The 120086-nt window shown below is 35.5% G+C and overlaps 5 protein-coding genes, 1 long non-coding RNA gene and 7 other non-coding genes across 14 annotated transcripts; 11 read left to right on the top strand and 2 right to left on the bottom strand.

The window, feature by feature from the left end:
• The first annotated feature begins 13696 nt into the window (after positions 1-13696).
• Positions 13697-21597, top strand: LOC138309500 (uncharacterized). Its single transcript, XM_069250715.1, has 5 exons — positions 13697-13828; positions 14597-14651; positions 16633-16776; positions 17786-18052; positions 20518-21597. Exons 1-5 carry the CDS (start codon positions 13826-13828, stop codon positions 20628-20630), a joined length of 582 nt encoding a protein of 193 aa, XP_069106816.1. The 5' UTR covers positions 13697-13825; the 3' UTR covers positions 20631-21597.
• Positions 21598-24504: 2907 nt separating this feature from the next.
• LOC138309499 (dolichyl-diphosphooligosaccharide--protein glycosyltransferase subunit 2-like) lies at positions 24505-49852 on the top strand. Its single transcript, XM_069250714.1, has 18 exons — positions 24505-24655; positions 25377-25570; positions 25941-26036; positions 29539-29647; positions 30327-30390; positions 31386-31497; positions 32079-32168; positions 35910-36017; positions 36771-36839; positions 38434-38561; positions 39263-39380; positions 42241-42332; positions 45454-45655; positions 46033-46137; positions 46891-46974; positions 47308-47403; positions 48835-48910; positions 49695-49852. Exons 1-18 carry the CDS (start codon positions 24646-24648, stop codon positions 49826-49828), a joined length of 1887 nt encoding a protein of 628 aa, XP_069106815.1. The 5' UTR covers positions 24505-24645; the 3' UTR covers positions 49829-49852.
• LOC138309885 (small nucleolar RNA SNORA73 family) lies at positions 29784-30037 on the top strand. Its single transcript, XR_011206352.1, has one exon. It is a non-coding gene; the product is annotated as a small nucleolar RNA SNORA73 family (small nucleolar RNA).
• Positions 31721-31974, top strand: LOC138309883 (small nucleolar RNA SNORA73 family). The gene has a single exon (XR_011206350.1). It is a non-coding gene; the product is annotated as a small nucleolar RNA SNORA73 family (small nucleolar RNA).
• Positions 38907-39160, top strand: LOC138309876 (small nucleolar RNA SNORA73 family). Its single transcript, XR_011206343.1, has one exon. It is a non-coding gene; the product is annotated as a small nucleolar RNA SNORA73 family (small nucleolar RNA).
• LOC138309884 (small nucleolar RNA SNORA73 family) lies at positions 41906-42160 on the top strand. The gene has a single exon (XR_011206351.1). It is a non-coding gene; the product is annotated as a small nucleolar RNA SNORA73 family (small nucleolar RNA).
• LOC138309886 (small nucleolar RNA SNORA73 family) lies at positions 46552-46805 on the top strand. The gene has a single exon (XR_011206353.1). It is a non-coding gene; the product is annotated as a small nucleolar RNA SNORA73 family (small nucleolar RNA).
• On the top strand, positions 49129-49382 carry LOC138309875 (small nucleolar RNA SNORA73 family). The gene has a single exon (XR_011206342.1). It is a non-coding gene; the product is annotated as a small nucleolar RNA SNORA73 family (small nucleolar RNA).
• A 317-nt stretch (positions 49853-50169) lies between the features above and the next one.
• LOC138309498 (uncharacterized) lies at positions 50170-52437 on the top strand. The gene is made up of 3 exons (XR_011206291.1): positions 50170-50327; positions 51113-51242; positions 51744-52437. It is a non-coding gene; the product is annotated as an uncharacterized lncRNA (long non-coding RNA).
• On the top strand, positions 50546-50799 carry LOC138309874 (small nucleolar RNA SNORA73 family). Its single transcript, XR_011206341.1, has one exon. It is a non-coding gene; the product is annotated as a small nucleolar RNA SNORA73 family (small nucleolar RNA).
• Positions 52438-53272: 835 nt separating the features above from the next.
• Positions 53273-91434, bottom strand: LOC138308679 (uncharacterized). Its single transcript, XM_069249713.1, has 9 exons — positions 90388-91434; positions 85515-85660; positions 82040-82188; positions 81104-81163; positions 78721-78780; positions 73295-73354; positions 67153-67254; positions 65411-65555; positions 53273-59622 (listed from the first exon to the last, which is right to left on the bottom strand). The coding sequence occupies exons 1-9, from the start codon at positions 90692-90694 to the stop codon at positions 59488-59490; spliced, it is 1164 nt and encodes a 387-aa protein (XP_069105814.1). The 5' UTR covers positions 90695-91434; the 3' UTR covers positions 53273-59487.
• A 12519-nt stretch (positions 91435-103953) lies between these two features.
• Positions 103954-108664, top strand: LOC138309497 (splicing factor 3B subunit 6-like). The gene is made up of 4 exons (XM_069250713.1): positions 103954-104075; positions 106170-106288; positions 107429-107567; positions 108169-108664. The coding sequence occupies exons 1-4, from the start codon at positions 104052-104054 to the stop codon at positions 108262-108264; spliced, it is 378 nt and encodes a 125-aa protein (XP_069106814.1). The 5' UTR covers positions 103954-104051; the 3' UTR covers positions 108265-108664.
• Positions 108665-110102: 1438 nt separating this feature from the next.
• Positions 110103-117497, bottom strand: LOC138309035 (uncharacterized). Of its 2 annotated transcripts, none has more exons than XM_069250136.1 (8): positions 117420-117497; positions 116960-117001; positions 116239-116370; positions 115874-115928; positions 114560-114646; positions 113194-113301; positions 110786-110826; positions 110103-110208 (listed from the first exon to the last, which is right to left on the bottom strand). In XM_069250136.1, exons 1-8 carry the CDS (start codon positions 117426-117428, stop codon positions 110164-110166), a joined length of 519 nt encoding a protein of 172 aa, XP_069106237.1. In that variant the 5' UTR covers positions 117429-117497; the 3' UTR covers positions 110103-110163. The 2 variants fall into 2 exon arrangements, with proteins under 2 accessions (XP_069106237.1, XP_069106236.1); XM_069250135.1 differs by lacking the exon at positions 117420-117497 and adding an exon at positions 117266-117313.
• Between the last annotated feature and the right edge of the window lie 2589 nt (positions 117498-120086).

The raw sequence follows: 120086 nt of genomic DNA, 5'->3' as shown, positions 1-120086 counted from the left end.
CAGCCACGGCCCAGGAGTATGCATTCAAGTCCCGAGAACATCCACCTTAACACGCGGAAGCTATCTCAAGACGCCTCGCTCAGGCAGGTTTTTCTTCGGACGTGTCACCTAGCATCACCCGATCAATAAGGTCTTCCTCTTCTGCGTCTACAAGTCACGAAGATCTTCTGTGACTGGTGAATCGGTAGAAGGATGGATCCGGCCAAGACCTCTATCCAGCTAAATGCTGATTTCCTTCTCTTTTTGTTTAGAGAATGCAATTTATCGCAGAACTATTGTCATGAATGACCGGAGGTAGCATCATCTCTGTCTGCTTTTATTGAGGGGGGTGTTCAGGCTGGACAGACCTAGGGTATGACTGTAAGCTGCAGATTGGAACCTAGCACTTGTGTTAGAGCCAATAAAGGTTGCTCCTTATGAGCCTTTAGGGTATGTCTCCATAAAGTCTTTATTGTTTAAGACTGAATTCCTGTTTGCTCCTGCCTCAGGCTGCAAGAGGAGTGATATCCATGCATTGTCTATTGCCTCCAGATATAGCTCTGCTATTACCCTTCTTACTGACCTGCCTTTTGAACAAAGAATCAGGTTCCTGGTTTTTCGCCCTATCCCATTCAGGGAGTCCCTGACAGTCACTATCGAATCAGAGGAGAATGATCGGTTGCGTTGTCCCTGTCGGGCTCTTAGGTTTTACCTTGATAAAACCAGTGGGCGATTCTCGTCTACTCTTGGCCGTTAAACAGAGTCAGCAGGATCTCTCCTCTCAGTTCATCTCCAATTGGATATTGCAGCTGATCAAGATTGCTTATGCAAGGTGAGGGCTCATGAGGTTAGAGCCCTTGCGACTCTCTGCAATTGTTCCTCATTCAATGACAACACATCTGCTGTCTTTTGGCGTAATCAGTCTTCTTTTACTTACTTTTACCTCCGGTCCTTGTTTTCCCATTCTGATGGTCTGTTTTCCTTGGGTCCGATTATGGCAGCGCAGTCTGTCACTTCTCAGTAGACATATATCTTTATGGTTTTTAACTGTATGCGAACAGGCATCACTTTGGTACACTTTGTTTCATCGGGAGGTATATCAATTTTTATCCATTTCCTTCGGGGTTCTTTAAACCCTTTTTTATTCTATCTACCTGGAACTTGTCTCCTGGTTTTGCCCTTTCACTTGGCTGCCTGTTTTCGGACTCTCTACTACGGTAGGACGAATTCCCAGACTAAAGTTATGGTAATGTATTACTGAAATGAAATTGGGGCTTTTGCGATGTAAAACCAATTTTTTTATGGTGTAATATTTATCATAACTTTATGGAGTCCCATCCTTCTCTTTCCTCCCCTTTCCTCCCCAGCCATTTTGCCCTTGTGATACTTTATGAGCTCTTACTATGGAAGAAAAGGTTAAATAGATCATTTCGATGTTTAATAATGCATTTTGAACAATTTGTGATACTCATTAGTACCTAGAAAACGAATAAGTAATTTGTCATGTCTGATCTCGGTCGCCTTAGTTTCAAAGGGACGAAACATGAAATGGACGACAATCATGGCAAAATAAATGACGAACTTGATGTAAATAAGGAACGCGAACTGTTTTGAGTTTGTAATAGCGTGTGTGGACTCTAACTGGTTTTTGGTCTCTCAAATTCAGTAAGTTACACAAAAAATATATCTAAGTTACACTATTTTCTAGTTTGGAATCTGATTCATCAGTACCAGATATTGCAATTATGGATTCAGTTATCATGAAGCAAACAAAAAATATTTTTTCAACTATCTATTTAGCAATATTGAATACCCATCCTTTAGGGATGCATTGATAAAATATGAGAGATATCCATTCCTTACATTCAGATAAGCCGTTTATATCCAAATAACCAGTTTGATTTCTTGTGGTCCGATTCCTTGATCCCCTGCTTACTCAATGCCATGATATACATGCATGTCATTCAAATCACAACACCTTCGGTCTGCTACATATTATAGATTAGACTAAATTCATTCTTAGCGTTCAGAGAAGAGGTACTATCTAATATAGACAAGTTGGCCAAATTTAACCCTGACACTTTTACCCCGGGAGTATCAGGCAACCATTCTGGGAGGCTATGTATAAAGAATGACATACAATATGTATATTCACCCCTAGCCGAGCTCTGTCGATTTCATCCTTAATGAAGCCCACCAGTTCCTCGACAATGTTAAAAGTTAGTTGAACTGGTACATATAAACTTAGACTTAGATATAAACATTGTACATTGTAAATCAGAATGGGTTATTTCAAGTTCAATAACACTTAATGCTGGATGATGAATTGAAAATGTCAAAATGCAAAATATTAAAACAAAATCCTGCTGATAAGACGATGACATTGATTGAATGAAGAATTACCAAAGTCAAGCTGCACAAATTTGAAAACATAGATGGGTCACAAGATACTTTTGATACCGAACGTTACACTAGCGTGACGTCGAGCGGCGTCAAATACGGACAGGGGTTTAAATAAAAACATGTCACAATAACAAATGTCTAATATAGAAACACAAAATTAATGTGATATTTATTTAATTCTTATAATATGAGCTATAGGACCATATGCATAAACTATATGATTATATATATTTGTATATTGTGTTCGTGTCTGGCAATATTTCCATTCCGATTGAATTGTGGATTCCTGTAATGTACGTTGTTGAAACTACTCTCATGAAATCTCGCGAGCTTTTCGATATGTAATAATCCTGTCGCCTATAAATTAATTAAACTAACAAAAAATATTCAAACGCATACATAAGATACGGAAGCCAACACTATAGTGTGTATAATACATTGAAGGAAGATAATTGATTTGTGAATGTTTATTGTGGAATCTCGTTGGCCAGTTATTGGTTCTGAACGTTGAATGCCGTATGTCGAGCTGCGCAACATTCAAAAGTCCGTTTGTTTGTCAGTTATATATAAGTTCTGAATGTTGAATGTCGTATGATGAGCTGCACAACATTCAAAAGTCCGTTAGTTAGTCAGTTATATATAGGTTCTGAATGTCGAATGTCGAGCTGCGCAACATTCAGATTTTGAATGTTGAATGTGGTATGTCGAGCTGCGCAACATTCAGATTCTGTTCACGTTGGCCAGTTATTGGTTCTGAATGTTGAATGTCGTATGTCGAGCTGCGCAACATTCAAAAGTCCGTTTGTTTGTCAGTTATATATAAGTTCTGAATGTTGAATGTCGTATGTCGAGCTGCACAACATTCAAAAGTCCGTTAGTTAGTCAGTTATATATAAGTTCTCTGAATGTTGAATTCGTATGTCGGGGTGCGCAACATTCAGATTCTGTTGTCGTTGGCCAGTTATTGGTTTTGAATGTTGAATGGCGTATGTCGAGCTGCACAACATTCAAAAGTCCGTTCGTTAGTCAGTTATATATAAGTTCCGAATATTGAATGTCGTATATCGAGCTGCACAACATTCAAAAGTCCGTTAGTGAGTCAGTTATATATAGGTTCTGAATGTCGAATGTCGAGCTGCGCAACATTCAGATTTTGAATGTTAAATGTGGTATGTCGAGCTGCGCAACATTCAGATTCTGTTCACGTTGGCCAGTTACTGGTTTTGAATGTTGAATGGCGTATGCCGAGCTGCGCAACATTCAAAAGTCCGTTCGTTTGTCAGTTAAACATAAGTTCTGAATGTTGAATTTCGAATGTCGAGCTGCACAACATTCAACAGTCCGTTCGTTTATCAGTTATACATAAGTTCTGAATGATGAATGTCGAATGTCGAGCTGCACAACATTCAACAGTCCGTTCGTTCGTTTATCAGTTATACATAAGTTATGAATGATGAATGTCGAATGTCGAGCTGCGCAACATTCAAAAGTCCGTTCGTTTATCAGTTATACATACGTTCCGAATGTTGAATGTCGTATGTCGAGCTGCACAACATTCAAAAGTCCGTTAGTTAGTCAGTTATATATAGGTTCTGAATGTCGAATGTCGAATGTCGAGCTGCGCAACATTCAGATTTTGAATGTTGAATATGGTATGTCGAGCTTCGCAACATTCAGATTCTGTTCACGTTGGCCAGTTATTGGTTCTGAACGTTGAATGTCGTATGTCGAGCAGCGCAACATTCAAAAGTCCGTTCGTTTGTCAGTTATACATAAGTTCTAAATGTTGAATGTCGAAATGTCGAGCTGCACAACATTCAAAAGTCCGTTAGTTAATATAAGTTCTCTGAATGTTGAACTCGTATGTCGGGCTGTGCAACATTCAGATTCTGTTGTCGTTGGCCAGTTATTGGTTTTGAATGTTGAATGGCGTATGTCGAGCTGCACAACATTCAAAAGTCCGTTCGTTAGTCAGTTATATATCAGTTCCGAATGTTGAATGTCGTATATCGAGCTGCAAAACATTCAAAAGTCCGTTAGTTAGTCAGTTATATAAAGGTTCTGAATGTCGAATGTCGAATGTCGAGCTGCACAACATTCAAAAGTCCGTTCGTTAGTCAGTTATATATAAGTTCCGAATGTTGAATGTCGTATATCGAGCTGCAAAACATTCAAAAGTCCGTTAGTTAGTCAGTTATAAATACGTTCTGAATATTGAATGTCGAATGTCGAGCTGCACAACATTCAGATTCTGTTGTCGTTGGCGAGTTATTGGTTTTGAATGTTGAATGTCGTATGTCGAGCTGCGTAACATTCAAAAGTCCGCTCGATGGTCAGTTATACATAAGTTCTGAATGTTGAATGTCGTATGTCGAGCTGCGCAACATTCAAAAGTCTGCTCGGTGGTCAGTTATATATACGTTCTGAATGTTGAATGTCGTATGTCGAGCTGCGCAACATTCAAAAGTCTGCTCGGTGGAATTATACATAAGTTTGGAATGTTGAATGTCGAATGTCGAGCTGCACAACATTCAAAAGTCCGTTTGTTAGTCAGTTATATATAAGTTCTGAATGTTGAATTTCGTATGTCGAGCTGCACAACATTCAAAAGTCTGCTCGGTGGTCAGTTATATATAAGTTCTGAATGTTGAATGTCGAATGTCGAGCTGCGCAACATTCAAAAGTCCGTTTGTTAGTCAGTTATATATAAGTTCTGAATGTTGAATGTCGTATGTCGAGCTGCACAACATTCAAAAGTCCGTTAGTTAGTCAGTTATATACAAGTTCTGAATGTCGAATGTCGTACAAATGTATGTCGAGCTGCGCAATATTCAGATTTTGTGGTCGTTGGTCATTTATTGGTTTTGAATGTGAATGCCGTATGTCGAGCTGCACAACATTCAAAAATCCGTTCGTTTGTCAGTTATACATAAGTTCTGAATGTTGAATGTCGAATTTCGAGCTGCACAACATTCTAAATACCGTTCGTTTATCAGTTATACATACGTTCTGAATGTTGAATGTCGAATTGTTGCTGCACAACATTCAAAAGTCCGTTCGTTTATCAGTTATACATACGTTCTGAATGTTGAATGTCGAATGTCGAGCTGGGCAACATTCAAAAGTCCGTTCGTTAGTCAGTTATATATAAGTTCCGAATGTTGAATGTCGAATGTCGAGCTGCACAACATTCAGATTTTGAATGTTGAATATGGTATGTCGAGCTGTGCAACATTCAGATTCTGTTGTCGTTGGCGAGTTATTGGTTTTGAATGTTGAATGTCGTATGTCGAGCTGCGCAACATTCAAAAGTCCGCTCGGTGGTCAGTTATACATAGTTCTGAATGTTGAATGTCGTATGTCAAGCTGCGCAACATTCAAAAGACCGTTAGTTAGTCAGTTATATATAAGTTCTGAATGTCGAATGTCTCACAAATGTATGTCGAGCTGCGCAATATTCAGATTTTGTTGTCGTTGATCATTTATTGGCATTGAATGTTGAATGTCGTATGTCGAGCTGCGCAATATTCCAAAGTACGTTCGTTTTTCAGTTATACATAAGTTCTGAATGTTGAATGTCGAATGTCGAGCTGCACAACATTCAAAAGTCCGTTCGTTTATCAGTTATACATACGTTCTGAATGTTGAATGTCGAATGTCGAGCTGCACAACATTCAAAAGTCCGTTCGTTAGTCAGTTATACATAAGTTCCGAATGTTGAATGCCGTATGTCGAGCTGCGCAACATTCAAAAGTCTGCTCGGTGGTCAGTTATATATACGTTCTGAATGTTGAATGTCGTATGTCGAGCTGCGCAACATTCAAAAGTCTGCTCGGTGGAATTATACATAAGTTTGGAATGTTGAATGTCGAATGTCGAGCTGCACAACATTCAAAAGTCCGTTTGTTAGTCAGTTATATATAAGTTCTGAATGTTGAATTTCGTATGTCGAGCTGCACAACATTCAAAAGTCTGCTCGGTGGACAGTTATACATAAGTTTGGAATGTTGAATGTCGAATGTCGAGCTGCACAACATTCAAAAGTCCGTTTGTTAGTCAGTTATATATAAGTTCTGAATGTTGAATGTCGTATGTCGAGCTGCACAACATTCAAAAGTCCGTTAGTTAGTCAGTTATATACAAGTTCTGAATGTCGAATGTCGTACAAATGTATGTCGAGCTGCGCAATATTCAGATTTTGTGGTCGTTGGTCATTTATTGGTTTTGAATGTGAATGCCGTATGTCGAGCTGCACAACATTCAAAAATCCGTTCGTTTGTCAGTTATACATAAGTTCTGAATGTTGAATGTCGAATTTCGAGCTGCACAACATTCTAAATACCGTTCGTTTATCAGTTATACATACGTTCTGAATGTTGAATGTCGAATTGTTGCTGCACAACATTCAAAAGTCCGTTCGTTTATCAGTTATACATACGTTCTGAATGTTGAATGTCGAATGTCGAGCTGGGCAACATTCAAAAGTCCGTTCGTTAGTCAGTTATATATAAGTTCCGAATGTTGAATGTCGAATGTCGAGCTGCACAACATTCAGATTTTGAATGTTGAATATGGTATGTCGAGCTGTGCAACATTCAGATTCTGTTGTCGTTGGCGAGTTATTGGTTTTGAATGTTGAATGTCGTATGTCGAGCTGCGCAACATTCAAAAGTCCGCTCGGTGGTCAGTTATACATAGTTCTGAATGTTGAATGTCGTATGTCAAGCTGCGCAACATTCAAAAGACCGTTAGTTAGTCAGTTATATATAAGTTCTGAATGTCGAATGTCTCACAAATGTATGTCGAGCTGCGCAATATTCAGATTTTGTTGTCGTTGATCATTTATTGGCATTGAATGTTGAATGTCGTATGTCGAGCTGCGCAATATTCCAAAGTACGTTCGTTTTTCAGTTATACATAAGTTCTGAATGTTGAATGTCGAATGTCGAGCTGCACAACATTCAAAAGTCCGTTCGTTTATCAGTTATACATACGTTCTGAATGTTGAATGTCGAATGTCGAGCTGCACAACATTCAAAAGTCCGTTCGTTAGTCAGTTATACATAAGTTCCGAATGTTGAATGCCGTATGTCGAGCTGCACAACATTCAGATTTTGAATGTTGAATGTGGTATGTCGAGCTGTGCAACATTCAGACTCTGTTGTCGTTGGCCAGTTATTGGTTTTGAATGTTGAATGTCGAATGTCGTATATCGAGCCAACTTCACACAACCGAATTTTTCAGTGATGTAAGAGACACAGTACTGCTGTTTCATCATTGTTTGACAATGATGTTAGGGACATCATAAGTTGTTTGTTCTTTTTCGTTAGTTCATACTTTCTCGACTTGTCAATGATGTTAGGGACACAATGCAGCTGTTCTTCTTTTTTTCGTTAGTTCATACTTGCTCAACTTGTCAATGATGTAAGGGACACCATACAGCTGTTTATTTTTTTTTTGTTAGTTCACCCTTGCTCGACTTGTCAATGATGGTAGGGACACCATACAGCTGTTTCTTCTTTTTTAGTCAACCATCATCAGAGGGTGGGCTACTCAAATCGCCTTTCGTCCGTGGTCCGTGGTCCGTCCTTAAACAATGCTTGTTACCGCTATGTATCAGAAAGTACTAAAGGGATCTGTTTTAAATTTCACATGTATGTTTCCTTAGGGCCCAGGGAGTGTCATGCTGATTTTGAGACTGATCGAAAAAGAAAACAAGATTGCCGCCAGGCAGCCATCTTGGATTTTGGCAGTTGATGTTTGTTATCGATATTTGTAAGAAAGAACTGAAGGGGTCTGTCTCAAATTTCATATGAAGGCTTTCCTAGGGCCCTAGGAGTGTCATGCTGATTTTGAGACTGATCGGAAAAACAATATGGCCGCCAGGCAGCAATCTTGGATCTTGGTAGTTGAATATTGTTACCGCTACATGTCAGAATGTATTGAAGGGATCTGTCACAATTTTCATATGTAGGATTTTCTAGGGCCCTAGTTGTGCATATTGCATTTTGGGACGATTGGTCAACAAGATGACCGACCGACCGCCACATTGGATTATAGTATTTGAAGTTTGTTACAGCTATTTTCTGAGAAATTGCTTTTAAAAAAACCTGTCTGAAATTTCATGTGTAGGTTCCCCTTAGGCTCTAGTTGTACATATTATATTTTTGGAGACATTGGTCTTCAATATGGCCGGCTGACCGCCATTTTGAATTTTGATAATAAAGTTTGAAAAGCAGAGAAAATGTCCCTCTTTCCAATGTCAGACATAAAGCATTCTTTGGTGGGCGCCAAGATCCCTCTGGGATTTCTTGTTTTAGTTTATCCTTATTCGACTTGCAAATGATGTTAGGGACACAATACAGCTCTTTCTTCTTTTTGGTTGTTAGTTCATCCTAGTTCGACTTGTCCAGTGATGTAAGGGACACCATGCAACTGTTTTGTTTTGTGTGACTTGTCAGTGATGTTAGGGACACCATACATTGTTTCGTCCTTGTTTGACTTGTCAGTGATGTAAGGGACACCATACAACTGTTTCACCCTTCTTAGACTTGTCAGTGATGTAAGAGACACCATACAGCTGTTTCACCCTTCTAAGACTTGTCAGTGATGTAAGAGACTCCATTGCATAAAGCTGTTTCATCATTGTTTGACTTGTCCATGTAGTTGAGAACCGACAATATTGAAAGTGGAAGACGAAAGAAAAAAAATAAAACCAGAACCTTTGAATTTCATAATAAAAAAAAAGATAAAATAATCCTGAGGATCTTTATCACCATTTCCTTTCAAAATTTTATTGAACACTAACAAATTTCCCCTTTATAAGTAGGGATTTAAAACTGCACCTATCGTCTCAAAATTATTGTTTCTAACATTAAGGCACGTCACACAAATTAATTTACCTTGATATTATTTTAAGTAACGGTAGTCTTTAAAAAACATCTTTGAAAATGGACACCACAAATTATCAAACCTATTCACCTCTTCTTTCATGGAATTGACCGATCGTTGGGTGTAATTAAGCTAGGCCTCGTGCCCGCAAACGCACGTGTACCTATTCAATGTCAACGTAACATACACAACACAAAATGCAAAGTCACGTGCGGTTTGATTGACAAATGGTGATTCGTCAATATTATATAAATGTTCAACAGTGAAAAATATGTGTTGGTTTCGCTTCTCTACTTAAATGACATGTAATGTGTCCTTGCATGTGATAACCAATCCATGTCCATGTAAAATATGGTTAGATTAACTGAAGTGTGATTGTGTATATGTCTATTCATGTTAATAATCTAATCATATAGCCATTACTTTAATTAAATTAATGAAAATTGTGTCTACATGGCAAATTTGCTGGCGACGTGTATTAACACCAAAACTTTACAGTAGACAATACAATACACTTTACAGCAAAATTAAGTAAGTGATAACAAAATATCTCTCCACTATTGGAAACAATAGAGCATTAATTCATAATACATTTCTTTTACTTATGATAATTGATATAATTTATCAAACTTTAATTGTCTCTAATATGTGACAGACAATGGAGCATATGATTTACTTACTTAAGCGTTAACAGAACAGCTAGATATCTACCTCGTCTTTGTTCGTTAATGAGACGTCAATTTAACAAAGAGGTGATTAACCTGCGACCTCGCGGTAGACGTTGAAATGTATCGATGTCCTCAAAAATGGACCTGTCCATTGAAAACACACGACTGGAACGCGAGTAACATTTAAATCAATCTATCGGGACAACTGGACTGATCTCAGATAAAATTAGGTCGTCAGAAAAAATTACAGCGATTCCTGTGATCTTGTGACACTTGTATGAAGATACCGAAACATACTTGTGATAGTATTATAACGTGTATATAGGCCTGAGGTCCTAGTTATAGTATCACCGACCGTATCGTGTAATGTAAAATACATGTTCATGTTTGCATAGTCCATTAAGATTTCTGACTTTGATTCCTTTGGAGATATTTCTTTAATAAACACCAATAACTCAGTATATTTATGCAATCACTCGTGGTTAATGTACAACGTGTGTCGGCAATATACATCTAGTGGTTTGAAATAAAAAATAAGTTAGTGGAGTGTGCGACAGGGAATGGAAACATATAAGTTGGGGTTGGATTAGTGCGCTGTGTTAAAAGAAGCATCATTTATGTTCCATGGGTTACAATCACTCCCGCTATGTCCACGATAGTGATAGTAACCCCTGGAATATCAAGGATGTTAGTAGCAAGTAACGTGAATTAGCTAGTATCACAGACCTAAGCATGTGCTAAGGAATACATATCATTTAATATATCAATTATATAGAAGTATGTCAACAATGCTTTGTGGTAATTATAATTAGGTAGTTACATCCAATATGCATTTCGTTTGGATCACCCTATATTACATATATATTTCACTTTTATGAATCTAAGACTTCAAGCTCGGTATATACATTTTTAAAGTGAATAGTCGGGCAAAGAAAACCAGTCTAAATGCGTTCATTGGCCTTCCAAAAGTTCTCACATATTAATACGACGGTCAAGTTCTGCTTAGTTTCCCAGTTCTGACCATTAAAGTAAAGAAAAGTTGAAAGCATTGAAAGCGAGGCTGCGTGGAAATGTAACCACGGACATAGTGAGCCGGGAGGACGTTTTAGAATTCCCAAACTTTAAATCAATTTCTTCGTACGCAGACAGATTTTGACGAGAGATTTTTTTTTTCCATTTCATAAGAAATTATACTGGGTACATTCACACCATTTTTACAGACTTTAGCCATCCTTGCCCGACTGTTCACTTTAATTTACAATTGACCTCAAGGTTTCATTTCAATTAAAGATGCTCCACAGCTGACAAATGGTATTTTTTCACTATCAAAAACAGGAGCAGACGATTTTAATATTTTTCTTGGGTTACAAAAGTTACCTACTTTACACCATTACCACAATTGAAAAGTTAGTGCTTCTTACTTTACTTCAAGTTAAAAATATGAAAAATAATTGATTGCATTCCGTGGCACTATATCCTATATGGCATGAAGTACAAATTGGGCATGCACCAAGGCAAAATAAATTATTTTATATCATGTTTTTGTGTTAATTAGACATATATATACACGATTAAACACCAATTATTGTTCAAATGATGAATACCGTTTATGCTCTGTCGGCGGTGGAGCATCTTTAACTTACAATAGTTTTTGCAATAACTCCATAATAATCAATACAATTCAAACTTATTACCAATACAAACTATCAATGTAATTTTATACAAGTAATTGTTGAAAGTTATGTGTATATTACACATATCAATATAATCCTATGTCATAGCAAAGGACTATGTATGGTTTGTGCCCAAATCACTATTTTTATATTTATAATTAAATTATTGAATTTCAAATATCTAATACATCTCTAACACAATCGGCATGTTATTTGTGTATCATTGCAGCTGTACTTGCTATGACATAAGCCTTTAAACAATGTATAAATTGTGTCAATATTGTCAGTTTGTTATCAAGTTAGTAGGGGAAGGCTATTGTATTTTTTAAAAACTTACAATGTACTTTTCAAAAGAAAAACAACAACAAATAATACGATATCGCCTTTGTATATTTTCCGAAACAACACAATATCAACAGGGTTCAATTAGTAGGGGTAGGCTATTGATTTTTTCCGCAACAAAAAAAACAATGTGTATCAGGTTCATATAGTAGTAGTCTATTGTCCAAAACCAGAAGCAGAAACGATAATATGTTTACTATCTATGTGTTATAGTTAACCGCTGTGACTTGGTATTGGTACACTTTGATAGTGCTATCTCACTGAAGCGTGCAGCCAAAGACACCGAACAGCACACTCCGCCAGCCCACATTATACTGACACAGATACAGTACAGCACACCCCGCCAGCCCACATTATACTGACACAGATACAGAACAGCACACCCCGCCCGGCCACATTATACTGACAAAGATACAGTACAGCACACCCCGCCAGCCCACATTATACTGACACAGATACAGAACAGCACACCCCGCCAGCCCACATTATACTGACAACAGGCAAACTAAACAGCACACCCCGCCAGCCCACATTATACTGACACAGATACAGAACAGCACACCCCGCCCGGCCACATTATACTGACAACAGGCAAACTAAACAGCACACCCCGCCAGCCCACATTATACTGACACCGAACAGCACACCCCGCCAGCCCACATTATACTGACACCGAACAGCACACCCCGCCAGCCCACATTATACTGACACCGAACAGCACACCCCGCTAGCCCACATTATACTGACACCGAACAGCACACCCCGCTAGCCCACATTATACTGACAACAGGCAAACTCATTTGCAATTGTGTACTTAATAAAATACATATTTAGAGGATAGTATACAATAGAAATAGGATGTTTAGAACTAAGCTTTATAAGAATATTGATGATTGTTTACAAATATCAATTCAGGTTGCCCCTACCTTAAAAAAGACGTGCATGACAAAACAGGTTTAGTAAAACAATAACATGCACTAGTCTCGCTGTAAGATACAATCCATCAAGCGTATATTATGTTGATCTTTAACGTGGATATAACGGTATTCTTACATTATCAAGATAGCAGTGTAGTCACTTGAAGCATGTTCAAGGACATTTTAGGTGCATGAACTATCAGGAAATTAAAAAAACACAATTGTCGGATTATATTGCACACTTTGAATGTTTGGCCATTTAAAGATTGTTTGCATAAACATAATTAATTATAACAAAACAAATCGTGTTGAATTATCTTGAAAAGATAAAAGGTTGTTTTTGAGGAAGTCACATTCATTATATGGGGCTTGATATTTCGGAAACAGGAGGGACTATATATACTGATCCTGATCCTGATCTACAACAGTTGTACAATAGGTATCGCTTGCCGTCCAATCCTAACTGTAGATACGATTGTATTACAGATAAGTTTTGTTTACAACCTACATGTTTTACGCCAATAATTTATGATAAATCTGTTATTTTAACATTCATTTAACCCTTTTTACGAAACGGGTGTGTAAGGACCATTGTATCACGTGACCCGTGTTATATTACAGTATACATGACGTCAGCATAATGCACTTTACTGTCGCGACACAATTGCTTCCAGTGAACCGTAAACATCTGATTTCTATTGTCTATTACAATCAACATTAATTTTGAATAAATCTTATGGCCTCAATAAGAAAAAAGAACATAGCTAAAAATAACAATAAGATCTATATATATCTACGTGTATTTGTATGAGTATGACGTATGATATTTTAATTAAGTGACAGCCATTGAAGCGTGACCATCTTGGTAAATACCCAGCCATTTGATACAGAATCATAGTGAACACCGACAACGCTAGGACGTGTCTTTGCCGAGACTATACTACATACGACAATGGTGAGTATAGCATGCAAATACTATCTATATGAATTCAGTGTCTGTCGTAATTTTTATTATAACTAAAAGTGAACATTAATATTAAGTGTCTTCTCGTCCAAGTTTATTTAACTGAAATACATGAAATGCATTGTGCAACCGAAATCTGAGCTAAATTCCATCCAACACTGTGAAATGTTTATGTTTTCTAACTAAGCTTTTTTCATATAGTTTTAGGCCCTTGATATTGAAAATTGTGACGTAAAATCAAATTGATAAAACGCCTTAGAACGCGATACAAAATGCTGATGTTTCACATCATATTATTATTATTCCAAAAAGAGGGTAAAATGAATGTTTTTTTTTCTTTTGTAGTTTATTAATGTATCTCATCTAACTGAAGTGGCAAAAAGAAATGTCGGTTAAAGTGGCAAAATGAAATGTCGATGATTGAAACAGGTGTACATTCGAAGTTAACGCACCGAATAATACAACAATGTACAGCGATACTAAATTATCAAATCGGAATAGTGAAAATCGTGTCTATAATGAGCATGCTTACAACAATGGCATTGTTAAAATGTAGTAATTTTCATTCCTTGTCATGCTATGAAATGTTTGTAATGTGTGTACAACGAACTACGTTTATAACGAAGTAATAATGTTAGCCCCACATGTTTGTTATAACGGTGTTTTACCATAATATCGCAATTGATATTTGTCACATAAGAAATTGATCAAACAGAAATTTATATCAATTAAATTGTAAGAGTTTCTTTGATGTTTTAGGAGCAGCAACAAGTGACAGATGGCGAAAGTGATTTGGACGTAGAATTCGAGGAAAGTATGTCTTTGTTTGTTAATTATTTTTTATGCCGTATAATAGTATGTTTACATATGTGAACTTTTGCATATTGTTTCCGACCTAGTAATTATTTATTTCTCTGTAATTATCACATGGATGCTGGTATGACGCGAGAATTTATTACCTTTTCTGGACTAATCCATAACGTGCAATATTTATTCAAAACTGATATATTTATTCAAAATTTCAAATATGTATTTTTAAAGTAAAAATATTTGTTCAATGTTTAAAACACATATACATGTATATTTAATGTGAAAAATAATAAAAATTAAAACTAATGATAGGTGCACAACATGTGTTACTTAAACAAAACAAAAAAAAGTAAGCCTCAACATTCGCATTAATACTCAAAACTTACGGACGAACTTCTGACTTTCTCTGGCAAAAACTCACAGAATGGTATTATAGCAACCTGTTCCCACTCAGTTGATTACATGCATATTAAGTGGTTCAAATCGTGACGCGCGTTTGTCTAAAAAGGCATTGGTTTAGGTATACTAGTGGTTGAAGATGCTCCAATGCTGACCAATCGTGCATTGTATTTTAAAATCGCAACAGGAAACTATATTTGCAAACGTTTTATAGACATTGACAATTAAACATTTTTGTAATATTTATTATAAAAAAACCATAAACAATACTTTGTTTTCATGATACAATATACTATGTTTAAAAATATAGATTCAAATATAAGAAAGAAAGAAAAAGAATTAATAGCGTCAGTATGTCAACCTTGATATCTGATTGCTTACCAAACACATATATCAATACAAAATATCGTAGTATTCGGACAAACATGCCTAAAGTCTATGTATCATTATTTCACATGTTATTAATCCAAGGTTTAATATCCAGGTGTATGATAAATCATAACAATTGACGATTGTGGATTTAATTGGCACTGTTAACATTGTCTCATATCTCCTAATTTACGTCATTGGATTAACAATACGGGAAGGGTTGGGTTACAATAGACAATGATACAGCCTTAATTAATGACTTTATACAATATATGATAGTACTAGCCAAACGCGTACTTATCAATGTAATATCATCCATAGAGTAAAAAACATACGCTTGAATACCAGGTGAAGTCGTGTAAAGGTGTGTGCAGTCAAAAGTAATTATTTCAGTTTATACAGGGTAATTGCTCTCGATTGTGTGGTAGCATTGTGTATGTACTTATGACAAACCCTTCACTTCATCGGTAGTGCCCTGCAGGTAGGGCGTTGGAATTGTACATGCTGCCAATATTGCATGATAGTACAAGGCGACTAAATTTAGAATATTATCTTTTCTCTTCTTCCTAACTATGTTCATCCTAACAGACCCTTGACACCGCCTCATTTTGGCCTTTTGTTGAGCGGCCGCCCCTGTGAGGTAGGCTCTGGGTTCTGTCCCCGGCCGACACACAGCAAAGTTGTTTCTGCTCCTGCTTAGCGCTCAGCATATAGTGAGAGGGACGACTGGTTCGCTTGTTGTCAGTATAATGTGATCGGATGGAGTGTTTTGCTTGGTTTCTTCGGTGGCATGCTTCAGTGATATAGCACTATAAAAAGGGCAAGAGTTCCACTGTTCAAGAAGACATAACACGTATATACCACAGTCTCCCAAAACACCCACCCTAGTTACCAGTTTATATTGAATTGTAACCCACAATACTAAGGCCTCCGGAGCATCTGGGTTCCTTTTATCAAACAGACTAATTTTGACCGAAAGTTAGTCTGTTGGATATAACGAAAACCAGGTTATATTATCACTTTGTCTCATGTGTCTCCATTACAAAAATATTTATTTATATTTTCTATTGCCAAACCGATTTTGAGTTAAAATTATATTCCTTTGCATTTCTTCATGTGTATGATTTATTCGTTTTTATAAATTTGTGTTGTATTTGTCGTTATTGAATTGTGATAGGTACATATATTTATTAAATCTTACCTTTACTTACCTGCAGAATGTCAGCACATATTTAACCTGTTTGACGCGGACGGGGATGGCCAGCTTACAGAGGAGGAGATTCTGAAGGGCTACCATATGTTCGAGATGAACCCAACCCCAGAGGAACTAAAAGAGACCATGGAAGCTCTTGATATTGATCGTAAGAGACTACATTTTGTTTTGGTGTTACTGTAAAACATCTTCGATCTTCTGGGGGAGTTTGGCCCTGCATGTAGGGCCACAGGGACCTGGCATGAAAATTTTTAACCAACAGTATTCATATATATATTATAGTATCTATAAATAGATATATAGATACTATGATATATATATGTATACTGTTAGTTAAATTAAAAAAAATCGTGCCAGGTCCCTGTGTGTAGGGCGTTAGAATTGTACCTGCTGTCCCTATTGTCTGATCGTACAAGGCGACTAAATTTAGAACCTTATATTTTCTCTTCATCCTAATGCCCCCCTTGACAACGCCTCACTTTGGACTTTTGTTGAGCGCTTGTCCCTGTCAGGAAGGCTCTGGGTTCTGTTTCCTGGTCGAGACACAGCAAAGTCTATAGAAGTGGTAGTTTCTGCTTCTGCTTAGCGCTCAGCACTAAGGGAGTGGGACGTTGTCAGTATAATGTGACCGGGAGGGGTGTGTTGCTTGTTGTCTTCGGTGGCATGCTTTAGTGATATAGCACTATAAAAAGGCAACAGTTCCACTGTACAAGATGACACAACACGAATATACCACTGTCTCCCAAAACACTCACCTTGCATTTCACACACGTTTCACATCGCATACATGGGGCGTCCTTGCATAACCCTGGCTGTTAATAGGACGTTAATAGATAAACCAAACCAAATCTAGGGGAGTTACTACCAATGTCGCTTTACCTACCCCTAGAATATGACAAAGTAACTATAAATGCTCTGTATGCGACAACAGATGAATGTATAGTTTGGTCCGTTGACGTACACGTATATTATGAACATGTTTCAAACGACATTACCTGGTTATGGTAGTGATGTATACATGTACCATGCAAATGTCACTGAAGGTCTATAATTTGATAGCATATGATTTGTTTGCAATTTTTTTTAATTAAGTTTGGAAAATAACTTACTCTGCATTTAAAACGTGTGTGTGTGTTTTTTTATTATATTTCATATAGATTCGGGCACAGTGGACTTTAAAGAATTTAAGACGTTGATGCGGAGAATTGATCAAGAAGAGGAGAGAATGCGAGAAAAGAAACAAGTGACCGAAGCGTTTAAGAAGCTTGACCGCCGGAAGAGAGGCTATTTAGACAAAAGACAATTCACCATGGTGGTAAACGGGGCCAAAAAAAGTGGGGCTGAGCCAAAATTCAAAAAAGATGAAATTGATGAGTTCTTTAAAGCTGTAGACACGAACGGAGACGGGAAAATTGACCTCGAAGGTAAATAGAAATGTACCATTAGAATGAAAATTGACCTCGAAGGTTAATAGAAACGTATCATTAGAATGTACTTTCATTCAATGAACTTTATGACCGCGTATTTTACGTCGAAAAAAAACAAGTGCTAATTCCGTATTTGCATATTAATATTTTGTCTCCCCTTGTGGATAAGTATTGATGGTGACGTCATGTGTTTAAGAGCAAAACGTCATAGTTTTTTCACTGTATTGTGTCACCACATCAACGCATCGAAGTCTCTAACCAAACGTATGTAATATATACTATTGTCACTTCATAGAGCCGTTTAACGGTACACTGTGGTTGACTGTTTGGCTTTGAAGTTGGGCGTCGCTCTCTCTGTAGTCTTCGAAGGAAATCTTTGCTGGCCAACAATTGGTTCAGATATTTTCCTTTTAGCTGCCTTCAGTTTTACTATGGTATATTCGAGGGGTGTAGATATCGTAAGTGATCGGAACCCCTGGAGTATCGAGGATGGCGATATTGTATCGCCTTACTATCTTCTATGAGTTCGTTTATTGATATCACCGGTTAATCAAATATGGCGTTTCATCAAGGTCAATGATCTAGTTTAACAAGGAAATCATGCAATCTTAATGTCGACATTTCAAGGCCTAGTTTATATATGCACATTATGTCTAGACACAAATTTTATCGCAAAACATTAAATCAGAAATTTTGCTAGGAGATTTGTTAAATATTTCCATCTTAATGTTAATGATACGGGATATGTCAAATTTCGTTTTGAATAAACTCGGATGATAAAAACGGGATTCATTTTGTTAAAAAATTATTTTGAAATCAAATCTGATAAATGATTGATAAATAATGTTGCCTAGTGTATTCAAGACTCCTCTAGATATGTCTCTGCAGGAGTTGCATTATAGAAATACAACAATCTAAATTACTCCACTAGATATGTCTCTGCAGGAGTTGCATTATAGAAATACATGTACAACAATCTAGATTAAGGTTAGACTTGTAATTTTGTATCCACTGCGATGTTCTTAGTTGCGCTCAAATACAACTTCCGATACAATTTGTATGAGAACGTTTCGTAGAGCATCGTAGTGAAGAGCAGAATAACAAGTCTAATTTTAATCAGATTGAGGAATACAGATACATATTCCGAATCATTTTCACACAAGTTTTACATATTTTGAGTTCTTTCAGTTACAAAAAAAAATGTCTGCTATATCGAATTTGCGTTTTTTTTCATATAGATATTTATATATATATATATATTTTTCGTTCTTTGTTGCCCACCGTCATTAATAACGATGACTTTCAAAGAAAAGTCTGATGTAGCTTACGTTAAAAAGATTTTTTCAAATGTGTTTGTTTCTCTTGTACTTTCAATTTAAGTTTTCAATATTCCCCAAAACTCTTTACAAGCCATTGATACAATTCATTCCTGAATTTGGAATAATAAATAAGTAGTTATCAGATTGACGAAATCCATTATTGAACATGAATAAGTGGAGTGATCGCTGTGGAAATAATGATAATATCACATAATTTAATCAATATCTTACATTTGTATCTACTATAAAAGTATTTCCAATGATGCACATATCATAGATCAAGATATATGTCCTCTTTATGTCTTCAAATGTCTTTTTAATTGACTGCTATCGTGCTTTATTACTTCACATTTGAGCCCATTAGCCATTCTGGTAATCATTTCAACAGAAATTGTTATAGGTGGCTTGACTAGTAGGTCATGCTTACTGTCATAACATATACATACTCGATATTCCCTGTGTCGACTGTTCCAAACCACGAAACTAGCTATAGTATACTGCTTATCAACTTATAGTTTCGTCTTCTTTTAAATCTCGCGAGATTCTATTTCCAGAATTAAGTCCATGCATCCTCGATACCCCATGGGTTCCGATCACTTACGATCTCTACATCCCTGGACTATCTCATAGTAAAACCGGAGGCAACGCAACAGAACATGTAATTCAGTCCTTTGATGTACACCAAAAGAGCCGTATAACGGTAAACTGTGGTTGACTGTGTAGCTATGAAGTTGGGCATATCTCTATCTGTAGTCTTCGAAGAAATGTTTTGCAGGCCTATGATTGGTTCAGATTTCCCTCCCTAAGCATGGTTTGCAGGCCTATGATTGGTTCAGATTTCCCTCCCTAAGCATGTTTTGCAGGCCTATGATTGGTTCAGATTCCCCCCCCCCCGAGCTACCTCCAGTTTTACTATGAGATAGTCCAGGGGTAAAGAGATCGTAAGTGATCGGAACCCCTAGAGTATCGAGGATGAATCCAGGTCGTGAAATTAAATCGCAGTAAAAATACGAAATTATTGTAGTTACAGTACTTTACCATATAGGTATATGTTAGCTCATTATTTTCCCAACTGCCTTGATAAACAAAAAAATCTAGTTTTACGTATTTGATTGATATTCCCATTACAATCGCTTTTTTCAGAATTTGTAGAAGCTTTTACTGGAGATCAAGACGCATTTGCGAGTGTAAGAAAACCAGAATATGAACTTCAAGAAGAACAGGACACCGCACAACAGGAGGAGAAACAACAATAAAAGCCTACCCAGATAGAATATCAAACGTGATCGTCTTGAATATTTTAGACTTCATTGTAACAGCGGTAACGTATCATGTGCTATGGGTCGAAAGATGTGACCGATTTGATTTTGTGCTATCGGAAAAGTGCGGGAGGTTTCCTGGGCGGTAGCATCGCAAACTGAACCAGAATTGAGAGATATGCTACATTTCTACCAGATTTTTACACATTATTCTACCATATCACTTTCAATACCCATACGTTCCATGGTTTAAAGCGTCAAACGTCAGACAGAGGAAGGATTAGTTTGGTCTACAGTATATTTTACTCTTGGCTCTAAATCCGAAATGGTTTGTTTCTCCCTTCCAAACTAGAATGGTAATGTATTGTCTAAAACTGCAACCATCACAAATTCACATAAACAACTTTTTGGTATATATCTCCTGATGAGCCATTCATTTTTAGATTTATTTGCTTCCTATTGAAATGCTTTTTTGCGTTTTGTTCATTAATTTAGTATGGTCATAACGTTAGAATGAGTATATATTTATCGTCCGAATACTAATGGTGAATATGAAAAGTGACAAGCATTGCTTCCAAATGCGCTTGATAATAGTATAAAAGTATAAATGAGAAATGTTTGCGTGTTTGAGGCTTTGTGTGTATGTGTGTATTAACTGACAATATTTACAAATGAGTATATATGGTTTATCCTCGTAATTTATCTGTGAACAAGGACTGCAAGGTATTGTTATCATGGTCAATTAATATTTACCTACGTACTTATACAATTTGTATTGGATTTTTATCGGTCATACTGGCAGATTAATGTTATGGAAATATTGTAGAATCTGTCTATTCTAGGTTTATTGTATATTATGTATTTCATTGCATACTGTCTATTCTAGGTTTATTGTATATTATGTATTTCATTGCATACTGTCTATTCTAGGTTTATTGTATATTATGTATTTCATTGCATACTGTCTATCGTTCATTGGCCTTCCAAATTTCTCACATATTAATTACGTTCAAGTTCTGCTTAGTTTACTGTCTATTCTAGGTAAATTAAAGAAAAGTTGATGTATTTGAAAGCATACGTGGAAATGTTATGACATCTGAGCCTCAGAACGTTTTTAGAATTTATACTTTTAATCAAGACATACGCAACATTATTGACGTTGAATTCACACCATTCGTATCCTTGCCCGACTGTTCACTAACATTATTGACGTTGAATTCGTATGTACTACACAGTAGAATATTCATGTTTATGTATTTTGATTAAGCGCATTATCGTATACTTTTAATAATATATTGCATTTATTATAAGCTAAATCAACCTAATGGCTAGACTTGCTACCAGTCTTAAGAATTGTAAATCCATCACTAAAATTTGGCTTGATAATTTTTGTCCTCGTGACATATCTGATTGTGTGGGGAGATTTTGTCAACAACTTTGGGTCTGATGGCTAGTCTATGTGATATTTAAAGTTCTTACAATAAATTAATATCCTAATTCTCTTTAAAATATCAGATATTTGTGGTATATCTAGTAAAACGATATCTGACACACGATAGGTCCTGAGAAGAGTATTTACATGACGGATCCTATGTATTGGTCGTTACTTGTGTATCACGCAGTAATTCATAATAATAATAATCTAAGTAGGGTTGGAATACCGGAATTTCATTAGAATTTTAACAATTCTGAAACTTGTACATCAAATATAACCATTGTTGTTGTGGTTTTTTTTTCAATATTGAAGTTTCGGTTTTTGTCACAGTTTATCGTTTAAGCATACTGTTGTCAAAGGGTCGTAGACGGACGATAGCTTATTGATTTATTTCAAAATGCAAGTTAGAGATCATTTGTGTATCTTTTGTATAATGCTCTGATTGTAAATGCCTTTAATGATGTTTACTATTTCAATACAACCGTAGTCATTAATTTTCATGAAATGAAGTTCATTTTACACGATTTTGAATATTTTGAAATCCTTTACCACTTTTAAAACCAATGGATGCCTTCGTCAGTTATGAAAATTCATTTGTCTATATATGATATTGAACATTGAAAATATTGAATTGGAAGAGTGCAAGTATGCATTAAGAGTGAATGTGTAGATAAGTTTATATCAGTAGATGTTATATTGAGAAGCATTAATTATATATTGAAAGTTGCGTCTCAGCTGAGTAAAATAAATGGAAATTAAAACAAAAACGAATAATTTTTCATTACTTGAGTATTTCAACTTCGTCGTTTACAGTAACGGTAGTATAATGTGAGTGGTTGAGTGTGCTGCTCGGCGTCTCCTTTATTATGATAATGCACTATAAACTTAATATGCTATCACAAGGAGATACACCGCCTCACTTTTGGCCTTCTTTTGAACGCTCGTCCCTGTGAGGTAGGCTCTGGATTCTGTTCCCTGGCCGAGTTTTTGCTCCTGCTTAGCACTCAGCATTAAGGGAGTAGGACGACACATACCATAGTCTCCCAAAATACGCACCACGCGCCTCATGTGTGACAACTGTTGAACAGATAGTTTTGTCCTTTGATGTAAATCACAAGAATCGAATAACAGTGCATTGTATGACTTTGAAGTTGGGCACGACTCTCTCTGTGATCTTCAAAGGAAGTATGTGCAGACATGTGATCGGTCAGTTTTTTCACCTGAACTGTCTTCTGTTTTACTATAAGATAGTTTAGGGTGGATAATACGATAGTGATTAGTGAGAGTGACAGCGGATAGCCTTGGATATTTTAGTATCATCCGCAAATAAGTATACGTCTGACTGCACTATGTCTGGAAGATCATTAACAAACATCACAAATAATAAGGGTCCAAGAACCGATCCTTGTGAAATTTCTGATGTTACGCTTGACCATTCGGAATTTTTGCCATTCACTGAACATTACCATTTGATGTCTTCCTTTCAAAAAAGTTGAAATCCAAGTTTTCATCTGCTGGTTGAAATTATATGAGTTTAATTTATTCAGTAAACGGTTGTGCGGAACTGTATCAAAAGCTTTCTGATAATCCATGTATATACAATAGACTTCGTCACATTTATCTAAAGCAGTTGTCCATTTATCCAAAACTTCTAAAAGTTGTAATGTTGTTGATCTACCTGATAAGAAACCTTATTGTTTGTTGGAGAAGTACTTGTTTTTCCTCATAAATGTTGCTATATGATCCCTTACTAGAGTTTCTAGTGTTTTACGAACAACTGACGTGAGACTTACAAGCCTATATTTTCCCGGTTCACACTTATATCCTTTTTTTTGAAAATGGCACACACTCGAGCCCTTTTCCAATCATCCGGGAGAGTTCCTGTTGAAATTGATTGGTTGAATAACTTCGTTATTGGATATGATATTGTATCAGAGGTGTTTTTCAGGAACATCGGGTGGAGTACATGTATATGTATCATAATTGAAAAATTACGACTGCTGGTTAGTAAGTTATTAAATATGTAAATACATTTTTAGATCATCAACAAGTTACAAAATCGTGTAATTGATTGACACAGAAAACTGCCGTCTACGTAATAAAATACCGTATTTATTACAGTACGGAGTACAGTCTTGTAATATACAGTATGCAAAGTGACTTTGCGTCAAAACAAAAAATAATATTCGATTTGCTTTTAATTTCTTAGCTTTTGTAAAACCAAAAGGGGACAAAAACATATTAAGCTTAGATTCTAATTTCATCTTTTTCTGTTTAAAAGTTGAAAATTAGCGAAAATTGTCAGTACAAAAAATATTTTCGATGTACCTTTAATTTCTTAGCCTTCTCTTCTTGAATAGAAAACCAAAAGGGCACAAAAATATTAATTATTAATTTATTTTCATTTATTTTTCTGTTCAAAAGATTTTTCAAGTTTAAAATTCGTGCTTTAACAAGTGGTCGGTAAATATCCACTAGAGGGCGCGGTTTTCCATTGCATTCGATTATCTTTGGCTGATGGCTACAAGAGCGTGGATATGTCCAGAGTTGTTCCGAAGCTAGACGCCACCTTGCAAGATGGCAGGAGGTAAGTTAGTCGGCGACAAAATGCAGAGAGCTTACCATGTTGCATTATGTATGCGACGACTAGATAGAAGGCACCATTTTGTTTTGTACATAACTTTCCAATATTTGCTAAACTACAGTTCGCACAGTATGCCGTTGTTTGGAATTTTGTTGAATTGTGACCGAGAATTTGTGCCGGTACATGGCCGCCATTATTCTTCCCTGCCACGTGTTACATCCTAAATGGTCCGATTTGTTTTCAAGCATTTTTGGGTTGACATTATTATTTCTGTGTTTGAGATAGTATTCCAACATTAAATTAATATACAATGCATACCAAATACCAAGTTTATGCGACAAGTTGAGATTTTAATCGTGTCCAATTACGTTTGAAAATCGAGCCGGCTCCCCCAGACCCAAAACGTACCACGTCGAACAACTTTCAAAGATTTCAGTTTTTAGCAACGAGTTAAAAATGCGAAGCAAAACAGTACTTTCGTGTTAATTAAACAAAGTTCATCACACATCATTTAGTGCTAAGAAATAAAAAGGCTGGTTATAATTGTGACATGTTCAGATCTTAAAAAATAAAATGGATCGGATAGTTTGCTGTATTTTGTCATGTAAGTGAATGATTAAAAGATATGAAAAAGTCAAAATTAGCACTTTATGCAAAATCAGCCAAGAAAATATTCAATGCATGTGTTCAGTGATATAGTATTTTGCTATCTTTTATTTTCCAGCTACAACGATACTTTATTTATTTGCTGTGGCTATAGTTGGCCAGGCTTTGACGCCTTCAACATTCCTGACGACAGTCGACCAGAGAAGACTGACCAATGTTTTTAAAGCAGCACAGCCTTATACAGATGCAGCGAGTGCCCATTACTCAATTCTTGGGCTAAAACTTCTGGGATCTCCAGTATCTAACGCAAAGGTTCATATTTGCCATGACCAAATCTTGCTTGGAAATTCACTTTCATTTCTCTAAATAAGCTGTTTGAATACTCAATTCTAAACAAAAGAGATCAAAGTGAGGAGAAAAACCTTTGAAGAAAAACCAGAATGCAAGCTACATTGTATTCAATGAATTTAATCTCTGAAAACAACATACCATTTTCAAAAAGTTGCATCTGGTATAAATGCAGTGTTTAATTCTTAAAATTATCCTTTACTTCATATCTGTTCAAATTTAAGATTTTTTCGTTCTTGTCTTGGTAATATTGGTAAATTGTCAATTAAATGACAAATGATGTAGTTTGTTCTTCACACATTCAATTTCTTAATATGAATATTTTCTATTGTAGGAGACCTGCAAGACGGTCACCTCTCTGGTCCAACCAGATGATGTGGCGTCCCTATACCATGCATCTGCTGCAGCAGCTGCTCTCGGCAACTGTAAGGTAAAGACAACACTAAGACTTAGGACAAAGTGACGTGTTAATTAAGTAAGACACAGTGATTTTTAAGGGTATTTTGGGAAAAAAGTTTTTACACGAATTGGGAATTTTTAATCGCGAAAAGAGCGGTTTTAGGGAAAAGTTACCAATTACTGAACATAGCTATTATAGATAATTAAATATTGTGTAACTGTTTTATTTGATGTTACATGCTGTTTTTACATGGACCTGTGTAGCATCAACAAAACAATCTTTAATCAGGACAACTTTTTATTTTCTCAGCAATTCCATTTGGGAATTTAGCATTGTTTGGAAAAAGATAGAGGGGTTTGGCATTGGGAATGGGGTTGTTTACCAACCCCAGTTATATAAGGAGAAATACCACTGAGATATTAGTAAAAATTCATGCTCCCCATGGTCTCATTCCTGGTACTCATATGTATCAGGGATGCCGTTTTCACGCGCGGGGAAGATAAACGCAGATGGCAGGATCACCTTCTGTTTCATTGGATGATGATCGTATAAATTCTGCAACACAGACTTTATTTACACTTCAATAAAAATTAAATAGTATTAAAATAAATGGTCACAATTTTTGAACACTACCATATGCCTTTGTCAAAGGGCTTTAATTTAGCTGACTGAAGGACGGATGTTAATCTAAAACTGAAAGATTATAAATGGTCATTAATGGCATTGTTACCTCAGTACTTAAGATTCTGAGAAAAAAACAATGAGATGAGAATGTCTTGACTGGGTTTCATTATCTCTCAGGAGAGGCGGTACAATTGCAATTTCAGGGGGTACTTTTCTATACCATCTGTATGCTATCCAATGTAATTTAGCCCAAATCAGTCGGTACCACAGCCAGGTTCAACCGGCAAAAAGTACCTGATACCGCCTGATACCTCTGCTATTACAAAGAGACACAATACCAACAAACTGCAGTCTCCCAAAACAAATGTGCACTTCAGACACGCAATACACCACAAAGGACCTTGGCTCTACATGTTAATCAGGGGTTTCAAAATTAGGCGGTACCTGGTACTTTTTGATGGTTGGACCTGGCTGTAGTACCGCCTGATTTGGGCTAAATAACATAAGATAGTATACAGATGGTATAAAAAATGTACCCTCTTCAATTGCAATTGTACCGCCCCTCCTGAAAGATAATGAAACCCCCGTGTTAATAGAGTAAGACATTTGATCAACTAGCCAACAAACCAAATCTGTGAAAAACTAACTTAAATTTTCTGAAATTGGTTGCGAGATATTAGAAATTGTGTATTTTAACTTCGAAGAAAATGAAAGTGTGTTGTTAAAGAAATATTATACCATGCAACTCTAAGTTCACCAGCACTATCTACTGAATGCAATCTGGATTTCAAAATACAACAAAGGCAGAGATCACTTATTCATCCAAAAACAAATTAAATAGCAAAATTTATATGCATTGCTCCCTTTGGTCTCATTCCTGGTAGCCTTATGTATCGGGGATGCCGTTTTCACGCGCGGGGAAGATAAACGCAGATGGCAGGATCACCTTCTGTTTTATTAGATGATGATCGTATAAATTCTGCAACACAGGGTTTATTTACACTAGAATAGATATTCAAATTAAATTTAAACTAAGATAAATTGTCACTATTTTGTTAGAGCCTTTCTCCCATAACTTCAGTTGTATCATGTCTTAATATCTGATACTGTGCTGACTGGCAGGTCTTTTCACTACTTCAAGAACGGGGCTTGTAGCTTTGAATTTTGGGGAAATGTATGACAAAACCAAGATTGGGAGAAAATAATGAAATATGAAAAATTAGTAATGCATAACAAATAAGATAATTTCCACTGTTGGTTTTTTTTCCTGAATCAAATTCACAAATAGTTGAAATCTAACCAACTTATTATATATACAAGTTCATCCAAAAATTTTGATAGTTTGCAGATAACTTAACTTTTGGAAATTTAAGGCTTAATACGGATTTCAAAACCTGACCTCAGGAGATTTCTATATATAAGAAAAAAATCAATGATAAAATGCAAAAATTCACATTTGAATGCAACTCTCCCCATGGTCTCATTCCTGGTACTCATATGTATCAGGGATGCCGTTTTCACGCGCGGGGAAGATAAACGCAGATGGCAGGAACACCTTCTGTTTCATTAGATGGTGATCGTATAAATTCTGCAACACAGACTTTATTTACTTTATAACACCATTCAATGATTATTTCATTTCTGATTTCGACTGATTTTTATTTTGCATAAAGAATGATCTAGTAGAATGTTTATCTTTAAAAATTTTTTTATTGAAACAATAAAATTGAGCACAAGTTTATCTTTATGATAAGTGAACATAATACATTTGGATACCCTTTATATTTTACTGATATTATCTTTTTGGAAGAATAAATAAAAGATGTACATACTCATTGGTATGGGCTTTATGGAAATTAAACTGAAAGAGCATAAAGTAAATTAAATTATTTTTACCTTCATTTTATGGGGTTTAGTAACTGACAAAAAGTTTTCTTAGGCACTGATTTTAAAGGGTCAGTTGGGTAACCGTTAACACAAATTTATTGGGTAACCGTTAACACAAATTTACAAAAAATTTTCTTTTCAAATTTAAAAAAGCATACTGGAATGAGGCATAAAAATGATAGCCCCAAAACTTTGCTATATCATCTGTATATGTTGAATATAGTTATACATTTGGGGGAAATTAAATACAGGTTTGTGCCAGGGTCTGTATCCGTTTCCATGGATATTGGCTGTGAATACTATCTGTTACATATCTCCTATGTCCTTATTCCTGTTTTATTAAAAGTTACTTGTCTTGATAATTTGGCTAGTAATGTTGCTATATAACTTGAATCACTGGTATCATCTGGACAGTGGATACATTTCTTTAAAAGATACTCAACTTTGGTATCTTGAATCGATGACATCACCTAATTTAATATCCAGTTATGAATCGGGCATGTCCATAAGTCATGATCAATGTGTGTTTAAGTTGTACTATTTTGTCTATAGTAATGGTTAACACATGTTCACAATTCTGTACATCCTATAAAGGGGAGACAATCATTATCGTCTCAATAGTTGATAGGACTTAAAGACAAACGGTGTACTTGGTCTATTTTCAATGCTAATTCTTATAATAATTAATGCCCCAAAACTTTGCTATATCATCTAGATCTGTATATGGTGAATATAGTTATACATTTGGGGAAAATTGAATACAGGTTTGTGCCAGGGTCAGTATCTGTTTCCATGGGTACGGGCTGTGAATACTATCTGTTACACATCTCCTTTGTCCTCATCCCTGTATTCATTGATTATATTGTCTCTTAGTAGATGGATTTCCGCATATTCAGAAAAAATTGCAATCAGGACAGTTTATGCTGCGGACGCCAGTGTCCAGATTATGGAGGGTACACTGTATTTGTATAAAGTTATATGACCTGGTGTTGAATCTGAGAGTTTACCTTGACATGTTTAGGTACCAGCTGCCGGAGCTGAAGCCCTCCTTGGTGGAGCCATACAGGATACCGCTCCAGTAGTGGATATTTTCCAAGCTTTTTTTGCCCTCAAAAACTTGGGGCTAAAAGGTATGTAATTAATAATACTAATTCCAAATGTTTTGAAAGTAATATACTAAACCAATTTTGTTATGTAGCTTGAAATACTGAGATCAGCTATCACTTGAACAATTTTGAAATATCTTAAAATTTAAGATAACATTTTCCAATGTTGACATCTGGGCTATTTGACATTGTGTCAGATTTGGCCTGGCTCTGTCTGTGTGGCGTACGGGAGCTGAATGTCCCTCCAGGGACTTGAGGTATATTCCCCTTCCACCACATTGGAGAGAAACTCTGTCCCCCTACTGAGAGCCCCCTGGCCTTAGTAGGGTGTGGGCGGGGCCCTGTATATTCCATCAACTTCCTGTAGTCACTATGTGGCAATGGCAGGGTAGACAGACCATGCAGGGCACACTTCAAGCATTTCATTTGTGCCAAATCAATATTTATAAAGCACAAATTTTTATTTCGAGTTTATAATATGACATTATATTGCATGTATACATTGTCGAAAGTGTAGATCTCTTAGAGATTTTAATAGGTAATTTTCTCCCTTTAATCCATTTTATGCTATTTTCTTCTGGAATAATTTATAGTAAAATCTGGAGCCTTGTGTAGAAATGAAAGAGTTTTACTTAAAATTTTATTTTGTTGTGCAAGACCACTTGTATTAAATGATTACATTATTAATTCTGGTGTTTTCCAGTTGACAATGCTAAGGTTGGTACAGCCTTGGCTGAAGCTGTCAAAAAAGACGATACCCCTCTTAGGTAAGGTGTCTGGATCTCTCCAGCAAAGTATTGTATTGTTACAAATATTAATAATGGCTTTAATATTTATCGATGTGTAGATTCACACAACTTCGTAATTTTAATACATCACAATTCTTTTTAAACATAGTTTTACATATTGCACTCTGTTACGTGAATGCTATTATCAATGTTTTCAAAAATAATTTGAGGAATAAAGACCCATGAATAAGTTCCAAACAGTAGATCCGAATTTTTTTTTTTTAAACAATATATTTGAAATTTTAAATAATTCAGAAAATTTAACAACTTGACAGTATACATTTCATATCTAAATGTTTCAGTAACAAAAAACAAACGTTCACTGTAAAATGGATATTTACGACAGTTCTTGATAACATAAAACTTTCATGGTGTTATTATTTTCATGATAGATACACTTTCATACTTTTAATAGCAAAGTTAAAACCTGTACAAAATATTATGCACAGGGAAAATTTTCGATTTCACGTAATTAGCGAAAATTTCCCCATCATATAAATTTCCATGTTTACTTGATTATAGTTTTCCATGAAATTAACCTGCACAAAATTAAGTTGAATAGCTTACTCTAATGAATTTGTTATCAAAAAGTTTTTGAATGGACAGTCGTCCATTTTTTTTCATATTGTAATTCCGTCTTTGCATATTACAAAGTTAGCTCCCTTGCTGGTAGGTATTGATTGTGTAGTCATTATTTTGTGGGCGCAATTGACATTGTTTTCTCCAAAAAGTATGATGTTATGCTCGCAAACACATGACATCACAATCAATACCTACCTGCAAGGGCAGATAACTAATATGCAAATACAGAATATCATAAACAAGCTTTCTTTATGGCTACCAAATGTCACAATTTCCATTTCTAAACCAATTTGCAGAGATTTATTTTGTTTTCATTTACATAATTACTTACTAGTTTCAAATATTCTTTCATTGGAAGTTTATTCTTCATTCAAATGTTTGTTGCTTTTCAGTTATGGGTATGCATTTTTAGTAGCAGCTGAGCTTCCAGCTGAAAATAAGATGTTTGACAGTATCGAAGATATTGTAGCACAAGCAGATGAAGTTGATGATAAATATTTACAGGTAAGTCATAATGTAGCCTCAAAATTACTTTCACTTTGGTGATTGATTCTTGGATTAATTTATCATTACATTTGGTTAAATCAATCTCAAAATAATTCCTCTAACCTATAGATTTGTGCTGGCTTAACTTATCAACTAGTTTAATACTGAAAAGCATTAAAATTTAAATTGAAATTAATTGTCATATTGATCTGAAATCAAATTACTTAAAATTATTTTTGACCCAATGTTGACATCTGGGCTATTTGACCTTGTGTCAGATTTGGCCCGGCTCTGTCTGTGTGGCGTACGGGAGCTGAATGTCCCTCCAGGGACTTGAGGTATATTCCCCTTCCACCACATTGGAGAGAAACTCGATCCCCCTACTGAGAGCCCCCCGGCCTTAGTAGGGTGTGGACAGGGCCCTGTATATTCCATCAACTTCCTGTAGTCACTATGTGGCAATGGCAGGGTAGACAGACCATGCAGGGTACACTATGAAATTTAGAATGAAATTAAAATTGATATGATATTTCTATTTAACGTTACATGATAGTATTCATGACCCTGAACAGTATGATTATAGTAATCATCTATTTTAGTTTGAAGGAGGACTGTATGTTACATCATTGATCATCGATGGAGCTTATAAATTAGCTGAGAAGGCCAAGAAAGCACCAACTTTATCAGCTGTAAGTATCTATGATAACAACTTAAGATTTCTGAACTTTATCTACCTCAGAGATTTAAGCTTGAAGCACCATCGGTAGCGGCTTAAGAATCAATTATACAACTATATCAGGTTATGAAATTTAAGTTAAAAGTACTAGCTTCTTTTCTAATCAGCCGTAAGAAATCACAATGCAACTTTATCTGGCTCTGAAAATCAACTTTATTCTGCAAGTCCTGATTGAAAAAGAAACATTAGAAATGTGCACTGTAAATCAATCTCATTTTACTGTTAATAAAAAATTGCAGCTTTTGTTTCAAAACAGTTTCAAAAGAATGACATCTGCAGGATAAAACTTTTATTTGAAATACCTTTCAGTGTATGGAAGTGGTGATAAAGAGATCCAGGTTGTGATCTCCTTGTCACTCCTCAAGACAGGAAAATATCCTTTATCATGAATCTATAGCTGGTTAGTTTTGCAGCTATTTCTGGTCAATATTTTTTCCCAAAAATTTTAATGGATATAATTTTCTTGGTGTAGTTACAAAACTACATTTGATTTAACCAGTTTAATTTTTTCACGAATTGCACACATTTTCACGACATGAAATCGAGACGGAAAACAATGTCCTGAGAAAATGACTGGCTATTCAGTATTTAAGAGAAGATTTAATTGATCCAATGAGGGCATCCAGGCTAGCCGACTGTTCTGGCCAATTTGTCAATGTTGGCTGTCCGTCTTCTCTGTGATTTCAAACGGAGGTTTCGGATGTGGCCTGGCTCTGCGTTAGTGGCGTACGGGAGCTGAATGTCCCTTCAGGGACTTGACGTATATTCCCCTTCCACCACATTGGAGAGTAAGAAGCTGCACCGATTCAGGGACGGTACCGTACCGAATCTGGGGCAGTGCCCTGTATATGTCTCTTTATCGCTCTGTCGTCTCAGTGACAGTAGCTGTGTGACGTGCAGGGCACAGGCTTAACTACGATATATAGCATATTCAACCCAATAAGCGTCCAGGGCAGTTTAAATTTTAAAGCAAATAAATGGGCACTTCATAGAAACAAATTTGGTCAAGCCTTTCGTAAAATCATTCTACATAGTAAGCCATAAATCGATTTGCAAAAGACATCAGTAATTAACACAGTTATAATATTTTCAGTCTGCTTTTAATTCAAAGTTAGTGTAATTGAAGTCTAAAAAAAGGAGGAGGGACGTTTATTGGGTCGAATACGGTATCAGTATTAAGAGTAATGAAATTTTGTCACATGACACAGGCTTACAACCATTTGTAACTTAATTAAGATTAGACTTGTAATTCTGCTGCATTAGGATGCTCTACGATGCACTCCAATACAAAATCTAACATTTCCTTTTCGGGGTCACCTCAGCATGACCCCTATCGGGGTCACCTCAGCATGACCCCTATGGTGAACCAATCAGCATGTCGCCTATGAAATCTTTGGTGTCATATCATCTCTTGAAAGTATAAACCGCTACTAGTACATCCTGAGATGTTCCAATTCTAGGCCAGGGGTCATGCTGAGGTGACCGTGAATGGGGAGTTGTTAGATTTAGTATTAGAGCATATCGTAGAGCATCATAGTGGAATGGAAGATTGAACAATTTGTATCTGTATTTAGAGAAACAAAATCTTAGCATGTTTGATAGATTTTGGTTCATAATATTTTTGGTATATATATGTTGACGACATTGTAAAAAAAATGTTAACGAAAAGTATTTAGAAGAAAGAATAGTGTTAATTAAAAATACTTAGTAGTCAAATATTCAACAATTTTTTCAACTGCCAAGTAGTAGTCAAATCTAATGCACGTTGGGTTTTGTATGACAGTACACATACTCTTGGCTATCACATGTCATATTTACATTAAGAGTATTTGTGATGCACATTGTCAAGTCATTCATTTTGACATGGTTATAGAGCATATGTTGTGTAGTAGAAATGTTTAAACCTTTTTTGGATAGTGTGGTATATTACCTGTAATTTGAAGTATCTCTCTGTTGTCAGTGTGGCAGAGATTGTGTTGACATGAAGGATACAGGTCTATGTCAGATTTTATCAGTATGAGTCTACTTATTGATGACATTGGCAAAATCAGTTTTAAAGAAAAATATCTTACAGATATTTGATTTCTACCATACTTCAGTTTACAGTGATATTCATAATTTGTTAATGAAAAGACTTAAAGAGCTTACATAGGTATTTCAAGTGGGCAGTGATATATCTTTACCGAAGTTCAAGCTTTTAACTGGTTAACCCAAGTCTTACTTAGGGATGAAATATTTTCTTATCTTTTTAACAGAGTAACAATGTAAATATGATTCTATTGATTCCGATGTGGCATCCAGGCTAGTCTGCTGTCCTTTTAGGCTTCTTGCCATCTGGCCAGTTGACTGTCTGACTTCTAGTTGGATGTGGCCTGGCTCTGCTTTAGTGGCGTACGGGAGCTGAATGTCCCTTCGGGGACTTGACGTATATTCCCCTTCCACCACATTGGAGAAAAGCCTACTTCTCCATACCCAACGGCGTCGTTTCCCGAGTCGGTTGCGGGAGCGGTACCTGTAATGTCAAGTGCCTCCCTGTCTTCACTGACACAGAGGTGTGATGTTCAGGACACAGGCCTACATGAGTTTATACGCTCAAAAGCACTTAACATAAGTGATGTTACTTGGAGTTATGGAGAGGAGTTACTATGATGGACATCGTATATCATGTCATCTGCTCTGACATGATTGTTAGGCTATTGATACGGCAAGGTGAAAATGTTTAGAAACAATTTGTATTTGTCATGTTGCCAGTTAAATTTTTTTACTTTTTGCTGATTTATTGTGTCTTTACAAAGACATTTATTATAGACATTCATGAATTAACCTTGAGTTATGATTGTGTTGTTGCTGCCCCAAGAAGATTCGATTAATTTACCTAACAAATTGATGTAAGATTTTGTTGATCCCAATGATGGCATCCAGTCTAGTCTGCTGATCTGACTTCTAGTCAATATGTTCAGTGGGCGGTTTGACTTGTAGTCAGATGTGGCCTGGCTCTGCTTCAGTGGCAAATGGGAGCTGAATGTCAGAGGTTAGTTCCCCTTCCACCACATTGGAGAGAAACCTACTGCTCTATAACCGTCGACCTCGTTCCCGAGTCGGTGAGGGGCAGTACCCTGTATTGTCGAGCAATGCTATGTCGTCACTGTGGCAAAAGTTGTCAGACCCTGCAGGGAACAGAATAATACCTTTACTGTTAATCTATAGTTTATATTCCATGGGCAAGAATAGAACTGGTCTATCCAGTGAACAGAATATAACGACCCAAGTCACAGCCAAGTGTGTAATATTTTTGGTTGGTCAGCGCGTGTCTTACTGAGTGTTGACCATCAAGTTCTTACACTAGGGTTGAAATATCCCTATCCACCTGACATACTTATGTTTACTCCTATACTTAATATGAAATTTCTGTTGTTTAGAAGTATTTCATATCACTGTCATCATTCCGGAAAATTGTAATGTATAATAATAGATGTCATGGACAATGTATTGATGACATTGCATAATTATCTAAGTAGTATGTAAACTGTTTTTCTTTACCACAGTAAAACGCATCACATTTTATATTTTTCTTAACAACTATGGGATAAGCATGTCAAGTATTGGGAAAATGTTTCTTAATTCAAGTAGCAGCATAGAAGTAAAATTAGAAAATTAAGAGTTGGTGTAAGTTATCAAATTATTTTATTTACAGGACAAAGTCATCAAATTTTCAAATTATTTCCTGAGCCGAAAACATGTGCATCAATTGAGAGCGGCCTGCCAGTTTGTATCTGTCAGCAAGACCCTCACAGAGAATAAGGTAGGTTATAAAACCACTGTGTAAATCTGTCGGCAAGACCCTCACAGAGAATAAGTTAGGTTATAAAACCACTGTGTAAATCTGTCAGCAAGACCCTCACAGAGAATAAGTTAGGTTATAAAACCACTGTGTAAATCTGTCGGCAAGACCCTCACAGAGAATAAGTTAGGTTATAAAACCACTGTGTAAATCTGTAAGCAAGACCCTCACAAAAAATATGGTAGGTTATAAAACCACTGTGTGAAATATGACTATATCATACTTTATAGTTCAGGGGAGGAACGTCTTCATTGATAAAGGTTTATATATTTGCACTTGATGGCATACTTAAGCTCTTCAGTTTGTTTTGACTGGATTGTTTGCCGTCAGGTGCTAGATAAAAGTGTTGCTTTCCACCCGACCATCTTCCGCCAAGTGAGAGCGCCGGACTAAGAGCGACAAACAGATTATATTCCCCATAAACTTCATGCAGCATTCATCTGTGGTGTAAAATTTCATGTTCTAAAATTACATAAAGCTCCGGCTCCTTAGTCTGTCTTGAATTTATTTTCTTTAACTGGTATCCACATCTCAATTCTTGAACTCCACAGCCCAAGCCCATACCTGGAATATATTGTATACAATGTATATACCGTAGAGAGTATATTAATTTGGTTTACTTACTATATTTCAGTACCACATTCCTGTTATTTCAGTTTTTCCCATATGTTTACTGTGACAGTATATAAATTTGGATTATTTACTATATTTCAGTATCACATTCCTGTCGCTGTAACACTCGCCAGTCCTGTTGCCGTGAGCCAGACAGCCTCTGTTGTACAGGTAAGTGTTTCATTTATAACCAGAGATTTGGCACTTGATTGCGGCCATCAGCACTTCAGTTTGTTTGTGACTGAATTGTTCGCAGTCAAGTGCTAGATTAAAGTGTTGCTTTCCACCCGACCATCTTTCCCCGAGTGAGAGCGCCGGACTAAGAGCGACAAACAGTTAGACAAATAGCGAAGAAATTTTCATTTTAGTCAGAGAAGAAACCTAAAGCTTTAAAATGAAATGTCCCTATCAACAGTAAACCTTTGAAGCCACTTAAGGTTTCGTTTTATGGATTCAGAGATCTACAAGAAATTCAACAGTTTGCTTTCAAATAAATTACGATACCTGATTGGAAAGTGAACTTGGAAAGCTAATCAGTTTTCGTAATAGAAGAAATTTAAATAGTGAAAATATTATGTCAAAATTTTAATGCTTACTGATCTTCAGATTTGATTGCCAATGTTTAAAATACTTAAAATCCATTTGTTTTGATCATTTTATTGTATAAAGTATTTGTCATGAAAAATTTGATTTTTTTTCCTAAAAATATTGATAACCTAATTTGATTTATTCTTGTAGACAGCTTTGTTCATATTGAATATTCCAAACATCAAGTTTTCTCTGTGAAAAAATTAAAATGTGCACTTGATTGCGACCATCAGCTCTTCAGTTTGTTTGTGACTGAATTGTTCGCAGTCGGGTGCTAGATAAAAGTGTTGCTTTCCACCCGACCATCTTTCGCCAAGTGAGAGCGCCGGACTAAGAGCGACAAACAATTCAAATAAATAGCTTAGAAATTGTCATTTTAATCATCATTTATAACTTCAAATACCCAAGATATTAAAGTTTGTTTTCAGATGAAATATTCCAATCAACAGTAAACCTGGAAAGCTATTTAAGTTTTCATTTTGTAAATTATAAGAAATTCAACAGTTTGCTTTCATATAAATTAAGAAACCTGATTGGAAAGCTGCTCTGTTTTCGTAATAGAAGAAATACTTTTAAATAATGAAAATATTGTGTAAATATCCTCTCAAAATTTTCGTGTTTATTATTAATGATCTTCAGATTTGATTGCTAATGTAAATGATTCTTTTAATCCATTTATTTGGACAACGTATCATTGTTTTTATGGAGTATTTATCATGAAAATTTGTTTTCTTCCTAAAAATATTTATTACCTATTAATTTTACACTTTTAGCATATTCCAAACATCAAATTTTCTTTGTGAAAAAAGAAATGTGTTATAAATTTGATCAAATAGATGTGCCATAAAAATGTGCACTGGATTGCGGCCATCAGCTCTTCAGTTTGATTGTGACTGAATTGTTCGCAGTCGGGTGCTAGATAAAAGTGTTGCTTTCCACCCGACCATCTTTAGCCAAGTGAGAGCGCCGGACTAAGAGCGACAAACAATTCAAATAAATAGCTTAGAAATTGTCGTTTTAGTCATATGACTTCAGAGACCCAAGAAATTCAAGTTTGTTTAATAAATTATCCTAATCAACACTCAACCAACAGAAAAGAATTTTTTAGTTTTGGGAATGGTAGGAAAGAGAACTTTCCTTTTGATATGAGATTTCATGTCATTTGTCTTGGTTACAGGTACGTGTTACCAACCTGATGGGTGGTTCCCTTGGCGACCTGACCGTCACCGCCGATAGTGCCCGTCACCTTGGAGATGAAGCTATTGTCCTCAGCAAGAAGCCTTTCACTGCCAGTAAAACTGACAAGTAAGTCTTTTACCTGTAACAAGTCTGATATAGCACTTCAAATTGGTGGGGGTCAATATCTCACGGTTTATGAAGTGGGACAGTTCAAAGATTCCTAGAATCTTTTTTTTTTCGCTAGTGATGTTTGGTTTACGAATTTTGGTGAAAGTTTAAGAATAGAAAAATATGATAACCTTGGAAAAAGTGGTCATTGTAACATATTTGGGAAATTTTACTTTAATTCTCTTGAAAAAAAGGAACTGTTTGCATCAAGTTTTGACATTTGGTATTTGATTTTGTGCTAGCTATATCAGAAAGGAACTTTTGTCATATTGACTTGATTTTGTAACTAAACCCTAACATTTTCCAATGTTGACATCTGGGCTATTTGACCTTGTGTCAGATTTGACTCGGCTCTGTCTGTGTGGCGTACGAGAGCTGAATGTCCCTCCAGGGACTTGAGGTATATTCCCCTTCCACCACATTGGAGAGAAACTCTGTCCCCCTACTGAGAGCCCTCCGGCCTTAGTAGGGTGTGGACGGGGCCCTGTATATTCCATCAACTTCCTGTAGTCACTATGTGGCAATGGCAGGGTAGACAGACCATGCAGGGCACAACTTTGATAGCAAATGTTTTAATGTCGTGGGTAGAAGAAAATTTTCCATCTAATGTCATAAATTTGATTAACTTTGACAATATCGGTTTACATATTCAATTTCAGGTCTCTGTTTGAGCTGAACTTCATGCAGACCAAGCCAGCCAGGGGATTCTATAAGCTGACCATCAGCGTTGTGCCCAAGAAAGCAGACAGCCGACTGATTGGTACCACTGGAGCAGAGGTTGGTGTCATGTGGGTTTGGAGTTACACATCCACTCAGTCAATACATTGGCTTGAGAAACCAAAACAACACAGATAAATAGGGTATCAAGTTGACTCTTTGACTTTTAGCAGTTTCAGAAGTGGAACAATTCATTTCTCAGAAATCTGAAGAGTCAGAACATAATGACAAATCGACATATACTACAAATTCTAGAGTCAAATCTGATTTTGAGAATCATAAACAATCTCAATAGTCTACTGGATGCTCTAGATATATGACTTACCATCAGTTATGTTCGCCTGTCAGTGATTGTGACATCACTGAAAGGTAGGACTAATTGATGGTAAGTCGTACTTTACCCACACTTTTTTGGTGTCTCGAAACTCCTGTATTAAAGCTTTTCAAAGATAATATCAACTTATTGTGGTTAAGATGTTTCTTTGAATTAGTTAATGATAAATATCTCAAGATCATAAAAATCATCTTTAGATCAAAATGTCAAGTTAATTCATTCACCTCATGCATGTGCTGTAAAAAGTCACATTGCAATGCAGTAAGCAGTCATGTATAAAAAAAAATATGACTGTCAATAGTAAAATGCATGTACTCGGTCGCTTAAGTCAGATTTGTGGTATAATTAAGTTTTGAGAAATTTTATGCTCAAAATAAAAGTTTATATATTACAAACACATCACACTAGGACATGTCATTGTGTTTACAAACACATCACACTAGGACATGTCATTGTGTTTACAAACACATCACACTAGGACATGTCATTGTGTTTACAAACACATCACACTAGGACATGTCATTGTGTTTACAAACACATCACACTAGGACATGTCATTGTGTTTACAAACACATCACACTAGGACATGTCTTTGTATTTACAAACACATCACACTAGGACATGTCATTGTGTTTACAAACACATCACACTAGGACATGTCATTGTGTTTACAAACACATCACACTAGGACATGTCATTGTGTTTACAAACACATCACACTAGGACATGTCATTGTGTTTACAAACACATCACACTAGGACATGTCATTGTGTTTACAAACACATCACACTAGGACATGTCATTGTGTTTACAAACACATCACACTAGGACATGTCATTGTGTTTACAAACACATCACACTAGGACATGTCATTGTGTTTAAAACACAACACATTGGTTACAAACACATCACACTAGGACATGTCATTGTGTTTACAAAAACACATCACACTAGGACATGTCATTGTGTTTACAAACACATCACACTAGGACATGTCATTGTGTTTACAAACACATCACACACTAGGACATGTCATTGTGTTTACAAACACATCACACTAGGGACGTGTCATTGTGTTTACAAACACATCACACACTAGGACGTGTCATTGTGTTTACAAACACACATCACACTAGGACGTGTCATTGTGTTTACAAACACATCACACTAGGACGTGTCATTGTGTTTACAAACACATCATCACACTAGGACATGTCATTGTGTTTACAAACACATCACACTAGGACATGTCACTGTGTTTACAAACACATCACACTAGGACATGTCATTGTGTTTACAAACACATCACACTAGGACATGTCATTGTGTTTACAAACACATCACACTAGGACATGTCATTGTGTTTACAAACACATCACACTAGGACATGTCATTGTGTTTACAAACACATCACACTAGGACATGTCATTGTGTTTACAAACACATCACACTAGGACATGTCATTGTGTTTACAAACACATCACACTAGGACATGTCATTGTGTTTACAAACACATCACACTAGGACGTGTCATTGTGTTTACAAACACATCACACTAGGACATGTCATTGTGTTTACAAACACATCACACTAGGACATGTCATTGTGTTTACAAACACATCACACTAGGACATGTCATTGTGTTTACAAAACACATCACACTAGGACATGTCATTGTGTTTACAAACACATCACACTAGGACATGTCATTGTGTTTACAAAACACATCACACTAGGACATGTCATTGTGTTTACAAACACATCACACTAGGACATGTCATTGTGTTTAAACAAACACATCACACCTAGGACATGTCATTGTGTTTACTAACACATTGTGTTTACAAACACATCACACTAGGACATGTCATTGTGTTTACAAACACATCACACTAGGACATGTCATTGTGTTTACAAACACATCACACTAGGACATGTCATTGTGTTTACAAACACATCACACTAGGACATGTCATTGTGTTTACAAACACATCACACTAGGACATGTCATTGTGTTTACAAACACATCACACTAGGACATGTCATTGTGTTTACAAACACATCACACTAGGACATGTCATTGTGTTTACAAACACATCACACTAGGACATGTCATTGTGTTTACAAACACATCACACTAGGACATGTCATTGTGTTTACAAACACATCACACTAGGACATGTCATTGTGTTAAGCTTAGATCCTGAGCATCAAATTTCTTAGAAAAGGTTTGTGATAGTTCATTTCACATCCAATGTTGACATCTGGGCTATTTGACCTTGTGTCAGATTTGGCCCGGCTCTGTCTGTGTGGCGTACGGGAGCTGAATGTCCCTCCGGGGACTTGAGGTATATTCCCCTTCCACCACATTGGAGAGGAACTCCGGTCCCCCTACTGAGAGCCCCCCGGCCTTAGTAGGGTGTGGACGGATCCCTGTATATTCCATCAACTTCCTGTAGTCACTATGTGGCAATGGCAGGGTAGACAGACCATGCAGGGCACAATTTTATAATAAAATGACAAATATCTTGGTCACCATGTTATAGTTACATGTATTTATAAAAGTTATTATGTTTGCCAATCAAGGTGGAAGTTAAGGTGACAACTCAGGTCTCCGTAGAAAATGTAGAGGTTGGCGTAGCAGACAAGGATCAAACAACTGCCGCTAGAACCACAAAGTAAGTCTGTACCAAGGATGTTTGTCAACTTGATTCATTAGAAATAGAATTATCATGTTTTCCTTGTCTGTCATCAACTTCAAAGTTTTGTTCTTCTAAACTGTGTTATGTGTGATATTTCCATATTATATTTATTTCTAGAACTCTGCTCTTCTAACATCCAAAGTCTTACTCAGTCTATATAGATGTTTGTGTTAGCATGTGCTACTTTTGTACGGTACTCAATTTTGTCTTTTCATATGATTTGTTTTCAGTCTGCAATTTGTTTTTCCTTTCTAGTCTTGTATGTTATTGTATCGTCTTTAGTTTTCTTAAAATTTTCTGTAAATAATAGATATATTCTTTATTAGCAATTTCTACTAATTGTATAGCCAATTATTTACACTGGTCAAAATTTTCTATTGAAAAAGAGAAGTAAAGTTTAGCGGTTTTAAATTTTCACGATTTAGCAGTAAGTGTATATAGGATTTATCCGTTTAACATTTCACGGATCAATCGTTCTCGGTCATAGAAATATAATGTGAAATAACTGGCTATATCATACTTATAATCCACTCTTTTCTGTTACATATTTTGTCTGTGTGTTGTGTCTTGTATGTTACTTTGTACTTATCTGTCTTTTCTTTACTAATCCTCCATTTTCTCAGGCGCTCAAGAAAAGAAAAGTAAGCCCTTTGTGATGAAATCTGACAAATGCAAATGAAGGCCTACTGGAATTTACAATTAAAATTATATGTGAACTGTGACCAAATTCAGATATTGCTTCTGGGATTGAGGAATAATTTGAACCAGCATTTATAAATGTTTAAATCATGCTTTTTGTAATCCCCTTTCCATCGTTTTACTCCCAAAACAGATAAAAGCTGTTAAAACTGCCTTTTATAATCGGGAACATTTAACACCTAAATTTAATATTAAAATATCTTGCTTACCATATCCCACTACCTTCTCATCCCAAATACAAACTAAACCTTAAACCCTAAACTTCTTATTTTGGTGCAAACAAGATAATTTAAATAATTGAGGTAAAATCATGATCATCAATAGCTATATATTACGTATTATTCATCCTCAATTCTGTCATTTTCATTGTCCCTGCCATGTTGTGACCGGGGCATACAGTATTACCATTTTTGTCCCATCCCATTTAGGGCATTCATGTCTTTCAGACCTTTGAAATAAATGCCTTAAATTTCAAGACAATGTGTCCACAATGGAGCTAACCAATGTCTCTTTTCCATCACTTTAACTTTTTTGTTTCATCTCTTGGTGTTTGTGTTTTTTTTATTTCTCTATTTCTATTTCTGAACTTTTAAAATATCTCCAGATAAGACTTTTCCAGGCGAAAAAATCTATTTGTGATCATTCATTAGAAATGCTTAATATCATATCAGTGAATCAATTTCACATTGAAAATGTTCCTGGAAAAGTTTTATCTGTTGTCTTAGTTCTCTGTACTGTGCAAATTTAATGAGTCAAATCATTTGTAAAGGAAAAATACTTAATTTTAGAATATTTATTGTTTCTCACAAGTCCACTTGTTTAAATTCCTTTTCTTGAGAGAAATTTGTTGTTTTAACAGTGTTCATGCAATTCGGAAAAGTCCTGATTTTAAAGGTGTAGCGCTAATTAAAAGATTTTTCCTTTACTTTTTAACATAAAATAGATTAGTCAGACAGCTATAAGGGTTGGTAATCATCCTCATGTGGTCTGAAATTCTATCTGAAATTAGCAAATTAATAGCCCTTAATTATATTTCATAAACCTGGAAGCTGGGGGATCCAACACCTTGAAAATGCTGCTTATTCTTATCAATACATTCCATAATTTGATATTCTGTAGGATCCAGCATCTAACAAGGCTGCTTATTCTTATCAATACAGTCCATGATTTGATATTCTGTAGGATCCAGCACCCTAACAAGGCTGCTTATTCTTATCAATACATTCCCTAATTTGATATTCTGTAGGATCCAGCACCCTAACAAGGCTGCTTATTCTTATCAATACATTCCCTAATTTGATATTCTGTAGGATCCAGCACCCTAACAAGGCTGCTTATTCCTATCAATACATTCCCTAATTTGATATTCTATAGGATCCAGCACCCTAACAAGGCTGCTTATTCTTATCAATACATTCCATGATTTGATATTCTGTAGGATCCAGCACCCTAACAAGGCTGCTCATTCTTATCAATACATTCCATAATTTGATATTCTGTAGGATCCAGCACCCTAACAAGGCTGCATATTCTTATCAATACATTCCCTAATATGATATTCTGTAGGATCCAGCACCCTAACAAGGCTGCTTATTCTTATCAATACATTCCCTAATTTGATATTCTGTAGGATCCAGCACCCTAACAAGGCTGCTTATTCTTATCAATACATTCCCTAATTTGATATTCTGTAGGATCCAGCACCCTAACAAGGCTGCTTATTCTTATCAATACATTCCCTAATTTGATATTCTGTAGGATCCAGCACCCTAACAAGGCTGCTTATTCTTATCAATACATTCCATGATTTGATATTCTGTAGGATCCAGCACCCTAACAAGGCTGCTTATTCTTATCAATACATTCCATAATTTGATATTCTGTAGGATCCAGCACCCTAACAAGGCTGCTTATTCTTATCAATACATTCCATAATTTGATATTCTGTAGGATCCAGCACCCTTACAAGGCTGCTTATTCTTATCAGTACATTCCATAATTTGATATTCTGTAGGATCCAGCACCCTATCAAGACTGCTTATTCTTATCAATACATTCCATAATTTGATATTCTGTAGGATCCAGCACCCTTACAAGGCTGCTTATTCTTATCAATACATTCCATGATTTGATATTCTGTAGGATCCAGCACCCTTACAAGGCTGCTTATTCTTATCAATACATTCCCTAATTTGATATTCTGTAGGATCCAGCACCCTAACAAGGCTGCTTATTCTTATCAATACATTCCCTAATTTGATATTCTGTAGGATCCAGCACCCTAACAAGGCTGCTTATTCTTATCAATACATTCCCTAATATGATATTCTGTAGGATCCAGCACCCTAACAAGGCTGCTTATTCTTATCAATACATTCCCTAATTTGATATTCTGTAGGATCCAGCACCCTAACAAGGCTGCTAATCCGTTTGAGGCCGACTACCATCAGAAGATTGTGATGAAGTTCCAGCTCAAGGAGAAGGTGTCGGGTAAACCCCTCGCCGCTCATCAGACCTTCGTCAAAATGACCAACCAGAACACACAACAGGAGATTATCTTTGTTGCCGAGTCCTCGGGCGACTCCTACAAATTTGATTTGGTGAGTAATCTACAGAAAACAAATATTTCTCTGTAACTCAGATAGATTTAGACACTTATTTTAGCAAGCTTCAATATTCAGGTATGTTCGAGAATACATCACTTTTCAAGCATCTACAAGTGATGATGTTGATGAAATGAAAATAGGGTTAAAATTCTTACTCATTGAAATAATTGGCTGTTGACTCTATATGCAAATAAACATATATGTTGTAATTTTTAAACGAAGACTACAGGTCAAAAATCGCAATTTGTTTAAGAAAACCTAGAGACAAATTTGTACCATAGATACATGTGTAATTATCTCTATCAATCAGAAAGATAGAATTAACAGAAGTTATGATGGAGGCATATTTAACATTTATACTTATTTTCCAGGATGTTGGTTCTAGCGCCTCAGAGTTTGGCCACCAGTCTGGTAAATACACTATGGAGATGATTGTTGGGGACGCCGTGGTAGAGAACCCATTCTCTTGGACTTTGGTATGTCATACACAACATAGTACTGTAAATTTTGTGAAATACAAATTTCCATATAATTTTATGAGGGAGCTCAAACAAGAATTAAAGTTTTTTGCTATAAATGAATAAAACATGTATATGATGTACAATTGTCGTAGTTCTTGATTGCAAATTTATATATTCGCTAATCTGTTGAAACATAATGATGACAAAAAATATTGTATGCATGAAAAGTACATTGTTTACAGTTTATGATGAATGTACCTAAGTATGGGTATAGATTAAAAAAAAAAAATAAGCAACTGTCATAAGAAACATTTCATTTGCCAGAATTATTTGAACTGAATTCTGGTATTGCCATGTTTGTACCAAATTACTGTCTTTGAAAAGTGTTATTTATTCATGCATGTTTTATGAATTTATCAACACAATTTTCCAATGTTGATATCTGGGCTATTTGACCTTGTGTCAGATTTGGCCCGGCTCTGTCTGTGTGGCGTACGGGAGCTGAATGTCCCTCCGGGGACTTGAGGTATATTCCCCTTCCACCACATTGGAGAGAAACTCAGTTCCCCTACTGAGAGCCCTCCGGCCTTAGTAGGGTGTGAACAGGGCCCTGTATATTCCATCAACTTCCTGTAGTCACTATGTGGCAATGGCAGGGTAGACAGACCATGCAGGGCACATTAACATTAAAATTTATGAATTACAATGAATAATGGCAGTCCATTCAAAGTGTATAGATTAGATGTACATTGATAATTATATTTTCAGGCCGACATCAACCTGGTCTTCCCCGAGAAAACTACAGAAAAGAAATCCAGTGAGAGCCGTTACTCCAAGAAACCAGAAATCAAGGTTCGCTTTCCTTTGAATTTTGATAATACACTGTAAAATCATTACAATTTGTTGACAATATTCATGATGAACTCGTGTTCACATTTAATGTCCACAGTCGAATTAAGAATTTAATGCTTTGCTTTTATGACAGAATCTGTGCAGTGATTGATATGTTAGTTCCCATTTTAGTCTTGACTTTTGGGGTCCCTAAAGGGATTCTCCAAAATGGACCCTTACCATGCCAGCAGACAGGATGGGTTTTAAGAGATAGATTAGGAAGTTAACAGTTAATTCGTAGGGTACTTTAATTTACAAAATATCTCTTTATGCCTGTTCTTCTGTTTGTTACAGCACATGTTCCGTGAAGCCGAGAAGAGACCACCAGCAGTTGTATCCATGACATTCACAGCTCTCGTTTTCCTGCCCGTCGTCATCCTTCTATTTTTGGTAAGGCTTTGTTTGTTTTACAAGTTCACAGAAAATGGTCATAACAATACTTCATTACAGATAGTTTAATTAATAAGCCAATGAAAATTACCATAAAGAGGCCCTATTCTAAAATGTCAAACCCATCTACCCCCTGAAAATTGATTTGAGAACATATTTTGCTCTCACATTCATGTAAAGAACGGAACAAACCTTCATTATAGGAATTTGACAAGGATAATTATTTAGAAAAGATTTATCTGTGAGGTCGCTTATTTTCAATATTTTCGGACAAGTTTCAAAGAAGAGTAAATTAGATGAAGCTCCTGGTCCTGATTTCTCCAAACTAAAGATGCTGACTGAAGCTAAACTTAAATCACTGATATTATAATTTGACTTATGTTGGTTTTATTTGAGAAATCCATGATATGTTTCCACTGTGAACTTGTAAGATAATGATATGATGCATGTTGTGTGTGATGTACTGAAAAATGAAACACCTGAATAGAGATATAGCGATGTGAAGTCCATGTTTGCTGAGATCACCCTTGTTAATGAGTCATTAGTTGTAGCAGAGTGTGTGGTTTATTTGGCTTCAGGATTAAAGCATGCTGTGTGATGTTTTGAAACGATATCAGAAAGATGTTTATCCATCTAAAGTTGCTGAAAAATTTGCTGATGGCATGTCAAACCCTTCCCTATACTGATCACCTAATATAGAAATACTAAAATAGAGAAATAAAAACACTTAATGATGCTTTTAATTCACCAGCAGGTTTGCTAGGATCATTCTTCCATCATTTAAAAAATAAATATTAACTAGATGCAATACTGATTTGAATCCTAAGCATTGTCATTTTGCACTTAAAGAATTTTGAATCTTGTGTCCACTTGTTCATATGGCCATTAAATGTTAACAACATCATTTACTATCCTTTTAATGATTTGGTCGAGAAAAAATGTCCAATTCAAACAAAAATGCTGTAAAATAATTTGCTGTTCACTTTATGAACTCCCAGGATTTTCAAACTTTTAAATTGTAAATGATTTGAAGTTTCTCCTGAATAAGTACAGTGAAATATTTGGTTGATGATAAATAATAACTATAAATGTGTTCAACCCCTGATACATCTGCCTCAAAAGAATAAAATAAGGTTGTGCGGTGCTTTAAATGGCATGAAGGCTTACTACCCATTGTTGTTTATCAACTAAAGCATTGTAGGACAAAGAAGCATGTTACATGATGTTTTGAAACGATATCATAAAGATGGCATGTATATGTTATCACATTGCTGAAGAAATTTGCTGATAGCATGCTTCCCAAATTAACTGTGTGATCCAATGGCCAGTTAATCCAGCAGCCTTGAATAGCTGTTTGCTTGACCGTGTAACTTTATGGAACAAAGACTTATATATTACGGATGCCTACACCTTATTTATTTGTGGTTTCAGTGGCTACAGATTGGAGTCAACATCAGTAACTTCCCCATGTCCATGAGTGCTATTGGATTCCATTTGTGCCTTGGAGGTAAGTAACGCTTCTGATTGAGATCCTCCCACATCTTTGCACACTCATATAGAACAGGGCCGTGGTGGCTGATTGGTTAAGATGTCTTGTCTTATAACCACTAGCCCTCCACCTCTGGGGTGCGAATTTGAATCCCATGTGGGGCAGTTGCCAGGTACTGACCGCTGGTCAGTGGTTTTACTCTGGGTACTCCAGCTTTATCTATCGACATCAATTTTCCAATGTTGACATCCGGGCTATTTGACCTTGTGTCAGATTTGGCCCAGCTCTGTCTGTGTGGCGTACGGGAGCTGAATGTCCCTCCAGGGACTTGAGGTATATTCCCCTTCCACCACATTGGAGAGAAACTCGGTTCCCCTACTGAGAGCCCTCCGGCCTTAGTAGGGTGTGAACAGGGCCCTGTATATTCCATCAACTTCCTGTAGTCACTATGTGGCAATGGCAGGGTAGACAGACCATGCAGGGCACATCAATTATAGTAAATAATGACACTCCAGCCTTCCTCCAATAAACCGGGCACGTCCTTCAGTGACCTTGGCTGTTAATAGGACGCTAAACTAAGCCATGTCATAATGGACAAATCACACAAGATTTCTGTTTTACCATTGGTCCAAGTTTGTTGGGCTTTTAAATGAAACTTGTCCAATATGACCAACTAAACTGTCACTTTAAATTAGTGATCATATGGAAGAAAGCTCTGTATTTGCCATGAAACATAAAAAGTTTTCTTTCATAGTTCACACTGTTACTTACTGTAACCAATGTGCATTGTTTCTGTTTCCAGCTGTTTTTGCCCTGTACTACTGTTACTGGACCCATCTGACCATGTTTGAGACCCTGAGATACCTAGGACTCATAAGCATTCCTCTATTTATATTTGGTAACCGATTACTCAGTAACATCGCTGCTAAAAGGTAAGCACTATCGCCTTTATATTGTGTAGTATTCATTCATTCTCAATACAGACTCTGGTCAAAGGCTTTCTTATCATTTTATAAATTCGCATGCAGACCCTTATTTCTCAAAACCAAAGTAAAATAAGGTTGTGTGGTGCTTTAAATGGCATGAAGGCTTACTACCCATTGTTGTTTATCAACTAAAGCATTGTAGGACAAAGAAGCATGTTACATGATGTTTTGAAACGATATCATAAAGATGGCATGTATATGTTATCACATTGCTTGAAGAAATTTGCTGATAGCATGCTTCCCAAATTAACTGTGTGATCCAATGGCCAGTTAATCCAGCAGCCTTGAATAGCTGTTTGCTTGACCGTGTAACTTTATGTAACAAAGACTTATATATTATGGATGCCTACACCTTATTTATTTGTGGTTTCAGTGGCTACAGATTGGAGTCAACATCAGTAACTTCCCCATGTCCATGAGTGCTATTGGATTCCATTTGTGCCTTGGAGGTAAGTAACGCTTCTGATTGAGATCCTCCCACATCTTTGCACACTCATATAGAACAGGGCCGTGGTGGCCGATTGGTTAAGATGTCTTGTCTTATAACCACTAGCCCTCCACCTCTGGGGTGCGAATTTGAATCCCATGTGGGGCAGTTGCCAGGTACTGACCGCTGGTCAGTGGTTTTACTCTGGGTACTCCAGCTTTATCTATCGACATCAATTTTCCAATGTTGACATCCGGGCTATTTGACCTTGTGTCAGATTTGGCCCAGCTCTGTCTGTGTGGCGTACGGGAGCTGAATGTCCCTCCAGGGACTTGAGGTATATTCCCCTTCCACCACATTGGAGAGAAACTCGGTTCCCCTACTGAGAGCCCTCCGGCCTTAGTAGGGTGTGAACAGGGCCCTGTATATTCCATCAACTTCCTGTAGTCACTATGTGGCAATGGCAGGGTAGACAGACCATGCAGGGCACATCAATTATAGTAAATAATGACACTCCAGCCTTCCTCCAATAAACCGGGCACGTCCTTCAGTGACCTTGGCTGTTAATAGGACACTAAACTAAGCCATGTCATAATGGACAAATCACACAAGATTTCTGTTTTACCATTGGTCCAAGTTTGTTGGGCTTTTAAATGAAACTTGTCCAATTTGACCAACTAAACTGTCACTTTGAATTAGTGATCATATGGAAGAAAGCTCTGTATTTGCCATGAAACATAAAAAGTTTTCTTTCATAGTTCACACTGTTACCTTACTGTAACCAATGTGCATTGTTTCTGTTTCCAGCTGTTTTTGCCCTGTACTACTGTTACTGGACCCATCTGACCATGTTTGAGACCCTGAGATACCTAGGACTCATAAGCATTCCTCTATTTATATTTGGTAACCGATTACTCAGTAACATCGCTGCTAAAAGGTAAGCACTATCGCCTTTATATTGTGTAGTATTCATTCATTCTCAATACAGACTCTGGTCAAAGCTTTCTTATTTTATAAATTCGCATTGGTGAATACAGACCCTTATTTCTCAAAACCAAAGTCAATTATTTGAATTCCTCTGAAGTTATATCTAGATTTCTTGAAACTTAAGTCCAACAAAGGGTGTGGACTTGAATTTTTTTTTACTTTCTTATAGGGAAGCAACTAGTTGTGGCTTTTGTTTGAACTTTTATTTCGAGAAGTATTGGGCCAAGACTACAAAATATATCTCGTGTATTTATAGTATGATTTTCCGTCTTATTCCTTAAATGCCATTTACTGTATAAGATCAATTCAATAGTGATTTATGTTAACATAACCTTGATTCTTTTTATGGATACCAAGTTACAATTTTGTATTAAATATAAAAGCTTTTTCTATATTGTCAAAGATAGTTTTGTTGTAGAATATTAATATTACCTATATTTCATCATTACAGAAAAGGAGAAAAGTGATCTAGGTTTTTGAAGTAGGATTTTTTTATCATTGAAAAAATTATTCACCAAAAAGCTTTTGATGGAGAGGCACACTTTGAAGAATTCCAGTAGTGGATGGGAGGGACACGAGACATACAGAGTACTACATGGCTGTCACAAAGACTGTACCTGATGACGCTTAAAAGGTCAACAAAAAAATCTCAATTTTGCGTGAAAGAGACTTGTAAATTACAACAGACTAGACTGAAACCTATTTATAACTATTTATTCTTTTGCAATTAAGATATGTGTTGAGTGCTTGGAATTATTGAGTTACATATTAAAGAACTTTTACAAGTGCTGAATGTTCCAAAATCCTAGGGACCAATAGAGGGTTTAAGGAAAATATAGTATTTATGTAACGACTGAAAGTTAAATAGTAAATTTTGGTCATAAAAAATATTTACAAGGAAAAGAAGTGTGTCTCTTCAGAATCATAGATGAGCGAGTGTGGCGCGGGGTATGTATGAGAGTTCAGAATTCCAAAGTGTTTGAGTTAAAACAAAATGTATGTAGGGTTGTCTCTTGATCTATTTCTCTATCATATGTTTTACATGTTACTGAGAAGTTAAGAAAATAATTCATTTATTTTATTGTCATTATTAATATAATTATTATCATTTCTCATTAAAATAAAATTTTACAAAAAAGTAATAATATTTTGGTTTTATTTTATACCGATGTATTACAAGGCAAAATGTTTTGTTTACTATCTGTTGTGGTTTCTATAACACAGAATTGTCAGGTTATTCTCTGCAGTAACCATGGAAACTTCAAACTGAATTATTTTCAAATCTTTAAATCACAAAATAATGATGGTACCCGAAACATTTTGCCTTATTATACAATATGAAGAAAAGGTTCATTTATGGAAATTAACAATCAGTAGCTACCCTCAAGGGCAGATAATCGATATTATGAAAAGACGGATGGAACATGATAAAACTGGGTGTTATCAGGTAGGAATATTTGAAAACTAACTCTAAGGCTGTTTTCCTTTATACAGAACAACCGGTTCATTATTTCAAGTGTAAATTCTGACAGTTCTGCAGTTCTTGATACAGGCTTATGAAGTCTTGTCTGAAAACTTTTAATTCATAAATAAACAACTAGGTCAAACCCTATAAACAAAAACAGCCCAGGTTGAATCACAATACAGAAACAGTTCACCTTTATCTTTGAACCTGAAAAGCAATCACAACCAAGTACTTTTGGTAAGGAAGATCTACGTGAAGTACAAGCTTGTTCTGCGGAAGAGAAACCAATGAATGAGTGGAAACTAATTTGCTATATTTGGCAACAGTGACATTGACCTTTGTAATGAGCAAGCACTTTTAAAAAAGAAAGCGTTCATGACGTTCGAATTTGGTATTCAGAGTAAATACAATGTAGTCTGGCGGCGGATTTCCAAGAGACAACCTCTTGTACATCTGTAAGTCACAGAAAAGAGATTGGCTGCAATCGTGCAAGGAGAAAAAAATTCAAGACATGACATGTTAAATATTTTTTTATTTTGTTTTCAATGTATTAACATTAGTCAACAATGATTTCCAGTGGAAGGTACACTATGTATCGGGAGAATATACACCATCTTTGTACCTGACATACAGGTAGCCAATGTCATACACCATCTTTGTACCCGACATACAGGTAGCCAATGTCATACACCATCTTTGTACCCGACATACAGGTAGCCAATGTCATACACCATCTTTGTACTCGACATACAGGTAGCCAATGTCATAACTTTATATGCAATAATTGAAGCATCAAGCTATCAATAATAAGCATCAAAATTATTTGTTTTAGTACGAAACAAAGTATGTGCATCTTAGTTTATATACAGTCAAACCTCGTTATCATTTAGTCAATATGACTCTTGTAAAAGCTATCTGAACACTCAAGTCGGAGTCAGATTTTTGTTTAGTCAATGTTTTGCCTAGATTGAAAATTAATATGAATTACGAGTTACTTGTTTGAGATAAGAGGTTTAACTGTACATTTCAGTTTGGAATGATGTTTTTAAAAATCAAAATTTACATTATGTTCATATGTCTATCACTGATGAAGGTGAAATTGTAAGATATATACATCTTAATCTCAGGAATTCATTCTCTGGAGGAAAATTAAAACAGAGCCGATATAAGGAAAACCAAAACGAAAATTAAAGCAGAGCCGATATAAGTAAAACGAAAACAAACAATGTTTCATTTTGAAATGATAATAATAACCAAATTTGGTTTAAACATCTCATTCTTGATAAAAGCACTTCATGAAAGGGAAATTTCAACATACTTGACTAACAAGGCAACAAGAATTCTTCTCACTCGAAAGATGAATCTAAAATTTTTGTTTTAAATTATTTTTTTCCCACAAAGAAATTAAATTTTGAAACCCTTCTTTTGGCTGTCAGTTATACCAAAAAGCATACATACAGTCTGGCTATCCCATCTTTCCCTATTCGACAAGAATTCTTCTCACTCGAAAGATGAATCTAAAATATTAGTTTTAAATTATTTTTTTCCCACAAAGAAATTAAATTTTGAAACCCTTCTTTTGACTGTCAGTTATACCAAAAAACATATATACAGTCTGGCTATCCCATCTTTCCCTATTCGACAAGATGTAAATTTTGTGTGGTTATAAACACATAAAAATATCATAAGTACCATTGGACTTTGAAGATGAAAGATGTTTTAAATTTTACAGCAAGACATTTTAATGATAAATACCTTCAGTACTTTGATAATAATTCAGTACTATAGTACCATCAGTACTTTGACTACCTACAGTACCTTCAGTACTTTGACATGATAAGTACTTTCAGTACTTTGATAGTACCATCAGTACTTTGACAGGATAGTACCTTCAGTACTTTGATGGTACCATCAGTACATTCAGTACTTTGATAGGCCTTCACCATTAGACGTTATGGTAGTCAAAAAGCTACATGTTAACCAAGTCTTGTCTATTTATTATCCGATCAAACCTGAATGATCTCACCATCCACACACAGCTTCACAACACAAACTTTACACAAACAAAAATGGTATGAAAACTTAAGTAAAACCCTGATAAACTACCATTCCTATATCTGTCAATGCCCAAATAGTCTTAAAATATGTAGGTATTCAGTCAAACCTGTCTGTAAAGATCAAAAGACCACTCAAGGAACAAGAAAGAGGTCTCTAAAGACAAGTGGTATTTATACATGGGGCAAATTCTGTTATAAATGGCCATTTGGGACCCTAAGATAAAGCGGTCTTATTAAGCAGGTGGTCTTTATACAGAGGTGATCCCTAAGGCAGATTTAACCGTACATACTATCAAGAGCAAATAACTGTTATATTTTTAGGTGAATAAAAACATATTAAAACCAACGTAGTCCCATTTTAACTCTGTATGGCTTTTCTAAATTTACTTTTCACTGTAGTCACAAACTCAACAAGATTGACAAGATTTATTTTTCCAAGCCATTCAGCGAATGGCGTCAGATAAATGTCGGTAATATGACGAGATTAAGGATACGATGGTGAGAGTTACCAAGGTTTTACTTGCATTGCATTGCATCGTAGATTTTATATAAATATTAAAGCATATATTATTGTCTTGTGTATGTGTGTAATGTACAGATATATTTACAAAGAGCTCCGATATGAAGTCGATGCTAAATCATACAGGTTTTGGTGTTAATTAATTGCTTTAACCCTTTCACCACTGTAGGCCATAATGGACTCATCCAGATCAATGGATGGTAGAGTCTACTAAAGTTACATAGGGGTGAAAGAGTTAATAAAAGAGAATTGAATTATACATTTTGTATTCAACTCATTCACCCCTGAAGACACATTTAGACTCTTCCCAATCAAAGACTAGACAAGTCCATTATGGATTTCAGGGGTGAATGAATTACTGTACCTAAAGGTGTGAAACTTGTGCTATTGCAATAAAAATGTAATATATTGCAGAAAAAAAATAACACTTTCATAAGATATATACCCAATATAATACCAGAAATTTACTCACAAGTTTAAATAAACAGTTAAGTGTTTTATTTCTTGTTCACAGGCAAGTGAAATACTTGTAATTTTTTATACCGAATTTGAAGGCAAGACCAGTTTTACATTTTGTAACTGATGATCTGTTAGTTCATGCAAAGCAAGCTGACTAGAAATTTAATAAGTTAGAGATAAATATAAAGACTATGTGCCAATCCTTGTGTACTGGTAGAGAGTATTTTGTTACATGCAAAGTTTTGGGGAAAGCTCTATAGAATTGTATACTGTCAAGTTAAGATATTTAGATATTTAGTGAACAGCACATCAGATTAAGCACTTGTTTACAAAAAACTGTAAAAACAACTTACTTTCACACACAATTTTCATAATTTTGTGATTTTCATGAGTGATTTTAAAAAGCAAAAATTTATTGCTGCAAAAATGATTCAAATAGAATTATTAGAACCATAATGAGACAATATTGCAGAATTAAAATACACAAGCAAATGTGAAATTATAATGTCAAGAAAACAAGTTAGTTTATAGTATTTCAACACAGCTTTCATACTCTTTATGTACATGTACACATCACATTTCTCAACATATAGACTTACATAAAGGGATTGCTGTCAATTAAAGGATCTAAACTATGATTTCCATCATATATAGATATTATATACATGTACTATATCGTAAACAAGAAACAAAATATGTATGGGAGATAACTCTTGACAAGAATGTGGGTAAATGATGTAATATTATATGAACTGTAATAATGCAGCATCGTTGACCAGCTTCAACTTTATAACTTTTCTAGGGTTACCATTGCCTTTGTGTGTAATTGAATAAAGCAACATACAGTGACCAATTTTAAATATTTCTGTGGCAACTTAATTTAGCATTTTACAGGTAAAATGCCGTGAAAATAAATTGCACTCAAAAACAACTTTGTTTACAGTAAATGTGTTTTGTAGAACTTAATTATGTTGTAGGCAGAGTACTGTAAACTTTAACATTTTGGTGGTAAAATTATTTCAATGTGATTTAAGCTAGCTACATATATAACAATTATAATTTATGTCCGCAATAGTAAGGCCATCATTGTAGGTAGTATTACAACAAATATTGATATTCTGTTGGTGGTATTTGAGCACAAAATATTATATGTTTATATTTATATATACCCTTTCATTTTTTTAGAAATAATTTGAAAATTTGATCATACATATAAAAAATCCAAGTTCGCAATGAGAAGTATATATTTACCATGTAAGTATTTATTAGAGTGTCATTTCGCTAATTTATCTAAAAGCAATTTCATTTCATTAACCCTTATTGATGTAGTGTGAGCCAATTTGTCATGTCCAATGTCAGTATTGTGTCTGATATTTACCACCAAAACAATTAGATTTACAGTATCTACTGAAAATAAAGATCTCTAGACTGGATTTTTCTTTTCTTTCCAAAAAATAATTTTTATGAGCCAAAAACACATAGTACACATACACAAATTCACTTTTCTGTGTACTTTTACATATGAATAACAATACACAATAATAAGTAAATAAACAAAAGTATAATGACCGATCACTACCAGAAGGTCCATATTAATATCTTTATTCTGTTACTAGGAGAAAACATAACTTTGCGTGGATGGGACTTTTTGACCCCTTATCATATAAGCTGTGACACGGCTACATAACAGGGTCAGAAACTCCGGAAATGTTCTATATATATATAGCTCACAAGCTTTCTACTGATGCTGACTTAATATAGATTGTAAGCTTTCCTCTAATGCAGATTTGGAATCAAATGTTTAGTACCACCGTGTCCAACCGTACTTTTGAGATTGCGGTTGAAGTAACGCAGAGTTTGCGGTTATGAGCCGGAAAACGGAGGTAAGTCGGAAGAGAAAATGTCATATTTCTCATCAGGAAACTTTTTTGAGAAATCTGAAGTTTGCACGGAGAACAGAGATCATATATCCAAAATCGGGAAGCGGTAACCTGTTTCTGTATGGCCCCAGTATTTCAAACACCTACGTACAGTGCATAATTTTTGCCACTTTTCGCCAATTGTCAAGTTCATGATCTCATGCTGCTTTACAAATCGAGTCTAGACCAATATCAACTGATTATATTATAATTTCGAACCCTTGTAAACAGCCTCTCAAAAGATTTTCTAAATCTAATACCGGATGATTGAGAGATACGATTTTGAAAATGTGTCGGTAAAAGTAACGTCATTATTGCGGTTGACATAAAGTAGTTTTTCGTGGTTGCGGAAAATGTAAAGTAAAATAGTAACGTCATTGATTGTTGCGGTTGGGATAAAGTAGGTTTTATGAGTGCGGATTGTCAGATGAGTCCTAAATGGACGAAATGATACCATCTGGTGCAGCTTATCCCCCTTTTCGACTTCGATTACTAAATTATTTACAATTAGGTGCCAGTCAACTGTGTATCTTTTTTACATCGTTTTTAGCAATGATTCAAGTGTTGTTAAGGTATGTTGACGTTGATTCAAATGGTTTTTTTTAATTTTTATATTTATTTCATTGCAGAGACTATGGCGGATACATCTAAAGAGACTCTTAAGACTATGAGACTATAAGAATCATTCGATTATCAAAGGTCAATTCAATCTTTATTTATTTTTTTATTTACTTTTATTTATTTACTGCGTTATCAATCGCCAGTAGCAGTAGGCGTCTCTGTAGCGGCTACTAGGGCCTACTCTTATTACGAAGACTACAGAGTAACACAATACACATCATGTATTTTTATAACGGGTACGGGTGTGTTTCGTGGGGTGAAAAATGCTTCATGATCTTCATGATAATTTTATATAATTTTCCTGTTTGTTGCTACACAGTTTTATAATAACAAATGAAGAGTTAAAGCTGACATACCATTCTTACATATACATACCATTGCTAATATTAAAACTGATCAATACGGAACGAAAACTTAATTGATTGTCTTAGTGATAATAACATTAAACGCAAACATCTCAGAAACACTCTGAGGTCATGGAAAATGGCAAATATCATCCGCCCATTATAGCTATTGAATGACCAAAAACCGCAACCCCCATTTTTTACTTTATGCAACCGCAACCTCATCCTTCAAAAATTCAATTCAGTATTTCACGGAAATTTCTTGACATAAACAAATGTCATTCAGTCGGGGTGTTTTTAGAACATCAACACACAAATGGAAAGTGTTTATATAAAATAATATGGCTTAAAACATTATGAAATTTTGATTTGTTTACAAAAAAATCCGATTTCAATTTTTGTCGTGGAGTGTTTGAACTCCACAAAAAACATCGACAATATGCGAAACAGGCCTTGAATTCTTCAATGTGTGCTACAATCCGTGAGCGACTCAGTTTTTTGATAGATTCTCTAGAATTTCGTTATTTGACAATTTCGTGGACCTACCCTCTCAATTTTCCATCACCTTCCGGTGATAACCGCAAACTCTGTGTTACTTCAACCGCAATCTCCAAAGTACGGTTGGACACGGTGAGTACAGTAGAAATGTTTGTCATGTTAAAAGCTTCCTTGTGATCAAGATTTCACACCACAAACTCATTGGTGATGCAGATTTTGCTGTGAAAGCTTTCACAAGATACAGATTTCACACCAAGCTTTTGATCGGCACATTTCTCATCGTGAAGTCCACTTTTACGAATGTTTTATGGATCATAGTGGAACCTTTTCCTCCGGTAACGACTTTGCTTCGGGTGTTGTAGTTCCGTTGGCACCCTCCTCTTTGGCTTTTTCACTTTGTAATGCTTCCTCGAAACTTCCCTCTGACTTACTGCCCGTCACCTTGGCCTACAACAAAACACATACAGATTGAATGTATTTTTCTAATTTTCATAGCTGCTATGAATAGCAGAAGCTATCTACATATCCTGTGGATCGCGTTAGCTATCTACATATCCTGTGGATCGCGTTAGCTATCTACATATCCTGTGGATCGCGTTAGCTATCTACATATCCTGTGGATCGCGTTAGCTATCTACATATCCTGTGGATCGCGTTAGCTATCTACATATCCTGTGGAGCGTGTTACCTCGGAAGTTATTCTCCATTGGAAAATAGTTTATGCTTAAATCACTATTGTGTCGTCCCTTGTAAAAATGATGGCATGATTAAAATATGACATCGCACAATTTGTCTCGGTAGCAACAAAGTCGTCACATCTTAGCACAATTTCACCTCTTTTATAGCAGACAGATACACAGATTACTTCAATCTAATTTTTTTTTTTATATCTTTCAGCCAGTTATATAAACTTCAGTTATATAATACTCTGAATACAAGGTTAGTCTTTTTCTAATATTTAAAAAAAAACAATAACTACCAATCATTTATATAAAGTTTAAACATTTTGCAATTCAAATGAAGCACACTGATGTTCAAACCATGCAAAAGAAAAACACAGATTTTTAATGTAGAACACTTTGCAAAGTAAGGATTCATATGATTTTATGTTGTAAGGAAGATACTGTTACAATACAGATACACTTATTTTTTGTGATAATAAGGGGATACAGTGTTGTAGTTCTTGTTTGGGGAATAATGATCAATGTCTCTGTTATGTTCCTCCATTTTTATATTACATTCTAATTATACATCAATACATCACTTCCGGTAAGAATCTCCAGATTTTGATAAAAACTAAAAGTGAAAATGGACAATTCCGCAATTAGCTTATCTCCCCTTAGACCATAAGTATGATCTCTCCAGATATCTTGTAGACCAGATAATATATATATTATATATATAACAACAGATTTCCTCTCAACCAGGCAAATACTATAGTCAGATTCAATTATAATGCATTTACAAATACATGTAATACAAATACGCCTTATGATGTAGGATATTTAGGTACAAATCTTTCTACAATAACTGTTTATCAAATACAATGAATATTGAAATGTCATGCATAGAGAATTTCAATTAAAGATTTTTATATATTTGATTGATACAAAGACTTACGAGGCTTTAAATGGCTGGAATTGTGTTGCTGTGGAGTAAGGAATTCATAGACTACAATACTTTTCCCCAAAATTTCATGTGTTATACAACGAGCTGACATTTCCCTTTCTATATACGTAAGTATTTACAAGTCTCACAGGTAGGAAAAGACAAACCACATTATGCCAGTATGATCCTTTAAAAGGGAAACCAACGAACACTTATCTTTGGTTTTGCCAGTTTGTTGGTAGAGGAAAGCCGGAGTACCCGGAGAAAAACGACCAACCAGCAGTCAGTAATTGGCAACTGCCACACATGGGATTTGAACTCACAACCCAGAGGTGTAGGACTTGTGGTGATACATCTGGATATCTTAACCACTCGGCCACTGCGGCCCCAATACACTAATCAGTTTATTCAGAAGGCAATTTGTTTTAGTCTGCACATTAATAGACAAAAATATTATTTTGTTCCATCTGAAGTCATTTGTTCTTTTTTTTCTGTTTTAATTGTGGAGAAAAGAAATTTTATAAGCTATATGCTTGAAGATTTGATTCTTACAACAGATAGACCCGCGTTTCACACCACATAAATTTAAAGGACGAGATAGCTATGGATAACCCTCAGGGTTTTTTTTTCTGATTCCATCAGTTTATTGTTTAACTCGTTTATTAGAAAAATTAAAAGATTTCATAGTCATGCACACAACAACAATCAGCTTAAAGCTTTCATGATTTTACCAAAAAAAACAGGATGTGTAAAAACTAAAAAGAATTTTGACTTCAAAACTAAATGAAATTCAACATCAAGATGGTATTAGAAAATCTTCTACATTAACACAACATCAAGCTACCACAGTATCACGACATCAATAGCAGGTCACGTCTTCATCGACTGATATCAGCCTTCCTAGGAATAGTTCCTCTCTTACTGTAGTGCACTATCGTACATCAAATCCACAACGTTACAACACGGCAACTTACCATGCCAAGGCGTCCTTTTAAATTTCCTATAGATCGAGATGTCTACACAAACACAAACATTCTCAAATTCAATCCCATTCATCAAGGAACTCGTCACAACGAACATTCAGTTTAGTATTAGAAACAATAATCATATTGCATACCATTTATGGATTGGGGGTTGGCAATTCTCACTGAAACTTTCATTTTTTTTCTTTCAGATTGATGAACCATTTTTGTATTATCTGTAACCTTTATAGCGCAAGTATTATACTGTAAAAGAACTTACTTTTTTTGCACAAAACTTTAGATGAGCACATTTGCACCAATTATAATAACTGTACTATAAAAGACATACACAGAATTAGTGCAAAATGGCTCACACTATCAGCTCTAAAATTTGATTTCCTCTAAGATACCATGGTTACATAATGCATGTTTACAATATTCAGTAAAAACTGCCAGCTTCAGGTTAAATTTTGGGTTGCTAGTCATGTGATGTTATTTTCAATTTCTGTAAAACAGAACTAACGAATACAAAATGTTTATATTTCAAAGCAAAACAAACTGAAATAAGAGCAACAATTACATTGTAAGCATTTACAACTCATGAACACCAATTTCTCAATAAATAGCAAGGATACGATTACCAACAATTGTGACTTATTATGTTTATAGTTTTTCTGACTACCAGGGCAATGATTATGAAACAGTCTTAAATTACTTAGTATTTGCTAACCCAATCAAAAATGATATTATTTTCTGTTAAGCCATCTATGATTGGATAAGTGTAAATTCTGTAAAATCATCTATGATTAGATAAGTGTTAATTCTGTAAAGTCATCTTTGATTGGATAAGTGTAAATTCTGTAAAGTCATCTTTGATTAGATAAGTGTTAATTCTGTAAAGTCATCTTTGATTGGATAAGTCTAAATTCTGTAAAGTCACCTTTGATTGGATAAATTCTGTAATGTCATCTTTGATTGGATAAGTCTAAATTCTGTAAAGTCATCTTTGATTGGATAAGTGTAAATTCTGTAAAGTCATCTTTGATTGGATAAGTGTAAATTCTGTAAAGTCATCTTTGATTGGATAAGTGTTAATTCTGTAAAGTCATCTTTGATTGGATAAGTCTTAATTCTTGTAATCTTTGATTGGATAAATTCTGTAATGTCATCTTTGATTGGATAAATCTTAATTCTGTAATATCATCAAGTCTTAATTCTGTAATGTCATCTTTGATTTGGATCTGAATTCTGTAAAGTCCATCTTTGATTAAGGTATAAATGTCTGTAAAGTCATCTTTGCGATTGATAAATTCTGTATAAGTCTAAATTCTGTAAAGTAATCTTTGATTGGATCTGTAATGATTTGATAAATCTTAATTCTGAATATCATCAAGTCTTAATTCTGTAAATGTCATCTTTGATTGGATAAGTCTGAATTCTTTGATTGGATAAGTCTAAATTCTGTAAAGTCACCTTTGATTGGATAAGTGTAAATTCTGTAAAGTCATCTATGATTAGATAAGTGTTAATTCTGTAAAGTCATCTTTGATTGGATAAGTGTAAATTCTGTAAAGTCATCTATGATTAGATAAGTGTTAATTCTGTAAAGTCATCTTTGATTTCGATAAGTCTAAATTCTGTAAAGTCACTTTGATTGGATGTCAATTCTGTAATGGATAATCTTTGATTGGATAAATCTAAATTTGTAAGTCAGTCAAAATTGATTGGATAAAATTCTGTAATGTCATCTTTGATGATTGGATCATCTTTGATTGGATAAGTGTAAATTCTGTAAAGTCACCTTTGATTGGATAAATTCTGTAATGTCATCTTTGATTGGATAAGTCTAAATTCTGTAAAGTCACCTTTGATTGGATAAATTCTGTAATGTACATCTTTGATTGGATAAGTTCAAAATGTCTGTTCAAGATGGCGGCTGTGGCACCATTGATTGGATAAATTCTGTAAAGTCATCTTTGATTGGATAAGTGTAAATTCTGTAAAGTCATCAGGATAAGTAATTCTGTAAATTTCATGTAATTCTGTAAAGTCATCTTTGATTGGATAAATCTAAATTCTGTAAAGTCACTTTGATTGAGATAAGTTCAAAATGTCTTTTGGATAAGTGATTCTGTGGCAGCCATAAATGTAATGTTTCTTTGATTGGATCGTAAAGTCACCTTTGATTGGATAAAAATTCTGTAATGTCACTTTTGTTGGATAAATTCTGTAAAGTCATCTTTGATTGGATAAGTCAAATTCTCAGTAAAGTCATCTTTGATTGGATAGTAGTCTGTAAAGTCATCTTTGATTGGATAAGTCAAAATTCTGTAAAGTCCATCTTTGATTGATTTCTGTAAAGTCATCTTTGATTGGAAAAATAACAAATTCTGTCGTCAACCATGTCAGGATCATTTCATACAAGTCTCAGCCAAATCTGATTAGAAAGTCTTAAATTCTGAAAAGTCAAAATGTGTAATTCTGTAATTCATCTTTGATTGGATAAGTGGCTAAATTCTGTAAAGTTTCGGATCGACCCGAAAAATAACTGTAACACTTTGATGGATAAGTCTAAATTCTGTAAAGTCAACCATGATTGGATAATCAATTTCATCTTTCATTGCCAAATAAGTCTAAATTCTGTAAAGTCACTTGAGAAGGATTCAAAAATGTCTGTTTCATCTTTGATTGGATAAGTCTAAATTCTGTAAAGTCATGTTTGATTGGATAAAAATTCTGTAATGTCATCTTGATTTCGGATCTTTGATTGGATAAAAATTCTGTAAAGTCACTTTGTCGGAACCATGTCAGGATAAGTCATTCTGTAATGTCAAGTTTGATTGGAAATCGCACTGTGTAAAGCATCTTGAGAAGAAGTTCAAAATGTATTAAATGGCTGCTGTGGCGGCCATCTTGGATTTCATCTGATCGAAGTCCGAAATTCTGTCATACTTTTCTGGGAAAGTCATTTCATTGGATAAATATGTGCAAAGTCTCAGCCAAATCGCACTGGTAGAAACTTGAGAAGAAGTTCAAAAAGTGTAAATTCTGTTTTTCAAGATTGACCTGTGGCGGCCATCTTTGATTTTCGGAAATGTCATCTTTGATTGGAAAAAATTCTGTAAAGTCATTTTGATTGGATCAATCATTTCATATGCAAGTTTGATTTAGGATTAAAAATTCTGCACTGTAAACTTTGATTGAGATAAAATTCTGTTCAAAATGGGATTTGGTTCAAAATTCTGTAAAGTCAAGCTGTGGCCATCTTGGATTTCGGAATCATCCCGAAGAATTCTGGATAAAAAAAATTCTTAAATGTCACCTTTGATGATCAAATTCATGTAAAGTCATCTTTGACAAAGTGTGCAATTCTGTAAAGTCATCTTTGATTGAAGATTGTAAATTCTGTAAAGTCATCTAGATTACCTTTAAATTCTGTAAAGTCAAATTTGGATAAGTCTAAAATTCTGGTCACCTTTGATTGGATAAATTCAATGTCATCTTTGATGGATAAGTAAATTCTGTAAAGTCACTTTGATTGGACGGCGCATGGATAAATTCTGGTAATGTCATCTTTGATTGATAAGTCTTTGAATTCAATATCATCATCCTAAATCCTTAATGGGTCAAGATGACTGGATAAAATCAAATTTATGTATTAATACTTTTTCAATATCAAAACAGATTGGATAAGTGTAATGCTTTGAGTCATCTTTATTAGTTAGATCATTTTTGAGTCCAGAATTTGCATTGGTATTTGTCCAATTTTTAAACAAGAGAAAATCTTGGAGCCAGTATAGTAACTGTATTCTGAAATTTGGAGCAATTTGTTTAAACATGATTTTAGAGAAGCCCTTTTGAACATTTCCTCATTTTGACTGTATACACCAACAGATAAGGTTATTCATCCATTTAAACAAAGCTTTGGTAACCTTCATTGATCAAGATACACTTTAATTTTAAAGTCATATATCAAACAGAGTAAATGATGTGAAACATCATACACTTTAAGTCAAATATCAAACAGAGAAAATGATCGTAATCTATCAGACACTAAAAGTTCATATATCAGAACAGAGAGTAAATGATGTAAATCTATCATACACTTTAAGTCATATATCAAACAGAGTAATATGATGTAATCTATCATACCAATTAAAGTCAGAGTAAAATGAATGTCCATATATCAAACAGATTAAATCATCACACTTTAAGTCATATATACAAACAGAGTAAATGATGTATAATCTATTAAGTCATATATCAAACAGAGTAAATTGTAATCTATCATACACTTAAGTCATATATCAAACAGAGTAAATGATGTAATCTATCCATACACTTTAAGTCATATATCAAACAGAGTAAATGATGTAATCTATCATACACTTTAAGTCATATATATCAAACAGAGTAAATGATGTAATCTATCATACACTTTAAGTCATATATCAAACAGAGTAAATGATGTAATCTATCATACACTTTAAGTCATATATCAAACAGAGTAAATGATGTAATCTATCATACACTTTAAGTCATATATCAAACAGAGTAAATGATGTAATCTATCATACACTTTAAGTCATATATCAAAACAGAGTAAATGATGTAATCTATCATACACTTTAAGTCATATATCAAACAGAGTAAATGATCATCATACACTTTAAGTCATATATCAAACAGAGTAAATGATGTAATCTACACTAAGTCATACAAACAGAGTTGATAATCTATCATATATTTATCAAACAGAGTAAATGATGTAATCTATCATATTTAAGTCATATATCAAACAGAGTAAATGATGTAATCTTTCATACTTTAAGTCATATATCAAACAGAGTAAATGATGTAATCTATCATACACTTTAAGTCATATATCAAACAGAGTAAATGATGTAATCTATCATACACTTTAAGTCATATATCAAACAGAGTAAATGATGTAATCTATCATACACTTTAAGTCATATATCAAACAGAGTAAATGATGTAATCTATCATACACTTTAAGTCATATATCAAACAGAGTAAATGATGTAAATCTATACACTTTAAGTCATATATCAAACAGAGATAATGGGCTAAAAAGGAGATCAGTTTCCCTTATCATACACTTTTAAGTCATATATCAAACAGAGTAAATGATGTAATCTATCATACACTTTAAGTCATATATCAAACAGAGTAAATGATGTAATCTATCATACACTTTAAGTCATATATCAAACAGAGTAAATGATGTAATCTATCATACACTTTAAGTCATATATCAAACAGAGTAAATGATGTAATCTATCATACACTTTAAGTCATATATCAAACAGAGTAAATGATGTAATCTATCATACACTTTAAGTCATATATCAAACAGAGTAAATGATGTAATCTGCAATCTTACCTTAAATCACCTAATTTTTTCGAGACGGAAGCACCAAAGGAAGACACAACTGCATTTGTTTTCTCAGACGCCGTCTTCACTGCAGAAGAAGTCTTCTGATAACTGTAAATACACAAAAAAGAGTCATTTTCAATAAAGTACATTTATTACACATTTGTGAATATATTGTGCACAGATGCTATGTAAGGATACAGTCTGTCTATAATCAAACACAAATATCAACATTTAAACATATTAGTCAAACAGAGTCAATGAATGTAATCTAATACAATTTAAAAATAATATCAAAAGAGTAAATGATAATCTATCATACACTTTAAGTCATATATCATAACAGAGAGTACATGATTGTAATCTCATCATACACTTTTAAGTCATTATATCAAACAGAGTAAATGATGTAATCTATCATACACTTTAAGTCATATATCAAACATGAGTAAATGATGTAATCTAATCATACACTTTAAGTCATATATCAAACAGAGTAAATGATGTAATCTATCATACACTTTAAGTCATATATCAAACAGAGTAAATGACTGTAATCTATCATACACTTTAAGAAGTCATATATCAAACAGAGATGTTTTCTAAACACTGATGAAGTCATATATCAAACAGAGTATGATGTAATCTAATCACACTTTAAGTCATATATCAAACAGAGTAAATGATGTAATCTATCATACACTTTAAGTCATATATCAAACAGAGTAAAATGAATGTTAATACAGTACCATACACTTTAAGTCATATATACACTTGTCAAAACAGACCAAAGTGAAATAATCTGACTCTTTCTTAAAACATACTCAACGAGTTAATCTAAGTCATGCATAGTTACTCTACTCTTGTCTTACTCTACTCTTGTCTTAACTTATCCTACTAACTTATCTAACTCTAGTCCTTAACTTACTAACAGAGTTATCTACTCTTGTCTTAACTTACTAACAGAGTTATCTAATCTTGTCTTAACTTACTAAACTTACAGTGTTATCTAGAGTTATCTACTAAACTTACTAACTTATATACTCTTGTCTTAACTTACTAACAGAGTTATCTACTCTTGTCTTAACTTACTAACAGAGTTATCTACTCTTGTCTTAACTTACTAACAGAGTTATCTACTCTTGTCTTATCTTACTAACAGAGTTATCTACTCTTGTCTTATCTTACTAAAAGAGTTATCTACTCTTGTCTTAACTTACTAACAGAGTTATCTACTCTTGTCTTAACTTACTAACAGAGTTATCTACTCTTGTCTTATCTTACTAACAGAGTTATCTACTCTTGTCTTATCTTACTAACAGAGTTATCTACTCTTGTCTTATCTTACTAACAGAGTTATCTACTCTTGTCTTAATTACTAACAGAGTTATTTACTCTTGTATAAGTCTATGCAATCAAAACCTGTTCTCAACAGCAGTAATGCTAAACAGATCATTGACCATAGCAAAAAAAACCAATCCTCTACGAACAATCTATGGATATTAAACTGAAATGCCATCAAACATTTCAAGTAAAAAATACTGTATTCGACCCAATAAGCGCCCCTTCCCCTTCTGAGACCTCAATTTTAATTGCCTAAGTATAAATAAAGACCAAAAATGTTTGTAATAATTTTGTCTTATTCAGAAGCACCTTTTTCATTTTTTTCCAATTTTTTTACGGCCTGGGCGCTAATTTGGTAAAATACTGTATGATACAGATAACCAATAATTGTCCATACTTTATTGTTCAGCCATGCCTGAAAGGTTAGTAAAACAGTTTTTATACGTTTTGATAAGTTAAACTAAGAATCCTTTCCTTTTTTTCTCTCATGTTTTATACAACTTTCACATACAAAATGCTTCAAAAAAAAAAAGAAGAAAATTCTGAAGATTTAATTAACAGCTCAATTAGCACAACATCAATTGATCTTTTCATATTAAATGGCATCTCTGTGTATATACAGGCACTTGTTAAAACTGTTGATATAGATGTACTGGATTATTAGATTAGTAGTAAGCATCCCCTGACAATAAAATATCAAACAAGTAGTGATCCTCTCGTGTTGGAATTCTCTTTTGAATTCTCAATGGCTATATTCCACTTATCACTTATACAGAAAGGCTTTAAAGTATGACGGTTCTCTAAATACGTAAACCTCAATATTCCACTTATCACCTAAATATACAGAAAGGTTTCAAAGTATGACGGTTCTCTAAATACCTTAACCTCAATATTCCACTTATCACCTAAATATACAGAAAGGTTTTCAAAAGTATGACGGTTCTCTAAAAACCTACCTTAACCTCAAAGTATTACACTTCTTAAATCACCTAAATATACAGAAAGGTTTCAAAGTATGACGGTTCTCTAAATACCTTAACCTCAATATTCCACTTATCACCTAAATATACAGAAAAGGTTTCAAAGTATGACGGTTCTCTAAATACCTTAACCTCAATATTACCACTTATCACCTAAATATACAGAAAGGTTTCAAAGTATGACGGTTTCTCTAAATACCTTTGAACCTCAATATTCCACTTATCACCTAAATATACAGAAAGGTTTCAAAGTATGACGGTTCTCTAATACCTCAAGACCTCAATATTCCACTTATCACCTAAATATACAGAAAGGTTTCAAAGTATTGACGGTTCATCTCTTCCCTAAATAACCTTACACCTCAATATTTATCACCTTAATCAACCTAAAATATACAGAAAGGTTTCAAAGTATGACCGGTTCTCTTAATACCTTAACCTCAATAGTTCCAACTATCTTAACCTAAATATACAGAAAGGTTTCAAAGTATGACGGTTCTATTCTAAATATCCTTAACCTCAATATTCAACTTCTTCACCTAAATATAATAGAAAGGTTCAAAGTATGAGGGTCTCTAAATACCTTACCTCAATACAGATTCCAACATATCATCCTAAATATACAGAAAGGTTTCAAAGTATGACAGGTTCTACTAAATACTTAAACCTCAATATTCCACTTATCACCTAAATATACAGAAAGTTGTTTCAAAGTATGACGGTTCTCTAAATACCTTAACCTCAAATATTCCACTTATCACCTAAAATATACAGAAAGGTTTCCAAAAGTATGACGGTTCTCTAAATACCTAAACCTCAATAGTTCCTCTTATCACCTAAATATACAGAAAAGGTTTCAAAGTATGACGGTTATCTCTAAATACCTTAACCTCAATATTCCACCACTTATCACCTAAATATACAGAAAGGTTTCAAAGTATGACGGTTCTCTAAAAAATACCTTAACCTCAATATTCCACTTATCACCTAAATATACAGAAAGGTTTTCAAAGTATGACGGTTCTCTAATACCTTAACCTCAATATTCCACTTATCACCTAAATATACAGAAAGGTTTCAAAGCTATGAACGGTTCTCTAAATACATTAACCTCAATATTCCACTTATCACCTAAATATACAGAAAGGTTTCAAAGTATGACTGTTCTCTAAATACCTTAACCTCAATATTCCACTTATCACCTAAATATACAGAAAGGTTTCAAAGTATGACTGTTCTCTAAATACCTTAACCTCAATATTCCACTTATCACCTAAATATACAAGAAAGGTTTCAAAGTATGACGGTTCTCTAAATACCTTAACCTCAATATTCCACTTATCACCTAAATATACAGAAAGGTTTCAAAGTATGATCTGTTCTCTAAATACCTTAACCTCAATATTCCACTTATCACCTAAATATACAGAAAGGTTTCAAAGTATGACGGTTCTCTAAATACCTTAACCTCAATATTCCACTTATCACCTAAATATACAGAAAGGTTTCAAAGTATGACGGTTCTCTAAATACCTTAACCTCAATATTTCACTTATCACCTAAATATACAGAAAGGTTTCAAAGTATGACGGTTCTCTAAATACCTTAACCTCAATATTCCACTTATCACCTAAATATACAGAAAGGTTTCAAAGTATGACGGTTCTCTAAATACCTTAACCTCAATATTCCACTTATCACCTAAATATATACAGAAAGGTTTCAAAGTATGACGGTTCTCTAAATACCTTAACCTCAATATTCATTATCACCTAAATATACAGAAAGGTTTCAAAGTATGACGGTTCTCTAAATACCTTAACCTCAATATTCCACTTATCACCTAAATATACAGAAAGGTTTCAAAGTATGACGGTTCTCTAAATACATTAACCTCAATATTCCACTTATCACCTAAATATACAGAAAGGTTTCAAAGTATGACGGTTCTCTAAATACCTTAACCTCAATATTCCACTTATCACCTAAATATACAGAAAGGTTTCAAAGTATGACGGTTCTCTAAATACCTTAACCTCAATATTCCACTTATCACCTAAATATACAGAAAGGTTTCAAAGTATGACGGTTCTCTAAATACCTTAACCTCAATATTCCACTTATCACCTAAATATACAGAAAGGTTTCAAAGTATGACGGTTCTCTAAATACGTAAACCTCAATATTCCACTTATCACCTAAATATACAGAAAGGTTTCAAAGTATGACGGTTCTCTAAATATCTTTACCTCAATATTCCACTTATCACCTAAATATACAGAAAGGTTTCAAAGTATGACGGTTCTCTAAATACCTTAACCTCAATATTCCACTTATCACCTAAATATACAGAAAGGTTTCAAAGTATGACGGTTCTCTTAATACCTTAACCTCAATATTCCACTTATCACCTAAATATACAGAAAGGTTTCAAAGTATGATGGTTCTCTAAATATCTTTACCTCAATATTCCACTTATCACCTAAATATACAGAAAGGTTTCAAAGTATGACGGTTCTCTAAATACCTTAACCTCAATATTCCACTTATCACCTAAATATACAGAAAGGTTTCAAAGTATGACGGTTCTCTAAATACCTTAACCTCAATATTTCACTGATCACCTGAATATACAGAAAGGTTTCAAAGTATGACGGTTCTCTAAATACATTAACCTCAATATTCCACTTATCACCTAAATATACAGAAAGGTTTCAAAGTATGACGGTTCTCTAAATACCTTAACCTCAATATTCCACTTATCACCTAAATATACAGAAAGGTTTCAAAGTATGACGGTTCTCTAAATACCTTAACCTCAATATTCAACTTATCACCTAAATATACAGAAAGGTTTCAAAGTATGACGGTTCTCTAAATACCTTAACCTCAATATTCCACTTATCACCTAAATATACAGAAAGGTTTCAAAGTATGACGGTTCTCTAAATACCTTAACCTCAATATTCCACTGATCACCTGAATATACAGAAAGGTTTCAAAGTATGACAGTTCTCTAAATACCTTAACTATGTGGTCTGATAAACCAAGTATAAAGTTGTGATGTCTTATTAGAGAAGATATTGTATGTATATATATGTAAGGAAGGAACACACAGTAGTCAGTGCTAACTGTCTTTATAACCACGGAAGGAGAAGGAAATGCACATCCTGTTCTTGATAAGTTACAAATGTGATTCACTTTTATCAGTATATAGGAATACAGGATACATCTATAAATATCTTTAATATAACGTATACAGTAATATTTCTACCAGCTACATGTCCACTGTATTTTGATATTTCCAAAAAATGAGCAAAAATCAATATCTATGCATGCAGTAAAATAACTCAAATCATGTATCTGTTTACCAGATTATCAAGTAAAAACAATATTTCAAATTACTTATTGAACTGTTTTTTGAGCAACTTAACTTCCCTTTGTAATAAAAACTCGGCTGGGTCTATAATGACCAAATTTACAGTAGAACCTGCCATTCTGCTTAATTAATTACAACCTCTGTGCATACACTTAATTTACAATAACGAACATTTTTTCTTTGACCCCCTTAGTCTAAATTGTAGGTGTTCAACAACCTTGAATCATATGAGTAAAATGATGATGGAGAATTGTTTACGCGATAATATATGATATAACACTATTGTGATGATAGGTCAAACGCCATGCTTCTTCACTTAGTACAGACTACAGTTAGAATATACTGTTTATGGTAACTATAGGCTTGGAGTCATGTAACGCAGCAAGGGCAGCTAACTCCGCAGGTATCTCATCCTCATGCATGATGGAACTTGACACTCTATACTTACGCCGCGGAATTACTGATCAAATCATTCATTTCACCCAAGTAATCGTTAGTCCTGTGATATCTGCAACGAATCTCTTCATCAGTGGATATTTTTTATTTTATCTTATTTATCTTATATTTCCCTAATTTAAAATTGAAAACTTAAATATTGATTCTTCTCTGAGGTTTTTCCATTAACAGGAAATAAGTCTATATAATAAGTTACTTTGACATCATACCCTCAGTGGGAATAAGCCTGAGTGACCTTTACATCCTACTAGAAACATTCTCTGTGACCTTGACATTCTATTACCCTCAGTGGGAATAAGCCTGAGTGACCTTTACCTTATCCTTACTAGAAACATGTCTCTGTGACCTTGACATCCCATTACCCTCAGTGGGAATAAGCCTGAGTGACCTTTACCTTATCCTTACTAGAAACATGTCTCTGTGACCTTGACATTCTATTACCCTCAGTGGGAATAAGTCTGAGTGACCTTGACCTAACAACTAGTATAAACATATCTGAGTGACCTTGACTTTCTATTACCCTAGGTGGAAACATGTCTGAGTGGCCTTGACCTTTCAACACAGGGATCTATACTGCCTGTCATGAATTTAAATCAAATAGAATGCACCACTCTAATTATTGTACTAATTCAAACCTATTCAGAAGCACTGTTTGGAGACTACATTAATCTGTTCAATGTTTTCTGAAAAGAACAAGACTTAAGACAGAATGACAAGTAACAGCTAGTTGTATTATGAATAAACTAGATAGACACCAATGCCCCCATCTATATATTCTGTATATTTCAGAGTTATCTACCCTTGCATGTAGGTATCTATTGTGAATTGTGACGTCACATGTTTGCGATCATTACGTCATACAATTTGTAGATTACTGACGTGAATTGCACTCACAAAATAATGATGTAACAATCGCTACCTACCTGCAAGGGAGCTAACTCTGTAATATGCAAAGACAGAATATCACAGTAGCATAGGTCAGGATGTGATGCGACAGATGTCATTTCATCTTTAATATCCCATCTCATCATCTTTGGTACACAAATACACAAATATTAAGATTTGTGAATCAAGTGTTGTTTATACTAAGATTTGTGAATCAAGATTTCTCTCTGTGTTTAAGTATGCAAAAAATGTTTGTCACTACATGTATATGTAAACAAAACACCACCAATACCTGTACGTCAATACCTAGAGGTAACAGCTGTAGTGATATCACATTTTACTTTCACTCATTCATCAAGTTGTGTTCAATAAAACAGCTCGACGTGAGAGTTTGATCTAAATTTCATCTGAAAGTCACTGTCTGGTAATTGTATCCACACCTAAGTATACATTGAAGATTACAGTACATCCCGTTATTTTACCAGGATATTTTTGAGATTTCACAGTAAAATAGAATTATTTCAACAATTTGATCTATGAAATATTGAGAAATGTTTGAATCATATAGACTTTGAAATTCTGAAATTTAATTTTCTCTTTTTCAGTTAAAATTGCAAAAAATATTGACCAGCATAAATAACTAGCTAAACAGTACAGTGGAACTTGGTTGATACGAACTCGGATAATTCGACAACCCGGCTTAATACAAAGTACTTTGCCGGTCCCGTCCGAATTCCCTCTTTATCATTGTTTAAAGAACTTGGATAATTTGAATTCGGAAAACTCGAAGAACTCAGATAATACGAAGTAAAATTTGAGTCCGAATGACAAAATTCATACATAAAATGTTCTTTTAACCCGAAATGAGATTTTGTGGACAACGAGTTCGCCGAAAATGCCGTTTTTCTTTTTCATAAATCTGCCGTAGAACAGCATTTTAAATTACATATCTAGGTATTATTGTTATAATTTTGCAACTACCATCGGCGATTTTGACATATCTCTTGTTCACATCATTTTACGACATGGAACTTGTCTATCTTTACCAAGTAAAGAGATCGTCAGAAGACATGATAACTTGTTTAATTCGAACACTCGGATAACTCGAAGTTTTATCTCGGTCCCTTCGAGTTCGTATTAACCGAGCTCCACTGTATATTATGTAAAATAATGTAACCGAGGTATATAGATAGTTAACATGTAATGTGAATATACCAAAAAGATATACACAACTGTATTATAAATACTATGTAATTACAGAAGTAAAAAAATTAAGTATTGTCTTTGAAGTTTTATATTTTAAGTACAATTCTTTGAAAAGAATCAAGCATAAATATCAACTGATGAGTACAAAGTAAGTACACACAGATAAGATCAACTTGTCAAGGATTTCTTTAAACATTTTTTTTAGAAATAGTCATCCCTTTGTTTTTTTCTTTGAATTGTCTTGTTTTTTCATCAATTAACGGTAAAAGGTATGAAATCTATTACCGGTAACTTTCATACATTTTTCTGTTATTAAGAAAACCCAAATAACAGCAGTTTTTCTGTAGCTTTCTCTCCCTATCAATCCAAGTTGTCCTTGAATGAAGTGTTAATTAAAGATGAAATGTAAAAGAGAACACATCCTGGAACTCTAACCTAAATAATACTGTGCTATAGTGATAAAAGAAGAAATAGACAAGGCAGAATCAAGTAGATAGAACAGTAGTAATAGTTTTTTATAAGGTCTTTAATGTTAAAAGTTGATGGGAATAATTCACATACCACGTGAATTACTCGATAACATTTGGTAGGGACAATTGTTTCTATTGGTGATGGAATGATGTTACAAGATAACATCCCGCGCCAACGTCATTTCAGCCTGAAGATTACAAAGATTCATGTTCCATCACCACTGGATATACTAGTCCCACACAAACGTTATCGGGTATCACGTGGTACATGAATTAGTCCCAATAATCAGTCAAACTAAACTCCCTCTATCACACAAACACACAGATATCTCAGAGATGCAGGCTACAGAAACTATTAGTGTGGTTATTATGGAAGGAAGAGGTTGAGGCCTTGGTAATTTTTTGAAGGTGACAAACTCTCATAAGCTGCAGTAGGATCTTGGCAGTTTTAAATGCTTTGGGAGAAATGACAAACTGATATCACTGTAATGTAGCATCAAGACACAATCTTACTGCAATCTGTTTTACATTCACATTCATCTTCATTTTCTTTGGCAGTTTGTTCAAGGGAGATAACTACAATTTATATGTTAAGGGGAGATAACTACAATTTATATGTTAAGGGGAGATAACTAGAAATTATATGACACATACCAGCAGGCAATAATGGAGAAGCAGCAGTTTGTATCAATGACATTTGTTGTTGTAATGAACTTATACATTTGATAAGTGGCACAATTAAATCATTCACCTCTGAAATTTCAAAATGAACTGGTCTATAATCATTGATTATGGAGAGTCTAACTGTGTCTTCAGGGGTGAATGAATGAACTCCCAAACATTAAAGCGAGACATGATGGGACAGAACAGCCATGAGTATACATGGGTAACACTGTATGCCACAGCCCCACCCCCTCCATTCCCCATCCCATCCCCCGTTCCCTATATTTTCATAGCTGAGGTCTAATGAATGACAGAGAAATAGAAATAAAATACATTTGTATACATTGTGATTAATTCTAACAGGATATTCCTGAATATTAGTACTCAATGTTAGAAAAAGAAAATTGCTTTGCACCTAGATATTCAAAAATAACAAAATACTATTTACTATACAGATGCGCACAGTTAACTTCCATCACCCGTGTATATATAAGTTCACATAGAAATAACATAATATCGATCTCGAGATACCAAAACGTTCTAGGTAAAATATGATTTACTGTTCACAAGTCAAGCCGCGGTGGCCGAGTGGTTAATATGTCTTGACATATTACCACAAGCCCTCCACCTCTGAGATGCGGGTTCGAATCCCATGTGGGGCAGTTGCCAGGTACTGACCGCTGACCGGTGGTTTTTCTCCGGGTACTCCGGCTTTCCTCCACCAACAAACCTGGCACGTCCTTACATGACCATGGCTGTTAATAGGACGTAAAACTAAACAAACCAAAATCACAAGTCAAATCTTCCAGTGAGTGTGACATCATATTTTGACATTTTTGATTTTTGTCATGTCACAACTCAATCCCCACAAGGTGGGACTAATTGGCAGTAAATCAAACTTTACCATTTTGATATTTCCGAGTCGACATATTGAATATAATTTTTGTACAGCACTAACAGTAACTACAAACTGTTACAACAGTCTAAGCCTAACACAATATATACAAGTTTTTAGGCAGTGCTATCTCTGTGATTTCTTCATGGACTTTTATATTTATATAAGTATTACATTTACTTTAACCTGCCACATGACAATCATGTGACACACATAACTATCACATGACACTATACTGTTGAAGGTAACAACCTAGTGCATCAATATTATCATTTTAAGGGGTGTATTATCTTGCGATTTTATCAAAATTTTCTGATATACCAAAGAAATTAGTTCATATCTGTGAAGAAGAAGCAATGGTTAACATTTTTTAAATGAATACTCTCAAAGAAAATTATAAAAGAAAAAAATGAAAATGTTGGTGATGATAATAAGACAGATTAGTGGGTAACACACATAGAGCTACTAATCTGTGTCATCAATCGGCAGTATTATTGGTGGAATGTCGGCCATGTTGAATTGCCACGCCAGTAAATATGCCATATTAATCACCTTAATCGGCAATTGTTATGAAAAAGACAGTTTGTGGAACTCTTAAAAAATATACAGAAGCTACATATCATGCTATTTATAACACAAAATGCCTAGTTTGTTAGATTATCTCATTAATATCTCATAATCATGTCCACTAGATAGGTGTATATACCTGTGTGATAAGGATAAAAGAATGTTTGTCCTTGTTTCGTGATCCTAGTCTTTTTATAACAATGACCACTAAAGATAATTAATTATGTAACCCTGGTGATACTAGCCACAGTCTTTTTATACCAATGGCCACTAAAGATAATTAATTATGTAACCCTGGTGATACTAGCCACAGTCTTTTTATACCAATGGCCACTAAAGATAATTAATTATGTAACTCTGGTGATACTAGCCACAATAAACCCCTCAGCTAGCGAGTGAACTTCTATTTAGCTCAATCAGTTGAGCGTCAGACTAGTAACCCAGAGGTCCTGAGTTCAAATCCTGGCAGAGGCAGTGATTATGTTTATATCAAATCATGTGTTCTGATAATATATGATACACCTACTAGCGAGGGATACAAAATGGCGGACTTTCCACTCAAAATACAGCCGATTGATGACGTAGATTGGTAACCCTGACATAGACAATACAACATATAGACAGGTCTCCATGCCCCATTTAGTACATCCTATATATACAGGTGTGGTACATTACAGTGTTATCATATGGACATTCTCATGCTAAGATGGATGACCAAGCATCTATACTCACGCCTGAGAATGAGTGATCTTATCATTCATTTCTACCAGTTTTTCGTTAGTCTTTTGATATCTGCAATGAAGATTGGGATCCGGAGTAGGAAATTGAAATAATTTGATATTGATTTTCCCCGGTACAGCTGTTGGTTCACAGCCTAGGGACACTAATTGATGGTTTCTTAGATTTAAATGATCAGGTTTTTTTTTTAATTGAAATGAAATCTGCCGCCCAGCTGTGCATTTTTAATGAATTTCCACGGTTACAAACATGTCAAGCCCTGAAATTAAAAGCTTGGATATTGTGATAACTTGTATTTCATGTTTCCATAATACCACAACAAATGGAAACAGAGATTCATAAAACTGAAATATTAAACCATAGTAAATATATACTTCATGAGCTGTCACTGGTACAATCTTTATCTTACTGTAAAATCTTCAAGAAGAACATAATCTAAATTATGCATTTACCTCCTTTTTATGGAATTAATATCCATATTGGCCTAACCTATATTAAATAGGTAATTAATATTTCAAAAGTTTCTGAACTAAAAAATGTCAGAGTTAACCAAGATTCAAAAGAAGCAAACAGTTTATAAGTCTATGAGTCCTTATGACATTACTTTTACCTTTCCAATTTTTTTTATAGATATTATAGAGTTATCTGCTCTTGCAGGAAGGCGTTGATTAAGATGACGTCATGTGACAAAGTTTGCGAACTAACTGATCCTATAACGTACATAATAATCAAAACCTATCCACAAGGCCAGACAACTCTTTGATATACAAAGATGGCATTAAACCAGCTAACGTAATATCATCTTCAATTTTTCCCAAAGACCTGTTCATCCACCGAGTCTCAGATATTGATGACTATAACTAAAGCTGATCAATGTCTACTGCTATATGTCTTAAAGCTCTACACCCCAATAAAGATACCAGATTAAGTTCTTGGTTATAGGATACATAAAGCTTCTCTGAGTTATCCTGCAATAAGCCTATTTGATGGATATATCGAACAAGGTATGAAGTTCTAATACTGTATTTATCCTGCAATAAAATCATTTCTTGTTACCGTCTCATTTCTTGTTACCGTATCATTTTTTATAAAGAGTGAAAAATTAAGTACAATAACAGTAAATCAGGGCTTACTTTTTAGCCATGAGCTGCAGAGTGAGACACAGAGACACTGGTCAAACCAACCTTTCGTGAATTACCCACTACTACTGTAAGACATTTTCTTCAGGGACTTTTAGGCTTTTTGCAGGATAAATACAGCATTTACATTACTTTGGGTGTTATATTGCCTCCAAAAACACATAAACCTTACAGAAGTCATGCAATATTATAAACATGTGGTATATGTGGATTATAATAAACATCTTCAAACAATTGAAACATGACTAACTATTACAAAATGAAATAAATCAACAAGAATGGTAAATAAACAATTCAAACAAATAAAACATTCCATTAATGAAGGTGAGTTTTTCTTCAGGTTTCACACAAGTGTCTGCTATTATAGACTGCATTATCACCCAATATGTGTGTATGTGCTTGTTTTTTGTTTGTTTTTGTTTTAGTTTAAACTTAATTGATAACCATGGAATATCTTATGTTGAAGTATTCATATACAGCACAAAACTGCATTCAATCAAAAACATGATGAACTCGTGATATACCGTCGCTATTTCTGGGCCAAAGTAACTGAAAAGTTCACATTTCAAATATTCTACCAAAGTCTGTGGCTGAAGTGCTCATAAGCTGTCAGCACTAGCTAGGCATTTGTTGGTGATTTTTCTTCCAATAACTCAGCCTTTTCCTCTGTTACAAATATTGTAGTTTCTTAAATGACTAAAGCCGTTGATTTGACAAGATACAGATAACCAAACCAAATTTACAGTTATGTGACCTTGACCTTTGTCCCTTTCAGAACAACTCTTATATTGACCTTGATATTTTACTAAATGACACTGATGTCCTTGACCTTAGAAACAATAAGGTTTTCAATCACAAGTGACCTTGACCGTGTAATACTCTGGTGACCTTGACCCGCCCTTGAACCCTACAAGTCATGTGTTATCCATAATTTTCTATGAAGAAGTGAAATTTTTGTATATTTTTTTCCATTAACAAGTGACCTCTTTTTGTATTAAGTTTAAAAGCATACTCTAACAGAATACTAATGGTACAATTTGGCTTCTTCATTAATATTATGGTAGGGTTATAATCAAAGATATAAATAAAGAATTCAAGTCATTTCAAGAGAATGAAGACGAGACAAAGTTTGTAACTTAAACAGGCGACTATATCTACAGACCATTGAATAGTATCATATAGTGGTTACCACAGACACACAGGTAAAAACCCCAAACAGGAGAAAACCATAGACTTACGCGCTCGTGGCCGTGATTCTGTCTTTGACATTTGTCAGCTTTTCATTTGTCTTCACAACACTAGCACAACAAAAAACACCAGAGAAAAGTGCTCACAACTACTCTAACAATGAGTGCAAAATGTTGGTGAACAAATGTGTTGTCTAATTTATTTTTCTCAAAAATTATCACGATCTCTACAGTTTTGTTTGGTATCGATATGATGGAGAACAAAATTAAAATCAACGGATACACAATCAGGTAGAATGTAAAATAAAGCTGTTTCTATTAAAAGGGGAAATGCTGGATAGATTGCAAGGATTTTCAGACAAAAATTAATTAAAACGAAACATGTGCATAATTGGGGTGAAACCATAATAAGATAAAAGAAAATTTCATATATATTATGTCGGAAATTATTTTGAGTACAATATGAATACTGCTTATACAAAATTAAGCACAAAGCACTGTTTGAAGTAAGACCTATCACAATATTTTATGTTTATAAATCAATTAATGATTTAATTCTTTTACTTTATGACCAAATGTTAACCATAAGACAATATCGAATGTCTTCAACTGCATCAAGTTTGTAATTACTTTACAGAGTTAAACAAAAAAACATGAATATGTTTAAGAAAACAAAATTTACGGTCACCTTAACGCGATTTCAAGACTTGGCAGCTTGCTATGAAATTTTCACAAATAAAACTGCCAGTTTGGTACATTAAAGAAATTTTGAAAGTAGCTTTAAAAATTCATAATTTTTATCATTAAACTGTTTGATCTACTAACACAATAAAACATTTCTGTAATTAAAGATCTCTTAAGATATAAAATAGCCACACCAAAAAGATAGGAAAGACAAACAGTCTAACAAAAGAGTTCAGATGACCATGATTAAAGAATTTAGCTAACCATGAATATGAAGAGTTAAGCTGACCCTGAGATACCTACGTGTCAGACTCTTTGATAGTTTTGAAGCCGTAGTGAAGATCTTGTTTAAGTTCCTGGAATGGCGTGATTCCCATTTTCCTCTTCAGTTCTGAGGCGTATCTGACCTTTGATCCTAATACTTGTCGTAATGTTGTGATCTCGCTTTCGACCTAACAGGAAAGGAAATTAGTTGTCATTACAACTTACGTAACAAAATATGACTTCATTGTATGTACTAAAAATGAAACAAGAGGCCCATGGGCCTTAACGGTCATCTGACTCATGGCACAAAACAGTCACAGTATAAAGTAGTGGTTAACAATTAATATAAGCAATACAAAGAACATCTTAGTTTAATATGTAAGTTTCTAAAGTAGGTAAAGGTCATTTGTTGAGCCCAGCCCCTTTATCCCTAAGAGTCAAATCTGGTTCATTCACATAAAATATGATTGTCTTCCCCCATTGATTTTTTTACACCAATTATGGTTGTTATTCACTCAAGTGTAAAGGAGAAATAGAAATATGATTTTAAAGCCAAATTTCAGTCAAATTACCCCTTCTGAGCCCCGCCCCTCTGTCCCCAGTCGTCAGGACCTAACTCGTTTATATAAAATATGATTGTCCTTTCCCCAATGATGTTTTACACCAATATGGATGTAATCCACTCAAGGTTTAAGAAGGAGTAGGATTTTAAAGCCAAATTTCATCAAAGTTCCCCCTTCTGAGCCCCGCCTCTCTGTCCCCAGGGTCGGACCCTAACTCGTTTATACAAAATATGATTGTCCTTCCCCAATGATGTTTTCGCATCAAATATGGTTGTTATCCACTCAAGGGTTAAGGAGGAGTAGATTTTGAAGCCAAATTTTATCAAAGTTCCCCCTTCTGAGTCCCGCCCCTCTGTCCCAAGAGGTCAAACCTAACTCGTTTATATAAAATATGAATTGTCCTTCCTCAATGATGTTTTTGCACATCAAAATATGGTTGCTATCCACTAAAGATTAAGAAGGAGTAGGATTTTGTAAAGCAAAATTTCATCAAAGTTCCCTCTTCTGAGCCCTGCATCTCTCAGTCCCCAGAGGTCAAAACTCAGGCCTCGTTTATAAAATTTGATTGTCCCTTCCCCAATGATCTTTTACACCAAGTATGGATGTAATCCACTCAAGTGTTAAGGGAGGAGTAGGATTTTAAAGCCAAAAATTTTCATCAAAGTTCCCCCTTCTGAAACCCCGCCCCTCTGTCCCAAAGAGTCTGACCTAACTAGTATATATATAAAATATAAATTGTCCTTCCCCAAAGATGTTTTCACACAAAATATGGATGCAATCCACTGAAAGATTAGGAGGGAGTAGATGTTTAAAGCAAAATTTAAGAAAATTTTCCCTTTTGGAGCCCCACCCCGTCAGCCCCTAGGGGTCAGACCAGGCTCATTAAAATATAAATATGATTGTCCTTCCCCAATGATGTTTCAACATCCGGCCAAATATGGATGTAATCCACTCAAGGGTTAGGAGGAGAGTGGCTTTTGTATAAATAGTCTTATGCACAAAAACGCACGGCGGACGGCGCACGGACGACGGACAAACACCTACGATGACAATAGGTCATCCATAACCTTCAGGTTCAGATGACCTAAAATAAGTGTAAGGAAGTGATTTTCTATTTTCTCACACTAAAATCTACAATGATTAATGAAATTAGAGAACATTTGCCAATAAGTTACACATTGCATTATGAAATTAAAATAAATGAAAATTAAATCCAGCAAAATGTCACCAGCTAAAATTGGACAAATAACCGAGTTATTGTCCTAGCCTAACAAGGTAACTGATATGTAGCATTTTCATGGTACCTGGTACAGATTCAATACAGAGACATCTCAGTGATCTGAACGTCGAAGGATGGATTAGTCTATTGTGATGTATGTGGAATAATAAATCTCTTCTTCAAAATTTCCGTTACATAGAAAATTAATTTAAGTATGGAAATTCTTAAATCGTTCATGTCCGTGTGTTACATATTTTCAATGTTTCGACTTCATCTTTAACTTTATAGAACTGGGGAACTTTTAACCGTCTTATTAATATGTATAGGAACTTTTGAAGGACCAAATGAACGCATCATGTTTCTTTGCCCGATATTCAAAATTAGACTTGTAATTCCGCTGCACTATGATGCTTTATGTTCCGCTCCAATATCAAATCTAACAACATCTTGTTCGAGGTCATCTCCGCATGACCTATGGCCTAGAATCGTAACATCTTGGGATAGACTTTAGCCGTTCATACTTCCGAATGAATCAACCACACAGAAGATTTCATAGGCAAGACACTGATAGGCATGCTGAGGTGACGCCAAACCGGGCATTGTTACACCCTGTGTTAGAGCGTAATGTAGAACATCAAGTCTTATTTTAATTAGATTGTAATACTGGAATACCACCTTCTCTCATATGTAGTGATATTGAACATTTAACTTTGTTGGTCCTATTCTTAAACCATACTGTATACTGAATGAGATCCAAATAACAGCTATAATGAACAAATACAATAGAAATGGCATTTGGCAGAGGAAGAAAGAAAGAAAGAGTACCCAGAGAAAAGCACTGACCAACATTACGGTAACTGCCCCATGTGGGGTTTGAACACTTGACCCAGAGGTGAAGGTCATGTGGTAATATGTCCTCCACCTTGAACACTTGGCCTCAGAGGTGAAGGTCATGTGGTAATATGTCCTCCACCTTGAACACATTGACCCAGAGGTGAAGGTCATGTGGTAATATGTCCTCCACCTTGAACACTTGACCCAGAGGGGAAGGTTAATGTGGTAATATAATTTAATAAATGTGGTAATATGTGGTACTCCCACCTTGAACACTTGACCCAGAGATGAAGGTCATGTGACCTCATCTGGACAGAGGTAAGGTCATGTGGGCCTCCCACCTTGAAAGTGTGGTAAAATATCCATACTCCACACACTTGACCCAGAGGTGAAGGTCATGTGGCAATATGTCCTCCACCTTGAACACTTGACCCAGAGGTGAAGGTCATGTGGTAAAAAATGTACTCCACCTTGAACACTTGACCCAGAGGTAAAGGTCAGTGTGTAATATGTACTCCAGAGGTGAAGGTCTTGAATACAAATTGACCCAGAGATGAATGGTCATACATGTGGCAATATGTCCTCCACCCTGAACACTTGACCAGATGTGAAGGTCATGTGGCAATATGTCCTCCACCTTGAACACTTGACCCAGAGGTGAAGGTCATGTGGCAATATGTCCTCCACCTTGAACACTTGACCCAGAGGTGAAGGTCATGTGGCAATATGTCCTCCACCTTGAACACTTGACCTAGAGGTGAAGGTCATGTGGTAATATGTCCTCCACCTCCTAAACCTGGACACATTCTCAATCGACCTTGACATTTAACAGGACATTAAATCAATGAAACCAAAGCACTGGATCTCCCAACTTGTATAATTCAATGTTTTTACTCACTCTAGCGAGTTCCTCTCTGTATTTCTCCAGATCACGCTCCCTCTCAGCCTCGTCCTTGTATACCTGCTGCTCTGTGGTCTCACCATCTACACCCTCCACGGTCTCAAACGTAGGTGACTCTAAGTTACCATACATCATGTGTTCATCTGTAATAGAGATAAAATATCATAAATCTCTCAGTTCTAGTTAACACATCCATCCCTGAAGACACTATTTAACTGTTCTAATTCAAAAGCTGGATCAGTTCATTCTAAAGTTGCAGAAGTGAATGAAGCAATCAGACTGTTCCATCATACCTGTAATGAATACTGTGAAAATGGATATTTTTGCGTATGGATTTTTCTCTGAATCAACTTTCAAACTGTTTGCAACATATGTGGCAATTGTCACACTGTGCATCCATAATGAAATTATTTACATTTTTAAATTTGTGCTTGGCAATATGTTTGCACAAGATATAAAATCCTCAAAGCATATGTACTAATATACATCAATTGAAACTAAAAATAAAGTGTCATTTAACATGACACTTTTGTAGGGATTTCTGCAACATTAGTTTAGACTACCATTCCAGAGTCTTCCTACAACACTAGCTCAGGACATGGAATCAGGTTCATCATCCAATGAAAATCAGTTATTTTTAAGAGGCTACAAGTTTTAGTGTGATACAAACAGCTGATACTTGTACAGATAGTGTTCAGGTGTTAATTGATGTCATCAAATACACAACAGACTAGAAAGGTCTATAATACATAAATGTCCCCGTCTACATATAGCAAAGGCATGACAGGATGGCACAAACACAGGCAACATTATATATGCCACGGTCCATCCCCTCCTAATAGCAGGGGCAAAAAACGAAATTTAAGGAAGGGGGTATTTATTAGTGGGCACATGTGTTTATCATGTAGAATATGGTATTTAACAAAAGTTTTAAAATGAATCTGCCATTATATATATGTAACAGGGTGCAGGATTTACAATAAATTTAATACCTGTCTCTGCCAGGGATCGAACTCGGGACGTCTCGATTACTAGTCTGATGCTCAACCGATCGAGCGATATATTGAGGCTAGTATTGACCAGGATTACATACGTATTTATGACAAGTAAGTGAAGCAATTCATCCTTTCTTTCCCTTCCCCATAAAGATAGTATCACTGTACTTTTGTATGTACATGTATAAGTACAGATTACCATGTCAGACTAACCCCAATCATTCTCCAATTCGAATAAATGATATTAAGGTACTTTATAGAGATCCCCACGTACGGATACCATTCACAGACAAAGTCCTGTCATTAAGCCTGTCATAAATACCTTTTAGATTATGTGATCAAAGAACTATAGAAACATTACAGCTGAGTGGTAAAGGCTCTGGGCTATTTCATGTCCTTGGCATTCTTGTCCTTATATAAACATTTACTGTATTTGGTCCTATACGTGTGAATGCCACTTAGAACATCTCCTTCTTTAACACCTTTCCAAAATAGCCTCATGGCAATAACTATGTCTTTTTATGTATTCAAGCTGGTCTGTTCTCATATCTTTAACTCATATTACTAGTATTGGCCAAATATGACAATTACATGTATGCAAAAATTATACTTTGGTACCTGTGGTCAGTGTAAGCAGTATCAACAGTTATATGGACAAAATCTATGTGATATTTTGATGAAGATCTATACTTTAATGGTATATATACATACAAGTTAACTGAACCACAGAGAAGACTTTGTGTACACAGTACAATATAAATAGATAGTTAAAAACCTGTAAAGCTGTGGGGCATCCTGTGACGACCCACACACTATCACTCACAGGATGATCTGATGTGACCAGACCCACACACTATCACTCACAGGATGATCTGATGTGACCAGACCCACACACTATCACTCACAGGATGATCTGATGTGACCAGACCCACACACTATCACTCACAGGATGATCTGATGTGACCAGACCCACACACTATCACTCACAGGATGATCTGATGTGACCAGACCCACACACTATCACTCACAGGATGATCTGATGTGACCAGACCCACACACTATCACTCACAGGATGATCTGATGTGACCAGACCCACACACTATCACTCACAGGATGATCTGATGTGACCAGACCCACACACTATCACTCACAGGATGATCTGATGTGACCAGACCCACACACTATCACTCACAGGATGATCTGATGTGACCAGACCCACACACTATCACTCACAGGATGATCTGATGTGACCAGACCCCACACACTATCACTCACAGGATGATCTGATGTGACCAGACCCACACACTATATCACTCACAGGATGATCTGATGTGACCAGACCCACACACTATCACTCACAGGATGATCTGATGTGACCAGACCCACACACTCACAGGATGATTGATTGACCGACCCACACACATCACTCACAGGATGATCTGATGTGACCAGACCCACACACTATCACTCACAGGATGATCTGATGTGACCAGACCCACACACTATCACTCACAGGATGATCTGATGTGACCAGACCCACACACTATCACTCACAGGATGATCTGATGTGACCAGACCCACACACTATCACTCACAGGATGATCTGATGTGACCAGACCCCACACACTATCACTCACAGGATGATCTGATGTGACCAGACCCACACACTATCACTCACAGGATGATCTGATGTGACCAGACCCACACACTATCACTCACAGGATGATCTGATGTGACCAGACCCACACACTATCACTCACAGGATGATCTGATGTGACCAGACCCACACACTATCACTCACAGGATGATCTGATGTGACCAGACCCACACACTATCACTCACAGGATGATCTGATGTGACCAGACCCACACACTATCACTCACAGGATGATCTGATGTGACCAGACCCACACACTATATCACTCACAGGATGATCTGATGTGACCAGACCCACACACTATCACTCACAGGATGATCTGATGTGACCAGACCCAACCCACACACTATCACTCACAGGATGATCTGATGTGACCAGACCCACACACTACTATCACTCACAGGATGATCTGATGTGACCAGACCCACACACTATCACTCACAGGATGATCTGATGTGACCAGACCCACACACTATCACTCACAGGATGATCTGATGTGACCAGACCCACACACTATCACTCACAGGATGATCTGATGTGACCAGACCCACACACTATCACTCACAGGATGATCTGATGTGACCAGACCCACACACTATATCACTCACAGGATGATCTGATGTGACCAGACCCACACACTATCACTCACAGGATGATCTGATGTGACCAGACCCACACACACTATCACTCACAGGATGATCTGATGTGACCAGACCCACACACTACTATCACTCACAGGATGATCTGATGTGACCAGACCCACACACTATCACTCACAGGATGATCTGATGTGACCAGACCCACACACTATCACTCACAGGATGATCTGATGTGACCAGACCCACACACTATCACTCACAGGATGATCTGATGTGACCAGACCCACACACTATCACTCACAGGATGATCTGATGTGACCAGACCCACACACTATCACTCACAGGATGATCTGATGTGACCAGACCCACACACTATCACTCACAGGATGATCTGATGTGACCAGACCCACACACATCACTCACAGGATGATCTGATGTGACCAGACCCACACACTATCACTCACAGGATGATCTGATGTGACCAGACCCACACACTATCACTCACAGGATGATCTGATGTGACCAGACCCACACACTATCACTCACAGGATGATCTGATGTGACCAGACCCACACACTATCACTCACAGGATGATCTGATGTGACCAGACCCACACACACTATCACTCACAGGATGATCTGATGTGACCAGACCACACACCATATCACTCACAGGATGATCTGATGTGACCAGACCCACACACTATCACTCACAGGATGATCTGATGTGACCAGACCCACACACTATCACTCACAGGATGATCTGATGTGACCAGACCCCACACACTATCACTCACAGAGATGATCTGATGTGACCACCCACACACTATCACTCACAGGATGATCTGATGTGACCAACCCACACACTATCACTCACAGGATGATCTGATGTGACCAGACCCACACACTATCACTCACAGGATGATCTGACCCACACACTATCACACTGACCAGACCCACACACTCACAGATGATCTGATGTGACCAGACCCACACACTATCACTCACAGGATGATCTGATGTGACCAACCCACACACTATATCACTCACAGGATGATTCAGATGTGACCAGACCCACACACTATATCACTCACAGGATGATCTGATGTGACCAGACCCACACACTATCACAGGATGATCTGATGTGACCAGACCCACACACTATCACTCACAGGATGATCTGATGTGACCAGACCCACACACTATCACTCACAGGATGAAACACACCACTGAGCTCAGTACATCTTAGATGTACAGATAATAGTCCATGTGGTTAATTTTTAAGCATGGTTTCTGTTACTAGCAGTATAGTTTCTGTTATAGCTTTTACCTGTGTTTAAATTTAGAACTTATAAGCCTTAATTTCATTTACAGGTAGTAATTGGTAAAGTTTTCTTTCCTCTCTGATATTTACCAACTTTTGTGCTTTCATGAAGATAAAAAAAGAGAAATTTGTATTAAATTAGATGTACGTTAAAGATCAAAATGTTTGCACAACTTGTCTTTTATATACACAAAGTGGCAAGGAAATAAAACTATTTCATGGAAATTCTATTTCAACCAAATGAGAGAACCTGTCACTATCAATCCAATTCTCTGATACAATTACATGTAAAGCTACCTGCTTCAGTGAGATCAGAAAGTCCAAAATCGTAATCAGAATCTATATCTTCCTCTGCCGGCGGCATTTCCCCGATAATATCGTCCTCAATATAACCATCGAGATCTCCGTGGTGATCGACATCCTCGTCAGACTGCGACCCCTCATGGTGGGTGAGCTGTAAAAACTTGAGGTAGTTCTCGGCTTCGCTGATATTAGCTTCATAGCGAAGTTCATCAATATTACAATCCTCGTGGGGATCGATTATCTCCCCTGGCTTATCACTCGTATCTGATCCAGTGGATTTTTTTCTCTTGTTTTCAGCCATTTTTTTCCCAATTATTTCACAACCGCACGGTCACAATCTTCTCCATCACAGCTAAATGCTTTGAATTTTATACCAATGATTATACCATTTGTTTAGAAAATATGGCACAATTTCTTCAGCAAAACATATTCGATATTCAGTGTTATAAAATCACACTAGTAGACAAAATTTTGAAAAGTTCTGAATTTTTAAATGAAACTTTAAAGTTATAAACCATTAAAAGACCTATTGAATGTTTATGTTTTTTTCTGCATTCACAAGGTGATGAGATTCGCTGTTGCCCTTTTCACGTCATCTTTAGCACACGACAAAGAGATAACGTCACTATCTTTACGATTGTACAACCTGGTTATCACATGACATGGTTTCTGACCCAGGAATTTATAACCACGAGATCCGATTGTTCAGCAGATATCACCAATGAAGATTACATCACACATATACATAGACAGCAACTTTCACTTCAATACACACTATCACCGAACATTTGATACAATATGACAGCCGTACCAAAAATGGACAGCGGTCATAGGACAGCAACACCAAAACTGCATGGACAATGACCACTTAGATGTCTTCAAATGCGTAGATCTTCACTTTCATTAAATCCTAGAAGATTCTCTCCTTGTATAGTAATCCAGAATTTACATTGTCATATGTTAGTCACTCCCAAGGTAAAACTATGAATAACATTTCAAACAATTTTCATTTCCATTCATCTTCTGATTCATCTTCTGTAATCCAGTATATAAATCTAGAGAAATTAGGTACTAATTCCCAAGCATATTGTCAAAGATGTGAGAGAGCGACCAGTGCATGTCCACCAGAATACATCACACTTTCTGTCCATCAGTGGTCAGTTAGTAGTGGACAAGACTGTCTCAAAATGACAACCATATGTCTATGATAAGACATTTTGACCTGTTAGGTTTGTATACAGATGACACAACACCAGACGTAAATGGCCAGAACCAAACATCCATGTGTGGAGATTTGGCTGTAGGTATACTGTTCCTGCCACGTCAATTTTAGTCAATTACACATGTGACTGCAGCACAGGTAAGAAACTGACAGGTATGTGTAGTGATTAATCACTTATCTATAACTAATGGGCAGGAAAGAGTTACCTCCCCCCAAGGCATCAATGTACAGGTAGTGATATATATATACTCTAGTGAAAGTTACCTGGTATTTCCTATAAAACTTCATACTTCTTTTCTACACAAATTTTCACACATTTCAAGAATCAAACGCACTAGCACAATAAAATTGGGCTAAACCAAAGAAGCTTCAATGTTTTTTTTTAGTTCTGTCACAGAACAGGAGAAAATGTTAGCCCAGACTAGGATTCAAGCTCCTATGGACCATCGAACACTAGCCAAATGCTGTATTGACTGAGCTACCTGGTCACCGTTGATCAACACAGCCCGCTACTGAATTCAAACGATATGTATTAGTCAGTGTTCTGATTGAATCAACCAAGGGAAATGAAACCAATAAAGAAGGAGATAGTAATTGTTAACAGATGTCTGTGATTCTGTGTCAATTATTGATTGTTTCCTTCTAATTTATATCTACGATCACGTAACACAGGTCGAGAGGAGTGTGCTTACAGTGGAGTCTCTCACTAAGTAGTTTTAAAAGAACTTCAATTGACCAATTCTTCTAACAAACACCAAAACTGGTATAGATGAAAAAATCTTTGACACAGAAATTTACTTTTGAACATCATTTTCTTATCCTCAGCAAATGAAATGTTCGTGAAAAAGTGTAAGACACCTTTTTTAAGGGCAGAAACTTTAACTAGCTCAAATACACTATTCCTAAGCAATATGATACTGGGTCACACTAGTTGAATGGCTAATGTCTTTGTTGTTATATTACCTTAGACATTACCATGGATGGGTGCTTAAACTGTTTGTCATATACTACAACTAGAACTCCATTCCTGCCAATGACTTGCATATGTAATAATAATTACTGGTATGCAAATCCATCTTAGCATACTTGCCAACGTTTTGAAATTCCCATGGGGGTAATTTTGCGTGTTTAAACTTTTAACCTCAGGAAAGGCTACTTAGTAACCCCTATGAAGAAATTAAAGATGGATTTTTCTTTATGATGGTATAGTAAGACTTTTGTTTGACATTTTGAATATCAAAAGATTTGGACTTGTTGAAATGGCCTAAAATGGGAGCTTCAAAATCGGGAGTCTCCCTCCAAAATAGGGAGGGTTGGCAAGTATGACTTAGGAAAATTATAGATACTACTCAACGGTCAATGGTTTTTCTTCAGGTAACCGGCTACAGCTGGCTACCGGCTATCCTTAGGATATATACAGTGGAGCTCACACTCAACTCGTTACGTCTGAGGAGTTTTCACAGGAAAGTAAAGCCAGTCAGATCCTTTACACATACTACATAATGATGTCCAGTAACTCGCAGCTACTGGGTGACAACAGACAGAAGCCCAGCCAGTCATATAAATCTACTATAGTATTTTCCGGAGCTGCGACTTTTTTCCCTGAAATCGGGAGTGCGGCTTATATACCAGAGCGGCTTAACCAAAATCTGACAATGTTTTTGCATTATTATGTCGTGATTCACATGTGAAAATAGGTATTTTTCTTCTGGTACTTTTGGTTTTCCTACACCACCAAAACATATCATGGACAGACGGTACTTGGCTGTACATAAAATGTACCAAAATAACCCTAGACCCACATTAAAACTACTGATGCACCAGGACTCGATGGAGCCAACTATTGCATGTGTGCGATCTTCCACCATGTGACTTACTGTTTTAACGACTTCAATCAATACCTCATCATAGGTAGGTCGTGACGATACAACTTACACAGAAATTAAAAACGTGTGCTAGCTGTCATTACAGGTAAAGCATCAGCACATGTATAAGAATCCATCCGACTAAGATAATTTTTACCTGGACGGATGTTCATAGAAATATCGGTCGTTACCAGTGATGCAAGTCACCAGGTACAAATTTCTTATAGAAAGTTACATCACTGTCATTCCAAAGGCAGGCAGATATCATGATGAAAATCAATATTTGTTTCTAACAGATATATACATAGAGGCCACAGTGGCTGAGTGGTTAAGGAGTCCCAACATATTTTTCCACAAGTATTCCACCTCTTGAGTTTTGATTTCAAAACACATATGGGGCAGTTATAAACTTCAATGCTATGTACTGATGTTGCAGTCAGTGATTTTTCTCCAGGAACTTAAGCTCAAAGCTTGCTTAATCCCTGCTTAATACCTCCCCCCCCCCCCCTCCAACACCTCCTAATTATAAACCTGACACATCCTTAAAAAGACTTTATTAAACCAAATGAACCAATGAATCATTATGATAAGTGAAAGTATCTCATGTATAACAATGATAAATGGGCTATTACATCTGCTTCCAGTTTATTTTTTACTAAAACTAGTAGGGCTGCCGCGATACGGCAGAAGCGTTTAATTTGTGATATACAACAACTGTATTGTGATAAATGTATTCGCATATATTGTTATGTACACTTTACTTATGGTAGGTGTAGATATTGTATGTGATAAGAGAGATTCACATATAGTCAAGAATAACAGTCCGTTTTACTATTATACAATAATAGACCTGTGCTATGTTATGTAGTTTTACATTCAGTATTTCAAACATGTTAGTTGCAGTAAACCACAATAGTTCAATAATGTGAGGTTGCTTTGTAGAAAAATGTACTAGAGTCTGATGAAATATATATCGACAGGTATAAGGTACGATCGTAACGCCTGTGTAATTAGTACTCGCAAGAATTGGATAGATAACATGATATGTGTCTGAGCCAAAAAATTACCACTTTTTGAAACCTTAAATAATGAAACAAATTCCTTCGTTCCAATCTGTTCCTGGTCCAAAATACTCGCTTACGCCTTAAAGATCGGGATATTAAACTTCTGAAAAGGGCTAGTTCTAGATATCAGGTTTTGCCAGTGTTGGTGTTTAGGACACGTTGTAGGAATTTTCTGAAAATGGCGGCGAGCGGACGATGAAAGCCTGAAATTAGCTGGCAAAAAATCCCTAGCAAGCAATTGTTATTCACCGGACCTTAAATGTGTTATAAGAGGGAATATATATTATTCGGTGTATTGTTGATTGATTGGAGCGACGGATCAACTTGGATAATATTTCAGAAAAAAATAGCCTTCAAATGGACGATCGCGAAGCTACGTATTCATAACGAGTATGCTGCAAATGTTTTGAATCATGTTGAACCAGTTTGTACACGGTATAGTTACCACAGTACCGTATATGACGATGACCGACTTCGAGAAATCGAATGAAAACGAAAGGGATATTTCTGTACATGGCATCATTATTATGCGCGAAAGGAATAATAACAAATACACATCTTGTGAGATGGTTTTGTTTTTGAATTGGACAGGAACGGTTTTTTTAATTATATCAAATTATTAATAAAATTATGATACTAAGAAAATATATTCGTAAAAAACCGGTACAGGTAAACTGTATCGCGGTACAATATTTTTTGGTGGTGTATTGCAATACCCCAATATACCGGTTAACCGCGGCAGCCCTAAAAACTAGTATGTAGTGAATGGGCCTTTATGGGAATAGACAAATTCACATTGCAAAAAAGAAATCTCGAGACTGTAAATAAATTTAAAAGTGAAGGTGAGAGTGAGGGGTGTAAGCTAGTGTTGGGTCGACTCTTTATGCTTAAAATTTGCAAGTAACATAAAACCTTTTATTTTGCACTATAGAAAAGATAGCAACAAGTTTTAAATTGATTGTCTCTGACATGTCTGTCAATCGATAGTTTTCAATTTTTTAGCAACATGCAATCATCCCGACACTAAATGAAATTGTAACAAAGTAAATAGCCAGGTAAATATGGTGTAACAATACACCACAGCCACACGACGATCTGTATCTCAGGATCACCCAGTACAGTTAGTCCAAGGTCGCGTCACCTTTGTGTGTCGTAGCGTCACCTTTTGAACTCTTGTACAGTACTGATATAGCCATCGTACAGCTTATTTCCTAAGTCAGAATGAGCTTTATACAAAACATTTAGGGAATAATATTTCTCATTTTCTTTTTGTCCTGTTTTGTTTTAAGTGTTTTTACTACTGCTCTAAACACATCTGCAAAGTTATAGTTTATTCAGATAAATATCCACATATTTCATCACGGAATAATACTTTTCATTTTTTGTGTTATTTTTTTAATTTTTTTCCCCCTAAATACATCTTCAGAGTTATCATTTATTCAGAAAAATATTCACATATTTCATCAAGGAATAATGTTTCTCATTTTTTGTGCTTATTTTTACTATTGCCATAAAAGTCTGCAGAGTTACAAATTCTAATAGACCACACGACCATCACCTAACTTAGGTGTAGGTGACAGAGATGATAGATAAAGCTGTTACCGGTATCAGTAGACTCATTTCCGTAGTGAAATATAGAAACTGTTACTATCTTAAGAACTTAATACACTGGTACATGCTCACTGCACACTCACCACATGTGACTCATACAATGACATAATTTCAAACTTCCAAGCTTTAATATAAACACAGTTGTGTAATCAGTAACTTTAATATATTACATGTATATGTTTCAGATAGCTTTTGACAAGGAATGCTTTTGAACAAATTCATTTCTTTTTTTAGATACAGATTTTTTTTATTTTTAAAATTTCCGGTATTTAAAAAACAATCTTTGAGAATTTCAAGGAAATGAAAGAATAAGTATTCTAAATTCAATATATCTGAAAATAACACTACAATAAATTATAGAACTTAAATTTTGTTTCAATTTAAAAGATCAATTCAACAATCACAATAAAATAAATATCACAAATGCATCCTTTTTTCAACAACCAATTAAAACTCCTGGTTCCAGATTATAGACATGAACATTTTATTGATGAGATTCCCTACCTGTATATCTGGGAGTTAAATTCCCAGGTATGTATCAGGATGAGGATAGTGGTAAGTTAGTAAACCCTGATCAGACAGGTCGAGTTCTGGAAAGCCACCTTGCTGTCTAACTTAGCTATCAGCGGTTGAAACAAAACTTCCTTATAGTGTTACGATCCCAGAGTACACAGTTTTCTTGCTATAAAGATCAAGGAGCTGTGGAGACTGCTTTCTTCCCTTCAACTTGTTTAAAACACTGATGATCGCAATGACAACTTACACATACAAATGATTCAATATTCAAATTAAACGACAAGAGTTGAGCACAGATTTATCCTGGTGTTGTCATGGCAACAGGATCAATGCACATCCGTCCAATCATTAGATTGTATTGTATACCAATTTCTCATGGGCACGTCTATGTGTGCATCCATCTACCTATTTAACATTGTATCAATACAGTATCTTTTATGGTAAATTAAAACCTGCCATAGCGACCACCTCTGTATAAAGACCGCCTATTTAATAAAGCCAATTTCTTCGGTCATAAGTGCCTATTTCAACAGAATTTGATATATCTATTAAAAGACCCTGATTTTCCCTTGTTTTATGTGTAGCTTTTATAGATATGTTTGATTCTGGTAAGTTTTTGTTAGGTATATCATCTCTCATTTTTTTTCAATAAAGATTCTATGATATGTATAACTGACATTTAGTAATATTTATGTTTTGAGATGAGTGTAAAAAGATATTTTATTCAAATTTTTGTCAGTTGACATACTAAGAAACTCATTGTTTTTCCACACACCTGTTTTAATCCTATTGTCTTCTTTAACATAAATCTAGGACACAGTCAGAGTATCTTATTTCTTTGTTTTGGAGAGAAATAAAGCAGGAATGCATCAATAGTAGTTATTTTGCTTTTACGATTATAAAGACAAGAAAAGCAGAAGAAACGAACTGGATAGAGAAGTATTTCCTTGTGTGTACAATGATAGAGAAGTAACACTTCCTCCTTGTGTGTACATACAATGTCTTGTGATTGTCTTTATCACCAACAATTTATCATCACTTGTTCTCTAATATAAACATCAATAGTACACAAGTAAGATAATGAATATTTCATAGGAGCCAAGTACGCCTACCACATCAGCATGCTCTTTTTATCATCCATTCAGCACCCAAATCATTTATGAGTACAATTTACAAGCTTCTTCTGGACAGAAACTCTCTAGAGAATGGTATACATACAACATAAGTCAAAGCACAAAACCCCTAAAATGACCTCTATAGATTGGTATTTTGTGTTTTATTCATAAAATTCTGAAGAAGAAAAAAACAAGAAGCCCAAGGCCATCACAGTCATTTGACAATCATGACCCCAGCCAAATAGGAAAAGAATTAAATATGATTTTTCAAGATACTGTAGTGACATTGGTTTGGTGTACATCTTGGATAATGGACAGACAGACACAGGTTTTTGGCAGGGTTTTAAAAATAACACTTACTAGGCTGCCATATCAATTCATACAATTTTAAATGTGTTTTTCAAGATGGTGTCAAAATGGCTTTAGATTTCCAATTGAACCCAAAAATAACAACACTTGATCAGAACCATGTGACTGTCAGGAACATGCAAATTTCAGCTACTTCTTCTACATGCAGCCAGGCCATCGATACCTAAGATGTGTGTGGGGACCATTGGTCAAATCACAAATAGATTTATAAAAAGATTTGATAAAGATTCCTATAATTTATGGGAAGGAAACTATATTCTTGTCACCTCCCTTCCTGTAGTTATTATACTGCTGTGATGTTTTCTGTTAATTCTCACACTTGTCAGTCGTGACATTAAATATACACTACAATCCCAGATGTTAGTATTCTGAGTTACACATCAATACTACCTAATCATGTGACTGGCTTCAAACTACAACGACTATATTTTAGTTATAACTATGTAAACTGTGTATAGCTTGTTGTTGGATTTGTTTAAATGTCAAATGGTCTAGTGTTTTATAATAAGATGAATCACAGTATCATAAAAAATTATGTTATCAAAATGGACTGAAGGTCAAATATGGCCTCAAAGATCTATATATAAATCTTACAATGTGATAAAACTCAAATGATATGTAACATGGTTTTCAATAGATGTTTACAAAATAAAGCTCAAGTCAGACACAACACATCAGAAACATCAGCAGTTGTTATTATATGTAAAATTGTATATATACCAGATCTATTCCTAGATAAATCTGTGAGTGTTATTATGTGTACACCAAAATTGTTTGTAGCATTGTTTTTCATCGATGCCAAAATAAAGCTATTGTCCGTTTCACCGTCAGTCACAACCTTCGCGAATTGTGCAGATTCTGCTGAGAAAGAAAACAAACATTTGTTAAAGATGGTCCAATAAAAAAAAAATTGCTAGGAAACTGACTTCTCTGAGTGATTTCTACAACTGCCAATTGGCTAAATTTTGAACTCAAGCATTCCATAATCAAAGCCAAACTCATGAAAAGTAGAGTTTACCAGGTACTCCTAACAATGGCTTTTCCAATTCATTCACCAATGAATTATTCTACAAGATAAAAAGTCCTCATATCTAATTAGTGAATGATGAATCTAGATAATACCTCCATGTAGTAACACACTGTAATATATTATTAGAATAGGGGAAATGGTGGTCAAATAGTTAACTTATAAGTATTCACCCCTGAAAAGATATTTAATCTTTATCTAAATCAAAGCCTAGACTATAATCTATTATAAAAGTAGGGTAAGTGAGTTATAAGTTATGGTACCACTAGTCCAAGGCCTCCACCTCTTGCTTTCAAATTCAAAACCCACATAGAACAGTTCCAGATAATGACCACTAGTTGGTGGTTTTTCTACAGGTACTCTGATTTTTTTCCACCTCTTACAAAAGCTATGTCTTTTAATGACTCTAGCTGCTAAATACATTAAACAAAACAAACAAACAAAACCCATTATTAATTGTAGAACTAGAAACTCACTACACTATTAATACCAGAGATGAGAGTATATTGGTTTTATACAGCTGTATCTGTTTTGTAGTGTACATGTATGCTTTACAGATTTTTATTTATGGTATACAAAAGTCCCGTATCTGCAGTCACAATCCACCTGAAAGCATCTCACAGTCTGTAACAGTATTGGCGTACAATGGGGGTTAATAACCAATATGGCCGTATGATACAGAAAGTGCTGTACCCTTGTGAAGTTCTGACACAGTGTGTCGGCTAGACACGGCAGTCAAAGGTACATAGACAGTGGAATCCCTGAGGAATTTCAGAGTTTTTTGATAGTCGTACACACCAAAGGCCATCAATACAAATAAATGTGTCTATAGCACTCTAACACATGAAACCTCTATATTTCATTTTCCCTGTTTGTGTGTCAGCATACATCTCAGTTTCTGCCAAATAAGCAAGCTCTGGCTTTCATACATATATACATAATTACCTAGTTCATCATATTCTACATGTAATTTTAAGCCAAGTGGACCAGTATATCAACCAGAATGAACTTAACAGCCAGGGTGGCGACATGTTTGAGGTGTCTGACATTCACCACAAACATTGAAAAACTGGCTCGGTTTGTGAGTTAACTAGAAATTTATATGTTATTTACATATCGTATTCGACCCAATAAGCGCCCATGTCCCTATAAGCGCCCCTCCCCCTTTTTGAGGCCTCAATTTCAATTGCCCAGGCATAAATAAGGACCAAAACTACATAAAACGGTATAAATTTGCAATAATTTTGACTTATTAGCACCTTTTCATCTTTATCAATTTTTTAAGCCCCCTGGGCTCTTATTGGGTCGAATACAGTATCTACCATAATTGAGATCTAATTTAAAGATTGAATTGGAAATTGGTTTTGTGTCATTTCTCTCTATTGTTTACGAAATAAATTTGAAGCACAGGCTATATATGCAGATGTGCTTAAAACTTTGTGATAGTCCTCAGAAATTCACTGTAATTATTTTCCCAAAAAAAGAGTAAAGTACAGTGTGAGAACCAAACATCCTATTAACAGCCTAAGTCATTTACCAGTACTGACAGGTTTGAGAGGTAGGGGAAACATTTACCAATACTGACAGGTTTGAGAGGTAGGGGAAACATTTACCAATACTGACAGGTTTGAGAGGTGGGGGAAACATTTACCAGTACTGACAGGTTTGAGAGGTAGGGGAAACATTTACCAATACTGACAGGTTTGAGAGGTGGGGGAAACATTTACCAGTACTGACAGCTTTGAGAGGTGGGGGAAACATTTACCAGTACTGACAGGTTTGAGAGGTGGGGAAAGCTGTAGTGTCTGGAGAAAAACATGTCCTGTAGACATGATTAGTACCTGATTCACATGGGGTGGAGGAATTGTAGTAATGTGTTGGACATATTTTAAAACCCAATCAGCCACTGCAGCCACTTTTTTCTAAAGGTATCCAAAATGCAATTTACAATGTGTCACAAAGTCTGGCTAGGTTGTAGCAAACTTTCTGGATAAAGCCAAGAGGTTGTAGCAATTTTTTGTTGACAACACCTAAATAGTAGCAATCTTTCTGGACAAAACCTAGGTTGTAGCAATCTTTCTGGACAAAACCTCCGTTGTAGCAATCTTTCTGGACAAAACCTAGGTTGTAACAATCTTTCTGGACAAAACCTAGGTTGTAGCAATCTTTCTGGACAAAACCTCCGTTGTAGCAATCTTTCTGGACAAAACCTAGATTGTAAGCAATCTTTTCTGGACAAAACCTAGGTTGTAACAATCTTTCTGGACAAAAACCTAGGTTGTAACAATCTTTCTGGACAAAACCTCCGTTGTAACAATCTTTCTGGACAAAACCTAGATTGAAGCAATCTTTCTGGACAAAACCTCCGTTGTAGCAATCTTTCTGGACAAAACCTCCGTTGTAGCAATCTTTCTGGACAAAACCTAGGTTGTAGCAATCTTTCTGGACAAAACCTCCGTTGTAGCAATCTTTTCTGGACAAAACCTACGTTGTAGCAATCTTTCTGGACAAAACCTAGGTTGTAACAATCTTTCTGGACAAAACCTCCGTTGTAGCAATCTTTCTGGACAAAACCTAGATTGTAACAATCTTTCTGGACAAAACCTACGTTGTAGCAATCTTTCTGGACAAAACCTAGGTTGTAACAATCTTTCTGGACAAAACCTCCGTTGTAGCAATCTTTCTGGACAAAACCTCCGTTGTAGCAATCTTTCTGGACAAAACCTAGATTGAAGCAATCTTTCTGGACAAAACCTAGGTTGTAACAATCTTTCTGGACAAAACCTATGTTGTAACAATCTTTCTGGACAAAACCTATGTTGCAGCAATTTTTCTGATCAATGCTTAGATTGTAGCAATCTTTCTGAACAATGCTTAGGTTGTAGCAATCTTTCTGATCAATGCCTAGATTGTAGCAATCTTTCTAAACAATGCTTAAAGGTTGTAGCAATCTTTCTGATCAATACCTAGATTGTAGCAATCTATTTTGACAACACCTAGCTTAGATTGTAGCAACCTTTCTGAACAACACTAAGTCTGTATAAATCTTTCTGATCAATGCCAAGATTGTAGCAATCTCTCTAGACAAAGCCAAGGTTGTAGCAATCTTTCTGAACAGCGCCTTGGTTGTAGCAATCTTTACATCATGAATGGTGTCTAGAGCAAGGCCTGTCGATTTTGAACTTCATTTTGGAATATTTACATTGCCACTGCACAGTACCTATATGTTGCTACTAAGCCCAATATATGTTAATATATATATATGAAAATAAATTCTAATTAAAATATTTGAAATGGATTGAAGTATTGTATTTATCTAGGAATATATTTGGTTTATCGATAGGACTATTTCAACTACTGCTATTGTTTAGTCCGTTGTTCAGGACACCAGACCGGAAGCCAGTGCCACCCAGTATTTCCTGCCAAATCAAAGGCTGTTCCATCGACTTATATTTTTCGCTATACAGACATATAAGTTTTATTTTCATGCTTTATTTTTTATCTATTTTTTTTTTTGAAACGCGCACCACTGGATATGCTAGAACACCAAATGTATGTTACACACATATCAAAAATATGACAACCAATGCTTTAACAAAACACATGGTAAACTTTCATCATGATCTCAAGTTAGTGTATGTATATTTACATACATTCAAAGTTAAATCATATTTAATGATCGGTTTTAACAGATCAATGATGTTGTGTTATTGGTTCGATAAATTCCACCAATCTTGATAAGAAGGTGAATATATTGAGAACTGTACTGTGAAACCTACAAGTAGACAGTAGACTTATGCACCTGTAGCAGAACGAAAATATTGTGTCTTGAACCCGAGACCCTTGTCTTAATCAAGTTATATTTACCGATCTATCCACTGAGTAAAAGGGAGATACCTACTAGCACGAAGCTAGAAGCTGAATATATCACTATGTATGTGATTAAATTTGCTACACGCTTTACACTATGAATGTAACAAATTTAAATAGATTATCACAGTTAAACTTTTTTTTTTTTTTGACTGAAGAGGAAATAAAGGGAGATTATTTTGTCACCAATGACGAATATGGTTATAACTCCGGTCGGTTTTTTTTGTTTTTTTTTCTTATTCGACATGGGTGCATGTTTACATATCTTCAGGTGGTGTTGATCATGAACACAGAATGAGATTTGTAGCATGGGGGTGTTGCAAATTGGAAGAGAAAATATCTATACAATTACTGTGTTGGCTTCAACTTCTTGGATGTCCATAGTTACTGTTATGTAGTATAACATCGACATTAGTACGTATTTAATGGTATATTAAACAAATGCGTTCTCAACACGAATGACACACCATCTGCTGACAGGCCGAGGCCACGTAAACAAATTACGGCTATCGTCCTTGACGTTTGTTCAGCTCATTTATGAATTCTGTGTTTACATGACATTCTTCAGTTGAATCAAACACTTACCTTCTGATCTTGGCGAGGAAAATGCAGAGTCTTCTTTTGAAGGAGATGACATTTTCACGTTATGTCAGAATCAATAGCTATTGGCAATGATAATCCGGAAATAGCTGCAGACAAGATTGTTATTCTCCGATATGGCGGAAGATGACGTCATTTCCACAATAATCTCAAACCCAAAATAAATATTTTTTTTTCATTTTGCATTTGATATAAACTGAACAGATAAGTTATGTGCTAAATAATTTAATACTACATAATTAATGCATTATTTGGCAGGTAAAATATCTAAATTATATAAATCGTTGCATTTACGTATCATATTGAGAGTCTACGTCTCGTAGACGTTTGTCAAAGGAGTCGATACAAAGAGTACGTTCAAGCTTTGCATTTACACAGACTGAATCGTTTTCATCGACGATGGCTTTGAACAGAAAAGGAAATGTAAGTGAAATTTTGATTTAATATCACGCCTATATATCTTTTACAACCTAAATCATTCAACGAATGATATTTCAAGAATGTGTTGTCAGTTCGAAGCTAACACGAACCAGTCCAATGTAAAACCCATGAAGCCGAAGTTGAAATGTCCATGATTTGTCTGAACGATTGTTTGTTAACCCCCCCCCCCCAGCCTCGGAATAATAATTTCATTAGCCTCGGAATAATAATTTCATTTCGATTTGGCATACATTCTTAACCTGTTATTAAAATCTTAATTATCGAAATTAAACAATAATGATAGTTATCTCGGATAGGCAGGATGTTGGTGGTGCTGTAGTGGTATAAACTGGGGTTTTAATATTGGTAACAGGTGCACGTGGGTATTTTTAAAAAGCCTAAAAGGTGTTGCAGTATGAGATGATGCAGATGTTTTCCATGGGGGTTACCTCTTTGCCACACCTATATTTCATTCCTAATGAGCCTTGTGATGTCAGGCGAAAGCTCAAAGTTTGAGAGAAATGCGCCAAAGGCTTAAAGCTTTAGTTGACTGTTGAAGACATTATGATTATTTATGAAAGAGAGCGCAGCGAACGGGCCGAAGGCGAAGCGAACTCTTGTGAAAGAGATGTCTCGGTAACATTATTCTATGTAAATCATCCAATATATGTAGAGTTGGAAAACTTTCTCAAAAACCGGAAACAGGAATCCCAACACAAGATCCAGCATCGTGCAAGACAGTATCCAAAGTCACACTCTCGCGTGATTACAAAATCACACTCTCGCGTGATTACAAACAAGTAACGCATGGAAAAATTCAAAATGAAAACATTAGTGAAAGATAAACCTTCCAATTTGTTCTTACCTGAATCTAACAATTACAGTTTGTCCTGAATCTTAATTGAAAAGCCATTTTACGTGAGCAGTTGCTTCGGAATTTTCCGCCTGGCAACGGAGAATGACGTTGAGATATAATTTGTAGCCGCAGTCACATATTTTTGCAGAAAGTGAAAGTAGAAGTATCCTATGTTTAATATTGTTTTTCTTGTTATTAACTCAATGCCAGTGATTCGGCAAAGCTATGATTCTAAAAATTAATAATTCTATAAATGGTTTCTAGCAGCACAGTTATTCAGCGCACCCAATAAGCTATAAAAACAAAACACATGTCAATATCGATAAGACTGATGGGTCAGGGGAGATTACTCTTTCGCCGTTGGAAATCCTTTATTTAGATCTACATGGCATATTTATATTTAGTTACACATTAAAAAAAAACCCAACAAACAAAAGAATGGATTAACTGCTGCGCTCTCAGATAGGCTTTGCCTAAAATTATATTATAATTTTAGGCAAAGCCTATCTGAGAGCACAGCTTTTAATCCTGTAACAGGAGATGAGAAATTGTAGCGGCCAGACCAGAATTCAAATCTGGGACCCCCTGAACACTAGCCGAGTGCTCTACCGACTGAGCTACATGTACCTGGTCATCAATGTTCGACCCAGTCCAATCCCGCTACACTCCTCCCTCCTTTCTCGAAGTCTTTGCCTACGAGACCCTTCCAAACACCACCACCATGGGTTATTTAGTTGGGCGCCAATGCTGTAAAAGGAGAGGAGAAAATGTAGCAGCCAGACTGGGATTCGAACCCGGACCCTCCGAACACAAGCCGAATGCTCTACTGACTGAGCTACCTGGTCACAGATGATCGACCCAGTCTAATCCTGCTACAATCCATTGATTTGCTTGTTTTTGAATAGAAACAGCCAACAGCTAAAGAGTTATCTCCCCTTCTGAGAGAATTGATCTCTTATCGATGTCGTGTTTCGTTTTTATTGCTTACATTTCGCATTGACTTACTGCACTGTTTACTGTAAGTTAACAGTTAATATTCATGCGAGAGTGTGACTTTGACTACAGTCTTGCCTAACACTGGATCTTGTGATTTCCTTTTCCTGTTTATGAGAAAGTTTTCCAACTCTACAACTCTATGGATGATTTACATATAGTAATGTTACCAAGACACCTCTACCACAAGAGTTTGAGCTGTGCTCTCTATACTTCAATATTTGTACCATTACCATTTGTTTTTAAAGGTCCGGCTGCCGCCAGAGGTTAACAGAATTCTGTATGTGAGGAACTTACCTTACAAAATAACAGCTGAAGAAATGTATGATATCTTCGGTAAATATGGAGCCATTCGACAGATCAGAGTGTAAGTATATAAAGAAATGAATATCTACTGTCTGTAATTTTATCCAAATTAAAAGGGTCCTTCTTAAGTTGACAAAATGCAGTCATCACAATGATTAGATGAGTCCTTTTCAGTTTTGCAAACCTGATTTCATATTTCCCTGCAGGGATCAATCTAGGTTTTGGGGGAAACTACCCTTTTTCAAAATAGAGGAAAAGTTTGGCGAAATAAAGGGGAATTTGAATCTTCTTATTTATGTCCAAAATTATATTCATTTTGACGAAAAAGTACTGTAAAACAACTAATTTTATGTTTAGATTTAGTAAAGCAAAATTTTACGCTCAATAATGAAAAATTTGAGTTTATCATAAAATATGCAGTAGCTATATGATAAATATGAAGAAATTTGCAAACAAAAGTATAAAAATTAATGAAAAATAAGTCACAGGGGAAATTGTGTTACAAAAACGGTAATTTTTTAGCTTCAAATGGGGAATTTTTAAATCTTCAGGGGAATTTTTCAACTTCGCTAGCCAAGGGTATTAAGTCCGATTCTCTTCCTACTATCCTTGGCATATCTCACTTCAGAACAGGTTTTTTTGCTTTCAAATTCTGATTGGATGCGGCTAGGTTCAGTGACCAATGAAAACGCAGCTTTGATTTGTCAACAAAACTGAACTGAAGAGGTAGTATAGTGACCTACATTTGTATAATGAGGCATCAGGCATATCTGTCAACATCAACTCCTAGCGAAATAATATTACTAATCTATTTAATCAATTAGATGTTTTATACCAGCTAAATGAACGTTGGGGAATTTTAGGCCTGAGGGGAATTCATTCCTTGAGGGGAAATTTACCCATAAACGGTAATAAATCAGAGCTAGATTGATCCCTGCCCTGGTACATTCAAACACAGTTATGACAAACCTCAGGCAACCAATGAAAATACTTTGTTATAAGCAAATTTCTAAGTTTGTTGTATAAACAAATTATAAACATCTTAAAGAAACCTTTGTAGGTTAAGGTATTGAAAATTGCTGCATTATTGTGAACCATGACTTTGTTCTAAGTGTATTCGTTATAAAAATGATTTACTGTACATGTATATGCATGTCTATTTTTTTTCCATGAATAAATAACATATTGCTTTTCATTACAGAGGGAACACCCCAGAATCCAAAGGAACAGCTTTTGTGGTTTATGAAGATATTTTTGATGCCAAGAATGCATGTGATCACCTGTCTGGCTTTAACGTCTGTAACAGATACCTCGTTGTGCTATACTACCAATCCAACAAGGTATACTTCCCGTCAGCACACAGTGGACACTCAAAACGCCTGTGAAATATCACTGTACAACAATTATGGATGCTTTCTTCTTACATATGAAGGAACAGCTACAGAGACATTATATATAAACAAACTTTGTTTTTGATTTTTTTCTATGATTACTTTGACACAGTTGATGCAATTGTTTGTCAGAACTCTGTCATCAAAATTCTTGTTGTGTTGATGTACGAATTCGTTGTTGATAGATTACTTGTTTGTTCAATATTTTAACAAGATTGCGTACTAAGGCAGAAAGATTTCAGACATTCAGAATATGTATATACTTTAAGAACAACATAACATCAGTATATTGATCATTATACATATATACAATGTGATAACTCAAACTTAATAGTTACAGTATTGGAGTAATGGTAAACCTCAAGCTCTATTATTTTATCCTGGTTCAATTAACGTCAAAATTTCAACTGTAAAACTAATATAAGAGAGTGACGATTTTTATTCTCTTTCGATTTTCTTCCATAAAGAAAGGCATTTAGAATGTCAATCTACATTATAATTGACTTGTTTGACTCGCACATCAATCATATTTCCTTCTATTCTCTTTCAGGCATTTAAGAAATTAGATGAAACAAAGAAGAAAGAAGACAACGACAGAATGAAACAGAAATATGGACTAAGTACACCTGACATTAATAAGAAGTGAACAGAATATATATGATCTTTATCACATAATCTATACACTGGAGTCTGAGGATTGTGTAAGATTCATCTCTCACTATGACAGCGAGAACATTTGTTCTACCTCAAAACAAATCACCCTTAAAAATTACACCTAAAATCACTGATTAAAATTATATGTAAAATGTGGAGTTAAAGAAAAATTGTGTGATAGTCAGTAAAAAGTACATCTTTTATTGAGTTTTGTTCTTGGGTTTGAAACATATTTTGAACAAGTAAAAGCTGGCTAAAATACACATATACAATGTAGTTACTTATTTTCTTTTATTTCATAAAATAACACTATTTAGAACATAGACAATTATTACATTTTGTATGTTGAAATCATCTCAAGATATAATGTTGTAAGGGTGTTGTGTAGTGAATGTTGGTAAGCATGGAAGTGGAATGTATGGAATTTTGTTTTTGTTGTATGAATGATATGTTTTTATGTAATTTGTTTATCTGCTAGCAGAAAATAAACACAATTGTATCATCAAAACTGTAATGCTACATTTATACAAAAGTTTTAATATTAAAAGAATACTAATATTAATATAAAGAATTTCTATAACAGTCTCAATATTTTGATTAGAACAATATACAATTTGTCACTGTATTACCATTGAATCATGTACATAAATCCTATAGCTAAAGATGTGTTAAAGATTTGATATATTCCAGTTTCAATGTCGACGAATTCAGACAATGGTTCAATGAAATAGAAATAACTGTATGCTATAAACTTATGTTTAATAAACACTTAGAAATATGTAATTGTAGTAGTTCAAAGTAAATTTTGTCTACTGTGAGTATTTAAAAGTATATCAATTGCTGTTACGAATACTTTTTCTCTAAATTTTGACCATATAAGATCTTACAAATTTGTTTTGTATACAAGTTGTAGTAATACAAGATTAAAACTTGTAAAATAATCAAAGTTTATTTGAGTTATTTTTGGTCAGATGCATTTCTGATCATTTTATAAGGGAAAAAGAAACCCACACAGCACTTTACCATCCAATCAACGCATTCATGAAGTGTATGATAGTGTTAGACACTTTCACCTTTTTGCCACCACAATCCATCAGGTTAAGAGCTAGTGGTAAAATGTCAAGACACCTTAACCACCTGGCCGCCACAATCCATCAGGGTGAAAAGCTAGTGTTAAAATGTCAAGACACCTTTACCACCATAATCCATCAGGTGAAAAGCTAGTGGTAAAATTTCAAGACACCTTAACCACTTGGCCACCACAATCCATCAGGTGAAAAGTTAGTGGTAAAATGTCAAGACTCCTTACAGTAACCACTTGGCCACCACAATCCATCAGGTGAAGAGCTAGTGGTAAAATGTCAAGACACCTTAACCACTTGGCCACCACAATCCATCAGGTGAAAAGTTAGTGGTAAAATGTCAAGACTCCTTACAGTAACCACTTGGCCACCACAACCCAGATGCGGAGGGATAGTGGTAGAATGTTAGACACCTTAACCAGTTGGCCACTATGACCTGAGGTAGTGGGCTAGTGGTAGAATGTTAAGACACCTGACCCAGTTTGCCGGTAGAATGTCAGACACCTTACCCAGTTTGCCAACATAACCCAGACGTGGAAGACTAGTGATAGAATGTGCAACACCTTAACCATTCTGCCTCCACAGCCCAGAGGTGGAAGACTAGTGGTAGAATATCCCAAGAAAATAATCCAGTAGGAAAAGTGATTGTGATACTGGACTTCCATAACCTTCCATAACTGAAGGAAACAAAGGAATGTAATCTGAAACGTTCATATTTAGGTTCATAAAGACAACACAACCCACAAACATTTTATATTATAATATTTTATATACATAAGAAATTAGAAACACATATATCACAATCAGTTTTAACTGTCCTTCTTTGCTTCTGCTGGGGCTTTTGTTTCTGGTTTCTGAATTGGGGAAAAAAATACATCACATTATAGTTAGTTTATACAATAATGGTATAAAAAGGTCGAAATTGATGATATTAGTCAAATTTGAAAGTTTTAACTCAAACACAAAATTATTCCATCTACCATGATCATAATGGAAAGAATTAAAATTCATGATTTTCCCTAAATGCATAAATGATTTGTTTCTTCCTATTCATCCGCTTTTTTTTTCATTTCTTTTTTTAAAGATGTTCCACTGCCAACAGAGCATACATGATATGCATCATTCGAACATCAACTGGAGTTTAATCGTGTCTTATGTCTAACTAACACAAAAATATGTATAAAATAATTGATTTTGCTTTTGATACATGCACAATCAGTACAATCAGTTCATTGTATATAGGAATAGTGCCATTGAATTCTTTCAGGACACAATTCATTATTTTTAATGTTTTTTATCTTGAAGTAAAATAAGATGCTAAAACTTTTTAATAATGGTAATGGTGTAAAGTAAGTAACTTTTGTAATTGGAGAAAAATATGAATTCATCTGCTCCTGTTTTTGATAGAGAAAATCTTTTAATTATACTAACCTTTTCTTTGGATGGCGATATTAAATCTTCTACACTCTTTTCTGTAATTAAAAAATACCAATTCTATATAAAGCCATTTTACAGAGCTAGTTTTAAAGTGAACAGTCGGGCAAGGATAGCTAAAGTCGGTAAAAATGGTGTGAATGTATCCAGTATAACTTCTTATGAAATGGAAAAATAAAATCTCTCGTCAAAATCTGTCTGCGTACGAAGAAATTAATTTAAAGTATGGAAATTCTAAAACGTCCTCCCGGCTCACTATGTCCGTGGTTACATTTCCACACAGCCTCGCTTTCAATACTTTCAACTTTTCTTTACTTTAATGGTCAGAACTGGGAAACTAAGCAGAACGTGGCCGTCGTATTAATATGTGAGAACTTTTGGAAGGCCAATGAACGCATTTAGACTGGTTTTCTTTGCCTGACTATTCACTTTAATTTTGAACAACTCGTACATGCAAATTAAAATTATTATAAATTTCAATAAAACAAAGTTTAATAACTGATAATTAACTTTTCTCATAGTTTTCTGTGATAACGATAATTCTCATCACACAGATTATTACTGTAGAAATAGCATTCTCTACGACGTTAACAATCCTAGCAGTTCAACAAGTTATTTTAAGTTATTAGGTATAGCTAGCCTATGTATTTCTCAAGTATTGACAGGGGAAACAGTCAGAGCTGTCACTTCGGTACAAACATGAAATCTCCTATACTTCTCTTTCATATAATAATCTACAGTTTCAGAGGTCTAACTTCTCAACTCTTGACAGGGGATACAGTTGGTGCTGCCATTTAGGTACAAACATGAGATTTCTTATGCTTCCATTTAATATACTAATCTACAGTGTCAGAGGTCTAACTTCTCAACTCTTGACAGGGGATACAGTTGGTGCTAGCCATTTTAGGTACAAAACAATGAAATTTCTTATGCTTTTTCATTCCATATACTTATCTACAGTGTCCTAGATCATACTTAAGAACTGAAAGAAACTTGTCCCAGATATAAACCTCCATCTTTAATCAATATTCATTTAAGACTTCACCACTAAGTTCGATATATCATTTGGGCTGTAATAATCTCCTGATTTAGAGGTTCATAATTAAGTCATTAGGGCTGTAAGAATCTCCTTGATCTCTAGAAATTCAGGATTTAGTCATTTGGGCTGTAATAATCTCATGATCTAGAGGTTCATGACTTAGTCATTTGGGCTGTAAGAATCTTACTATCTAGAGGTCAAGATTTGGTCATTTGGGCTGTAATAATCTCCTGATCTAGAGGTTCAGGATTAAGTCATTTGGGCTGTAATAATCTCATAATCTAGTGAATCAGGATTTAGTCATTTCGGCTGAAATAATCTCATGATCTAGTGATTCAGGATTTAGTCATTTCGGCTGTAATAATCTCCTGATCTAGTGATTCAGGATTTAGTCATTTCGGCTGTAATAATCTCATGATCTAGAGGTTCATGATTTAGTCATTTGGGCTGTAAGAATCTCATGATCTAGTGGTTCAGGATTTAGTCATTGGGGCTGTAATAATCTCATGATCTAAAGGTTCATGATTTAGTCATTTGGGCTGTAAGAATCTCATGATCTAGTGGTTCAGGATTTAGTCATTGGGGCTGTAATAATCTCATGATCTAAAGGTTCATGATTTAGTCATTTGGGCTGTAAGAATCTCATGATCTAGTGGTTCAGGATTTAGTCATTGGGGCTGTAATAATCTCATGATCTAGAGGTTCATGGTTTAGTCATTTCGGCTGTAAGAATCTCATGATCTAGTGGTTCTTGATTTAGTCATTTGGGCTATAATAATCTCCTGATCTAGTGGTTCAGGATTTAGTCATTGGGGCTGTAATAATCTTACTATCTAGAGGTTCAGGATTTAGTCATTTGGGCTGTAGTACCGTAATCTCAAGATCTTGAGGTTCATGATTTAGTCATTTGGGCCGTAATAATCTCATGATCAAGAGGTTCAGGATTTAGTTATTTGGGCTATAAGAATCCCATGATCAAGAGGTTCAGGATTTAGTCATTTGGGCTGTAATAATCTCATGATCTTGTGGTTCAGGATTTAGTCATTTGGGCTGTAATAATCTCATAATCTAGAGGTTCAGAATTTAGTCATTTGGGCTGTAATAATCTCCTGATCTTGAGGTTCAGGAATTAGTCATTTGGGCTGTAAGAATCTCATGATCTAGTGGTTCAGGATTTAGTCATTTGGGCTGTAAGAATCTCATGATCTAGAGATTCAGGATTTAGTCATTTCGGCTGTAATAATCTCACGATCTAGAAGTTCAGGATATAGAATAAGATATGTCAAGCTATATAGATCTAGTGGGCTAGTGTTACAAATGGCAGGAGACCCCAACACTTAGTTGACTAGACGCTGTTCTCACTTACGTAAATTGCCGAAGATCTCTGAAGTGTGGTTGAATGGTTGGTAGTAGTAGATATAGCCTCCTAAGGCAGCGCCACTCACAGCTAGCACTGATTTCATGATTTTACCTCCTATGTGAAAGAATTTTTTATTATAAATAATCAGCTTATAAAATGTTATTATTCCTGATCAGTGCTATAATGGGTGGCTTTTTGGGCAGCTTATTGGTTTATATATAAATCCTGTTTTATCTGTTCTTATACACTTGTGTTCTAAAAATCCAAGTATCTCATTTTTAACTTCAGTACAAATTACAAAGTTAAAATTAATGAGGTCTAAACCCTGGCTTTGAGTAACACATCACTTGAACTTGATGAATAGTGGTATTGAAGGCTTCCATGTGGTCAGAAGACTGATCATTACACAATCCGCCAATCATAACAAGAGATCCCAGAGTGATCTTGGTGCCCACCAAAGAATGATCTATGTCTGACAATGGAAAGAGAGATCTTTTCCCTGCTTTTTATATTTTTTCAAACATACTACATATCAAATTTGAGACAGATCAGTACTTTCTGAAACACAGCGGCAATTCATTTCAATGATGAAATCCAAGATGGCGGCCAGTTGGCCATCTTGTTGATCGATCAGTCCTCAAAGGCACTATTTACAACTAGGACCCAAGGGAAACCTGCGTATGGAATTTGAGAGAGATCCCTTCAGTTGTTTCTGAGAAAGAGCGGTAACTATCAAAATCTAAGATGGCGGCCGCTCGGCCATCTTGTTGACCGATCAGTTATAAAATGCAATATGCACAACTAGGACCCTAGGGGAAACTACATATGAAATTTGAGACAGATCTCTACAGCACTTCCTGAGAAATAGCAGTAACAAACTATCAAATTCCGAGTTGGCTGCCAGACAGCCATCTTGTTGAACGATCAGTCCCATAATGTAATATACACAACTAGAGGGGAACCTACATGTGAATTTTAAGAAGGATCCCTTCAGTACTTTCTGGGAAATAGCGGTAACAAACTCTAACTATCAAAATCAGAGATGGCTACTTGGCAGCCATCTTGTTGACTGATCGGTCCAAAATGCAATATGCGCAACTAAGATCCTAGTGCAACCTACATATCAAATATCAAATTTGAAAAAGATCCCTTCAGCCCTTTTTGAGAAATAGCGGTAACAAGAAATGTTAACGGATGGAAGGACGGACGACAGACCACGGACGAAAAGCGATTTGCACAGCCCACCGTCAGATGATGGTGGGCTAAACATTTCAATAGAAGAATTTTACTAGTAAAAGAACTTCAACAACAATTTCCAAGGTATCTTATTTAATTTTCTATCCAACAAGTCCAACTATTATTCGGTGTGTACCTCTTATACCAAGAAGGATCCCACCGACGGCACCACCTCCGATAGCAGCAGGACCATAGGGATCATTCTGGACAATCTGGACGGTCACTGGAGAAAGGAACCAATGAATAAGTTAAAAAAAATTCTGGACGGTCACTGGAGAAAGGAACCAATGAATAAGTTAAAAAAAATTCTGGACGGTCACTGGAGAAAGGAACCAATGAATAAGTTAAAAAAAATTCTGGACGGTCACTGGAGAAAGGAACCAATGAATAAGTTAAAAAAAATTCTGGACGGTCACTGGAGAAAGGAACCAATGAATAAGTTAAAAAAAATTCTGGACGGTCACTGGAGAAAGGAACCAATGAATAAGTTAAAAAAAATTCTGGACGGTCACTGGAGAAAGGAACCAATGAATAAGTTAAAAAAAATTCTGGACGGTCACTGGAGAAAGGAACCAATGAATCAATTAAAAGGATTCTTAACAGATAGTATGCATTCCATTGGTGGATATTACTGATTTATTTCTGTTACAGGTATATAGATAACACTAGTAATATTATTAGTTTATGAGTGAATATCACATTGTTGATAGGAATTATTAAAGATGCACCACTGCCGACAGAGCATAAATGATATTGGTATTTAATCGTGTAATTATATGCCTAATTAACACAAAAACTCATATAAAATAATTTGTTTCACCTTTGATGCATGTGCAATCAGTACTTCATTTCATATAGAATATAGTGCCATGGAATTTTTTCGGGATGCAATTAATTATTTTTCATATTTTCAACTTGAAGTAAAATTAGAATCTCAAACTTTTCAATGGTTATAACGGTGTAAATTATGTAACTTTTGTATCTAAAGAAGAAAACTAAATTGTTTGGTCCTCTTTTTGATGATGAAAAAATACCATTTGTCAGCGGTGGAGCATCTTTAACAGAAAGAACAGAAAGTATATAGGCCTATTGCCCCATTTCTGCATATCAAATGAGTTAGCTTACTTTGCAGGTACATAGGTATCAATTGTAACATCAATAGTTTGCGAGAGAATTTGCTACATCCAAATATACAAGGGCAGATAACTCTAAAATATGTAATATAGAATACACAACTTTTTTTATATAAATCAGGTTCCCATCTCTTGTTCTTTGAAGTTGTCTTTCTCCTTATTAGATTTTTTTCTTGTAACTTTTCAAGTTGCAGTTATTCTTATGGTTGGTCGTATTTGATAATAATAAATTATTGTAAATTAAGCGCAAAATCCACCTTGATTATAAATGGTTTTTGAACTGTTATATTTTGTATGGAGATAAAGTAAACATTTACTCATAGTGTGTTCATAGCTCGTCTGTCCAATTTGTTTTGCACGTTCCGTCCCAGCCTGAAAATTATTTAAAAAACAACATTACTTTAACATTCATTTTAAATTTTTTTCAATCATCTGAAAATTGTAAGATTTAAAACCATTTAGGAAAACTGTGTGGAAGCCTTTATGATTGTTCAAACATATCCTTTTAAGCTTATCAGCCTTTACTGAACAGTACTAACCTTAAAATTACCATCAAATTTAACAAACTTTAAATACTGATTTTGACCTCACAGTACATCTGACTTGGACCAAATAGAAACACATACCAAAGTGAAGTCTATGACCTTGCCGATCTTGACCTTGACCCTGATTACCTACTCACCTTGACATAGGTCATTCCTGGTAGGAGGGCACGGGTGATTGGTGATATGCATCCCTTCAATGTTGTTCTGAGTGTACCAGTCTTCTCAGCATCTCCGTAGCTCTTAGGTTCAGGATTACTGTACAAAGGCAACTGTGAAAAACACAAAACAATCTGTGACAAAAACCGGACCCAGGGTGGTATTAAAAATCTTTGACCATCAATCCATTAATTACTGATTAAAATAAGGTCATAATTTCTCTAAAGCTTTGGTTTGGTTTGATTAGTTTAATGTCCTATTAACAGCCAGTGTCATTTAAGGATGTGCCAGGTTTGTTGGTGAGGGAAAGCCGGAGTACCCGGCGAAAAACCACCAACCAGCGGCCAGTACCTGGCAACTGCCCCACATGGGATTCGAACTCGTGAAACAGAGGTGGAGGGCATGTGGTAATATGTCGGTGACATCTTAACCACTCGACCACCGCGGCCCCTTCTCTAAAGCCTAACTTCTTATCAGCTCTTATGCGATAATGTAGCAAAAAAATCTGTCCGTAGTCTGGTATCCAGTTATCAACGATTCATCAACTTCTTCATTAATTATTATCGATATATTGTATGTACCACCCTATAAAGACGCTATACCAGTCCAATTTGATTAAATCCCTAAATCTACACTGTAATTAAATGTGTACTTAGTAACTTTTATCAGGAAATAATTTTATCATTTCATTATATTTTTTACCTGTGATATCGGAATGCCTTTGCTTTCTGAACCTGCCTCTACCTGGAAATAGAAAATCAATAAATGTGTATTACTACTAGCCTAATTTATTTATAAAGTTTTCAAAATCAACAATGCAAAAAAATGGTTGTTTTCTAGTGTACACCATTGTTTTACCGTCGGTTGTAAACACCTGTTAAAGATTTGTGTTACTCTGTTTAATATACACAGACTCTAAATAATACTAAACATTTAAAAAATGTGACTTGAGTTTTCCAGTTTACTTCAAGTTATTGTCATGAAATGATCAGCTGCAAGTTGCATCACCTTCTCAACCCGATACACATGGACAGCTGACATGCATACATTTGTCTTGTTTTACAACATTGTGAACATATTTCTTTGTCAATATTAAGTAATGTCAGATCGATATTGAATGCATATCATGGAATGATATAAGTTAACAGCAGAACAGTGTCACCTTCGCCATCCTCTTGTCGTGTCAGTGCTTCCCGGAAGTGGTGATAGTTATGTCCCTTGGTTATTTCCATAAAGGAACACTTCGCATAGTTCGAGTAATTTTATTTTATGATTTTTTTTTAAATTTTGAAAACATGTTTAGGGTTATCTTTGTTTATTAATATTTGACCAAAAAAGGTGAAAAAGTGGCTATATAGCCGAAAATTTGGAACAGAGACAGTTCATTGCTTATGGCAAGCCGTTTTGATATTTAATACTGTACTATTTTTCTATATTTTCTATTGTGTATCTCTATATTCTGTAGTATTTGTCTATACATCATTATTTAGTGCTTTTCTATAGCGCATCTATCTGTTGACAGCTGGTAATTAGATGGGGAACACGCTGGACCCTTAATCCGTGAAGTAATTAATTATCCACGGCCGTGGCACTTATCGTCTGCGGGGCTCCCTCAATTTTATTGCCCCCCTATTTGAGAGGTATTAATCGCCTCCCATCCCCATTATCTATAACAAATGGCTACATCGGTCTGGAAAATCTGCCAGTGTCCACATCTATATTACACACGGTCAACATTTACTTGTGGCTAATCGTTTTTCTAAGTGTTATGTTTTAGTGTTATTGTCAATTTTGGTAACCAGAGCCCACCGCTCCTGCAAAGGAGCGGGGTGCTCCTGCAGCGCTCCTGCGCTCCTGCAGGCTCCTGCAGGGCTTCTGCAGCGCTCCTGCAGGGCTCCTGCATGTTTGGTATAAAAGGGGCACGAAACTGAAGCTCGGGGAGTTCAGGTGTTAGCTGGTTTGAATGACGGAGTTCAGGTGTTAGCTGGTTTGAATGACGGAGTTCAGGTGTTAGCTGGTTTGAATGACGGAGTTCAGGTGTTAGCTGGTTTGAATGACGGAGTTCAGGTGTTAGCTGGGTTAAATAACGGAGTTCAAGTGTTAGCTGGTTTGGACTATTGTTCAAGTGCACGTTTCTATGCTAGAGAGAGCGGAGTGGTTATCCTGTGAACTGTAACAGTATCCTGTAAATGCTATTGTTGCTGAATACACGTGGAACTTCATTACGGCGTTGAATTGTGTTTTACTCGACGACCCACTCTATCTTAATCAAAACTCGGGTATTGTGGCGGGTGCCTGACGTTACCCTAGAAGGCATCTACCGAGGGCTGCGGGCTTGGAATATACGTATACACGTAACTCCCGCAGTTTTTCGCTACAATTGGTGGCAGCGGTGGGATCAGCTCGCAGTTTTTCGCTACAATTGGTGGCAGCGGTGGGATCAGTCTGAGATTATTCACGTCAATTTGTTATGGAGCAGGATAAAACACCTCTAGTGGATTCAGGACTCGACGTATCGCCGTTTAGTCCGCGTGACACCAGCACACCCAGATGTAGGATGGCGGCTAGAACTCCCCTAAATAGGAGCCGTCAAGATGATGGATTGAGCGTAACACACACTTTTGATCCAGAGAATTCGACAGGCGAATGGTGTTCGTTATTGATGTACACATTGTCCTTAACAGTGTTGGTATTTGGACTAGCTGTACTATTGGTGTATTGGAGTTACGACTACATCTCTACACACATCGGATTTGGTATCAGTATCCTGCAGCGACATGCTAAACGGGCAGGACAGATTGGATTATTGTGTCTAGTAGTGTGTATCATCGACTTCCTAATTATCAGAATTAGAAGGTTGTCGAGGAAATCCGTCACGGCTGATAAGGACAGTCGGCACTCTGAAGTAGAGAGATGGCTTGACGACGTACCTTATGCTGATGGGAGCGAGAGGGGCAGTGTACCAGAAATCCCATAAAATTCCGCTACGGAACATCGGACAGACGAAGACAGAATACCCAGTAAGAAGAAACTTCAGTGGACAAAGTCAGGAAACCTGGTCCGATTTTATGGAGTATTTCGAAAACCTTGCAGATTTAAATATGTGGGACGATGAACGGAAAAGGAGATTGTTACTGAGTATATTACGTGGCCAAGCTGAGTCTTATGCATACGGCCTCCCACTGGTTTACAGACGGAATTTTAACCGTTTGTTAGAGAAAATGGAACAAAGATTCGGACACACTGCCATGAAGGAAAAATATATATACGAGGCCAAACTTCGACGCCGGAATAAAGGAGAATCCCTTAGAGATTTTGGCCAAGCATTGGAAGATTTGTACCGGCGAGCTTACCATGACAAACCGGATTTAGTGGGCGAAAATACTCTCCAGGCTTTCCTAGATAAATGCTGTGAGTCGGAGGAGTTTCGTCTGGCGGTTAAAAGAACAAAACCTGGGAATATATCCGAAGCAGTTACAAATGCGATGCAGGAGGAATGTTTACGTGTTGGCGAAAAAGAATTGCGGAGAGACTGTAAACAGCCTGTTTTGAGACCTGTTATGTGCGTCGACCAGAGAGAAAATAATCAACGCTTTCGTTCGAGGAATGAGCACCAAAAAGATCGTCATTATGGCACTGAGCGGAGAAATAGGTATACTCAGGAAAATTTAAACGACAACCGATCGGGCATGAGGGTCTAGGTCCGATCGAAGTAGTTAAACGACCCATTCAAAGTAAATATCGGGCAAAAGCGACCAAGGGGAAAGGGGATTGTCGGGTAGCCGATTGTACCAGGGAAAAATTCCGACCCTCTTGTAGGGGAAACGGG

Source organism: Argopecten irradians, chromosome 15 (assembly GCF_041381155.1).
Source record: "Argopecten irradians isolate NY chromosome 15, Ai_NY, whole genome shotgun sequence".
Lineage (NCBI taxonomy): Eukaryota > Metazoa > Mollusca > Bivalvia > Pectinida > Pectinidae > Argopecten > Argopecten irradians.
The sequence above is the reverse complement of the archived record's forward strand: the minus strand, read 5'-3'. Positions and strand labels throughout refer to the sequence as shown.

Excerpts from the sequence above, each read along its gene's own strand:
- LOC138309500 (XM_069250715.1), top strand. Across the intron at positions 16,777-17,785 it reads GGAAGCTCTTGATATTGATC|ATTCGGGCACAGTGGACTTT; the intron begins GTAAGAGACTAC and ends TATTTCATATAG. Across the intron at positions 18,053-20,517 it reads CGGGAAAATTGACCTCGAAG|AATTTGTAGAAGCTTTTACT; the intron begins GTAAATAGAAAT and ends CGCTTTTTTCAG.
- LOC138309035 (XM_069250135.1), bottom strand. The coding sequence starts at position 117,298 with ATGTCAGCTGTCCATGTGTATCGGGTTGAGAAG. Across the intron at positions 117,002-117,265 it reads ATGTGTATCGGGTTGAGAAG|GTAGAGGCAGGTTCAGAAAG; the intron begins GTGATGCAACTT and ends TTCTATTTCCAG. Across the intron at positions 113,302-114,559 it reads GATCCTTCTTGGTATAAGAG|GAGGTAAAATCATGAAATCA; the intron begins GTACACACCGAA and ends TCTTTCACATAG.
- LOC138308679 (XM_069249713.1), bottom strand. The coding sequence starts at position 90,694 with ATGGCTGAAAACAAGAGAAAAAAATCCACTGGATCAGATACGAGTGAT. Across the intron at positions 82,189-85,514 it reads ACAGAGAGGAACTCGCTAGA|GTCGAAAGCGAGATCACAAC; the intron begins GTGAGTAAAAAC and ends CTTTCCTGTTAG. Across the intron at positions 59,623-65,410 it reads TCTGTTTTGATATTGAAAAA|GCCAAGGTGACGGGCAGTAA; the intron begins GTATTAATACAT and ends GTTTTGTTGTAG.
- LOC138309497 (XM_069250713.1), top strand. The coding sequence starts at position 104,052 with ATGGCTTTGAACAGAAAAGGAAAT. Across the intron at positions 104,076-106,169 it reads CTTTGAACAGAAAAGGAAAT|GTCCGGCTGCCGCCAGAGGT; the intron begins GTAAGTGAAATT and ends TTGTTTTTAAAG. Across the intron at positions 107,568-108,168 it reads TATACTACCAATCCAACAAG|GCATTTAAGAAATTAGATGA; the intron begins GTATACTTCCCG and ends ATTCTCTTTCAG.
- LOC138309499 (XM_069250714.1), top strand. Across the intron at positions 30,391-31,385 it reads AAAGACGATACCCCTCTTAG|TTATGGGTATGCATTTTTAG; the intron begins GTAAGGTGTCTG and ends GTTGCTTTTCAG. Across the intron at positions 46,138-46,890 it reads ACCCATTCTCTTGGACTTTG|GCCGACATCAACCTGGTCTT; the intron begins GTATGTCATACA and ends TTATATTTTCAG.